General features: G+C 34.8%; 6 protein-coding genes, 1 long non-coding RNA gene and 1 other non-coding gene across 10 annotated transcripts; 4 read left to right on the top strand and 4 right to left on the bottom strand.

Annotated features, from left to right (window-relative positions):
* The first annotated feature begins 27464 nt into the window (after positions 1-27464).
* On the top strand, positions 27465-33044 carry LOC145568839 (putative glycosyltransferase At5g03795). The gene is made up of 3 exons (XM_081628228.1): positions 27465-27874; positions 31555-32152; positions 32561-33044. Exons 1-3 carry the CDS (start codon positions 27493-27495, stop codon positions 33042-33044), a joined length of 1464 nt encoding a protein of 487 aa, XP_081484354.1. The 5' UTR covers positions 27465-27492.
* A 340-nt stretch (positions 33045-33384) lies between these two features.
* LOC145568838 (syntaxin-132-like) lies at positions 33385-42140 on the bottom strand. The gene is made up of 13 exons (XM_081628227.1): positions 41874-42140; positions 40135-40242; positions 39882-39938; positions 39717-39765; positions 38886-38974; positions 38740-38813; positions 37999-38041; positions 37867-37927; positions 37742-37767; positions 37575-37652; positions 35150-35230; positions 34197-34262; positions 33385-34024 (listed from the first exon to the last, which is right to left on the bottom strand). The coding sequence occupies exons 1-13, from the start codon at positions 41889-41891 to the stop codon at positions 33851-33853; spliced, it is 924 nt and encodes a 307-aa protein (XP_081484353.1). The 5' UTR covers positions 41892-42140; the 3' UTR covers positions 33385-33850.
* A 1874-nt stretch (positions 42141-44014) lies between these two features.
* On the bottom strand, positions 44015-51300 carry LOC145567539 (protein CHUP1, chloroplastic-like). 2 transcript variants are annotated; one of them, XM_081626839.1, is made up of 10 exons: positions 50998-51300; positions 48878-49165; positions 48610-48674; positions 47751-48491; positions 45930-47288; positions 45691-45822; positions 45057-45238; positions 44779-44890; positions 44476-44619; positions 44015-44319 (listed from the first exon to the last, which is right to left on the bottom strand). In XM_081626839.1, exons 2-10 carry the CDS (start codon positions 48984-48986, stop codon positions 44221-44223), a joined length of 2943 nt encoding a protein of 980 aa, XP_081482965.1. In that variant the 5' UTR covers positions 48987-49165; positions 50998-51300; the 3' UTR covers positions 44015-44220. The 2 variants fall into 2 exon arrangements, with proteins under 2 accessions (XP_081482965.1, XP_081482966.1); XM_081626840.1 differs by having other exon boundaries at positions 51004-51300.
* A 24470-nt stretch (positions 51301-75770) lies between these two features.
* LOC145569594 (small nucleolar RNA R71) lies at positions 75771-75877 on the top strand. The gene has a single exon (XR_014096183.1). It is a non-coding gene; the product is annotated as a small nucleolar RNA R71 (small nucleolar RNA).
* A 24906-nt stretch (positions 75878-100783) lies between these two features.
* On the top strand, positions 100784-109596 carry LOC145568837 (rhomboid-like protein 15). Of its 2 annotated transcripts, none has more exons than XR_014095981.1 (13): positions 100784-100997; positions 102173-102338; positions 103927-104230; positions 104312-104344; positions 104467-104558; positions 104691-104764; positions 106420-106514; positions 106608-106677; positions 108253-108421; positions 108807-108861; positions 108930-108986; positions 109139-109213; positions 109335-109596. XR_014095981.1 is itself a non-coding variant. In XM_081628226.1 (13 exons), the coding sequence occupies exons 1-13, from the start codon at positions 100974-100976 to the stop codon at positions 109338-109340; spliced, it is 1227 nt and encodes a 408-aa protein (XP_081484352.1). In that variant the 5' UTR covers positions 100786-100973; the 3' UTR covers positions 109341-109596. The 2 variants fall into 2 exon arrangements, 1 of the variants encoding a protein (XP_081484352.1); XM_081628226.1 differs by having other exon boundaries at positions 100786-100997; positions 108253-108428.
* Positions 109597-110331: 735 nt separating this feature from the next.
* On the bottom strand, positions 110332-116006 carry LOC145568835 (uncharacterized). The gene is made up of 7 exons (XM_081628225.1): positions 115020-116006; positions 112140-112271; positions 111922-112059; positions 111390-111539; positions 111143-111259; positions 110889-111023; positions 110332-110654 (listed from the first exon to the last, which is right to left on the bottom strand). Exons 1-7 carry the CDS (start codon positions 115116-115118, stop codon positions 110526-110528), a joined length of 900 nt encoding a protein of 299 aa, XP_081484351.1. The 5' UTR covers positions 115119-116006; the 3' UTR covers positions 110332-110525.
* A 16383-nt stretch (positions 116007-132389) lies between these two features.
* LOC145566566 (FBD-associated F-box protein At5g60610-like) lies at positions 132390-136730 on the top strand. Its single transcript, XM_081625946.1, has 3 exons — positions 132390-132519; positions 135249-136156; positions 136671-136730. The coding sequence occupies exons 1-3, from the start codon at positions 132390-132392 to the stop codon at positions 136728-136730; spliced, it is 1098 nt and encodes a 365-aa protein (XP_081482072.1).
* Positions 136731-140809: 4079 nt separating this feature from the next.
* LOC145568833 (uncharacterized) lies at positions 140810-142000 on the bottom strand. Its single transcript, XR_014095980.1, has 2 exons — positions 141448-142000; positions 140810-141182 (listed from the first exon to the last, which is right to left on the bottom strand). It is a non-coding gene; the product is annotated as an uncharacterized LOC145568833 (long non-coding RNA).
* Between the last annotated feature and the right edge of the window lie 2179 nt (positions 142001-144179).

Genomic DNA, 144179 nt, shown 5'->3' with positions numbered 1-144179 from the left:
AACTGGTCGAAACAAAGAAGGTAGATTTCTGGCTCGGTATTGGAAGAACCTGGCGCGAGACAACAGGGCCCGTCACCAGACGATGACCCTGCCGCCAAACGACATTGTTATCACAAGGCGATAGAGCCATCGCATTGCGCTGACACTATTTTCTCGGCGGCGATTATTACATGCCTCAGCAGCTTTCTATTCTTAGAATTTTCCAGTTTTTCGCAACGTTTTTTCAATTCTAGTTGTGAAAGATATTTCCTAAATTTCCTACGTTTATAAATCCTATGTTTTTGACGCATTACGAATGGTCTATCCAATGCGGACCTTTTTTATGCTTAAGCTAATACTGTCTATCAAAATTACGCACATGAATACTTAGATCGTTTCGACTCTCATCCACTCATTCTAAATTATTGCCAAAATAAATTTTAAGAATTAAAATAGAAATCCTCCCAAGCGAAGTCGCCAAAAAATTGTAGGGAATATTTTAAGCATCCCACACTTGAGCCCCACTGTGATCATACACTTAAGTATGGTGGCGTCCAAAGGGAAGGAAGCTAGAGCAAAAGAGTCGCCAACAAGTTTTAGGAACTTGTAAACCGTTCACAGGGTGAAGGTTACACCCCTTCACGATCATGAGATCGCTAACCCCATAGTGGTTTGGAACCATGACTGGACATTCGGGGATGAAGGTACAAATCTAACCTAAAAGAGATTGAACCTGCCCTAAAAATAGGCCTCTATTTTATTCTTCTCATATTCATGTGCGCTTTCTAACTAACATACAATCAATACATTAACCCTAAACCTGTTTAATCTATGTTGGTTGAATATTAATGCACAAACAAATCTATTATTGGCGATCACTTGAATCATAATCATATTATTCTAAACAAAATTATTAATTATCTTATTAAGAGTGATTACAAGTACAAATTCCCTTTAATCTTGCAAGAGAGGGCATGATCAAGCAACAACAATATTATCAAGCAACATAATAACAACAAATCATCATCATAATATTCTCATCAAAGCATAATAATAGCAAGATCCTAGGCATGATACTAACAAGATTAATAACAAATCCTAGCATGTCACTAAACATTAAAGATCAAAGCTTTATTCCTAACATGATCCTAACACAATAAAAGAAATAGGAAGCAACCTAAACATGATACTAGAAAGCAATAAAAGCATCCTAACATGATACTAGGAATTAAAACAATATGAACATGCTTTCTAAAGGAATAATTAGGTAATTAAATTACTTACTTCGATGCCTTGTATCTCTTTCTAATAACAAATACACGCGTCAATAACTTCAGGAAAATATTAAACCAAACCCTCAGAAATTATCAACCTTTCACGTCTAGGGCGAAGGCAACTTCGAGCTTGGCTAGGTGTGTCTAGGACTTGTGAATGCCGGTATTTTTATGAAAAGGGAAGGCTTAGAAAGAGGGAGAAAGAAAAGTTGTTAGCTTAAGAGAGAATAGAAAAGATGATTGTTGATTGTTGGTCCATAAAAACGGGGAATAAAGATCCTATTTATAGAGAAAATAGTCCGGAAACGATAGAAAAGAGTTAGAATTCGAATCGGAATAAAATATATCCTGTCGCGAACGACAGGATCTAGCGCAAAACGACAGGAATTACGCATGGCGACAGGGTCTGTCGTCGTGCGACAAGGCTGCCGTTTGGCGCTGGTTCAAAAGATAAAACACGCTTTTGTACGGAATCCTTTTCCTAATATGATTAAGCAATTAGACTCTGCGTTTATCAATTATAAAAACAGATTTATCATAATTAAACACTTATTTTATTTCAAATCAAATTCATCATCTTCCCAAAAAGATAATTATTAATCCTAACTCTATTAGAATTTAAAAGAACCTTCTAGATTATTCTAGAAGATTAAAATCAATCCTAATAAATTTAGGAATAATATTTAATGGTCCTCCACTAGATCATTGGGCGATAAAACCATTTCAAGCCCAACTTAGTATTTAGGTCATAACTTCCTCATTGTTCATCGGAATTGGGCTTATAATATATCGTTGGAAAACTCTTTGCGAGCCCGATCCAACTACACTATTATTGACCGTTGTCATGGATCAAAATAAATTAGACTGACTATTTTCATAAACAGAGTATATTTTCAAAAACAGAAAGAAATATATTTATTAAAACAACCGCATCACTTAGACTTTTCACACTTTCACTTTATTCGATAATCAATGACGTGAAAAGTATTCATCACTGGGTTTGGTTTTTGGGGAGACACATTTGGGTGTCTACAGGTATGAATCATGATTTCTTGGGAATTTGAGAATTATTGTGTTTGAAATTAGTTTGATCTTGTGGTAAAATTGGTGATTAAAAGTTGTGATTGTTGTGGTTTTGAAGTGTTGTGAGTAGATTGGAATTGTTGTTGATTGTGAATTTTGTGTTGGAAATAGTTGTTGGTTGTGTTGGAATATATATACTTGAAATTTCTTAAACGGGTACTTGATTTTAATCAGGGGTTCGAAGTTAAGGAGGTTGTGTGTGGTGAATTTTTGGTGTTTGTGTGAGGTGTGTTGAGTGACCCTTCTTGAACCCTTTCTCACATTTGTCAAAATGGTTCTTAGATTATTTGGAGGTGCGGGAGGAAAGAAGAGAAAGACTTCCGGCATCCAAATAAATGAGAACCGTTCCACCAAAAACCAAAACCAAAACCAAAGCCAAACACAAAACCAAAGCAATGGTCCTCATTCCATTAAAATTCCCGAAAAATTCAAAAAGTATCATTCTGAGCTTTCCAAACAAAAAATCCTTCTAACAAGATTTTATGGCTAAGAAGTTTGCCAACTCTTAGGTATAGATGATGGAATTCGGCGAGTGGCCGAAAATTTTGGATGGCTAAACTTCCTTTAGAAGAGGGAGCTAACCTATGAATCGCTTACTCTCGAGTTCCTTTCCACCCTAACTATGCGCCGAATCAATGGTGAGGGAGAGCCTCTTGAGTGCGAGATTAAGGGCCTGTTCTCATCAGATTAATTTCAGTTCAGTTCAGTTCAGCTCTAAAAAGTTCAGTTCAATTCAGTTTAGTTTATGTCTAATGATATTGCTAATGATATAAAACCAAATTTTATACTTTAAAGCTTATATTACAACAACGACAATAAAATAATAATAATGATGATGATGATGATGATGATGATGATGATGATGATGATGATGATAACAATAATAATAATAATAATAATAATAATAATAATAATAATAATAATAATAATAATTTTGAAACAATTCATTGTTCAAATGGTTATATTTTTTGATACACATTTCTACTGTTAAACTCATTGACAAAATGAGAGTACTACACAACTTAAACTAGTTTTCATAATCGGTTAGTTCTTCGTCTTCTTCTTGTCCAACAAGCGGCTCCATTACCTCAGCATTACTCTGAACTGAATCTCATATCTGATCAGTTATTAATTGGAATATAAAGAGATTGGTAGACGGTTGGCTCTATTTAAATTCGTTCCAGTTTTATGTTTTTTTTTTTTTGGTTTAATTATTTTTTTTAATTTTGATAACTTTTTACAAAGTGTTTTGTGTTCTTTTGTCATTTTAATATTTTATTTTTTAATTATATAATATAGGTTTTTAAAATGTTTTGGGGTTCCATATTTTTAATATATTTTTCATAAATATTTTAATTATATAGTATATTTTTCTTAAATATTTTAATATGTATATTTGTATATACACATATATATAATAATAAATAATCAAAGATCATTAATCCGTAGTTAAAAATCACTTATTAATAAGTCAGTTCAGTTCAGCTCTAATAAGTTCAATTCAGTTCATTTCAGTTCAGTTCAACTCATTTCATTCAACGAGAACAGGCCCTAAGTTTAAAACGTTCAATCAAGAAAAAACTTTAACCTTAACTCGCCTCAATGAAATATTTAAATGGCCCGTGTATAATCAAATTGACGACCCCGATAGTTTCTACCTCTCTAGTTACGAGGAGTATAATTGGTGGAACTCTATCGCGGGGTACCCTAATTTCACAACCATGTCTAGCCACGCTAAACACATTATCCACCCCGTACTCCATATATTCATGAGAATTATGGGGTACGCTTGCTTCTCGCAAGACCTCGGGAAGCTAACCAAAGAGCAGATAAAATGCCTCTTCATGGCTTCCCGATTTGAGGGGGATCTTGAGGGTAACGTGAATATGGGGTACATGTTTATCAAAAGGTGCCTTGAAATAAAGAGGAGTATGGAGTTGAGAGGGGAGATAAAATATGGTGGGATGATCACAATAATTGCCAAGGCTTTGGGCTTCACCAATTAGGTTGACCAATTGACCTCGGTGAATGAGTTCAATGTCCTTCACATTCCTGGACTTGCCTCAATGCACATGCTTGTGGAACTCCGGGGTAATGTGACCACATACTCTTGGTTGGTTAAGGGTAAGCACCGTTGCATTCTCCCTAATGTGGCGGTAATGAACACCTTGGGGAACACTTGGTAAGTGCCAAGTGAGCCACTCCCCGGGAATGTTCCCGACCTTGACCAACCATCTCAACCCTGCCGCCATAGCATTTCCACCATTCCTAACTTTATGGGCGGCCTCTCCTCTTCTTCTTCCTCCTTCAACCTTGAATCGGCCTTTCACCATCTAAATCTTACCAACCAAAGAATTCTACAAGAAAATAAATACCAAAGCTATGTCTCCCAAATGTCCTATCAAAACCAAGTTGAGAGGGGAGACTTTCTCCCCTATGTCAACTATCCTCACCGCCCCGTTCAAGAGGGGCCGGTTCCGGGTTAGAACAACACCCAACCCACCTAATCTTATTGGCAAGTACCTTGTAGCTCCATTTCGGAGTTACAATCCTTCCCTCCCTATGATTATACATAACCCGGGGGTTGTGATTTTAGGGGGGACCCTTCTTATTACCACGTCTCCGAGACATGTGGTAATATGGCTCCCAAGGAGATCGATAACCACCCCTTAAGGGGATACTTTTGGTTTTCACCTGGGTATGATGGTGGTTGGGGCATTAGTAGTGCATCGGATTTCGGTCACTACCGAAGTAGCCCCAACTATGATCTTCCTCCATACGTGGATCAACCCTCCTATTCCGGTGATATAGACCCAAAATACAATTACATCCCATCGCCGCCAAGGGAGGATGATTGGGAGTAGCCTTTACTCATTTGTTATTACCGCTCCCTTCTCTTCCTTCCCATCATTTGTAACACCAAGGCCGGTGTCTTGTTTTAGTTTGGGGGGGGGAGATATTTTCATTGTATTCACTTTTTGTGGGAATGGTAATCAAATGTCTAACTTGGGGGAGGTCTTGAGGTCCTTGTGTATGGTAGTTTTCGGTTTTGATAGGATATGTGCTTTCATGTGATGCTTTTGTGCAATGTATGGAGAAGTTTGAGTTTGTATGTGGAATTTTTGGCATGAAAGGCTTAGCTTATCCTTTGGGACTTGTGGTAGGATTCATGTTATTTTATGTTCTAGATTGCGTGCCTATTTTAGGTTGGTTGTTGTTCTATTCATGATAATATGGCACGCCAGGCTAGAACAATTGCATATTGATGTATTTGTCTCACTTCTCCATTATATGTGTGCTTTGGAGCATCTTATTTCTATGATTAGCTTTGGTATATTTATTGGTTGGCTAGTGTGATGGTTGAATGCATGGTATGATTGGCTTGCTTTTGGTCTCTTTGATGATGCTTTGATGATTGATTTGTGATGATTGATGATGTTGGTTTTTCCCTAATATCCAAATTTCTTCTTATCTTCTTACCCCTCTAATATCCAATTCCCTAACATCCAAACCCCTAATATCCACCCTTAATATCCAAATTCTTTAATTAGTTTTCTTATCCCCCATTTTCAGCTTTCTCTTAAAGAATAAAAATAAATAAAAAAAAAATGGAAAATTGAGCTTTGAAAAATAGAAAAAAATTATTTTGCCTTTGATCGGTTTGCAATGATGATATTGGCTTGTATGTGGTGGATACTTTCTTTCTTTTTTAATAAAATTTCGAGCATGGTTTAGATGCCCTTGGTTGAACATAGAATTGGCTAGTTTAGGCTAGTATGAGAATAACCTTACCGAATGTACGAGACTTAAAGTCTAGGTTTGTGATAAGATGGTGTCGCCTATCTTAAAGGAATTTGAACCCCGAAAGGTAGTATTTGATCCCACATTGTCTTTAAAAGTGAGGTTTTAATATTTTTCAAGCCTACTACATTTTGAATGAGTGGCAAGGATCCACTTTTATTTAGTACCTAGATTGAGAACTTGAGTCTCAACTCCCAAGATCGCGGCCTTAATTGCTCTTAGTGTTGATGAAGGTTGTTATGTATTGTTTATTCATAAAAAGTTAAGGCATATCATTCTTGTTTCTTTAGGTCAATCTTTAGTCCATTCTAATTAGTAGTTTGTGATGTAAATGTCCAAGTTTGAAAAAAAAATATGAAAATGCTGAAAAAAAAAAAGAGAGAGAGAAAGAAAAGAAGTGATGAATAGCCACCACCCTAGCAATTAAACAAGCTTGGGGGTGCGTTTTTGTTTTGAGTTTATTCATAGTTTGTAATTTAGGTCAAAGTTAGAAACCTCTTTAGGTTTGTTCTTAGTGTTATACATCTTAGCTTGACTTTAATTGCAAAACACTTCTAGATTTCTCTATGCCTTAACTTTTTTCCGTAATCCTTGAGTTTTGTAATGTTAGTAGAGTAGTAGAAGCCATTGTCGGTGGAGGGAGTTGATTCACAAGCATATAGAGAGGGTACTTTTTCATTGAGATGTCGAGTGTTTTAAAACCTGCTTTATCTATGTTTTTCCGGCTCCTTCGAGGAGTCACGAGACACTACCATTAGGGGGGATTGGAACTTTGTGATAGGGACGCTGTAAGATGTGTTGAATAGACCTACGTTGAGTATTTTCAGGAAGGTTAGCTAGGCCTTGACTAGTCATAACCGTGGTTGATCTTAGGCAAATACCTCATGCATGAGTTTTATTGCTTAAGGATTCTTGTATCTATGCATGTGCTTTTCTTTGAGTAAATTGATCTTTTAGTTTGTTTTTGGACAATGTGAATTGCTTGAGGACAAGCTTTTGGCTAGCTTGGGGGGATTTAATAAGTGATTTATTTGACCACTTATTGTGGTGATTTTAACCCGGTTTTGCTATCCTTTCCCCTCTTTCTAACCCGTTTTGTATATAAAAGTTGTGTCTCGGCCTTGCCCCCTCTTTGTATGTGTTTGTCCATGTTTTGCAGGTGTTATGACTCAATTTGACAAGAAATCAAAGCATGAAATGGTGTTCAAGGCATGAAAACAGAGAAAGGAGAGCCCACTTCTGGTGGAGCGGGCGTGCACCTCTCTAGGAACGGGCGCTCCATCGAAATCAAGACATTCTGCCCAAGACCCCATCCTATGAGGAGCGGGCGTGCTCCCTATTTGGAGCAGGCGCTCCTTACTGCTCCAAAACTTTTTGCCACAACGCTAAAGCAGGGAGGAGCGGGCGTGCACCCTCCTTGGAGCGGGCGCTCCTCCCCTAGCAAGTAAAATCTGCCATATGCTGAAGAACAGGGGAGCGGGCATGTAGAACCTCTTGAGCGGGCGCTCCTCCCCGATTACTTGAATCCTGACTTCTTCTAAGGCAAGCAAGAGTAGGCGCGCAGCTGGTCGGAGCGGGCGCTCCTAGCTAAGGAACGGGTGTTCCTCATTTTGGAGCGGGCGCTCCTTGCTGGAAATCCATCTTATTTTGACGAATTAACCTATGTAATTCGGGGAGTATAAATACTTCCCCTTTAGTTCATTTGTGAGATAGACAACAGTAGCATAGTTTTTAGCAATTCCTCTTAGTTTGAAACAATCCACTATGGTAATTTAGTTTAGTTTTCATCAAATTAATCACAGTAATAGTGAGTTTCAAGGATTATTCTCAAGATTTGGCACATTTTACTCAACATTTGAAGTTTCAATTAGTAATTTCTTCCTTCTTTATCTATTTAATTTCTAATTTCATTTTGTATTTGCATGTCACTTGAATCTCTTTAGTTCTTGATTATTCATTAGTTTATCATTTTTCCCCAATTATTGAAATAGTTAGAACCCTAATCATTGTTTGCATGTCACTTAAGATGAGTTGTGAGTAGTATTCTTTGCTAGAGGTTGGGTAAAGCTCAACCTATTGGTTAGTTATGTAAATGTGGGATAAGTACTGATGTCTGTATTGCAATTAAATTAATTGTATGAGATTGCTTGTTAGTTCTTCATGATAGGATTAGCTAACCTTGATTTAGGAGCTTAATAGCATGGCATGCTTAGTTTGATATGGAAATTTGAATTGAGTATGTTATTACTTATTGCAATTTGATTATGTATCTTCTATTGCTAAACTTAATGAGGAATCTAAGTTTAGTAGTGTGAGTTGTTTCTTAATTGCATGAGGTTGATCTTACATATAGTCCTTGCTATCTCTTATCTATTCTAATTACCTTGGTTAAGTAGATCCCACTCCCTGGTGTCTTTAATCCATTGAATTAGAACTATTGTTTGTTTGTCTACTTGATGAACCCCAAATCACTAAAGACTCCGAATTAACTTAAGTGTTAAGATCCTTAGCAACCATATCCCATTCCTTGTGGACCGAACTCTTACTTATCATTGTGCTTGGTTTGTAGGATGTTTGTTTATAAATGTGTTTGATTGAGTGTAGAATGTGCGACCGTTCTAACGCCCATCATCTACACGGACCAGCAGTTGAAGAAGTCGTTACAACATTAGAGGCCAGTGGCCGAATGCTTTAATGGGACTTAGAGTTGAGAGGATTTGATATCACATTCAAAACTAGAAAATCAATTAAGGGTCAAGCCTTCGCAGATTTCTTGGCTTAAATGACACATCTGACAAGGGATCAGATTTGGAAAGTTTTTGTGGATGGAAGTGCAATAGCAACCAGATGTGGCGTTGGTGTCATTTGTTAATCTCTGTAAGGAGACAAGTTTGAGTATGCTTTGAGATTTCAGTTCCAGGTTTCCAATAACAAAGTCAAGTATAAAGCCCTTCTTGCCGACCTTAAAATGTGTAAGGCGGCCGGGGCACCAAAGATTGATGTTTGTTTAGACTCCCAGCTGATAGTCACCCAGGTGAATGGTGACTACGAGGCTAGGGAACCGGTAATGATAAAATATCTAAAAATGGTGAAGGATGAAGCCGAGAGCCTAGAGCACTTCACGCTGCAACAAGTCCCCCGGTCCGAGAATCATCAGGTGGACGCCCTCCCCAAGCTAGCCTCCTCGGCGTCATGTGATACTCCAAGATTTGTGTTGTGAGAATTCAAGGAAAAAAGGAGTATAGATGCCGAGCATGTGCTAATCATTGGTAGAAGCTACACCTAGATGGACGATATTATCTCCTATCTTAAGGATGGAATTCTTCCTGACGATTCAAAAGAGGGTTGGCTGATGAAAAAAAAGGCAACGTGGTTCGAGATGAAGGGAGAGAACTTGTTCAAGAAAGCTTTTGTGAAACCATACTTTAAATGTATTACGCCTTAAAGGGGGCATAATGTGTTGGACGACCTCCATCAGGGGCAGTGCGGATCACACATAGGCGAACGAGCCTTAGCTGAGAAAGTTACCCATCTGGGCTAAACTTGGCCGAGCATGAATTCGGACGCCATGGAATTGGTGAAAAATGTGACAAGTGCTAGAGATTTGCAACCCTCATTTACCGTCTAGCAAATAGCTTGTCGGCCATAAGCAGTTCACTTCCCTTTGCAAAATGGGGCATGGACATCTTAGGGCCACATACTCCTACATCCTGATAGAGGCGGTATGTGTTAGTAGCTGTAGACTACTTCACAAAGTGGGCTAAAGCTAAGGCCGTCCGAGGGATTAAATGGAGAGATGTTTCTGCCTTTATCTAGTAGAACATCATCACACGTTTTGGTGTCCCACAGTCAATGGTGTTCGATTATGGACCTCAGTTTAAGATCGGCCAACTCAAAGATTGGCTAAGTGACCAAGGCATAACACACTAATTTTCCTCGGTCGAACGCCCAAAGGCAAATGGCCAAGTTGAAGCATACAAAAAGTTAATCTTCAATGGTATCAAGTGCAAGCTGGCGGCCTATGAGCTAATGAGTTGGTCAATGTGCTATGGTCCATTCGTCGACAACAAAAAGATTAATGGGGTTACCCTATTCTTTCTGGTCTATGGTGTTGAAGCAGTGCTCCTGATTGAAATGTATGAGCCTACTCTTCCAGTGATGTTATATGATGAATCGGCCCATTAGGAGGCCATGAAGACCGCCTTAGACTTCCTTCTAGAAGTTAGGGGCAATGCGGCACTTAGACATGAAATTTATTGTCTAAGGATGACGAGGGCTTATAATCGCAAAGTGTCTAAACGGCTGCTAAAGATGGGAGATTTGGTCTTAAGGAAAATGGAAGCAACAGGCCTAGCCAATGAAGATGGAAAGTTAGCCCCAAACTGGCAAGGGCCTCACCGAATCAGAGAAGAAGTGCGAGATGGTACCTAACGTCACGAAGCCTTAGATGGCCATCCTATTCCTCGTACATGGAATAAGGACCACTTGAAAAAAAATATGATGTTAATTTATTTCTTTTCTTAGCCAAAATTTGAATATTCAACTAGGTTTGAATGGCCGAGCGATGTAATTAAAGACGAACGGCCGAAACGATGTAAATTTGACATTATTAATGAAAAAGTCGAGCATTGTTTCTTAAATTCTTACAATTTATTTAGTATGTTTATCTATTGTTAAGAAAAAATGCCGAATAAAAATAACAATAAGATTGCTTGTAGCATTGCTGCTCGGCCTCTGGGTGAGGCTAGGCATAGCAGATGCAGCCGCCTAAAAATAAAAGCAAAGTTGCTTGAGAAAAAGCATCTCACCCCCAAAAGGGGCATGTTAAATCTACCTTGAGCTATTCCTTCAGCTCCTCAACCTCTTTTCTAAGGCGCTCGGCCTCCTAGCCACGCTCTTCTCCGGCCTTCAGTGCCGTCTCCAAGACCTCCTGGTTGGTCTCCCGCTCGGCCTTGAGCCTCCCCGAAGCTTCGGCCAGATCCTTACATTCGACCGCCTGGGAGACTGCCTCGTCCCTCTCCTTGGCGAGAACTTCATGGACCAGCCACTCCTTCTTAAGGGCATCGCCTAATTGGACGATGTCCTCATTCTGTTGGGCCGCCTTCTCAATCACTGCATTAAGGGTAGTCTCGCGCCGGATCTTCTCCAAAGCCAACAGGCCGGTGTTCTCGTCATTGATCCGCCAAATGTCATCCCAGGCTGACTAGATCTCGCGCCTCTGCTGTAGACGCCAATCTTGAAAGGCAAAGATCCTAAGGAGAAGCTGGGGACGAATGGAGGCAAGTCAGTAGATGAAAGAATAAAAATAAATAAACTAAGTGTCGATGTTTGAAATAAACTTAGATACCTCAAAGCAACTATTGATCATGGATCTGAGGTGCCCATCACGGATGCCTCGAAATTTATCTTACGTCTCGGCTAGGACGGCCCTCAGCATGGCCTCCTAGATAGCCTTACGTTCAGCCCCTGTCAACGAAGAGTTAGGGAGTCGAACATCCATCTCCTCGGCTAAAGGTGAAAGTTCGGTATTCGGTTTGGATTTTACCCCAAACCGAATCCAAACCGAATTATTTCGGTTTTGGATTTTTGAAATCGAATCCCAACCGAATTTGGATTCAATCCAATCCAATGCAAACCGAAATAATTCGGTTTTGAGAAATAAATCCAATCCAAACCGAATTTTTTAGGGTTATTGTTTTGGTCCTAAAAAATTGGGCTTCTAATTGGACCTAAAGTTTTGGCCTTTTTGAAGGCCTAAATTTTGTACCTGTGGCTGTTCCTGAACAAATCAACAACTGCATAAATTTTAAGAAAAAGCTTCCACAACCATAATGTCATGAATTACAACACTTAAGTCTTTAGGAAAAAGCATAATAAAAAAAAAAAAAAAAATTGTCCAGCCATTAGAATAAAATTACAGACATAATAATAGTCTTAAAAATAAAATAAGTCCACATGGCAGCTAAAATCAACATGGCAGCTACTAAAAACATGGCAGAAGCTAAAATCAACATGGAATCAGATTCATTCAACTGGTAGCAACTTTTTTCAACATGGCAGCTTAACTCTTGGTAGCTAACTCTTCAAGCATTCAATCAAGCTCAACCAAGTCTGGGTTTGGACAATTAATGATCATATTCTTCAAGTTTAACATTTAAAAAATAAACAAGTTACATAATATATAGGATTTTTTGTAAATTACCACCCCAAAATGTACCATGTATTGAAATAACCACCCTTTTTTTTTGAAATTAAAATAACCACCCATATTTTACAAAACATGTAGGTTTTACCACCCGACCTATACTCCGACCATTTTTCCGAGCATGGGCCCCACATAATGGCTGTTTTTTTTTTATATAAAAGTTGTTTCTCGATTTATTTCCTCCCTTGTTTCACAAACTACTCCCAAACTTAAAATTCTTCATTTTTTCCACAAGTTCTACCAATTTTTACTCCAAGTTTTGCAAATTGACAAGCGAATCCTTTGAAAAACACACTTAAATATTTTTACACCAATTTGTACAGCAATGAAGAACGCACTTAATTTTTATTTTTTTTTTGTAGTTATTTTGCAATGTTTAATGAAATAGAATTCAAGTTATACGATATTTGTTGTTTGGAATGTGTTTTATTAGGAATTTAATGATGCAATCGTTGTTTGATTCATTCAATTTAACTTGAATTGGAAATTAGGGTTCTTCATAATGAAATTGTGGGGCACATGCTCGGAAAACTAGCCGGAGTATAGGTCAGGGTGGTAAAACCTACAGTTTTGTAAAATATGGGAGGTTATTTTTAATTTCAACAAAAATGGGTGGTTATTTCAATACATGTTACATTTCAGGGTGGTAATTTACAAAAAGTCTTAATATATATGAAATAATGAAAAAAAAAATAACATATGTTAATTGTTGTTTTATATTACCTTCTTCAAGGTCTTCAATTTCCTCTAAACCCTCTTCTATATTAGGAAATGGAGAAGAACGTAGCCAATTTTGAGCACAAACAAGTCCTTCAACGGCCCTCGGAGTTAAGGAGCTCCTAAATGGGTTTAGAACCCTACCACCAGTGTTGAATGCACTCTCAAAAGCTACTGTTGAGATAGGGACAACAAGTATATCACGTGCCAATTTCCCCATTGTAGGGCACCTAGCACTATTAAACTTCCACCATCCTAAATTATCAAAATTTTCAGATTCCTCCTCTATATCCTCCTCCAAATACTTGTCTAAATCAAATTTTGCATCTCCATCTTTTTCACACTTGTTTTTTTTTATACTTACTCTTCAAAACCTCAATATTCTTGTGTTTGGGAGAAAATTGGGAACCATCCTTACTTGATGACACTTCCTCCCTAATCAAATCACTAGAAGAAACACGATACTCCTCATACAAAGTATTCAAAGCCTCTTTCAAATTATTCACCAAAACAGATGCAAGCATAGAATCATAAATTTCAGTTATCATCCACTCAACATAATCTAACTTGTAACGAGCAAGAGCAATAACAATAAAAATCAGCATGTTCATTTTCTCCAGATCACCCCAATATTTGTCATATTTTTCCTTCATTTTACTAGCCATAAGGCACATCTCCGAATCCTGATTTGTAACCAAATCTTTCAAAAGTACAGCAACACTCACCAATTCATGGAAAAAAAAAATTGGAAGTCACATGCAAAGAACCAGAAACATGCAAGGTAAGATCATAAAAGGCTTGTAAAAATTCAGAAAACCATCTCACTGTTTTCCAATCCTTAGAATTAGGGCAACCCTTCCCCTCCCTCTCATTTAACTCAATCACATAAAGAGGGTCTTCCTCAGAGTACCTCTCAAAAGCAAACTCTAGATCCAAAGCAACATCCAACATTAAATAGGTGGAGTTCCACCTAGTAGGTACATCAAGGCACAACAACTTTTTGGAGTTGATTTTTTCATCCACAACACATTTTTTAAACTTTGACAGCCTAGCAAGGGATTGTTCGATGAATCTTATAGCATGTCTCACACGAGTAATAGACTCATTAACAATTTTCAAGCCATCGAAAACAACCAAATTCACAATATGTGCAACACAACGCATATGAAGGAACCTATCCTTAAGAACCTCGATTTTCCAACCATTTATTTTCCTTCTCATATATCCTATTGCGGTATCATTTAAGCTAGCATTATCAACAGTTATGCAAAATACTTTCTCAAGCTCCCAATCAAGCAAACATTTCTCAATTTCTTTTCCAATTTCCTCACCCTTATGACTTGATATAGAACAAAAATTCAGAATTCTTTTTTGCAATTTCCCTTCATTATCAATAAAGTGAATAGTCAAGCACATATAATTAATTTCCTGTATAGATGTCCATGTATCAGTTGTCAAAGAAACCCTTGAATTACACTTTTTTAATGCCATTTTCAAGTTTCTTTTTTCAGTTAAAAAGGTTTCAAAACAATCTTTAGCCGCAATAATTCTTGAAGGAACATGAAATCTAGGCTCCATAACATTACAAAAATGTTTAAAACCTACTCCCTCAACAAACTTAAAAGGCAATTCATCAACTATAACCATGTAAGATAAAGCTTTTCTAATTAATGCTGGATCATATTTCACATAAGACAACCCACTAGTACCACCACTTTCAACTTTATTACTTTTGAAAGTTAATAAACTTTGTTTTTAATCTTTAGGAGTATTGTAGGGGTACTTAAGGCATCTATTTATATGATCCCACAATGGACTAGTGCCATTTCTCTTTGTACCACACTTGTATCTCAAACCACTGTACTTGCAACGTGCTTCCATTCCAGTTGGTGTTTCTTCTTTGATAAAGTGCTCCCAAACTTCAGAATGATCCTTCATTCTCTTCCTTTTGGGTTTGGATTTTTCATTGTCATATTGATGCTCCTCATTTACATGAGGCACATCCCCTTCAACGTCACCCATATTTGTAGACATTCTGATTTAAAACAGGAAAAAATAATAAATCAACACATAAACTAAAAATGCAACATATGAACAACAAGTCAGCATTTCAACATCATATTCAACAACCAGAGAATCAACAGCAAATTTGGGACTATTAAAAACCAAAAAATCAAACAAAATAGATGCTCACAAACCAATCAATCTATCAAAAAGAACATAAGTCTTAAGTATTCATCCATTCGAACATCATATATGCATGCTTTTCGAACTACACACGACTATTCACAAAACATCATTATAGGGACAAAGAAACAAAGGAATATCACCAATTCGTACATAATAGAACATCAAATTCGTTAATTTGAATAGAATAAAACATCAAATTCACCAATTTAAAGAGAAACAGGAAAAGAGAAGTGAAATGAGAATTCTTACTGTAGACACCTGATTGTGTCTCCCTAAAAACCAAACCTAGTGATGAGTACCTTTCACGTTATTGATTATAGAACAAAGTGAAATGTGAATGAGCCTCGTGAATCCCTCTGCTTTTAAAAATAATTCTTTCTTTTTTCAAAAATATTTCTTTTTGTACCCTGTTTATGAAAAACATCCAGACCAGTTTAGTTTGGTCCATAATATGGGTCCAATAATTGTGTAGTTGGCTGGGGCTTGAAACGATATTTCCAACGATATATTATAAGCCCAATTGTGAGTTATAACGAGGAAATTATGGCCAAAATACTAAGTTGGGCCCAAACCGGATTTTATAGAGGGCCCAATGATCATGTGGAGGGCCCATTAATTATTATTCCTAAAGTCGTTAGGATTAAGTTTAATTTTCTAGAATAATCTAGAAGGTTATTTTAAGTTCTAATGGGATTAGGATTGATAACTATATTTTTATTTGATTTTGAAAAGATAAAGGATTTTATTTGGAATAAAACAAGTGTTCTAAAAAGATTAAATCTGATTGTAATTAAAGATAATTACGGACTCTAATTAACCCAATTACATTGAAAAATGGACTCCGTACAGCGACAGGCCTGTCACGTCGCGTCGCGACAAAACTAGTTTTACTCCGATTGAAATTCTGACTCTTTTCTGATCGTTTTCGGACGATTTTTCTCTATAAATAAGGTCGATATTCCCCGTTTTAAAATCATCAACAATCATCATCAATTCTATTTTCTTCTCTAAGATAAAGCTTATTCTCTCTCTTGATTTCTAAGCCTAGCCTTTTCAAAATATAACATTCCTCATTCACGAGACTTGGACACACCTAGCCAAGCTCGAAGTTGCCTTCGCCCTAGATGTGAAAGGTTTATAGTTCTGAGGGTTTGGTCCCAAATCTCTATTTCAATTATTTAAATTAATTGTTTGATTTAATATTTTTATTGAAGTTACTAACGTGTGTATTATTTTTATAGAAAGAGGTACGAGGCAACAAAGTGAGTAATTTAATTTCACTAGATCTTTAGAAAGCATACTTAAATTATTTTAATTCCTAGTATTATTTTAGGATGTTATTTATTGCTTTCTATTATCATGTTTTGGTTGCTTCCTATTTTCTTATATCATGTTAGTATCATGTTAGGGTTAAAGCTTTGATCTTTATTGCTTAAGTCACATGTTAGGGTTTGTTATTAATCATGTTAGTATCATGCCTAGGATCTTGCTATTATGCTTTAATGAGAATATTGTGATGATGATGATTTGTTTTATTAATAATATGTTGCTTGATATATTATTGTTATTGCTTGATCACGCCTCTCTTGCAGGTTTAAAGGGAATTTGTACTTGAAATTACGCTTAATAAGATAATTAATAATTTTGTTTAGGCTAATATGATTTTAATTCAAGTGATCGCCAATAATAGATTTGTTTGTATATTAATAATCAACGAACATAGCTTAAACAGGTTTAGGGTTAACCTAATGATTGTATGTTGGTCAGAAGCGCACATGAATATGAGATGAATAAAGTAGAGGCCTATTTTTAGGGCAGGTTCAATCTCTTTTAGGTTAGATTTGTACCTTCATCCCCGAATATCCAGTCATGGTTAAAGACCACTATGGATTTAGCGATCTCCGTGATCGTGAAAGGGGTGTAACCTTCACCTCGTAAATGGTTTACAAGTTCTTAAAACTTGTTGGCGACTCTTTTGCTCTAGCTTCCTTCCCTTTGGACGCCACCATGCTTAAGTGCATGATCATAGTGGGGCTCAAGTGTGGGATGCTTGAAATATTCCCTACACTTACCTTTAATTTACTAAAGAGGTGGTGGTGATCGGCGCTGCGGTGGTGAAGTGGTGGCGAGGGAGTATGGTGAGGGAACACGAGCGACTTGAGGAAGCACAAAAACGAACTATCGAACTGAGGAAATTGGTGGTGAGATACGGACTGAGGAACGTGGTGGCCGTAGTGAGTGAGGTGGTGAGGGAGGAATGGAGGATTAGGGTTTTGGTAAGGAATGCCGTAGAATATGAGAAATGAGAAGAATGAAAGAGGGGAAGTCAAAATTTAAGATTTTACTATATATATGTAGGGGAAATGGGCTAAGAATCTTTGGGCTTTAAAACTTCGGTTTGGATTTCAGTTTTTGAAAACCCCAAACCGAATCCAAACTGAAATATTTCAGTTTTGATTTTTTGGAATCGATCCACACCAAACCGAATTTCTAATTTGGTTCGGTTTGGTTCGGTTTTCGATTTTCTTCTAAATCACTTTCACCCCTATCTTCGGCAATATCTGCGGAAAAATACAAGTTAGAGAATTTGATGTAAAAGTTAACTTTAAAAATCTCAAGAAAGAACTAGACGAGTACCTTACGAGAAAGTGGAGGGTGCTTTCAGACGCCCCTCCTGAGTAGAAGTAGGCGTAGGCTGCTGCTCGTCTGCCCTAGGCATAGACATTTGCCCTAGCCTTCGTCAACTTGGGAACCCGTTGGTGGAGTCCCCAAGTACTTGACATGCGAAGTTGAGTCATTGCCGGCAGTTTGGTTCAGGGACAACTCTCCTTCTTCGTCCTTACGGATGATCTCTTCTCGGGCCACTTCAGTCGGTTGTGGCTCCGAGGGCTTGGAGGCCCCACTAGGTGGCAGCTGGGTTTCTCTTCCTGTAGATTGCTCCTTGGCAACCTGCGACCTTGCCCTGGCCGCCTGCGCCCCTGAGGAGGTCTTGGACGTAGAGATTTTACAAACTTGGACGACCCCTCGTCCTTTGAAGCGGACGCCGACCGCTTCCTTGCAGGCTTCGGGGTAGCTGACTGAAAAGTAAAACCAAGGAAAGATGGATCAGAATCGTTGGCCGAATAGAAAAAGAAAGTATAACTCTTCCAAGCATATTAGCTCAACATGCTTTAGTCTATGCGCCCTGTCTGAGTAAAAGTGGGAGGAATAACCTTCCCAAGCATAACTACTCGGCCAGGATGGAAAAGGCCAGAACGTCCGAGTAAAAGTGAGATGGATGTCCTTTAACACATAGCAGATCGGACGCAAAAAAATAAAAATTAAAAAAAAAATTAAAAAATAAAGTGAGAAGGAATGAACTGAAAATGAGTTCGTACCCCTTAGGCCGCCTGGTACTCTTGCCTCAAGAGCCGCTGACGCTCCAAGTTGAAGTCGTTCATATCAACTTCTCCTCTCTTCTCTGGGTCAAGCTGAGACATGGCTCATTCTGTCAAAAAGAGAGAACAAAGATTTAGATTATATTTAATTAAAAAATTACTCAGACAGTCATGGCTCGAAAGTCCACCTCGGGCATTATTCGAAGCAGGCCGAACGACGACATAAATAGTGAATCCCTAAGCCAGTCGACCAAGGGAATCCAATTAGGATTGATGGGCACTCGACGACCCCCTTGATACACCTTCTTGACTCTGAAATAGTCAAGTTGGTGGTCGTGATCGGATAGATGGGAGCACGAGCTGACGACAGCCATGCACCACCTGTGTCCGCGTTCCCGAAGGCACCCCTCTGTTTCCGAATTCGAGGTTGGGGCGAATTCGGTTTTCTCAGTTGCCTTGTCGCGTGAGAAACTTGGTGATGTCGTTTGGTCTAAAGAATGCCGGGGCGACGTACCAGCGAGCCGGTCAGGGCCAGGAAAATAGCGAAGCCGGGGCCGCTTCTCGAAAAAGAGGGAGGAGCACTGATCCCAGAGAGGACGTCGGGCCTTCTTCGTGCGAGTTAGGCCCGAATCCAATCCCTGAAATTGTTAAGGTAAAAATACCCCTAACACGTGGTTCAATCCCATAGTGACACATGACCCAATTAAAGGGCAACATGAATCCCTATAAGAAGATGACACATTTAAAACCCTAAACGAGCACTTGAAAAGAGAGAAAAAGGAGACTCCTTACATCAGGAGGCTCAAATCCCAAGAAAGCCGCAAAACGACGCCCTGGGTGGACACATGTCCATTCCTGATTGCGCTGCCAATCAGGTTACGTCATCCTAGGTCACTAACCGTAAGGGGTACTGTAGACACCCAAATGTGTCTCCCCAAAACCAAACCCAGTGATGAATACCTTTTGCGTCGAATGATTATCGAATGAGGTGAAAGTGTGAAAGGTCAAGTGTTGCGGTTGGTTTTTATTAAAAATTCTTTCTTTCTGTTTTCGAAAAATAACTCTACTTTATGAAAACAGCCAATCCAGTTTAGTTTGGTCCACGACAAGGGTCTAATAATAGTGTAGTTGGATGGGGCTTGCAAAGAGCTTTCCAACGATATATTATAAGCCCAATTTCGATGAATAATGAGGAAGTTATGGCCAAAATACTAACTGGGCCCGGTTTGATCTTTACATGCGGCCCAATGATCTAGGGGAGGGCCCAATGTAAATTATTATTCCTAAAGTTATTAGAATTAATTATAGTCTTCTATAATTCTCTAGAAGGTTCTCTTTAATCCTGATAAGATTAGAATTAATAATTATATTTTGATAAGTTTTATTTGGAAAAAAATATTATTTTATGAAAGATACGATTTCAGTTTCATACGGACTTTACAAATCGATTTTGATTCATATGTGGACTCCGTGTTGAAAGCGCGTAGAAATCCAGGTTTTCGCCACGCGACAGGCCCTGTCGCCTAGCGACAAGGTCGGTTTTGCAGCGACAGCGTGGAGTTTTATTCCTTATCAAATTCTACCTATTTTCGGACTGTTTTCTTATAAATAGGGTCCTGAACCTCCGTTTTTAATCATCTACAATCAACAATCATCTTTCTCGCTCTAAAGCTAGAAGCTTTCTCTCTCTATTCTTTTTCTAAACCTTCCCTCTTACAAAATTCCGCATTCACGAGATCTAGACACACCTAGCCGAGTTCGAAGTTGCCGTCGCCCTAGACGTGAAAGGTTATAATTTCTGAGGGTTTGGTCCCAAATCTCGATTTCAATTATTTAATTTAATTGTTTGATTTTATATCTTCCTTGAAGTTACTAACGTGTGTATTTTTTTATTAGAAAGAGATACGAGGCATCAAAGTATGTAATCTTGTTGCTCTATTCTTGTAGAAAGCATGTTTAAATTTGTTTAATTCCTAGCATCATGTTAGGATGTTATTATTCTTTCTAGTATCATGTTTAGGGTGCCTTTTACTCTTTTCTAATATCATGTTAGTATCATGTTAGGGCTAAAGCTTTGATCTTTATTGTTTAGTGACATGCTAGGATTTGTTATTAATCTTGTTAGTATCATGCCTAGGATCTTGCTATTATAGCTTTATTATTAACATGATTATAATTGTTATGATGATTATTATGTTGCTTGATGCTTATTATTGTTATTGCTTGATCACGCCTTTTATGCATGTTTAAAGGGAATTTGTTCTTGTAATCACGCTTAATAAGATAATTAATAATCTTGTTTAGGGTTAATTTGATTATAATTCAAGTGATCGCCAATAATAGTTTATTTGTGCATTAAATTCAACCAACATAGATAAACAGGTTTAGGGTTAACCTATTGTTTGCATGTTAGTCAGAAAGCGCACATGAATACGAGAAGAATAAAGTAGAGGCCTATTATTTAGGGCAGGTTCAATCTCTTTTAGGTTGGATTTGTACTTTCATCCCCGAACCCTATTTGGTTAAAGACCTTTTGAAGTTGACGATCTCCTGGATCGTTAAGGGGTGTAATCTTCACCTTGTGAACGGTTTACAAGTTCCTAAAACTTGTTGGCGACTCTTTTGCTCTAGCTTCCTTCCCTTTGGACGCCACCATACTTAAGTGTATGATCACAGTGGGGTTCAAGCTTTGGGTTAATGGCTTGAAATATTCCCTACAGGTACACTTTTCCACCTCTATAAATACCCCAATTATTTATGATAGGAGAGGTGGATTGTGACATAACATTCTAAGAGCATTGAATAGCTCCAACTTCTCTCTCTAAATTACTTCGTTTTCCGATCACTAACTTGATCGTCGTAGGCGAATATTAGAACATTCGTTATTTTGCAGGGGTCCGTGTCCATCCGGCCGTATTCAAGACCAGTATCCCGAGGGAATCCCAAAAAACCCCGAAATAATTATTACTAATTTTGTTATTATTATTATTATTATATAAAAAATATTAACAAAAACCTACAAAGTCAATCAATTTACAAGAAATTAGTGGGGAGCCGAGATATAATCTCCTCCCCCCTCCCCCACTTCTCTAGCTATAGCGAACCCGATCCCGCTGAAGATGTGAGCAGTTGCACAAGCACCTATATCCTAAGTCTTTGCAAACTCCTGAACCCAACGTCAAGTCAACAAACACATCAAGGCCTCTATCCCAAGAATATATAAAGCAACACATCTACAGGTCGAAGAGCCCCATCGTTGCCTCCAGTCAACCCAACGTTAACTTCCTTTCTCGCAGAAATCCTGGACCGAAAACAAATATCAATAAGGGTGTCGCGAACAACTTTATGCGATGTTTAATACCCACCATTCCAGCACATGACACTATATGATCTCCAAATATATCCCCATCGAAAACCCTTGAGCAAGCGAAACACGGTGCTGAAACCGAGAACAACGGAACACCCAATTTGTAGCAAAGAACAGAACGGTATGCCTTACCATTCATAGTCTAATCCAACCCCGATAGTAATATTATTATTATTATAATTATGAATTAGATCGGATTGGATGAATGAGTAGCTTTTAACACCTCTAGTTGTGACTTATGAGGTGGGGAACCTCCATGCATGAGCATGAGCATGTACACTACTAACAGTATGTTATACTCATTATTATTACCCCGTACCATATCAAGCACTCCCTTTATCCCCATTTTTTGCCCCATTTAACTTTACACAGTTTTCACACATATTAAAATGTTATATCTCTATTTTCATACACATAAAATTATAAAGAGTTGACATTAATAAAATATATATAAAATTTCACGTGACTATATTATGTCTTGTAGAATAACAAGAATTCATGGTTAAAGTTTGACCCAACTTTTGACAACTGAGCAAAAAAAAATAGGGATAAAAAGAGTACTCCTTAATATTACGAGTATTGTTTTTGCTTTAATATGTATCGATTTGAGCTGGTCCATTCAGTCCCACACTCCCACCACAAAACACACCTAATAAACGGGGTTAATACAAAGCAAATCTAATTTTAAATTTTACTCCTTTTCAAACTAACTTAATATCCTCGAATTTTATGAACTCAATCACTTTGCACGATAACTGGGCAGGTCTTGTATGTGGCTAGCTAGCCATACGGTGTGGCTACATTGATTTATAAGAGTAATATTCATTTAAATGTATGAGTAATCTCATTTTTTGATAAGAGTAGCACCATGTTGTCCATAAAAGTAATTCAAATTTATTATACGAATAAATAAAGTAATTTAGAAATAAGTAACCCTATTTGTTTGGTCGGATAACCCCTACTCTTTTGTTTTAAAACTTAAAGGAATAATTCTACATAGTTAAGAGAGTAACCCTTTTTTCTCATTAAGTAACCTATATACATTAAGGTAACCTCATTTACTCATCAACGGGCCTCTATTACTTAATTAATCAACTTATAGTATGTGATTATGTGAAGTAGCCACATCATGTGGCTGGCCACATATAAGAATTTGTGTGTAATATAAGGCTTCAAAAATTATCAACTCTTATGGAGTATTATCTTATAGGAATATATCAACCCTTATTTTACCTCATCTAAACTAGATTAATAAAAAAATAATAATAATAATAATAAAAAAAAAAATTGCTTGGAATTGAATCTTCATAATTATTTTTGTAGAATCAGTCACTCGTATTATACATGTTAACCTGGTCTAACAAGCTTTGTAATAAATTAGCCTAGGCCCTAGGTAACAATTTGGTTAGTTTAATTGTTTAATTTAATAGTGAAGAATGTGATTTATTCATCTTTTTAAGCTAATTAGTTTTAGACAGATCTCAAAATTACCATTTCAATTCAACCACATTAGAATACTAATTCAATAATAATTATTTGTACTATGTTGTTATTAATTACTTCATGTCTCCATGATTAAGAGTTGTGAGTTGGATGAATAGTTGGATAGAGACAAATCTGTAATACTAGTACGTTTCTTATAATGTTGGCATAATTTGTTCCAAATTCTGTAACTACAAATAATGATAGAAGTTGATATGTATCTTTCACTTTTAAAAATTTGCCAACTCTCACCATCTCTTACGTTGACCTAGTTATCCAATCAACATAATTTTTTTTTTTTTTCTAATAATTCTTGATATTTTTTTTATGAGGGACGTTATATATAATATATTGAGATTTAGGTAGTCAGTAAGCCATAAAATTCATGTCATCACAAAAAAAAAAAAAAAAAAAAAAAAAAAAAAAAAAAAAAAAAGCGAATAGGCAGACTACTTTATAAATACAAGTCCTTTTTATATACACAATGCATGCATGGATATCAATACAGATACAAATTGGTATCAAATTTTCAAAATTGGTTCATTATAATTCAAGTTGACAAAAGTATGACATGAATTACTTAGCATACATGTAAAAATGTCTTGTTTTTGTTTTAAAAGCAATCAAATTCGACATAAGAATATTTGGTTAATAAATAATACGAGTAACCATTTATTTTAGTATGTACTGCTGGTTTTATCAAAGCTTCTTTTATATCTAACTTTATACATTAAAATAGGCAAACACACTAACACAATTTATATTCTCAAATACAATTTCACCAAAATATATATATATAAAAAGAAAAAGTCAAATGTAGCAATTACATACTCTGCAGTGTAATCCAAAAGTATTCAACACCACAAGATTTAAGATTGTTCAATAGCCGATTTAGTTTGCGCCAATTTTACATTAATTTTGGAGCATAACTCATCCATCTACCATCTTTTTATGAGTAAAGTTTCATCTTTAACAAAGTATCATTTCAACAAAAAAATAAAAAGTACCATAAACAATAGACTTACATATTTTGGTGCGTCACTGTTCCTCTCAAGCCTACAATAATGGTGAAAATAGTATAGTGCGTCCGAAAAGAACATTAGGCATATTTTAACGAATAAGAAAAAAAAAATATACTAGTGTTTGAAAAAGAACATGTTAGTATTTGAAAAAGAATGTGCATGCTAGTGTTTGAAAACGAACATGTTTGTGTTTGACAAAGAACATACCTATATATGTTTGATAATATGTTCTTCTATACTTATGTTCTTTAACATATGTTGATTAAATATGTTTTTTGGCTTTCCATAATACAAAATATGTTCTTTTAGTTTTGCTCGTATGTTCTTTGAATTTGACTCGTTTTTTTTTTTTTTTTTTTTTGGAAAGATGGTTCATATGTTCTTTAAGGTAACGCATTCTTTAATGTATATTCTTTAACTTATTATGTTCTTTTAACATATGTTATTTTGAATTTTAAAATTTGAAAATGAAATCTTGATTTATTTTTAGTTGAAAATAATTTGAGAGAGGAAAATAAAATTATTATGGAAAGTTGAATTTTTGGAGAGAGAGAAAACTATTTTTGGGGAAATGAAATCTTTGGTAAAGAGTTTTTCCGTTAATGTGCAATTTTTCATGAAATTTTAATAAAGTTTATATCATGTTCTTTTTGTAATGTCTTTATATTATTAAGGGCCTGTTCATATTTACTGAACTGAACTGAACTGAACTGATTGGAGCTGAACTGAACTGAACTGAACTGATTGGAACTGAACTGAACTGAACTGAATTGAGCTGAAATGAATATTTTATGTGAGAGGGAAATTAAGAGCTGAACTGAACTGAACTGAACTGAACTGATTGAAACTGAACTGAACTGAACTGAACTGAACTGATTGGAGCTGAACTGAACTGAACTGAACTAAAATTAAGTAAATATGAACAGGCCCTTAGTAATGCATGTTGTTTGTTAAAAACAAACATGTACTTTTTCAAACAACTAAATGTTTTTTTTCAAACACCTAATGTTCTTTCCACCTTTTTTTGTCTAACCGGGTGCACCAACCATACATTACAATGGTAAGTCAATTGTCAAGTGTTAGTAGATTAACGAGGTACGGTTGATTTCGATGTAAATAAAATTAATAGATTTTTTTATTATAAGTTTGTAAATTAAAATTAAGGCAATGCTATAAGTAGCCTTTAGGGTTAAGAATAAATATTTTTTATTGTTTAATATGTTATCTTATTTGGTACAGTAATAAGGGTCTGTTCTGTTCAGCTTAATTTCAATTCAGTTTCTAATTTTCTTCTCTCCTAAACAATTCATTTCAGGTCTATCCAGTTCAGTTCAATTCATCCCCAATCAGTTCAGTCCAATTCAGTTCAATTGTTTATAGCAAATCGGATCAGGCCCTAAATTAGGAATGCATGCATTACAAAATCACTCGCAAAATATTGTAATTAATGTTATATTTTTATTTATTTTTCACTCTTATCTCCTTATATGTAGCCCTAAGAATTATGTATAACCTTTTTCTTAAAAAAGTTAAAAGAAAGCTATGCATTTTTATTCATTTGACCACCCTTAAAATATTTAATACATCGATTTCGTCAAAATAAAATTAATACATAGATCAATGTTGTTAAACATTATTTATGTTTTATAAATTGCGTGATTGGACTCCTTATAACATATCTCATTAAAATAGCTATAAGAGGTTAATTAATTGTAAACTGAGCAAAAAATACAAGTGACTAATTTTTACCCAACTTAACAAGTCTCATTTTAGTCTTTAATAATTTCACCATAGAACGAAAGTCTTTGATTCTTTTTATTCTGATTTGGTGAAATAATTTTCCTTGCTCAATATTCAATAAGGAGTATTTGCTATTGACCGCATATTTATATATTTAATACACACGGCTAATAGTTGGCCCATGAATACAATAAAACATATGCACAAATATATAGTCCTTGAATTTAGAATTTTCTTGCATAAATATTCTTCTTGGTCCCATGTCATAGGTATTGGCCTATTGTTGATATTATAGAAGGTTGATTCATACCAATTCAAGTATTAAACCACGGCTTTAATTGCTCAATTAGTCCATTTTGGCCGACGTTTACTAATGTGCAGTACTTCTTTTTTTTTTTTTTGGTGAAAATGTGTAGTACTTCTTCGTATATGGTTACTAAAAATCCATTATTATAAATGCACCCTATATTTCACAAAAATTATGTTCATTTACTATTTATGCGCTTAAAATGTAAAACAAATTTACTGAGTTTTATTTGATAATGAATACTTGAGAAGGAAAAAGAATTGTATTTACTATTTATGCGCACAAAATGTAAAACAAACTAAACATATATACATAAATGAAATAAAACATTAATTGTATTTATATTTTAAAATTGTATTTAATCGACACATAGTATAGTTTTATCATAAAATTCAACATCAATTTGAGAACATAGTTTCAAATATTGATTGAAATAGTAAGGCAATGCGAATTGCGCGTATATTAAAAATTTCTATGTTTGTGAATAGTAATCAACTGAAATATGTTGCTCTAATAGTCTAGACTCTAGAATAGTGGGTATTTTAAGATCGAGGTAGTGGATTATACTTGTATGAATTAACAACAAAAATCGAATTAACTAGTGGTAAACTCCTCATACACCTCTTAATTCCGTAATTTATATCTAAATAAGGGTAATTAGTCCAAAACCAAGCTAAGCCCACTTAGGCCACCTTACCAATATTAAGGAGAAATTAGGTGGAAAAAAAAACTACAAAAACCAAACTTAAAATATACACTAATTAAGTACTAATACTAGTCAAGAATCACATATACATGTGCTTTTCATGATACCCTCATAAAAAATATAGACCTATTTTATCATCTTATGCTTTAAATTAAATTTGCACGTCTCTTCTAAATATATATTATTACTTGACCTTAAACCTCTTTTCTTTTCCTCTCTATCTCCCTCTCTTTCAATCAAACATGGCACCATTGTCGTTGACACAATGGTGCATCAACCTACGACATCGAAAACCGCCTCCGTTGTCCATGCTACCGATATGTTTAGCTTGTGTAACTAGCTTTCTCATCCTTTTGTACATGTCTTACACCTTTGACAACTTCTTTCATCTTACAAAAATTTTTCCTGCTGACACTCCTACAGTTGTAGAACTACCAAAGCAAAATAATAGTATTAGTGATGATTTAGTAACATTTTTGGATCAAAGTGGTCCTCCGATTACTCGAATTCTCGATGAGACTCGTGATTCGAGTAGTGTTAATGTTAATGAAGATGATCATTTGATTGTTAATGATACTCAAGAAAATTCAGAGATACCGAAGAAGTTAACCTCTCCACCAAAACGTAAGTATATATTTTATTTTCTATTATTTAATTTATTACATTTATTTCTATTATTTGCTACTTTGCTAGTATTCCATTTTCTAGTACTGTATTAATTTTCTTTTTATTTTTTATATGAGCTAATCATCCAAAGTTAATTAAAAGATTACGTATGTAAACTTACTCTATATCTTGTTATATCCCCATTTAATTTCCCTCTGATTTGAGGTAAATATATGCATGTAAATTATAGATATTCCGTAGACTTTTAAGTCTCCTAAACAATGAATATAACATAAAGCTAAAAATGGCTACCTTATACTAATTTTTTATTGGTTGATTTAATTTTAATTTATTTTTAATGTCAAAAACCGAAATTACTTATAATTCGTTTATCTGATTTTTAAAATTCAAATATTTATTTTGAAATAATTTTTGAATTTTTTTTTTTATGATTTTCCTAGTTAATTTTTGAAAATTCAGTTTTTATTATTACTTATATTAAAAAAAATTCATAAATTAAGTATAAAGATATAAAAAAAATTAAAAGTAAAATTTTAAAATAAGAAAAAAAAACATTTATAATTAAAATTGACATAAAAAAAATAAATAAAAAGTCAGCTAATAAAGAATTAGTACAATACTACAATAATAGTCATTTTAACGATGACTACCATACAACTTTCAAAAATACATGCCCACATATTATTATTCCGTCAAAGTTAATGAAATAGTTTAAATTAGAAGTTGATTCTAAATTAGTAAAAATTAAAAATAAAAGTGTAAATAAAATAATTGGATATTGTATTGATGTTATGATTTACTAACTATAAAATACTGTCCATGTACGAATTTTTATAAAATTTGTTTACTTTTTTAGTTTTGTTTAGTTGGTCAAGTCCTAGCAATATATATTGAGCTTTGTCTACATTATCTAACCTTTTTGTACCTTTTTCTACACTTCTTAAGAAAACAGCTACTAGTAATATATATTTTGGAACTCAAATAATATAATGTAATATTCAAAGCAATAACCCAAACCACGGGCCATACATCACTAATTAACAATTAAATACTATATATAGTTGGCAATTTGGCATTAATATGGTTTATAAAATAGATTTGTTTTTATAAATCAAAGGACATTTGGCATTAATATAGAAGGGATCAATAGTTTTATCTCTTGGCGGCCTATATCGAATCATATTAGAGTGAATTTACTATTGGACCAACTGAATTTTGTATATTTGATGCTAAATTGTTTTATGTAAGTGTAATATTATATAATACAACAAGAGTATAATTTGGAAGGTCGTTTTCCACCAACCATTGAAATGTTTGGCCTCTAGATATACACTTCGTACGTATATCATGTTACTTGTTATTTGTTATTTGTTACTTTATTTAGAGGACATTTTAGTTGTTACGTGTATTAGATCGAATAACTTCTAAATTCAAACATACTTCCTCCGTTCTTGAAAATTTGACTCACTTATTGCATTTACGCGGTCTTTAATAAACACATCTTTGACCATGACTATATTCGGCTATGTATAAGTGAAAATTATAAAAATTTGATATATAAAAACTTTATAATAAGGGAAATCTAATAAGATAACTCATGCTAATTTATTTGTATTATTAAATTATAACATATAGTCAAAGTTATTTTATTTTGACCACATGAATAGTAAGTGAGACGTACTTTCAAGAACAAAGGTAATATACTGTTTTTACCATATACTTTAATAAATTAGATAAATAAATCATGTTATATGATTGTATAGCTATTGGAATAACTTAAAAGATACTATATTTTACTCTCATAAGGAGTGACTTCACGGCTTTTACACAAAACTTAGCCCATAATCTTGGTATTTTATCAGGGCCTGTTCTGATTAATTGAACTGAGCTAAACTGAACTGAACTTATTGGAGCTGAAGTAAAATGAACTGAATTGAATATTTTATGAGAGAAGAAAATTAAGAACTGAACTAAACTGAACTGAAATGAACTGAACTGAACTTATTAGAGCTGAACTGAGCTGAATTAAATTGAAAATAAGCTAAAGATAACAGGCCCTTAGTCAATTTTGAACAAGGGCCATCATAAGCATAAAACATTTTTGTTATATTGTCAAAAGTTATGATATTTTAAGAACTTATATTAATTTATTTTATTAATCTAAATTATTATTTTTAAGATGACTGCTTACTTTTATTACTCTCTGTGATACTTTTTGTTCGTTCTATTAACTTCTTGCATAGTTTATTTTCAATGCAAAATTGTTATAATAAAAATGTAACTCAAGCCATGTTTATAAGAAATCTTTGAAAAATAAAATTCAAGATGAATAAAATAAGATTCCACAGACTTGATTTAAAGTAAATATTTATTATTAAAAGATTAGATTTTATAAGCATTTGAATCTCTAAATTAAGATTTCAAATAGGACAATTAAATAAAAGCGGAGGGAGTATAATATTTTATGTCTTGCAATAAGTTAATTGTCGGCATAATAATCCAAGTTTTGTTACATACAAGTGATACATATATTGATAATTTTGGTATTGAATTATGGATCTTACAATTAATTTCCTTCAAAAGTACAATTATGTCAATCTCAAAGTTTTGACAAGTTATTGTTGGTTTTTCTACGAAGTTCCACAAGCAAGAATAATTGAAATTAATTGCTAGCGAAAAAAGGAAAGTAAACCTTTTATAAAACATCATAAAATGTTACTCTCAAAACAGAAAAATAATTATTTTCCAAAATTATTGTACTTGTCCTCTTTGCAGAATTGCATTTTATTGAGTTGATGCATGAAAGTGACTTGAAAGGTTGTTTTTAATTTTGAAATATATTTATAGACAAGAAGACGAAGTTAAACATCGTTATTATATTACGTAAGGAATTGGAGAACATGGTTTACTCAATTGACTTATTGATGTAATTAGCATTTGATTGTGGTGTGTTTGTGTACGTTTCCATTTCAATTCTATTTTTGTGTATCCAATACGATGATATCTTCAATAAATGTAATGAAGAAAATGTAGCAGTTAGAATTTAACGGGTATAAACCAACAATTATACGAGTATAAATTTATCACAAATAATATAAATGAAGCAACATAGTTTGCCGCTCTATTACCCTCTCTATAAATGTGGCGCGAATCAACATTAGTGAAATTTCGAATCAGCTACTTAACGTCTTCCATTAGTAACTGTATTTTCCATCAGTAGCGTGGACAATACTTGTGTTTTATTCTGGGGTAGGGAGAGGGGTGTACGTAAGGAGGGTTGGAGGAGAGGGTTGGGGGTTCTCCGTAGAAAAAGAGGAATTGTATGATTATATGACAAAATTAACAATGCAAGGAACAATAAGTTACCGCATTGAGATATCATATGCAAACGCACTAAGATAAGAAGTCCTTCTGTAAGGACAAAAATAAATTCAACGAAACTACTCGTCTGCCCATGCTATGGACTAAATTCTTTATACAGTAGCAATTAAAAATTTACCGTTGTATTTGTAATTTTAATTAGTTAATGTTCCTTTCTTGCTATCACTTGTTCTACTAGCTATTGTATTGATTTTAAACATTTCGTAAAAAAATTTTCCCTTTTCTTAAGTTACTTTTACCTCTTGCTAGTTTATACCATCTTTTTAAAGTTGATCCTTTTTATGTTTTCATTTTAGGACCCTCTATGAATAAACCACACAAGACAAAGTATGAAGAAGAAGTTTACCATGACAAAGAAATCTTCTTTCAAAACTACAATGAAATGAAAAAAACCCTTAAAATCTACATTTATCCACACAAAAAAGATGAACCTTTTGCTCATGCCCTACTTCCAACAGATGATCACTATAAACCCAGCGGTAACTATGCAAGCGAAGCATACTTCAAGAATGTACTCTTCAAGAGCCATTTCGTCACCAACGATCCCTCAGAAGCAGACCTCTTCTTCTTACCCTTCTCCATTGCTAGCTTGAGGCTTGATCGAAAGATCGGAGTTGGTGGCCTTTCGGATTTTATCCTTAACTATATGACCAACATTATTCAAAACTACCCGTATTGGAATCGAACTGGGGGTGCGGATCATTTTTATGCTGCTTGCCATTCTATTGGTAGGGTTGCTATGGAGAAGGTTGATCAAGTGAAAAGTAATGCTATCCAAGTAGTTTGCTCATCTAGTTATTTTCTTACCAATTATTTTACTCATAAAGATGTTTCCCTCCCACAAATTTGGCCAAGGCAGGAAGAGCCTCTAGATCTTGCTTCACATTCTAAAAGGTAAGAATTAATAATTATTCTGTATTATATATATATATATATATATATATATATATATATATATATATATATATTTCGTACTTAAGAATGAAAGACGTGTTACAATATTTATTGTTCGTTTTAAAATATCATTATTTTTATTTTTTTGGTGCAATTTTAAAATATCATTATGAACATTCATGTCAATGGTGCAACATTGGCTAGTGTTGGAAAAACATTTCAACTTTAACTAAAAGAAAGTGCAAATGTTCATTTATTGTTTCTTACTCCAATAAATATACATTAACTTGTTACGCCATGTAAAATTGAAGACATTTTGCAACATAGCATATGTTTGTCGTATGTTGCTTTTACACCTTACAAAAAATCTGACATATTTTTCTTACATAATTTCTTGATACTCATCAGAAAGAAACTGGCCTTCTTTGCCGGAACAGCAAACTCACCACTACGAAAAGCAGTGGTGCAAACATGGGAAAATGACTCCTCCATCTTTGTTAGCGGGGGAAGGTTGAAAACACCATACTCGGAACAACTCCTAGGAAGCAAATACTGCCTACACGTTAAGGGATTCGAGGTAAACACAGCTCGCGTAGGGGATGCATTTTACTATGGATGTGTACCGGTCATACTAGCGGACTACTATGATCTCCCCTTCATGGACATCATAAATTGGAACAGTTTTTCCGTTGTTATTACATCTTCAGACATCCCTAACTTGAAGAAAATTTTACAAAGTATAAGCCCAAAGAGATACTCAGTTTTGCAAGCTAATGTTTTTAAGGTTAGGAAGCATTTTCAGTGGAATAATTCTCCTCTTGATTTTGATGCTTTTTATATGGTTATGTATGAACTTTGGCTTAGAAGAAGCGTCATAAGAATCATGTCTTAATATTCTATAAGGTCATTTTAATTAGTTGATGTAAATTGTGGTCAATAATCTTTGTAATAGTAACTAAATTAATTAAAAGAGGTCAATTGAATTTGTAGCATCTTGAAATAGCAGCTGTATTTGTAGAATTGAAGGATATAATTAAAGATCGCTTCCTATGAAGATGTGGTCAGTGTTGATGGTTAAATTTTTATACATATTTTGATTTTGAGGTGTCCTATGGAGTGAACAGTGTTGTCTACTCCGTATATATCAAGACAAAATTAACAAAATCTCACATAACGAAATTAACAGTGTGTGTGAGTAATGTAAAATTTTAACAATAAGAAATCATGTAAAATATAAACAAATCTTGACTGGACTACTGTTTTGTTTGCAATAGCAGCATATTCAGCCATTCAGGTTTGTATTTGCCCAAGCAAAGTTGTACTGTCTTTCTGATCAATGATTACACAATCCAGATGATGGAAAAAAAAAATAAGATGAGAAGAAAATTGAAATTACTTTTAGTCCAAGGCATTCAGAAGATAAATGAAAATTGTGATGCCACAGAGAATAAAATTACATACACAGGGCGATCGGAAGAGAAAATAAAAGGGATATAGGGATCATAATAGGTCTGAGCATCATGAAACAAAGGGCAAAATATGGGTTTGTAGATATTGGAACTACTGATTCACACAAAGCTGATGAAGTTACAAGGAGAATAAACTCACAAAATCAATTTTTTACCTATTTTGTTTTTTGGGGAGACAAGGATTTCACATGATCTTGTTATATGTATAGAATGTACGAAAGGAAGCAGGTCAAGCACCGTTCTTGCTTTGCCAAGGCTTGAGTACACCCAGTACGACAATAGCAACGATGATAAGAAGGATTATAATTGCGATGCACATCCATTTACGTGAGTTCTTCTGCAAGCTCTTTGCCTTTTGCAATGCTGTGTTTCCTGTGTTTACATGATCTACAGCATTTGAAACCTAGAAAAGGGGAATGAATGCCATAATGGATTGCAATTAGTATAATAATTATCCTGGTACCCATCAAAAAAAAAAAGTATCCTAGTAATAGATACACTCAGAATTCTCGTGGAAATAATAGCTTTCTTTTTGTTATTTTGGAAAGAAACTGCTTTCTCTCGTTTCACTTTACCTGTGTTTCGATATTGTCAAGCAAATCTCCCTGGGCATTTACCAGAACAGCCATGTCCATAAAAATCTGCATACAGGAAATAAAAACATCAGAACTACTCGCTGCTTATTATAGGGATGCCATATTGTCTAGTTAGTTGTCTACTGATATACAGCGTCAAATTTGTAATATATATTTCCCAAAAAAGTGGAAGAAATTTTGAGGTGTTCAATTAATCAAGGTTGAAACTAAAATTTTAAGAGCATGAAGCCATAGCAAATATATGTAATGTATCGGTAGACTAGGCGACTAGAAATTGAGTGTTAGGAGAGATAAGGGTAAATTGAGACTTTGAGAGTGCCAAATTTTCACGAGATTTCACCATGAAAAGAGGCTGCAATGCTTCAACTGTGGAGGGCTAGACAAAGTTTTGCAAGGTTGGTTGGAAAGTGAGGTTCATGACCACCTTAGCTTTGAAGCTGATGAGATCATTAATACTCAACTAAGTATCACAGTAACAATCAGCTCAAGAATAGATTGGTTTAGCAAAATTCAAAAAATGACTACTTGGGTATAACTTTGTGCAGACAGGTTCTATGGTGCAAGTATAGTCATCCAATAGCACTCACACCACACTTTCAAAAGAAATTGTGGATTAACTGAGTGCTGGGCACAGACAAGGAGTAGAATCTGACGTTCATGCAATTATCAAGTGACCAGCTGCAAGGTGCTTTCAAAAGACGGGTGGTATTGCATATTTGACATGATTTTGGTTGGCATGAAATGGGAGAAGTGGGACTTCCTTGGGAAGTTGAAATTTCATTGTCTAATGTCAAGCAAACAAGAGTGCCATTTCCTATAAAGTTCACAAGGGAGGCAATTTCCCATCAAATTACACTTCTCACGGGAGTTTAAATCCCCAAGGGAACACAAACAAGCACCAACAACATCATGCAAAAATCTAATGGATATACCTGTTGCAGCTCGAGCAGCTTTCTCTCTACATCTCTTACGGCATCATGGCGCTCTTGTATTTCTGCAAGTGTATCCATTATCTGCAGGCATGGATAAGTAGATATACAATTATGCAACTGATATTAATGTTAAAAATGTGATGTGTATCGGGATGTGTCAACAAATGTGAGGACATGCGGAGGGTTGACAAAAGATTTCCCTATTACAATCGGATTGCATCAAGGGTCTGCATTAAGCCCTTTTCTTTTTGCAACGGTTCTAGACGAATTAACTAGACCAATTCAAGATGAGGTTCCATGGTGTATGCTGTTCGCAGATGATATCGTTTTGGTGGATGAGACTAAGGATGGGGTTAATGTCAAGTTGGAGCAATGGAGGCAAAGGTTGGAATCTAGAGGGTTTAAGCTAAGTCGGAGTAAGACTGAATATTTGGTATGTCGTTTTGGCACTCAGAGGGGGACAAGCAATGAAGTGGTGAGTTTGGATGGAAAGGATTTGACCATGAGTGAATGTTTTAAGTACCTAGGGTCGATCATCCAGAAGAATGGTGACATTGATCAAGACGTGACCCACAGGATTAAGTCAGGGTGGCTTAAATGGAGAGCGGCCACGGGAGTGCTATGCGACCGCAGCATTCCCTTAAAGTTGAAGGGAAAATTCTACAGGACTGCCATAAGACCAGTGTTGCTCTATGGTACAGAATGTTGGGCTTCTAAGAAAGAGCATATTAAAAAGATGGAGGTTACGGAAATGCGCATGTTAAGGTGGATGTGTGGAAACACTTTAAGAGATAGAATCAGAAATGAGGTTATTCGCAAGAAAGTAGGTGTGGCGGGCATTGTAGATAAATTAAGGGAAAATCGTCTGCGTTGGTTTGGACATGTAAGACGGAGACCCGAGGGTGCACCGGTGCGAAGAGTGGAAGAGTGGGACCATGGAGGGATTAAACGAGGAAGAGGGAGACCAAAGATGACTTGGTTGGAAGGAGTGAGGAAGGATATGAAGTGCATGGATTTACGTGAGGATGAAGTTTTGGATCGTAAGGGATGGAGGAGAAAGATTTATGTTGATGACTACACGGAATAATCAAATTTGGTTCATGTTAGCCGACCCCACTTTTGGGATTAAGGCTTTGATTGATTGATTGATATTAATGTTAAAAATAGACTGAAAAACTTAAGACCCAAACATTTAACCAATAATCATTACCCACTACATCTGGAAGTAATAGTCATATACGGTGTTTTGAGATTGCATGATATACAGCTGTTGCATTTTTTATTTCTAGTTATTCATACTAAAATTAAAAAATGAGAGTGAGAAAATGATCATACTACTATGAACTTATGAAGAAATTTTAAAAATATCATATCAAATCCTAACTATGAGGAATTGGGATTATCTGATGCTACTTTATGAACTAAAGGAGTACAGGGTTAAAAAAAAAATTTATTTTTTTTTTTTCTCGTTCAAATATAGATGTGCATAGCTTATATTTCTCATTAAGCAAACTAAAGCCCATCTATGAAAACTTATGTCAGTATGAACCATAAAGTTGTTTAGCTAGCCAAGGTGGGTCTTGACATGCAAAATGGGGCCTGTTCCATTAGTTAAGCCCCACAATTTGACCAAATGAGCCTGTACAAGAAAATTAATATACCAAACTAGAGTAATGAGTAGCCTAATTTCAAAACAGCTTAGAGCCAGGTGAGCCTAGTTATTATACATTACACAACTATACACTACAAAAAACTAAAAAGAGACTAAAGTAGAAGTCAAGAATTCAAAATGAGGTTGGGCATGCAAATAAAAAAGAAACAGATTGACAAGAAGGTTTATCAATACATGAACAAAAGTTTAGAAAATATGCAAATAAGATCCTCAAAAATATAGCACAAACAAGTTGCTTTGATTAAAATATGAAATTAATGCCCAATCATCCGAATGAGTTAATCACTTGTTCTTAGTATTCCCAATAATTTTATGGATATATAATTACAAATGTTTCTCATGAATGATTATAATCCCTAGTACTTATTGACTTTTCTGATTTTAATGTAGAGAGTATATAAATCTGGGGAAAAAAACACTATCTTCCAAAGCATCTAGTAGTTTACAACCCCTTTGCTTAAAAGCCATTTACAACACCTATAAAAGAATGTATTACAATAATCTTTTAGAATACCAGTGGTACATCATAACTATACCCAGACAGCAATCTGAATTTTCTCGAAACCTTACAAGTGTTGGGCTAAAGTTTTTTTTGATTAAAATCACCCAACAAATGGCAGCATGACAAGCTATGCACCACTGCCAGGGTATTTTCCGGCAGTAATTTTTCCTACAGAGCTAAGACACTAAGAGGGTGATTCTGCGATCTAACTGCTCAATTTAAAGAAAATAAAACAGGGTTAAAAGACACACCTGACCACGGCCTTGCTCTTGTATTGCCTTCTGAAAGATTTGTTCACTATCACCGGTCTCAATTAATTGATCTATTGTCTGCAAGTAAACATGAGTATCGCACAATTAAGCAAAAAAAACTTGCAGCTTAGTGGGTCATAATTTTATCGCAAGAAATAACAATTCACCTCTTCATCAGCTCTTTGACCCGTTACTGTGAAGCATAGAAAACCAAAGATATATCATCAAATCATCATCAAAGCTTCAAGGATAAAGATTAACAAATTCGTTATCAGCAAGCCAAAAAGTGAACCTGTATAAACACGACGCTCAACAACTTCTCGATACTCTTGATGAATATTTTCACGTAATGTCTGCAGAGAATAGAAGTAAGCAGAAATCCAACAAATAAAAAATTGGCTCTCGTCTGAAAACTTGACATTACCTGAAACTCTGCCATCTTATCTCTCAATTTCTTTTTTAATGCACTGCAAACAAGATAGCAATCACTATTATTGAGCACAACAAACTTCATTGGAATCCCAAATGAAAATTTTGCTAAGGTTTAAGTACTAAAAATTCTAATTCATGGGAAATGATAAATGACCAGAACTTAATGCTACCAAAGAATCAGTTTACACAGGAGTATTAAGAGAAATTTACAAAAGGATAGTACAGTTCTATGCATCTCTAAAATCATTCCAATTCCGAAGCTTTAATTCTCAAATTAATTTCTTTCACCGGAACCCTAGCACCACTTAAGGCACATATAAACTACAGGAAGATCCTTCTTAGAATCAGGCATTCAAACATTTTTTTTTTATAGGGCCAACCAAGGCTCATTCTGATATCTATTACAAACCTGCATGCTGGGAATTCAAACCATAATTGAAATCTGTAATTACTCTAGGTGGTTCAGCCAATGGCATACAACCCATACTTCACAGAAGTTTATAGTCCACAAGAAGACATTTGAATGAGCTTCGAGGTTCGTTTTGGTAAATTTGAAGTTTCCCATGTAGCTACTCTAATTTCTACCGAGTAAATGCACTAAAATGCAATTATGCAAACCAATAAAGTCCAAAGGAAATTTGAGGAGAAAAGAATAAGTATAGGGTGGAAAGAGGCCACACAAAAATGAGCATCATCTGACACATAATTGAGCATCATCTGACACAAGACTTACACTGTCTGTGTTGACCTGGTGCGCTCTATAGCTGTTCCTTTTCCGCATCCAGGCTTCTGCAGGCTAGAAAAATTCTGGAAGAGAAAGAAAGGTCAGCTCAGATATTCAAAGACATAAAGTCAACCAAATAAACTAAAGCATCTTACGTCTTTATCAAGTTCTTCTATTTTTGACTTAATAAGCCGGGCAATCTTTTGGACTTCATCTACATCTTTCTCCATGCGCTTCTTGATAGCTTCAGATAAGGGATTGCAAAAAATAAGGTTGCGCGTACACATAGTTTCAGAAAGCAGACTTAAAAAGCATGATTATGTACTATTCCTAGCATACAACAGAAAGATAAATTACAGATTTACAGCCTTATTGCCCGTATTCATAAGTAAAAGCACATATACCATCAAGAAAGTCCTTACCCTTTCAAAATGCAATCTATATAATGGTAAGTTTCTATTTCTTTTTGAAAGAAAGAAAATTAAAATTCTAGAAGAGGAAAAAAATGACAGGAGGACCAACAGTTGTCACAAATAGAGGCAATACAAATTAAATGAAACCTTCAAGCCTTGCTGTAAATTATACAAACACAAACCATCAAAGCCTTAATGTAGAAAGCTCAAAAAAAGGATTTTCCCCTCCCTATAGGGGTTAAAAGAACCAAACTTAAACTTATATTTTCCCTAAACTGTCTGCATTTAAAACCTAAACATGGAATTCAAAAACCTTCATTTCAGAGAAGGGCTCATGCATTAGTTCTGAACTCTATAGAAGGAGAATACAAGAACTGAAAGAAAATTACAGGATAATGAGTATCTAACCAGAAACCTAATTTCAAGTCACATATGTGGGTAGCAACTAATTAGTTTCCTTCCTTAAATAAACTTGAAAGGAGAGAACAATCACTTCTAGCCAATCACAAGGACTTCAGCAGACTACAAAAGGATAAGAACATGCATATACAATCACAGGGAACTAGAGTTTACCTTTCATAGCAGCAGCCTTTGTTACAGCTTTTGACTCCTCATGAGCATTCTGCATGCAAAATTAATTAACGAGTCAGATGAAAGGCATCAATGATTTCTATTCCTTGCACAAAAACGTATAATACTAAAACTTTGCCAAGCAGTGTTGAAAGTACAGCTAATTACCTGGAGCTTTCTAAGAAGCTCGTTGAGTTTCTCATATTGTTTGTCTATCTCTTGAACCTGAAAAAAAAGTAGTTCAGTTATTAAAGTGATGAAGAAAAAGAGTAACATAATATTTCCCATCTACAACATGAGATCAAGCTGTATTACTTGATTGGAAGAATGTCTCCAATCTCCTCCACAGAAAAATAAATGAGCGCACAAAGGAATATTTTACATAAGGAAATTAAAAAACCTAAGGAACAGAAATATATACCTTCTTAGAGAAAATTTGCAAACCCAATTCTCCTGAATTTTGAAGATTTTCCCCCATCTCAAGATCACCACCTCGCGATGATTCCCCGCGCGGGATCTCAAATGAATCCTACAGGTTAAAACCATGTTAATTAAAATAGGAAAGAAGACAAAAGGCACAACTTCACACACACATCAACATAAAAGGGAAAGATGAACTGTGTCCACTTAAAAATCTTTGTAAGACCTTAGCATCTAGGACAATTTTGGTGTCAAAAGAGCAATAGATTAGCAGGCAAATTGTATGAGTGCGTGCTAGAATAATAAAATTGCTAATTTATGATAGATACAAGCACTTATGAAAAGAAAAATGAATTATACAGCACTATGACTCTATGAGCAAGAAGATATAAAGGCTAAAGACCTCTAACTAAGTTCAAAAGAAACCCTAATAAGTGGGGATAAGATTGCACCTAAATCTAGAGCTATGAGAAGGAAAATCTGAAAAACAAGTGATTTGACCAATGACATAAAACTGATTGAAGAAGTCTATAAACTCTCGCAAAGAAAAAGATGCTATTATCTTCATGTGCGATTACCCCAATTTCAGGATGGGCAATCGGGCAAGGCACTAGATTATTTGCAAATACTAGGACAAAGCAGTGTTGTGCAGCTTAACGTTCTTGTTACCCATAAACAATGGAAAATACATAGCAAATCTTAAAAATCTGATCCATTCAGCCTTCAAAAATCCCATTCTAGTTAAATCAAATTAAACAAGACCTACAGTAATTTCCGGATAAATCAGGCTAAACAAAGCTATTTCCACTATGTCAGGTCTAGAGATCCAGATAGAACAATACAGAAGCTCACATATCCTCTTTGACTAATCTACGACAGAAATGAACAAGATAAACAACCCATAAGTTTAAGAGATTCTTCTGATAAGTTCAAGTTTCCAAGGTTCGTATTCATAATCATCTAAGCAAATCCTGGTTTCAACAAGTGAACTAAGGTTGCTTACTTCATATCTCGACCCATCAACAGCTATATCAAGGTATCTAATATTTGGCGCTTTGACAGCAATAAATTGGTTCTCCAGACATATTTTCAGTTTATCCAAGGTCAGAGAATCTATATATCGCTCTTTTATGCCTTCACAATATTTAATCATCAGCTCTTTAAGAACAGGGCAACCTGAAGTAAGAATCTTCATCACATCTGTACCTACAAACCTCAATTCATAAAGGTGTAGAGTCTCAAGTTTTGGTAGATGCAAGCTCAACCAAACATTGACTTCAAAAGTACCCATTAGCTTCTACACCTTAAGTGTCTGACGAGCAAATAAGTCCATTGGCAGGCGCATAAGTTTATTTGGTAAACCCCAATCATCTTTTAATCAGATAAAGCTCCCAAATTTCACGCCTCAGTACAAAATTGATCAAACCAAAAAAAAAAAAAAAAAAAAAAAAAGAACCAGATCAAAAGCCCCTTAAAATGGCAAGCTTAATCAAATACTACCCCGTTAAAATCAAACCAAAAATCAACTAAAAAAAAAATTAGAAAAATTCATACAATGCAGAATTATATAATCAATTAAACCAATAGCCCCAGATAACAATTAATTATTGTAACAGTATGATCAAATTAAAACATCAAAAATTAACAAACCCCATATCAAAAAATTACATATCATTACATCCCACATTGAATTCAAAAGGGTAATTGCCAAAACTCAAAAAGAGATTAAATTGAAATTACCGAAAGTAGATTGTTCATTGTATCAGTAGATGGGCTGAAAACAGATTCAACCCTCTTCTTCCTCAGCAAAGTAGAACCTCAAATTGAAGTGGGAGATCTATAAAAATTGCCGCTTTTTTGAATTTGGAATAAAACAAAAAATATAGAGGTGTATTTCAGAAATTAATTGACTTGGGTTTTGAATGAACAAGAGCAAGAAAGAGAAAATGAAGAAATTGAGAGACAACCTGGCCAAAAGGGGGGAAAGAGGAGAGAGAAACGCAACGAAAGTTTTTGTTTTTATTTTAGTTTTACGAAATTTAATTTAAATAATAAATTACATTATTCATTCTAATGATAATTAAGGGGTGAATTAAGTACTCGTAATAATATTACCTGCCATTGTCGATTTGTTGTAAAGAAAAAAAAAAGTTTAAAAAGGAAAGAAATGAGTATATTCGGTTGTTCAATTCGGCGGTCATTTATTTGTGTTTAGATTTTTTTTTTTTTTTTAAAAAAAAAATTAAAATCAATCCGAATCGATTTTTGTAAACCTGAAATTGAACATACTCTTGTCAAAAAAAAAAAAAAAAAAAAAAAAAATTGAACATACTCGAATTTTTTAAACTATTAATGACTTGTACCCGTTGTCAAGCCAATTCGTTTGGGTAATAAAATGGTTTCTAATTTTGTAACCATTTAAATGTTTGCACACAATGTAGAAAATGAAAAACTAAAGGGAGAAGTATAACTGTATAATGTAGAAAAATCCTAATTGTTATTATTTTAAGTATAATTATTAGGGTAATGTGGTTTTAAAAAAAAAATAGGGTAATGTTAAATATAGCCCTCAGGGCTTTAAATAAACATTTAATACATTTTCTAATTTGGTACTACCTCCGTTTTTTTTAGTTGACACGTTTTGATTTTTTGTACAATTGACACAACCTACTTTGACTTCATTTTGAGATTTAATGTTAATGTTAAATAAACACATAATCATTTGAGGTCTTGTTAGATTCATCTCAATGTTTAGTTTTAAATATTATAATTTCATAATTTTTGCTAATACATAACTAAAGATATTTTACATTTAAAAGTATGTATTGGCAAACGTACCTAAATGAAATATGTCAACTAATAAAAAGCAGAAGAAGTATTAATTTAAGATTGCATGACAAAATCACATGCAAATCAATGTAATTAATGTTGTATTTTCGCTTGTATTTTCTATTTTTAGTTTCTTTATAGCATTTTCTAGTTATAGTGATTGTAAGTTTGTAACTATAAGGATTTTTTTTTTTTTTTCCTTTTAGAGGATAAGGAATATAATTAATAATAAGTCATACGGCATCTACAACAATTATCAAGATCCATAAACACACAATATTCACATAATTAACACAACTTTCATAGTCAAAACAATATAAGCATATTCGAACACATCTCATCTCCACCGCTTCAAGCTTGATGCGAAAAGTGTCATTCAATATCTTTGCATCTTTCCAAGTGGAGATTAATTGGGGCAGCCTCTCAAAATGGATCCTTAATTTGCTAGAATTATATTTCTTAAACAAAAGTTAATCACGTAAACAAGAACACTAAACGTTTACTTGAGTGGAGCTCTAGCCATGTTCATCATGCAAGTCATGAAATCAAGTAGGTTAGATAATAGAATCGAGATTAAACCTAACAATGTTCAACCTACAAGTTCTTTACATTACTAGCTTTAATTTAAACTTTCATATCTTTCCTTCAAGAGTCCAGGCTCATTTGTGAACTTGCATCTCATAGTTATCATTGTTGGTGACTAGACGTTGAAACTTAGCTGCACTTCCTCCCAGCAAATGACAAGAAGAGAAAGGTAAGTTGGTTCAAGGACTTCAAGCTTCTCGAACCTGAAATAAGTCCAGGATATTCAGGTAGCACAGTGCAATCAGGCTGCCTTCAGGTATTTGAGATGGCAGCTGAGTTTCGTCAAAGCTATGCCAATAGAATCTAAAAGAGACAATTTAAGTTCAGGACTGTTTTCGGTACAACAGTTGACAGTCCACACCATAAAGTTTTCATTAGGCTTTAAAAGCAGCTGATAGCCAGTGACACAGTTCACCTCGTCTCAATTCATTCATGCCAAAGCAATTAGGTAGCATAAGCAGGAGGAGTAGTAGGAGCAAAACAAGGATCAAGATTATTAGGAATGAACTTATGAACCTCTTGCTTGTACAAGTACATTTTTTTCCTTTTGACCTCAAAAAACTTAACGTTGTATAAAATTGCTAATATATTCCTGAAGTTTATAAATAATGGTAAGATGTACAAGATAACTGTAAATAAATATTCTGTTCAAGGAGTAACATTAGAGCACCACTCAGATTTCCAGCTTACTATCTTCGTTCGTTTGTGTGTTAGCGCGATTTCTTAAATCTTCAAATGCTTTCATGCTTTCAGCATCAAAACCTCCAGCAAACTACAGCAAGGAAAATCAAAGTAAGATTGGTTAAAAGACATTTCTTGAGTATTATTGTAATGGGACCTTCAGCTAGAACGATCTCAATGATACTCAGCAGCTACAATATTTAGCAATAAGGTCACACCAGTAAGTTAATGCAGAACAGGAACATACTTGGTGTACACGGAAAGCAAACCGAATGCCTTGTAAGAGTATGAATTCTCTGTTTGGTTCCTTTTCCGGACCACTGAGTGTATCAAGTTCTGTTGCCACACGCTTCATGTACTTCTTTGCTAATTGTACTGATGATAGCTTGATCTGAATGCAGATACCGATATTTAATAATAAAAAACCTCAATCATGTAGATTTTTTCAATATTAAACTTGAAAAATATGAAAATCAACCAAATAATCTTCTTAATATAATATTAACAGTAACAAATGTGAAAGTTCAGTTTCTAGTCATGAAATTGTTACCTTGCCAACAATTCCTGAGTCCATCAACCAATTCACTGGAATTCCGAACTCTTTATATCTTGAAATAGCCATGTCACGTGTGCGCAACAATGCATACACGCTTTGTTCAACCCTGGATGAAGAAATTCCATGAATGAGGTCCAAGTAAGCTACTAAAGCTGAGTGCAAAATTCATTCCAATATATAGGATTTATACAACATTTTAGATGAACTCGGCAACATTATGCTCTGCTTTATTTGCAATTTGACTAGAGAAAGGTTATAGTACTAGTACTTACTTTTCAAGTAATGAGTACATTTTTTTGAGAGCCTTGTCACATGGAATGGTGGGGTCATCTTCATAAGATGAAACACGCTTCTCCAACTTTGCCAGATCTTGATATTCGAAAGCAGCCTCTCTTAAAGCATCAGCTTTACCCTCAGGCCAATCAAAGTGCTTGAGAACTGCCCTCTCATCAACCTAAACCCAACATAAGTAAAACTAAGACTTAAAAACATTTATAGCCATAACAAAAATTAAAACAGGGTAACTGGTTGTGGTTAAACAAATTGCAATATGCTTTCATTTTGTATGGTCAAGTGAAGAACAGCTTATATGACTTTATATGACTTCAGAAGATCGAGATAGGGACTAAGTCAAGTTAGGTTGCAATAGGAATTATGCCAAGAGATTACAAGAAACTCATTATCCATAGATGAGTAGGTTAGTTTTCTTATTCACAATATTACATAAACAAAAGACATATTTCTGAATCACAGCACATTTATATGGAAGCTCATTTAGCCACTGCAAGAGCAGCAATATAATATACTTTGATTATTTAGAACATACGTACTGTCATACAGAACTTGTACTAGTATTGAAACTAGGAGGTCAAGCATATAAAATAAAAGAAATAACCATGGACATACCAAGAAGGAAAGTTCTTCATCTAGCCAATTCACAAATGCAGCCAGATCTTCAATGTCAACAAAAGAAGCAGCTCGGACTTCAGATGCTAATGACTGAACAAAATCACCTTGAGTTTCAACATCAGCTTTTACCTGGTTACATCAAAATGAAACACAATTTTATCAGTCAAGAAACCATGAAGACTATCCAAACACAAAACAAAGAAAATGACAACTATTAGAAAAACAATAAGGCGTACTGCTAAGAGGAAGGTGGATTTGTTCGCAATTTCACCAATCATATTGCTCCTTGCATCAGCTGTAGTAGAAGTAGTTGATATCAGACTTGTTGTATCTCTCTTTGCCTCTCTTTTCATCAAGCTCTGATAAAATTCAACAACTTCAGGAGCACGGTGAACCTTGTCATCATTTCCAGTCCCTCTTGCTAAGCCGCCTGGGGGTGGAGGGGGAGGTGGAGGTGCACCAGGAGCACGGGGTGGCGGTGGGGGTGGTGGTGGGCCTCTTGATGGTACTCCACTGGACACATTAACATTTCCACTTGAAGCGTTGCTTCCAGATGATTTTGGTGGGGGGCGTGGTACCCTCGGAGGCCTTTTCTCAATCTCTGCAAGTTTCATTTTGCTCACCACTGAAGAATCAGCCATTTTACTATCACCAGATTGATCACCTGTATTGCTAGGAACCTGTACCTTTTCCTTTATCTGAGTAAGTTTTGGAGGCAAAGCTGCAGATTTGTTAATCGCCTTAAACTCAGGCTTCAAACCTGACTTATCACCAAACTTTTCAGCTCTTGCTAGCTCTGCTTTTTCCTTGAGCTGTTTTTCTCTCTCCAATGCCAGTTTATGCCTGTCTTTGTATACAGGATACTTTTCATCAATGCCTCCGTCGACAGATTTTGACATCAGCTGAAATGAAGCTGCAACAGAATTCAATGAATCATTTGAAGGAACCCGGGTGTTAATGCGGGGGAGATCTGGAGTTTCAGATCCATCCATGTCCTGTTCTGCCTTCCCAAATGAGGTTATTGCAACGCTGTCACTTGCATTTCTTAGCATCAAGGATTCCAGTGGCCCCCTTTGCTTCTGACTCATGCTAGCCCTGCTCCTAGGTGAGCCTCCTGAGAAAGACCTAGCTGGTGATGAAAGTGCACTTGAATCATCTTTGCTTTTACCCCATCTCTTTAGCTTTTGTATAATGCTTGGTCTCCTACTTAAACTACTGTATTTACTCGTGGAACTGTCAATCGAAGCATTATCAAAATCTTCACTTCCAGGAGAAGATGGTTGAGAGAAGTTGCTTTCAAGATCAGTGTCCCCTTGGCCACGTTCTGAGCCGGCATATTCTAACAAGAGCTGTTTGGCCTTCTCTTGAGATTTAGGGCTTAAGTTCTTGCTAAGCTCACGAGCAGACATCTTTCCAGCTGGCGTCTGGTAGTTTCGAAGTTCATGTCTCAAGCACGCATTCACCCAACGTAAGTAGACCAACTCTTCAACTTCACTGAACCGGTTCATCTGAAGTCCCTCAACCTGCTTTTGCAAATCTTCATTTGCATGCTTTAAGTCATTGACCTCCTCTCTAACCTTTGCAACCATTTCAGTCTGCAGAAGCACAGAACCAGTGTAAGTACAAGAAAGTTTGATAATTGATAGCAATAACACATGGAACTTCATTTTTCATTTACACAAACTTAACTGTAGAACAGTATGTATACTGAAGTTAACTATATCTAGTGACTAAATCAAGTTCATTTTCACAATAACTGAACACAAAACAAAATAAATAACAATAACTCTCTGCACTGTAGTTCCTTCACCACCACAAACCCCATTTAGTCTCATGCACAATATACACTTAGTTTACTGGAAAATACCAAGTGTTCTCTTGCCGATCCAGGAGTGATAAAAAGGCAGAGCCTATTTTTACGTATACAAAAAGTCTCAATGCAACCAAGTAAAAACTATCATCTACAATGAAACAATAGATAAAGATATGTTAAAAAAAAATTAATAGCATTCTTTTTAGGGAGCTGAGCAGATTGAAAAAGATTTTAAACTCCTGACCTCTGTCATGTCGGAAAGTACAGCTGCTTTGGCTTCGGCAGCATCTAATTTAATCAACAAGTCCCTCTTTTCATGCTGAAGCTCAATGTTTTTTCTCTTAAGCTCTGCTAAATCGGCCTCCAATTGTTTAACAGCTTTAGATTTCTTTTCAACTTCAGAATCCCTCTTGTAGGCCTCTTCCTCCTTAGACTGTAATCCACTGACTTGCTGTTTAAGGAGCAAAAGTTGGCCCTTCGTCTGATTAGCTTCTAGCTGAATTTGCCTCTGCAACTCCTTAATTTTCTTCCTTGCCAAGTCCAGATCCTTCCTAGCAGAAGCTCCTAGCTCAACCTCTTCTTGAAGTTTTTTTCTTTCTGCTTGCAGAGAGTTAATGTTAACCTTCAGCATATCAATCTCAACGGTCTTGATCTTGAGTTGCCGTTGGAGCTCCATTATATCAGACTCTTGCTCTTTTAAACCATAATATTCCAGCAGTTCCCCTTCTAGTCGTACTTCTCTTTCCTCTAGTTCCTGTACAAGAGTGCGCAACCGTTCTAGTTCACTTGCATTGTTTGCCATCTCTTCTTCATAAACTCGCTGACGATCAGCCTTTGCACCTTTCTCAGCATCTGGTACAGGAAAGTCCATCTGCCCTGATAAAAGCTCTTCGAATTCATCCTCTCCAATGTCAAATGTATCAACAATGGGAGGGTTTATCTCCCCGCTTATTAGTTTAACCTCTTCTTTTTCTTCTTCTTGCTCCTGCACAATAAAATTGAGGACTCAGTAATTCATCTAGCAATGCTTCATCATTAATACATACACTGATACAGCAGAGCCACCTTGATAGTAAAGAATCTAATCAAGATTGCAATATTACCTTCTCATTGCTGCTGATATTTGCGTAATCAAGATTTTCCTTTTCTTGCACCTCTTGATCATTTACTGTATTACAAATTTGCAAATGAATAATGGCACAAGTCAGATCTGATAGAAACTTCAGTAAAAGTGTCAACTCTAGTTGGATACAGTTTGTATCATTAGCTAATGAAATTTAATTTGAAGATAGCTTCGTCTCATAAGACATAGATTGACAAAGACTGATACAAAATTAACTAAGGCAAATAAATTCTTATATCAACAAATACCTTTACGTTTAACTGAGGACTTTGATGACTTTGGACCTCTGACATTAACCTGCCTAACAGTGTAGGCTGCGATAGAAGCACCAACCAACAGGCCTAACCTGACTATCATGTAGATATAATTTTTTTGCAGGAATCATGTAGATATAATTGGAAGGAAATTAATAATCTTCCAATGAACTGGTAAAGCAAAGAGCCAGTCACAGTCAAACCCATCATCCATCTTCCCTTAATCCCATAACTGAAAGCTAACCCATATGTAGCGCAAACAAGGGGCCTCAAATGCCAAATCTGCAACAAAAAAATGCAACAATATGCTATCATTTTTAACTTTGATGTAAGTGCAGATTCAGACAGTAGCAAATTTAGGAATTCGGAAACATATGAGTAACAATACATGTTCAAATTGATTAATGACATACCAACTGTATACATAAGGAATAGGTGAAGACGTGAAGAAGAATTTATAGCATTAAATAGATGAAGACGACTCTACTTCGTTACACAATCTTTCCAAACAGATTATGTACCAAACTTCATCTTCTAAGCTAATTTCATAGCAATTCTTTAAACCTCCTTAAATCCATTAACAAATAACAATTCAGTTCATCACCATTTAATCGAATGCAGTCGAACATACAATTGAACGTTTTACTCCCCTCAAATACATTAGCTCCTTTGTAAGATGGTAATATCCTCATTCCAATATACAAAAGTAATACAATATGTAAAGGATAATGATCCCTTGATTTATTCCTTAATTTACTCTTTAGGTTGATGGTCAAAGATATCCCTTATTCTTAGTTAATGTACCTAGACAAGTACTCTAATGTGTCTAGTCGTATTATATTGCATACTTATTAAGTATATATACTCATGGAATTACATCAATATAATTAAGCTTTCCAATATTCTCTTTCTCGTAACTCTATCATGGTATCATGAGCTTTTGATCCATCTTTTCTTGCTTCCGCTACTACCATGGTTACACTATCAAAACCCTTTGCCGACGCCGACAAATGATGGTGACCATATCAAACTTCCTTCCCGGAAAGCTTCAAACCAAAATCACACTTCGCTCAACTCTTTTGACACCCCGTATTTTGTATACCAAGAGATGTCAATTATCAATTTTTTTTTTCTCCAAACCCCTTCCGGAGAAACAATCCCTTTTCGGCATCCCGTAGTTTACCTACCAAGTGTTGCCAAACATGAAATTCTTTTTCCAAAATCATTATGGAGAAACATAACATTCTTTCCGTTCTAAACCACCATCAACACCATCATATTTTTTTCTATCTCGCCTTCAATAGTTATGAAGGAAACCCAATATTTTTATTCTTCTCCCATATGTTGCAAGCACATGCTAGCAAAAAAAAAAAAAAAAAAAAAAAAAAAAAAAAAAAAAAAAAAAAACTACTTCTAATACTCTCCTCTCTCCAAACCCTCCCGGAGAATCACAATGCGATGCAACCCTTCTCACATCACCTACACTTCACTTCCTAACAAGATTTGCGAATTATAATCAAGATCGGCCTCTCATTCTGGACGTCCATCTTGCGGGGGCGTGTAAAGGATAATGATCCCTTGATTTATTCCTTAATTTACTCTTTAGGTTGATGGTCAAAGATATCCCTTATTCTTAGTTAATGTACCTAGACAAGTACTCTAATGTGTCTAGTCGTATTATATTGCATACTTATGTAGTATATATACTCATGGAATTACATCAATATAATTAAGCTTTCCAACATTCTCTTTCTCATAACCTTTCTCATAACTCTATCACAATATACATACATACAGTTAAAATTGTATAGTACATGACATTGCTTATTTGCTCTAATAGTCTGATACCACCTTCCAATGCCTACTAAAATTAATTCACATCATTTCAGCAAATATAACATTTAACCAACATTTCACCAAAATCTACACATACCCGCTTGCATATAAACAAATTAAAAACAAACAAAATACAAAAAGAAGATAAAAAACAAAAGGGTATTTCAAAATTCAAAAACCCATCAAAAATATTGACACAAATACAACTAAAGTAATGCTTAACATCATAATATATTTATTGAAATAAGAGGAAATAAAAAATAAAAAAAAAATAGTACCTTAACCTTTAAAGAGAGAAAGAACCCAAGAAGGAATAAGAATTAGTGGAAGAAAGGAGAGGTTGCAAGTGCCTAGAGTGACAGCGGTTGTCACGGCTGCGCCGTCGCACAAAAGGGTTGTGGTTTGAAGTTTGGTGGATGTTTGAAATGTGTTTGAATGCCTTGAAAGTCGTGAATGAAATTTGATCTAAAAAACATAAAAAATGTAAAGTTTGTCTTATTGAAGTGTAACAAGATGAGATAAGACATCTTTGTGAGGTTCATACACACCCTTGATTTGTGGCAATAAGCAAACCATATCTTATATTTTCCTTTTCTTTCTAGTAATTTTGGTCATCTACTCAACAAGAAGAATTATATGAGTAGAGTTTTAATGTGTGGAGCCAATAATTAAAGTTCTGATATTGACTAAAATATTCATGAACCACGAATTGAACTCAACAATTGACTTGTTTTTCCTTTTTTTTTTTTTTCTTTTTTTTTAATGAATTGGATTGTTATCTAAAGGTAAGGAGAACTCTTTCCCTCAATAATGCTCCCAAAAATTGTAATTCCATAAATGCAGCCATTCTTTTAAAAATTCCCATTATATTGTCCACGTCATCATCTAAGCATTAATTCGATTTTTGTTCATCCGGTTCAACCCAAAATCGCCATTTCAATCAGCGGTTTCCAAATGCGCAGAATCGCTAACTGAAGTAGCGGTTTTCCATTTTACGTAAATAAAAATTAAAAAAAAATAATAAAAAAAAATTGAAATAAGCTATCAAATCTATTATATTCAAGGGACAATTTCAGAAGAGCATACTGAAATCAAGCTACATGATTGATAATACTCCAAATTAAATCAAACTAAAATAAAACTAAAAAAAAAAAAAGTAAATTTGAGCTTTGATTGATAATACTCTAAATTAAATCAAACTAAAACAAAAAAAATCAAATCTTATTTTTGTTAGATCTTACAAACTGTAATTATAAAAAAATCACATTATACAGTATTAACCTAGTGGCGGAAAATCTTGTGACGATGAGGCAGCGGTCAGCTACGGTGGTGATGGCCGCGATGGCACAACGATGGTGGTGGTGACGACATTACTTGGCCCATCAGGACCGTTCCTGACATTTTATGGGCCCTAGGCAAAATCATAAATAAGGGCCCTTAGAAAAAAAAAAGCAATCTCTAGTACAATATATACAATATACTGCATACTCCATATTACTCCGTATTACACTTAGCTATTAATCTAGACATAGTTTTGTGTACTACGGAGTAAATAAGAACAATGTTTCATTGTAACTATGATATATTGCTATACTACGTAGTATATTTTAAGAGTATGAACAATTGAAATATTTTTTAATTACATAGATTTAAAATAAAGTTGAATACTTGATCATAAGTTTGTTAATTTAAAAGTTAAAACTACAGTATCTAAATTAAACACTAATTCCCAATAATTATCCATGGATAAAAACAAAGAAAGGAGAGAGAAACTTTATCTGAATTTGAAAGAGAATAAACACAATTAGTGGACACAAATACAGGCAAACAACTCAATGAGATGATTAAATAAATGATTTTGTTATTTTCATTCATAATAGGATAATTAAAATGTACGAGTATAATTGAAGCTAATGACTGGTGTAGTCTTTTACGAGTAATAGTTTTTAACAATATTTTAAGTGCTTATAACATTCCCATAATTTCATTTACATTATCAAAATATTTGGGGAAATGATAAGAGTGAAAGGCAAGACCCATTAATTTACTTGGTGGGAAATGAAGTTTTTTACTTGTATTTAATGCTGAGAGAATTGGATATAGTGGGAATTGCAACAATTTTGAAGTGAAGCGAACGGCGAAGGATTAAAGAGTGTTGTCTTTTTTTTTTTAATTTATTTATTATAATTTTATGAAAGCTGAGGTAATATATTATTTTGGGCCCCCATTGGCCATGGGCCCTAGGCCATGGCACTCCCCGCCTACCCTCAGGGCTGGGGCTGTGGGCCATAGCAGTGATTAAAATTTTAGGGTTGAGAGAGAGAAATGCAAGATAATCAATTTCCCAAACTTAAATTATCTATGCCCAAATTGATTCAAAAACCCACCAACCTACAGGTTGTGAGATAATGAAATTGAAAGATAAAGTTTGAGTCAGATAAAGTGTGAGCAAAGGATTAGCAATGGAGAATGATCGAACTTTGGTTTGAACGCCAGGAGAGAGAAAGGGACGTTGGGCCTTTTTCTTTTTCTTTTTTTTTTTTTAATTTTATTTTAATAAATGTACTGGCATATTTATTATAAGGTGGAAACCGCTACTTGTAGCGGCTTTCCTATCTAACTCGCTATTTGAAGTAGCGGCCTTGTGATAAAATCGAACAAAAAAATATACGCTGAAGTAGACAGTATATTTGGAATTGATAAAAAAAAAGTGGTTGTATTTATGGAATTGCAATTTTTTTGAGCATTATTAAGGGAAAGCACTCAAGTAAGGATCCTATTAATTTGTCTTTCTTTGAGGTGAACTAAAAAAAAGTTTAGGAAAATTTAACAAGAAGGACAGTTTTGCAATGACTACAATAAAATTGTAGTCATTATAAAAACAAAATCTACACCATAGATTATCATTATGTGAATTAGGACCGTTGATTTAAGTTGACCATAATAATATCAAAAAATAAATTTCCTTTCGATGAGTTTTTGAAATTATGTAATTTTATTTTAATGTAAAAGTCAAATATATAAATGGACAAGATTAATCTTTAATATTTAAATGGTTGAGATTAAAAGTAGTTACAATGGCTACAATTTTAGTATAGCTATTGAAAAGTATTCCTTAACAAGAATAATCCAACCTTTCCTCCATTCTTCCAAAACAATCCCACCTTTAGATTATTCCTGATAACAAGCCTATGTGACCGGTTACCTGGATATCAGGTAGGGGTTTTTTTTTCCTTTTTTTTCCCTCTTTATTCTCTCCTCCAATCTCCTTAGTCCTTACTGACATCAATGGATGCTAGCCCCAACCATAACAATGGCTTCCCCTCTCTCTCCTCCTCCTCCCTCAATGCCTTTCCACCAACAAACACAACCACACCCATCTTCTTCTTCCCTCGAACCCACATTCACAATCAACCCCCTTTCCAACTTTTCCTCCGACCACCAAAAGATACTACAACCCACCCCCGTCGCCACCCTATTTGGCCTGAAACCACCTCAAAACCCCAACTAATTGCAATACTAATGATAGTAATGAAACCCAAACCCCTACAATTTGAAAATCTTTATATGAATTGAAAGTGAAAAATCCTAAATTGATTTCTGGTTTTGTTTTAGAATTCGATTTTTTTTCTTCTTTGAACAAAGTGGGTGATTGTTTGCTGGAGTAGTTTCATTATTGTTGTTTGTGTTAATTGGGAAGATGATGTTAGTGATTTGTTGTTGGTTCGTGGTGCAAAGAAACGTGGTTGTGGGTTGGTGGTGCAAGGGAGTGGGGCTAGTACTCTAGTAGTGGCGATACTCCGTGCTCATGGTAATGGTCGGTGAAGGATTTAGCCGATTTGGTGAGGTGGTGTTGGGTGGGGGTGGGTTTTTTTCCTACCTAGGTGGTGGAAGTAGGGCGTGGTGGATGGTGTTAATGGTGACCATGGAAGTGGTGGTGGTAGATGGGGTTTACAGTGGCCATGAAAGGGGAGAAAGATGGGAGCAGGAAGGAGATGAGGGAGAAAGAAGAAAGCAATTTTTTTTTTAGAATTAAAAGATTAAAATCAAAAATCAAAATTTAGCCAATAATAAAGTGACACGTGGATTGGCAACTGGTTGTACGGGTAAGGTGACCTGCAAGGGTTGTTATGAGAAAATGGGTAGCAAAGGTTGGATTATTCCAAGTGGGATTGTTTTGAGAGAACGGAGGAAAAGTTGGATTATTCTTGTTAAATTTTTTAAAAGTTTATAAGAACATAAAAGAGTATAGTCTTAACGATAGTATGTAGGAATGTAGCTCAATAATTCATAAACTCACACTAATCTGAAAATATAAGAGAGAAAAGGTGAGTGTTTTTATGGTATTACATGTTTTATGGAAGGTTGATTAAGATGAGGGCGACATTCGACTGATTGGTGCAAACTAGGGTGTTTTAGGAGGGAAGATTTTTGTGGCATTATAGGTTAAAAGGTTTGGTGCTAGTAATATTGTTGAGAAAAATTGCAAGTGAACTTCACATGAGTATGTAAACTAGTACAATAAATGTAAACTAGTGCAATCATGTTAAATATTTTAATAAGAAAATTTGCCTATAAAAATTAAAAAGGCAAGTTCACCACTGTGAATAACACAAGCAAAATTACCGGAGCAATACTACTACCATTTCTTTCTTTTACTCCAAATCAAAACTTTCTATCGGTAAAACTTTAACACGTCATCAGCACAGTTTTTTAGTCAGGTATATTTATACTCCCTCCGTGTTTTTTTAAGTGACACACTTTTCTTAAATAACCGTTTTTTTTTAAGTGACACACTTCCTCTTTTAGAAATTCCTTACATTTTAATAATATATCTTCACCCCACTATCTCTTATTTTATCATTTCTCACTCCTTTCATGGTCCCCACTTCCTCTCACATTCTTTTACTTTATCATTTCCCACTCCTCCAACCTACCCCACTAACATCTTATTTTATTAAAGTCAATAAAATCTCCTAAAACTACGTATCGGTCAAAGTGTGTCACTTAAAAAAACTCGGAGGGAGTACCTACTTCTAAAAATTTATAACAAATAATATGAATTCATTACTATCCTCCTTTGTTTTATTCATGTTGGTATTTTGCTTGGGCCTTTTTATACTTATTATTTTTCTTTCTTTTACGTATTTTTTGTATTTCTTTCCATTTTTGAACCCATGATCTTTTATAGATATTAGGGCTCTTGGACCAGTATGTCTTGCATTCCCAGTGTGATAACCTTTTACAATTATAAATATTTATATTTGGAGCGTAATTTTTGCCAGTACATTAGATTATTATATGATATTTTTACAGTTGCACAGAAAAATAACAGATAAACCTACCTCTATAAAAGGCAGATTTTCCCCCGATTTCACCACAAATCCCTTATCCCTTCCCACTTTTTATTTAAAAATCACCCAAAATTTTTCACCTCTTCTTCTCCGATATGTTCCCCGACGACGGCAACCAAAACACCCACACCTTCACTTTTGAGGAAGATTTAAGAAAGATAAAACAATATTTCCTTCTAATTACGGCGTTTGTAGTTTTATTAGTAGCAATATTGATTTTTGTTATTATGTACAAGTAAAACTCACTTATTTTGTCGTTTTAGTAGATTAAAAGATTGTTTTTGTTGTATAATGAGGTTTTGTTGCTATAAATCATCATTGTATAAAATCACCGTCATAATTTTATAATTATTGTTACTACTGTTATTGTTGTCGTTTTGCTGTTTTTGCAACTAATAACAAGATTTATTCTTGCCTAATCATATAATTACGTACTCACAATATTAAACCAAGGGGGAGGAAAGAAATATATTATTTATGGCTTATTATTGTTAAATTTAATTGTCATGTGTTTTATTAACCTAACTATAAATATGAAAGAATTAAACATATGTGTTGTACATATGATTTATTATTATAAATTAATTATCACATAATTTATTGTAGCTAAAATGGAAGACCTTATGAAAAGACAGTTCGACATCTTAGATTTATCTAGGAAGAAAATTCTGGAATGGAAAGTAGATGCAATGATGAATTTGAAAGCTCAAGCCTTGAAGCACACTGTTAAAGAAAATAAAATTCCCTCTGATCAAACAACTTATATTACCACTTCTGCAATGACGGATGTAAAACCTGTAACTGAACAAGATAAGGCAAAAGTCTTAGTGTTATTAAGGCATCATTTACATGAAGGCCTTAAAACCGAGTACATGATGGTTGAAGATTTCAAAGATTTGGACACCAAAAAAGGGTGCTCCTTCTTAAGGAATTATTTGACTAGACAAATTTACTGTTCCAGGATTTCAAATCTGTAATTGATTACAATTCATCCATACATGAGATAGTATCTATATTGAGGTATATTATAAGCTCAATTCCGATGATTAATGAGGAAGTTATAGCCAAAATACAAAATTGGGCTTGAAATGGTTTTATATGGCCCAATGATCTAGTGGAGGGCCCATTAATTAATATTCCTAAAGTTACTAGGATTGATTTTAATCTTCTAGAATAATATAGAAGGTTATTTTAAGTTCTAGTGGAATTAGGATTAATAATTATGTTTTTGGAAAATAAAGAATTCTATTTGGATTAAAACAAGTGTTTCAAAGAGATTAAATCTAATTTAAAAAGATAAGTACTGTAGGGAATATTTCAAGCATTACGATAACCCCAAACTTGAACCCCACTGTGATCATACACTAAAGTACGGTGGCGTTCCAAAGGGAAAGAAAAAGAGCAAAAAGAGTCGCCAACAAGTTTTAGGAACTTGTAAACCCAAAAGACAATCCAAAAGGACCATCAACTACTCCATAAGGTCTTGAACCAAATAGGGTCCGGGGATGAGGGTACGAATCCAATCTACAAAAGAAAGGACCCGCCCTATAAAATAGGCCTCTACTTTGTTCTGCTCGTATTCATGTGCGCTTTTCGAATAACATACAAACATTATATTGAACCTACCCTGTTTATCTATGTTGGTTGAATATTAATGCACAAATAATACTATTATTGGCGATCACTTGAATTAAAATCACATTAGCCTAAACCAAATTAATAATTATCTTATTAAGCGTGATTTCAAGTACCAATTCCCTTTAACAATCATAAAAGGTATGATCAAGCAATAACAATATAATAAAACAAGCAACATAATAAATAAATCAATAACAATCATAATGATGATAATAGCATGATAAGGCATAATAAAGCTTAATAATAGCAAGATCCTAGGCATGATACTAACAAGATTAATAACAAACCCTAGCATGTCACTAAACAATAAAGATCAAAGCTTTAAACCTAACATGGTACTAACATGATATTAGAAAGCATAAAGGCATTCTAAACATGATACTAGAAAGCATAAAATAACATCCTAACATGATACTAGGAAGCATAAAATAACATCCTAACATGATACTAGGAATATTAAACAATAATAAGCATGCAATCTACATTGTGAAAGAAATAGGGAGTAAGCTAATCTACTTACTTTGAAGCCTCGTACCTCTTTCTAATAACAAAATACACAAGTTAGTAAACTTCAATGAAAATAATAAACAATAATTAAAGAATTAAATTAAAATCAAATTAAATAAAGTTTAGACTAGTTTTGGACCAAACCCTCAGAAATTATCAACCTTGCACGTCTAGGGCGAAGGCAACTTCGAACTTGGCTAAGTGATTCTAAGTCTTGTGTATGCGGAATATTGTTTGTAAAAAGGTTGGTTTAGAAAGAGAGAAAGAATAAGAATTAAGCAATATTGCTTAGAGAGAGAATAGAGAGAATTAATGAAAGTTGATGAGAATTGATGAGAGTTGATTGAGAGAATTGATTGTTGATGAGAAAACGGAGGTTTGAGACCCTATTTATAAGGAAAAAGTCCGGAAAATCATAGAATTTGATAAGGAATAAAACTCCACTCTGTCGTTAACAAACCGACCTTGTCGCCAGATATTTATCCTGTCGCCAGGCGACAGAGTCTGTCGCGAGGCGACAAGCCTGTTGTTTGGCGACAGAGACAGCTTTTGCGGATTTTGTTTTTATCATATCTTTTGATCTAGAAGTCCAAATAAGTCATATAATATGTCGTTGGAAAGCTCTTGAAGTGTAATTTCAAATTCAATTGGAATCAGATTAAAATCTTTTGTAGATAAAAAGATATGGACGAAATAGTAGGACGGTGTCAGTTTTGGATAGAGTTTCGTATATCTTTCATATCTTTTTCGTTATAGCTCGGAATTAATATTATAATATATCATTGGAAAGATAATTTCAAGATCTATCCAACCATATAAAATTTGGATAAAATATATGAGGCACGAAAATAATATCTGACTATCTTTGAACATCTTTAAATCCGAATAGAATTAGGAAAGTTTTAAAAAAGGAAAGTTTATATTCAAATCAAATTCCATGATCTTATCTTTTCATAAAAGGATAATTAAGATATTTTTGAAACTTATAGAAGATTCTAATCAATCCTAATTAGTTTAGGAACAGGATTAAACCTTTGGACCCTCCTCATGATCATTGGGTCGTAGGTAAAATCCGGTTTGGGCCCAGTTTAGTATTTTGGACATAACTTCCTCATTATTCATCGGAATTGGGCTTATAATATATCGTTGGAAAGGTCTTTTAAAGCCCCATACAACTACACAATTATTGGACCCTTATCATGGACCAAAATAAACTGAATTGGATTTTTTCATAAAATAGAGTGGGTTTTCGAAAACAGAAAGAAGGATTTTAATAAAAACTAAACCGCAACACTTGACTTTTCACACTTTCACCTCATTCGATTATGGTTTGACGTGACAGGTATTCATCACTGGGTTTGGTTTTGGGGAGACACAAATGGGTGTCTACAAGTACAGACGTTAATAAATCGCATTTAATTAGATTAAGGATTCCGTACGAATTTTAGAAAATGCGTGAACCATCGCGAAACGACAGAACTAGTGCGCCACGACAAAGCTATCGCACCACGACAGAGGTAGTTTTATTCCAGATGGGATTTGGTCTTTTGTTGATCATTTTCGGGCTATTTTTCTTATAAATAGGGTCGTATTTCCCCGTTTTTATTCATGGAAAATCATCAACAATCATCTAATTATTTCTCCCTCTCTCTCAAGCTAATAGCTTATTCTTTCTCCCTCTTTCTAAGCCTTCCCCTTTTCAAATAAAATACCGCATTCACGAGACTTAGACACACCTAGCCAAGCTCGAAGTTGCCTTCGCCATAGACGTGAAAGGTTGATAATTTCTGAGGGTTTGGTCCCAAATCCCTATTGCAATTATTAATTGTTTGATTTAATATTTTCCTTGAAGTTACTAACGTGTGTATTTTGTTATAAGAAAGAGATACGAGGCAACAAAGTAAGTTGTTTTATTGCTCTATATCTTTTAAAAGCATGTTTATATTATTTTGATTTCTAGTATCATGTTAGGATGTTATTTATTGCAATCTAGTATCATGATTAGGCTGCTTCCTATTTCTTCTCTTATGTTAGTATCATATTAGGGATAAAACTTTATCTTTATTGTTTAGTGGCATGCTAGAATTTGTTATTAATCATGTTAGTATCATGCCTAGGATCTTGCTAATATTTTTATGCTTTATTGAGATTATTATGATGATTTGTTGTATCAATATTATTATGTTGCTTGATTATTATTGTTATTGCTTGATCATGCCCTCTCTTGCAGGATTAAAGGGAATTTGTACTTGTGATCACGCTTAATAAGATAATTAATAATCTTGTTTAGGCTAATATGGTTTTAATTCAAGTGATCGACAATAATAGATTTGTTTGTGCATTAATATTCAACAAACATAGATTAAACAGGTTTAGCATTAATATATTGATGGTATGTTAGTCAGAAAGCGTACATGAATATGAGAAGAATAAAGTAGAGGCCTATTTAGGGCAGGTTCAATCTCTTTTAGGTTAAATTTGTACTTTTATCCTCGAATATCCAGTCATGGTTCCAGACCACTATGGAGTTAATGATCTCATGGATCGTGAAGGGGTGTAGCCTTCACCTTGTGAACAGTTTACAAGTTCCTAAAACTTGTTGGCGACTCTTTTGCTCTAACTTCCTTCCCTTTGGACGCCACCATACTTAAGTGTATGATCACGGTGAGGCTCAAGTGTGGGATGCTTGAAATATTTCCTACAAGTATACGTGCATAATAGTACACAAAAATGTACCACTTTAGAAAAATATCAGAACTATAATTACAAATTCATAATTTGTATACAACTACCGTCTATGGGTTATTTTTAATCACATTAGCAACAAAATTAGGAAGTTCTTGTATTCTTGCATAAGGTGCAAAAATCATGATTTTACATTTATTGAGTATGAGTTAATTGTTGTACTTTTGTTATACTTAGGGCAGGGTCGTCCCGTTAAATTTCGGAGCCCTGTTCTAAACTATAAAATGGGTCCCAACGGAAAAAATTATAATACTTAAATAATATTTCAAAAATAATATCATAATAATCACACACACACACACACACACACACACACACATATATATATGTGATTATATATATATATATACACACACACACACACACAGTACGTGTGGCTAATCACATGGTGTGTCCACATTTGTTTATTAAAAAAATAACTACAGATTTTTCACCATATACCCTTGAGTTTTTTTATTTATTTACATATACCCATGAACTTATTAAAATTCATCATATACCCCCGAGTTGTTACAATATACCCTTGATGACTATTGATTGTTAACTTTATCAATCATTAGGGTTAATTATGACTCAAAACCACCCTAAATACATTCCATTACTGACAGGCTAAAGTCGTATCACCTAAACAAAGATAGTTCCTAAGTCCTCTAGCTAAAGCAGATAGGGAAGTAGGGTCGAACCATAGGGAAACAAGTCAATTTATTCCTAATTAATTAAAATAATCTAAACTATTAAGTAACCAAATTGTTGTTGTAAAAAGAATTAAACTAAGGAGATTAAGGTAGGGAGAAATCAAATAATAAAAGCTTAAGGGATAGTCTCTCCAATAAATAACAATCTAGGGTAAAACACAATAATCAATCATCAATGCATCAATTAATCAGATCATAAAGGGCTTTCACTACGTATTACAATCACATAATTAATCTACCGATATTAAATCGCATCTCTCGAATCTTGACTTAACCATTTATAAATTAAACTGCCTATTGAAACTAAGCCTAAACATCAATTCTCATCTCTTGAATCTCGAATCAATATTGCATAACTCATACAATTAAACCAGGCCTAATCTAATTACATAGCAATCAATCAATAGGAAATTAATCAAGCATTGACAATTAACAATAATAAATTACCCCTTCATATTATTTATGGATCCCCACAACCCTAGAAATAAAACTACTCACACATAATAAAAATCTAAACTAATCAAAACAATTAAGCAAAACATGATGAATCAAAGCAATTAAATTACTGAAAATAAAAGGAGAAGAAATCGTTACCAAAGTTAACGAAAATAATGAATTGTATAAAACCAAGAGTTGTAGAGAGAGAAACAAGAAAGAAGTCTAAGCTTAAAACTAAGTAAGAGAGAATTTATCTAATGAAAGAGATGATCGTATCAAAACTAAACAAAACATATTTATTTAAAGCTTAAAAATCCTAATTAGAAACTAAGTAGAAAACGACGAAACTTTTCTCCAAAACACGCACCTGGTTGGCGCCATCTCGCCCGGTCGGGCCCGCCTTTTTCTTCCATAATGCTTTTCTCGCGCCTGGTCGGGCGCGACGCTGACTCTCATTCTTCCACCTCGCCCTGTCGGGCGCGCCTCAGGGCGAGGACACATCCAATCGGGCGGTGTCTTGGGCACTACTTGGACTTTCGTTTGGGTTAATAACTCAGTCCAAACTCTAATCTCCTCTTTGGGGCTTTAATCACTCGGTCCAATGCCTCATTTCCTTCTATGTCGAGCCCTTAATCATCGGTTTGATGATTCTAACCGGCCTTGGGCTATGAAAGATGGTCAAGGCCCTCTAATGCTCGTAGTGGCTCCAATAATTCTGGGAAAATGCTCCAAATCTGCAATTTCCTATAAAACAATACCAAAACTACGAAAAACACTAGAAAACACATATTAGTAATAAAAGTAGTTCTAAAGAGCCAAAAATACTACTAATTATGACCAAGGGACGGGGGTAATTCACTATATAAAATAGACATATCAAACTCCCCCAAGCCAAATATTTTCTTGTCCCAAAGCAAAGAGCTCATCGATGAACAAATAAAACATACTTCACCCCAAATAAATCCAAACCAAGCATAACCAATTCAAGGAAAATCTAACAAGCATGCATCAAAGCCAACCAATCAAATCCATCCAATCACTCATTTCCCCTAACAATTGTCAAATAGAGCAAACCCACAAGAGCATATAGAATTCAAGACTAGTGCTCACACACTCAGCTCTCATTTATGTGGCGGATATAAAATGTATCCGATCGCTCTCCATCCTAACCCCTTTATGTGAACAATGCCCTCCCAAATCACAACACTCGTGTGTTTGAAAGACATTCACTCAACCTAAATATTCGACTCGAAATATATCAAATCATTCTTTACATTGATAAGAAACTAATTTCACATTCACACAACTCTATGCACAAAGGTTGAAAGGTGTTTAAAGCTTGTAATGTAAGGCTAGGGTAAAAGGGTAGGAAATATTTGGGAAAATGTGAGAGTAGAGCATACTTAAGGGAGCCATAATCCTAACAATCAAGAACAAGGTCAAAATAGATAATGACCATATGAACCATCTCCAACATTAATCAACCCAACTAAAGGTTCACCAAACATCCAATTCAATCAACAACTCCCAACTCTTAAAAAATCGCTCATGAGAATATAATAGTTAAGAACTTGAGCGAACTAAACAAAATTTTTGAAATAAATAATGCTTACAAATTTTTTTCCATTGAAACTCAATATTTCTTATTCTTTTAAACCCTCTTATTAGAACATTTGAACATTTTTCACTTTTTTTTTTCTTTTGCTCATCATTTTTTTTCTTTCGAAGTTCACTAATTTTTGTTTTCATTCGTTTTCTTGAACTTCTCTTTATTTTCAACATCATGCTTTATTTTTTTCAAGAAAAATTCGAATTTCAAAATCACAAAAAATAAATCACAATCAAGAGCAATTAACTTCTCAATACCACCCAAATTGTGCAAATAAATAGCACACCACAAACTCCCTTACCTCACTCACTAATAGCTCCCCCAAGCCAAGCTTGGGACTAGTAACCAATGGGAAAAAATTCGGCTTGTAATGTGGCTAATAAACAACAAAAAGTCAAGGCAACAACATGGGTAGCAAGAAGGAAACAAATGTATCTAATTTCGTCTGAAGGCCACCTAAAAGAACAACGCCTTCGTCCTCCTCAATGTGCATAATAATGAGTCATATAAACACTACTTAAAGTTGCAAACCAATACTCAAATTCATTGACATACCAGGAACTAACATACTTTCTAACCAAATTAACTAGTCAAGCACTATATTCACAAGTAGTTGGGCAAAATTGACTCATGTTAAGGCATCCAAGTAATCAAACATCAAATCATAGCTAACCTATCCACAATACTCATCATCATATACCAAGAATCAAAAGAATTTTTATGTATGTATGGGGCACAGGGAAGCATGATTTATCATTCATTGGATCGTATTTTTGTATTTTTTTCAATTTTTTCCAAAGCAATAAAATCTATACTAGAAAGCAATAAATCTATACTAAACACACCAAAATAAAAGAAAAAGAAGAGAAAGATACCTAAATCCAAAAATCTCCCCCAAGCCAAAATCAGACAATGTCTTCATTAACTCGGGAATTAGCCCAACATGGCTAATCCTCACCATCATCATCCATAACGTCATATCCTCCACCACTGCCACTTGCACCACCGGAAGAACTACCACCAAAATAATTAGGGTTAGCATGCCCCCCGGCCCCCGAAAAGGAAAATCCTAGCCATAGCCGGCGAAAGAAGAATAGTCAGTGTAAATGCCATGGGAGGTGGGATCCACATATCCCTAGGGTGGTGGCTGGTACCAGTCCAGGTAAATGGCATCGTTGGGAATAGCACCCCGACGAGCATAGTCATCGTACATCGAAAAGAGGGCCCTACCTTGATTCCTCTTAACATACCCTAGTCTCTGGTCTAGGGAGCCCACCATCCTCCTAAGGTCAACCTGGGTCTGCTTTATGCGACCTAAAGCCTGACCTATACTCTGCATGTCCCAAATAGTCTCGGGATCTTGCGTGGGGAGTGGTCTAGTGTCTCGAGGAGGGGATGGTGGCACCATCGGCTGTGGCTGTGGTGCTTGAGGTGGTGGTTGTGCTTGCCCCTGGGCATGGGTAACTAAAATATCATATGTATAGGAGTCTTGCCCAGGGGGAAAGGCAGTCAGCTCGGGGTTAGGAAGGGGGAAGATAGCCAAGGGGTTCGATCCTATCCTAACACACCATTGGGGGGTTGGTTCTACTGTAATCCAATCTAACCATTGCAAATATCACAAATTCATGAGAGTGTCCCCTCCCCCACCCCACAATTAGTGAAACCCTCACTCCTAGCTTCACTAAACCCGACCTTCTTTACCGCTATCCTAGTGGTGATGCCCCCTAGTCGGATAGGGGTCCTAATCGCGCCACCACTAGTGGTGGCATGCCTACCTAGGTGATGAATTATATATTTACCAATGTTCAATTTACCATACCCATAGATATAGTGGCCGATAATTTCTATTTCATTTATTTGTGCATTATGTGGTTCATGTCTAGCTAGAAACAAGTCCCCGAAAATGTTTGGAAGATTTTAGGGACGGGATGGTGAATAGGTCGAGCACTAGCATGTTGGGCATTTAGGGTCAGTAAACCCGTTAGAACATTGTAAATATCTACCATTTTATAATTTTCATGCCAAGCGGTAGGGGGTTAGGAATCAAGATCAAACAACTTACAAAATTCAACATAAGTCAAACTAATATTTCTATTGTTTAACCTAAAATGAAAATTTGGACCGTTTTTAGTTTGATCAACATGCAAAGAGGATAAAAATTCACAAGTTAATTCATGGTAAGTCGGATAATGCATGTCAATGAATTTCCCCATACCAATATCATTCATAAATTTCCTAACTTGCTCATATAAACCTAAAGATTCAAGAGTGGGTCGGTGTAACCACCGAGAAGGGATTACCTCACGCTCATAGAGCTTGATGAGCCGGTCTCTTTGAGTTGAGGTCGTAATCTGGATGGTTGGCCATTGTTTGAGCTGCAACTCCGGGTCATATGCTTAACTCGAACCCGAACCACATCCCCCTTGAATCCTTGCCCTCTTTGAAGCCATGTGAGAATGTGGGTCTGGAAAAAATTTGTTCAAAAGTGAACAAAATTGGTGTAGGATTGTAGAGGATGAAGAGAGGAGAAAGAATATGTAAAAATTTTTGGATTTGGGTGAGATTTGGAGAGGAGATCTTAGGAAGAAATCAGAGAAATTAAAGGTTTTAGAGAGAGAAAGTATGAAGGAAAGAGAAAATATGGAGAAAAGAAAGAAGAAAGAAGAAATAAGAAAGAAGAAGGAAGAAAAAGAAAAGGGACGGCCGTGGATAAGCATTCGTGCCTGGTCTGGCGCCCCTTCGCCCGATCGGGCGATCTAATGATTAATTGATGCTTGGGCTCGCGCCCGGTTGGGCGCCATCTCTCCCGATAGAGCGATAATTCGGCATCGATGTCGTTAAGTCTTGCGCCCGATCGGGCGCTCCTTCACTCGATCGAGCGAGAATTCCTTTAAAATACTTCTAGCCTCTCGCGCCCGATCGGGCGGGGTCTCGCCCGGTCGGGCGATTTCTTGCCCAAGTTTTTCTCTACTCTCGCGCCTGGTCGGGGGGAGTATTGTAGACACCTGATTGTGTCTCCCCAAAAACAAATCCGGTGATGAATATCTTTCACGTCATTGATTATCGAACAAGGTGAAATGTGAAAAGTCTTGTGATGCGGTCGTTTTAATAAAAAAAATACTTTTTCCTGTTTTAGAAAATATTTCTTTTCTTACTCTATTCATGGAAAATATCCAGTCTAGTTTACTTTGGTCCATAATATGGGTCCAATAATTGGTGTAGTTGGATGGGGCTCGAAAAGAGCTTTCCAACGATTTATTATAAGCCCAATTCCGATGAATAATGAGGAAGTTATAGCCAAAATAATAAATTGGGCCCAAAATGATTTTATATGGCCCAATGATAAAGTGGAGGGCCCATTAATTATCATTCCTAAGGTCATTAGGATTGACATTAATCTTCTAGAATAATCTAGGAGGTTATTTTAAATTCTAGTGGAATTAGGATTATTAATTATATCATTTAGAAATATAAGAATTTTATTTGGAATAAAACAAGTGTTTTGAAAGATTAAATCTGATTTTAAAAGATAAGTACAGATGTTAATTAATCTAATTTACTTAGATTAAGGACTCCGTACGGCCTTGAGTTAACGCGTGGACAATCGCGAAAAGACAGCTCCATCGCGCCGCAGTGGACCCTGTCGGCCGCGATGGGAGCAGTTTTACTCCGAATCGAATTCGGTCTTTTTCTGATCGTTTCGGAACTATTTTCTCTATAAATAGGGTCTTTTTCCCTGTTTTTAAATCACCAACAATCATCCTTCTATTCTCTTCTCTCTCTTAAACGATAGTGTAGAGAATATTTCAAGCATCCCACACTTGAGCCCCACTGTGATCATACACTAAAGTATGGTGGCGTCCAAAGGGAAGGAAGATAGAGCAAAAGAGTCTCCAACAAGTTTTAGGAACTTGTAAACCGTTTACAGGGTGAAGGTTACACCCCTTCACGATCCATGAGATCGCTAACTCTATAGTGGTCCGGAACCATGACTTGATATTCGGGGATGAAGGTACAAATCCAACCTAAAAGAGATTGAACTTGCCCTTAAAATAGGCCTCTACTTTATTCTTCTCATATTCATGTGCGCTTTCTGACTAATATACAATCAATATATTAATCCTAAACCTGTTTAATCTATGTTGGTTAAATATTAATGCACGAACAAAACTATTATTGGCGATCACTGGAATTAAAATCATATTAGCCTAAACCAAATTATTAGTTATCTTATTAAGCGTGATTTCAAGTACAAATTCCCTTTAAACCTGCAAGAGAGGGCGTGATCAAGCAATAACAATAATATCAAGCAACATAATAATATTGATACAACAAATCATCATCATCGTCATAATCTCAATCCCAATAAAGCATAAAAATATTAGCAAGATCCTAGGCATGATACTAACAAGGTTAATAACAAATCCTAGCATGTCACTAAGCATTAAAAATCAAAGCTTTAGCCTAACATGATACTAACATGATAGAAGAAATAGGAAACAACTTAATCATGATACTAGGAAGCAATAAAGAACATCCTAACATGATACTAGGAATTAAAATAATATAAGCACGCTTTCTATAAAAATATAGCAATAAAATGAATTACTTTGTTGCCTCGTATCTCTTTCTATCAAAACAATACACACGTTAGTAAATTCAATGAAAATATTAAATCAAACAATTAATTTAAATAATTAAAATAGGGATTTGGGACCAAACCCTCAGAAATTATCAGCCTCTCACGTCTAGGGCGAAGGCAACTTCGAGCTTGGTAGGGGAGTCTAAGTCTCTTGAATGAGGAATATTGTATTTTGAAAAGACAAGGCTTAAAAATCAAGAGAGAGAAGGTAAGAATAAGCTATTGCTTTTAGAGAGAGAAGAGATGATGATTGTTGATTGATTTGAAAGCGGGGAATATCGACCCTATTTATAGAGAAAAACATTAGGAAACGATTAGAAAAGAGTTAGAATTCAAATCGGAATAAAATTGGTTCTGTCGCAGAGCCATCGCGGCGCGATAGGGTCCATCGCGACGCGATGGGATGGGGCCATCGTTTCGTGATGGAATAGGTTTTTTTGCGGATTTTTTTTTATCATATCTTTTGATCCAGAAGTCTAAATAAGGCATATAATATGTCGTTAGAAAGATCTTGAAGTCTAATTTCCAACCCAATTAGAATCAGATTAAAATCATTTGTTGAATAAAAGATATGGCCGAAATAGTGGAAGGGTGTTAGTTTTGGATAGAGTTTTGTATTTCGTTCATATCTTTTTCGTTATAGCTCGGAATTAATATTATAATATCTCATTGAAAAGATAATTTCAAGATCTATACAACCATATAATATTTGGATAAAAATTATGAGGCACGAAAATAATATTTGAACATATTCCATTTCGCACAGAACAAGGATTCTCAAAAAGAGGAGTTTTATTCAATTTCAAATTCTTTAATTTTATCTTTTCAAAAATGGATAATTAAAATCTCTTAGAAACTTATAGAAGCTTATAATTAATCCTAATTAGTTTAGGAATGGGATTAAACCTTTGGACCCTCCACATGATCATTGGGTCATAGGTAAAACTCGGTTTGGGCTCAGTTTAGTATTTTGGCCATAACTTCCTTATTATTCATCGGAATTGGGCTTATAATATATCGTTGGAAAGGTCTTTTCAATCCCCATACAACTAAACCATTATTGGACCCTTATCATGGACCAAACTCAACCGGAATGGAAGTTTTTCATAAATAGGATACGAAATAAATGATTTTCGAAAATGGAAATGAATTATTTTTATTAAAAATAGAGAGATTCACGAGACTCTTTCATATTTCACCTCGTTTGATAATCAATGACGTGAAAGGTATTCATCACTAGGTTTGGTTTTTGGGGAGACACAATCAGGTGTGCACAGATAACTTGTTCTTTCTCCTTCTTTCTAAGACTTCCCTTTTCAAAAACAATACCGCATTCACGAGACTTAGACACACCTAGCCAAGTTCGAAGTTGCCTTCGCCCTAGACGTGAAAGGTTGATAATTTCTGAGGGTTTGTGGTCCCAAATCTTATTTCAATTCTTTGATTAGATTTACTATTTAATATTTTCTTTGAAGTTACTAACGTGTGTGTTGTTTTGATAGAAAGAGATGCGAGACAACAAAGTAATTTTATTGCTCTATTTTGTAGAAATCATGTTTATATTATTTTAATTCCTAGTATCATGTTAGATGTTCTTTATTGCTTTCTAGTACCATGTTTAGGCTGCTTCCTATTTTATTCTATCATGTTAGTATCATGTTAAGAATAAATCTTTGATCTTTAATGTTTAGTGACATGCTAGGATTGGTTATTAATCTTGTTAGCATCATGCCTAGGATCTTGCTAATATTATTATGCTTTAATGAGATTATGATGTTGATGATTTGTTGTATTAATTATTATTATGTTGCTTGATATATTATTGTTATTGCTTGATCACGCCCTCTCTTGCAGGTTTAAAGGGAATTTGTACTTGTAATCACGCTTAATAAGATAATTAATAATCTTGCTTAGGCTAATGTGACTTTAATTCAAGTGATCGCCAATAATAGTTTTGTTTGTGCATTAATATTCAACCAACATAGATTAAACAGGTTTAGGATTAATATATTGATTGTATGTTAGTCAGAAAGCGCATATGAATATGAGAAGAATAAAGTAGAGGCTTATTTTTAGGGCAGGTTCAATCTCTTTTAGGTTGGATTTGTACCTTCATCACCGAATATCCAGTCATGGTTCCAGACCACTATGGAGTTAGCAATCTCATGGATCGTGAAGGGGTGTAACCTTCACCCTGTGAACGTACAAGTTCCTAAAACTTGTTGGCGACTCTTTTGCTCTAGCTTCCTTCCCTTTGGACGCCACCATGCTTAAGTGTATGATCACAATGGGGCTCAAGAGTGGGATGCTTGAAATATTCCCTACAAGTATCGCCCGGTCGGGCGATTTTTACCTCTAATTCTTCTTTAGTCTCGCGCATGGTCGGGCGATTTTCTTCATATATGGACTCCTTCTCGCACCCGGTTGGGCGGAGTTTCGCCCTGTCGGGCGCTCTATAGTACTTAAGTCTGATTTTTCTTCTCTTTTTTTCTTTAAATTTGGCTAACTCTTTTTCTCCTACCTGTTCAAAATACTCTAAAACACATTAAATTCCCTCTTCTCTCCTCTCACAAAATAAAAAGAAAGAAAGAAATTACTCTAAAAAGCAAGAGAATACAGGTTGCCTCCTGCAAAGTGCTGGTTTATCTAGGTCCCGCACGACCTTCTAATCATATGTAGATCAAGATGGAACGGAATCGATTAGGTGAAGTAATTCAACCGCACCAATCGTAGCCCCTTCGTGGTACAACTTTATTCTTTGACCATATACCTTAAACTCACCACCATGTTCATCAATTAATTCCACAGAACCGAATTTGTTTGCCTTTTTCACAGTAAAAGGACCCGACCACCTTGACTTTAACTTTCCTGGGAAAAGTTTAAGTCTAGAGTTGTACAACAAAACCTTGTCACCCTTTTTGAATTCTCTTGGAAGGATCATCTTGTCATGCCATCTCTTGGTCTTCTCCTTGTAGACATGTGCACTATCATAGGCCATCAACCTAAACTCATCTAATTGGTTATGTTGTAGAAGTCTCTTTTCTCCTGCTAGCTTAGCATCCAAATTGTGCTCTTTAATAAACCAATATGCTTTGTGCTCTAATTCCACCGGAAGGTGACATGCTTTACCATACACAAGTCTATAAAGGGGTAGTACCAATTGGGGTCTTAAATGTGGTTCTATACGCCCAAAGGGTGTCATCCAACTTATCGCTCCAATCTTTCCTAGATTTTGCTACCACCTTCTCTAGAATGGCCTTAATCTCACGATTAGAAACTTCAACTTGGCCACTAGTTTGGGGATGATAAGCTAAACCCGTCATATGGTATACACCATACTTCTTGAGAAGGGTGTCTAACTTCCGCTCATGAAAGTGAGATCCTCCATCACTTATAATCTCTCTAGGGACTCCAAATCTAGGAAAAATAGTTTTCTTGAATAACTTATGGACCACCTTTGCATCATTGGTAGGTGAGGCGATGGCTTCAACCCACTCGGATACATAATTAATGGCAACAAGGATATAGCGATTTCCTCTTGAAGAAGGAAAAGGTCCCATGTAATCAACACCCCAAACATCAAAAATTTCAACTTCTAGTATACCTGTTTGAGGCATCTCATGCCGCCGCGAGATGTTGCCAGTCCTCTAGCAAGAATCACAAGCTTGAACAAAAGAGTGAGCGTCCTTGAACATGGTAGGCCAATACAAACCCGACTCATTGATCTTTGCAACTGTCTTGGTGGGACCATGATGTCCTCCATAAGGTGAGTTGTGACATCTAGTGAGAACACCGTGAACTTCCCATTCGGGAACACACCTGCGAAATAATCCATCTGCACACTCACGAAACAAAAAAGGATCATCCCAAAAATAATGTTTTACATCATAAAGGAATTTCTTCTTCTGTTGGTTGGACACATCGGGAGGTAGAGTACCGCCCACCAAATAATTTGCAAAGTCGGCATACCAAGGGTGTTGCTCTACAACTGCATACAAGTGGTCATCAAGGAAAGAATCATCTATAGGAAGAGAATCCTTACCCTCATCATACATGATTCGTGACAAGTGGTCTGCCACAACGTTCTCTGCACCCTTTTGTCTTTAATTTCCACATCAAAATCTTGGAGCAAGAGAACCCAACGGAGTAGCCTAGGCTTTGATTTCGCCTTGGCTATTAAATATTTCAAAGCTGCATGGTCAGTAAAAACAATAACTTTAGAACCAACTAGATATGATCTAAATTTTTCTAAAGCATAAATCACAGCAAGAAACTCATTCTCTGTAGTCGCGTAATTAACTTGGGCTTCATCCAAAGTTTTACTTGCATAATAAATAGCATGCAAAATTTTGTTCTTTCTCTGTCCTAGCACGGCTCTTAATGCAAAATCACTGGCATCACACATGATCTCGAAAGGAAGATTCCAATCAGGAGCACATATGATAAGTGCCGATATCAAAGCTTGCTTAATCATGTTAAAAGCCTCAAGACACTCATCAGTAAAATCAAATGGGGAATCCTTGAGTAAAAGCTAATCTAGTGGTTTAGCAATTTTAGAAAAATCTTTGATAAAGCGACGATAAAACCCCGCATGACCTAAGAAACTTCTAACCCCCTTAACATTAACTGGTAGAGGCAATTGCTCAATCACAGAAACTTTAGCTTTATCTACTTGTATGTCCTTATCAGATACAATATGACCAAGAACTACTCCCTCTGTCACCATAAAGTGACACTTTTCCCAATTTAAGACTAAATTGCATTCTTCACATCTTTTCAAGATTTTAGTGAGATTAACTAGACATGCATCATATCAAATGAAGAACCATACACACTAAAATCATCCATAAAAACTTTCATAATAGACTCTATGAAATAAAAAAAGATACTCATTATGCAACGTTGAAAGGTAGTAGGGGCATTACACAGACCAAAGAGCATTCTACGATAAGCAAAAGTACCATAAGGGCATGTAAATGTAGTCTTTTCTAGATCTTCAGGGTGAATTGGAATTTGGAAAAATCCCGAATACCCATTCAAATAACAAAAGAACTTATGATTAGCCAACCTCTCAAGCATTTGATCAATAAAAGGGAGAGGGAAGTGATCTTTTTTAGTGGCGATATTTAATCTACGATAATCAATGCACATACGCCACCCTGTAACAGTTCTAGTGGGAATTCATTCATTTTTATCATTTTTTATCACAGTCATCCCACCCTTTTTAGGAACCACCTGGACAGGACTTACCCACTTTGTGTCAAAAATAGGATAGATAATACCTGCATAAAGTAATTTCGTAACCTCTTTCTTGACTACTTCTTGCATATTAGGATTCAACCTCCTCTAGGGTTGAATGCATGGCTTATAATTGTCCTCTAAGTGTATCCTGTGCATACAAAACTCAGGCCTAATACCCTTGAGATCATCTATACTATACCCTATTGCCCTTTGTGGATATCGTCAAGAAAACATATTTTAAATGAGAAGGGAGAGGTTTTAGTTCAGGTTTCTTGACCTCTGTAGGTTTTGATTCCTGAACTAATTTTACTACCTTCTTTCTCTTTTTAGGATCAAGTTATTCTATAGCAAAAGCCTTTTCTATTGCATCCACCTCTCTACTCCAAATACCTGCGTCACCTGTAGTTAATTCACACAAAGAACTTCCTCCAATGGATCCCTTGCAAGAATATGTGGTAAGCTATATTCACAAATCAACATCCATTACATCAATCACATCAATCAAGCAACAATTTTCCTCTAGCATAGGACCTTTCAAAACTTTCCCTAAATTAAAAGTGATATTACATCTCCGACAGAAAAGGTTAGTTTTCCATTTTTAACATCAATTATGGCTCCTATAGTGTGGAGGAAAGGTCTACCTAAAATAATGGGAATTTGTGTATCCTCAGCCATGTCTAAAACAACAAAATCAACAGGGATAAAAAAATTACCAACTCTGACAGGGACATCCTCTAGAATACCTAAGGGGTATTTAACAGAATGGTTTGCCATTTGCAAAGTAATGTTAGTAACTTTTAAATCACCCATGTTAAGCTTAGAGCACACAGACGATGGCATAACACTAACACTAGCACCCAAATCACACAGTTCTTTGTCAATGAAGACATTACCAATATGACAAGGGATAGAAAAACTACCAGGATCCTTTAATTTAGGAGGGGATTTATTTTGCAATAAAGCACTACATTTCTCTGTAAAAGCTACAATTTCTATCTCATTAAAGGCCCTTTTCCTAGTTAAAATATCTTTCATAAATTTAGCATATGCCTGAGTGATAAAATCAGTGAAAGGAACTTTTACCTACGGATTTTTCACAACCTCCAAAAACTTACCAAATTGCTTATCAAACTTACTCTTCAAATGTCTATTTGAGAATGGAAGTTTGATAATTGGGCCTTGCAGATTTCCAACCTTGTCCTAAGATTTACCCTGCGAAGAAACATTAGAAGAGTTAGTTTTCTCCTGGAGCCCTACAAGGTTAGTAACATTAGCACTTGGTACAAGGGAATCGGGATTAGCAATCGTTGTTGTAATAGGTTCATCATCTTTGGGCATAAAAGGCCCATCATAGTGTGAACCACTCCTCAAAGTAATTGCATTAGCATGATCCATAGGGTGTATTGGTTGCGATGGTAGGGCTCCTTACTAGTGGGTTTGCAGAGTAGAGGAAATTTGTGCAATTTGATTATCCATTATTTTATTATGGGCTAAGATCGATTCAATTTGAGCATCCTTACTCTCCATGTGCTTTTTCATATTTGCTAGCATAGCTCTAATTTATGACAAGGTAGGGTCAGTAGATGGAGGAGGAGTTTGTGATTGGGTTTTCTGGCCAGAGTTGAGGTGGTAATATTTCTGTTGTTGGTGGTGGTGGTGCTTATTGTTGTGGTTGTTGTGGAGGTGGAGGACTTTGCACATTAGTGCTCCGGTAAGAAAGATATGGATGGTTCTGGAGGCCAGGATTATAGGTGTTGGAGTATGGGTTATTTTTTCCTATAGGTTTGGAAGGAATTAACTTGCTCTATATAATTCCTACAATCTTGCTCCCAATGACCTACAAATCCATAGTTTTCACAAAAAGCTTCATTAGTATTATTGACAGCAGAAATATTAGCTACAGAAGCAGGATAAACAGTACTAAGGTTATCTAATTTCTGACTAATAGAATTTAATTGAGCTTGCAAAAAGGATACTGAATCGACACTATGTTTTCCCTTGTTTGCAAAGTCGGCCTCTAGTATTCCCGTATTGGGAATTGTGAATTGCCATCTCTTCGATAACTTGACCTGCATCATCTACATCAAGATTCATAAATCTCCCATTAGTTGTAGAATCTAGAATTATTCTGGATGAATTTTCAATCCCATTATAAAAGGCTTGGATTAACTGCCACTGTGCTAGATTATGGTGAGGACATTCTCTTTGTAAATCCTTGAATCTTTCCCAAGCCTCATATAAAGTTTCATCTGGCTCTTGGGAAAAGTTTTGAATTGCACTCCTTAATAAAGCTGTCCTCTTTGCAGGGTAATATTTATTATAGAAAATCAAAGCAAGAGTCTCCCAGTCAGTAATACCAAGTGTAGTTCTATTCAATCCATTATACCACAATTTAGCTTACCACACAAAGAAAAGGGAAAAAGAATCTACCTGATTTGGTCTTGCGTGACCCCAACTTGCCTAATGGTATTGCAATATTGACAGAAATATACAATTATGAAGATTTGGGTCTTCACCCTTAGCTCCACTAAATTGCTTTCTTTCGATCATCGTGATAAATTGGGGTTTGATCTCGAATTGTACTCCCTCGAGATCTGGAGTAGGGGCAAGATGTGGAAAATCCATCAGGGATGGCTGCGAATAATCGCTGAGCTTGCGAGATGGATTTGCTGTCATCTCTAATTCTGGTTCTAAAGAAGCTTCCGAATCATTAGAATCAGATGGAGGGTCCCTAGGAATATCACCCCCTAAACCCGCCAGTATTTGCCTGTATAGATTTTTTGTCTATGAAAAGAGCGCTCGATTTCAGGATCGAATGGGAATAACCTGATCTGGAACACCTGGGCATAAACAAAGAACTAAACAATAAATATGAGAATTGTGTCAAGGGAATAAACACGTCGTGAAATTTCTATCTCTAATCAAATAAAATTTACATAACCTAAACAAACCCAATACGAATATAAATGAAGTAAGGGGTCGAACCACAGGGAGGAGCTAAACACCGCGATCACTACTAATCAGTTAAGCTATCTCGGGACAGAGAAACAAAATTATCTAAGAGATTAAAGCTAAGAGTGAAATGAACTAGAGACAATATAAAGAGAACACCAAGGGAAATGGGTAGGTGTAGGTTTTAATTGAACATGCAATAACATGGAAACAAACCAATCATGAACTAAACATGCTTGAATATCGATATAAGGGATCCAATCTAGCCACCTGTCGGGGTCAATTGGCTTCTCCTAACATAGCCTCTATTTTGTCACATTAGAACCATATATTAGGAGGTGTAATCAAGTAATAATCGATACAAATGAACTTAGCTAAGTCAACTATCATTTCATTTAGCATAAATTCACCCTCAATCAACTAACAACGTGCACTTTGCAAGAAGATCGAAGAACATCAAGCAAGTAATTAAAGACTTTAATCACAATCAACTTGAATCATGTAATCAAAGTGGGGGCTTCTCTAAACACCTGATTGTGTCTCCCCAAAAACCAAACCCACTGATGAATATCTTTCACGTCGTTGATTATCAAACAAGGTGAAATGTGAAAAGTCTTGTGATGCGGTTATTTTACTAAAAATACTTCTTTCTGTTTTCGAAAATATTTCTTTTCTTACTTTATTTTTATGGAAATTGTCCAGTCCAGTTTAGATTGGTCCATGATGAGGGTCCAATAATAGTGTAGTTGGATTGGGCTCGAAAAGAGCTTTCCAATGAAATATTATAAACTCAATTCCGATGAATAATGAGAAAGTAATGGCAAAAATACTAAATTGGGCCCAAAATAATTTTTATACGGCCCAATGATCAAGTGGAGGGCCCATTAATTAATATTCCTAAAGTCATTAGGATCGACTTTAATTTTCTAGAGTAATCTAGAAGGTTATCTTAAATTCTAGTGGAATTAGGATTAGTAATCATATCTTTTAGAAAAGTAAAGAATTTTATTTGGAATAAAACAAGTGTTTTTAAAGAATTAAATATGATTTTAAAAGATAAGTACGGACGTTAATTGGTCTAATTTAATTAGATTAAGGACTCTGTATGGCTTTGATTTAATGCGTGAACCATCACGAAATGACAGAGCCATCGCGTCACGATAGAGCTGTCACGCCACGATTGCACCATTGCGTCGTGATGGACACTGTCGCACCTGATGGGAGCAGTTTTACTCTGAATGGAATTCGATCTTTTTCTAATCGTTTCGGGATCTGTTTCCTTATAAATAGGATCTTATTTCTCCGTTTTTATTTATTCACAAGCATTAACAATCATCTTTCTCTTATCTCTATTAAGCAATAGTTTATTCTTTCTCCCTCTTTCTAGTTTAGCCTTTTTACAAACACCATATCGCATTCACGAGTTCTAGACACACCTATTCAAGCTCGAAGTTGCCTTCGCCCTATACATGAAAGGTTGATAATTTCTGAGGGTTTGGTCCCAAATCCCTATTTTAATTATTTAAATTAATCATTTGATTTACTATTTTCCTTGAAGTTATTAACATGTGTATTGTTTTGATAGAAAGAGATACGAGGCAACAAAGTAAATAGTTTCATTATTTTTTTCTATAGGAATTATGTTCCTTATATTTTATTAATTCCTAGTATCATGTTAGGATGTTATTTATTGCTTCCTAGTATCATTCTTAGGTTGCTTCCTATTTCTTCTATCATGTTAGTATCATGTTAGGGATAAAGCTTTGATCTTTAGTGTTTAGTGACATGCTAGAATTTGTTATTAATGTTGTTAGTATCATGCCTAAGATCTTGCTGATATTATTATGCTTTGACGAGATTATGAGGATGATGATTGTTGTGTCAAATTATATATAATTTAACGTAATTCTTTAATTAATGAATTGTTTTACATAATTTGTTAACTAGCGAATTGTTTTCACATAATTTGTTAATTCGCGAATTGTTTTATGTTATTTGTTAAATTACGAATATTTTCATGTTATTTGTTAATTTACGAATAATTCATATATAATTTGTTAATATTATTATGTTACTTGATATATATTATTGTTATTGTTTGATCACGCCCTCTCTTGCAGGTTTAAAGGGAATTTGTACTTGAAATCACGCTTAATAAAATAATTAATAATTTTATTTAGACTAATATGATTTTAATTCAAGTAATCTCCAATAATAGATTTGTTTGTGCATTAATATTCAACTAACATAGATTAAACAGGTTTAGGAGTAATATATTGATTGTAGAAAGCGCACATGAATATGAGAAGAACACCTAGAGGTCTATTTAGGGCAGGTTCAATCTTTTTTAGGTTGGATTTGTACCTTCATCCCCGAATATCCAGTCATGGTTCAGGACCACTATGAAGTTAGCGAACTCATAGATCGTGAAGGGGTATAACCTTCACTATGTGAACGGTTTACAAGTTCCTAAAACTTGTTGGCAACTCTTTTGCTCTAGCTTCTTTTCCTTTGAACGCCACCATGCTTAAGTGTATGATCATAGTGGGACTCAAGTGTGGGATGCTTGAAATATTCCCTACAAATCCTAAACCAAAAGCATGAACAAATTCCAACTACATCATCCCAACACCCTTGGCTAAAGAACTACTCATTATCCATAGCAATTAACAAGTCAATCATGAAATTAACAAGCAAAGGCATGATTAATGAGTAATTAACAAGGCAAAAGCAATCTAAAATAACATCAAAGAGCAAAATAAAGAGAAAAGAGTAAGGAAATGCTCATTTATTGAAGTTGAAATTCTACAAAGATGTTGATTAAGCTTCTTCTTCAAAATCCAAGCTCAACAATGGAGGAATCCACACTTTCTCTCTCTAAAATGCCAAAACTAAGGATGTTTCTCTCTCTAGATTAAGGTAAAAATCAGAAAATTAAGCTAAGCTAATCTAATTACATTAAAAGGAGAGTACGGACTATATATAGGTGTTTAGAAAAGAAGAATTCGATGACTTAGAACCCATTGATGGGCGCCTGCGCACGCATATGCGCGCTCTTACAGAGCTTATGCGCGCTCTCTCCAACTTAGGCGTGCCCTCAACTTTGTGGGTACGGAGAAAGGAAACCCAGATAGACTTGCACGCCCGCACAAGGGTCGCGCAGCAGTCGCGCAAAAGTTCCTGACTTGTTATGTTCTTCTTCCTCCATCTGCACGGGTTCTCAAAGTGTTGTGCACCCGCGCAACATGTGTGCCGGCCTTCTCAGTGGTTGCGCAAAACAGTCTGCCTTGGCCTCTTTGAGTTCTCGATTTGCGTGCCTTCTCACAATGTTGCGCGTCCGCGCAAGGCTCATGTGCGCTCTCTCAAGGGGGCGCCCAGCGCTCTCTCTTTAGCCCAAGGTCTTCTTCTCTTCAACACAACGGTTCCTATAGAACGAAAGCAAAGAAACCATGGTAGAAAATGGATAAATGAGGTAAAACTAGAAAATAAGACAAACAAAAGAAAGGGGAAATAAGGGAAAGAAAGAGGGTACAAACAAGCTACAAGCATGGGAAAAACCGTTAAAATGAGCCCTTAATCGTGGCATGAATGCCACTCATCAAATTGTCTTAGAGAAATTACGTTCTCTGAGACAAAAGGGAATAATCTAAACTACAAAAACAATCAGAAATAAAAATAAAATCGTTTCCTCGGCAACGACACCAAATTTTGATAGGCTAAAGTCGTATCACCTAATCAAAAATAGTTCCTAAGTCCTCTAGCTAACGTAGAAAGGGAAGTAGGGTCAAACCACATGAAACAAGTCAATTTATTCCTAATTAATTAAAACAATCTAAATTATTAAGTAACCAAATTGTTGTTGTAAAAAGAATTAAACTAAAGAGATTAAGGTAGGGAAAAATCAAATAATGAAATCCTAGGGGATAGTCTCACCAATAAATAATAACCCAGGGTAAAACACAATAATCAATCATTAATGCATCAATTAATCAGATCATAAAGGGATTTGCTACGTATTACAATCACAGAATTAATCTACGGGTATTAAATCGCATCTCTCGAATCTTGACTTAACCATTGATAACTTAATCTGCCTATTGAAACTAAGCCTAAACATCAATTCTCATCTCTCGAATCTCGAATCAATATTGCATAACTCATACAATTAAACCAAGCTTAATCTAATTGCATAGCATTAAATCTATCAATAGGAGATTAATCAAGCATTGACAATTAACAATGATAAATTACCCCTTCATATTATTTATGGATCCCCACAACCCTAGAAATAAAACTACTCACACATAATAAAATCTAAACTAATCAAAACAATTAAGCAAAACATGATGAATCAAAGCAATTAAATTACTGAAAAGGAGAAGAAGTCATTACCAAAGTTAACAGAAATAATGAATTGTATAAAACAAAGAGTTGTAGAGAAAGAAACAAGAGAGAAGTCTAAGCTTAAAACTAAGTAAGAGAGAATTTAGCTAATGAAAAAGATGATTGTATCAAAACTAAACAAAACGTATTTATACAAAGCTTTAAAATCCTAATTAGAAACTAAGTAGAAAACGACGAAACTCCTCTCCAAAACACGCGCTCGATCGGGCGCCATCTCTCCAGGCCGGGCCCGCCTTTTTCTTCCATAATTCTTTTCTCGTGCCCGGTCGGGCACGAGGCAGGGCGCGACGCTGACTCTCATTTTTCCACCTCGCCCGGTCGGGCGCGCCTCAAGGCGAGGCCGCCCCCGATCGGGCGGTGTCTTGGGCACTACTTGGACTTTCGTTTGCGCTTATAACTCGGTCCAAACTCTAATCTCCTCTTTGGGGCTTTAATCACTCGGTCCAATGCCTCGTTTCCTTCTATGTCGAGCCCTTAATCACCGGTTTGATGATTCTAAACGGCATTGGGCTATGAAAGATGGTCAAGGTCCTCTAATGCTCGTAGTGGCTCCAATATTTCCAGGAAAATGCTCCAAATCTGCAATTTCTTATAAAACAATACCAAAACTACGAAAACACTAGAAAACACATATTAGTAATCAAAGTGGCTCTAAAGAGCCAAAAATACTCCTAATTATGACCAAGGGATGGGGGTAATTCACTATATAAAATAGACATATCAATTACCTTCAAAATTACCCACAATTCTTTTCCCCACCCCCAAAATCACCCCAAATTTCCTTTTCTTATCCTCAAAATTAATCATACAGATATGGTTATGAAGATTTAGAGTGGTTTCAGGAATTGGACAAAGGAGAGGAGTTGGTTCAGGGATGGAGGGAGAGATCTAAGGTTAATCAAATTCCACTCATCTTGTTGTCATTAGGGGTATATGGTGATTTTTTGTAACAACTCAAGGGTATATGGTGAATTTGAAAATTTTCATGGGTATATAGTGAATATACAAAAAACTCAAGGGTAGATGGTGAAAACACCGAAATAATTATTTGTTGATATGAGTTACTTCCATTATAGTTATGGGTAATTTTAAATTTCCTATAGAGTAACACCAAATTATTATACGACTAACATCAAATAATTAAAAATGATAAATAATTTCATTTGTTCATTCGAGTAATCGCTATTCTTTTTTATTTGTTGTTGAAACATTAATTTCACTTATAAGAGTAATCCCAATTTCCCACTACAAAAACTCCTTATCTATCATAGTAACCCCTTATCCATCAATGTAACCCCATTTGATTATTGTCGTAACCCCGTTTACTTAATTAAGTACTTATATGTAAGGTGGTCACACCGTGTGACTAACTATATATGGAGTATAAGAATTTGAGATAAAATAATTATTTTAATAGAGACTTAATCAATTTTATTGTTTTTTGTGAAAAAAAAACAATTTTATTGTTAGGCATCAATCAATCATCAATCAATATATGTGGAGCTTACAAGAGTCACTCATTGATTTTCTTGTCTTATCTATTAACTATTACTAAACAAAACATTGTTGATATCATCTTTTCTCAAAACTGTATTTGTGTGACTTTCTTATTAAAATTTTGGATAATTTGACTTTTGCTACCTCACAAACACATCAATTTCACTTTTGCTACCTCGGAAAAATTTTATTTTATTTTGCTACCTGACAGTTACACTTTTTTTAAGTTTTGCTACCACTTAACGGAATCCGTTAAGGAATCCGTTAAGTGAATCCATAATGACACGTGTCGCGTTATTATTGGCCCAAAAAAATAAAAAAAAATTAAAAAATAAAATTTTAAAAAAAAAGTTAAAAAAAATAAAAATAAAATAAAAAAATAAAAAAAACCTAAACTACCCAGCCACCACCCCCGCACCACCCCCGCACCACCACCCCCTTCCCCCCACCTCACCGCACCCTTCCCCGAAACCACCAGCCGCGTCGCACCACCACCCCCTACCCACCGGAACCCTTCCCCTCCCTTTCCCGCAGCCGCCTCGCCCCAAAAACCACCAAACCCAAAAACCCTAAATCCCGAAATGGCTCGAATTTGGCCACGAATTTGGCCACAAATGGCCGAAATTGGCCGATTTTGAGGCTCAGTGGCCTTGATCGGCCGATTTCGGCCTTTTAAGGCCAAATTCGTGGTCGTTTTTGGGTAGGGGGTGGTGGTGCGTTTTTGGGTTTGGTGGTTTTTGGGGGCGAGGCGGTTGCGGGAAAGGGAGGGGAAGGGTTCCGGTGGATAGGGGGTGGTGGTGCGACGCGGCTGGTGGCTTCGGGGAGGGGTGCGGTGAGGTGGGGGAAGGGGGTGGTGGCGCGGGGGTGGTGCGGGGGTGGTGGCTGGGTAGTTTAGGTTTTTTTTTTTATTTTTTTTATTTTATTTTTATTTTTTTTAACTTTTTTTTTAAAATTTTATTTTTTATTTTTTTTTTTATTTTTTTGGGCCAATAATAACGCGACACGTGTCATTATGACCCACTTAACGGATTCCTTAACGGATTCCGTTCAGTGGTAGCAAAACTTAAAAAAAGTGTAACTGTCAGGTAGCAAAATAAAATAAAATTTTTCCGAGGTAGCAAAAGTGAAATTGATGTATTTGTGAGGTAGCAAAAGTCAAATTATATGAATAGTTTTTTTATTCTTGTCTATAACCATTGATGATGTCATTTTTTTGTGATAGTTTTTTTTTTTTCTTTTGTGTGATACTTCGTTAACTAGCTAAGTAAGTTATTTCAACAACTTTTAATCTAGAAAATCGAAGTATAGTAAATTGAATAGCAACTCTATTCCTTTCTTTTGATTTAAAGATATATCATTCCCTCTCCTTAATTCCTTAACACTGATATTCAATGTATTTCTTTTAAGAAGTCTTCTTCCAATGAATTTATGACAATTGAAAAGATTCATTGTATATATGAGTTCTATACTATAATTTTTTTTTTATTAAAATCGAGCACCGCACGGAGATAGTCTAGTATATGTATGTATAAGAAAAGCGAGTCAATGTGGAGCCAACAAGTGTCACTCTATGATTGCATAATATTTTTAAGTAGCTTCTTTTATATAAATTATATCGATTCCGGAGGAAGCCCAATCTATCTCCTTCATAAACACAATTTATTTATCAAGTGCTAGAATCGTGAATAAATCAACAATCAAAATATATTATACTATAAGACAAGCGGATCAATGTGAAGCTACAAGTGTCACTCTATGATTCACTTGTTTTATATATGTATGTATAAGAAAAGCGAGTCAATGTGGAGCCGACAAGTGTCACTCTATGATTTGCTTGTCTCATATATGAATATTTTATGTACTATATAAAAAAAGGGAAATTCTCTTTGGTACTCTTCAATTTTATAAAATTTTCAGTGGTGAACGAAGTTTTATGAAATTATCTTTGGTACTAATAAAATTTTTATACTTATTACTTATGGCATTAATTATTATATTTTATTAAAAATTTAACTATAGTTAGATTTTTTAATTTTTTTTAAACAATTTAATTATTATATTAAAATTTTAAAAAACAGCCATCCCTCCCCCACCCACTACCCAGGCGGCCAAGCCCCATCCCCGTTAGCCACCCATCCCCCCTACCGGCGATCGGCGACGTCGTCCCTACCTTCTCCCCATACCCACGGTTTGCCACCCTACCCCTTCCCCATTCCCACTGCCCACCCACCTCTTCCCCAATTCTCCAAAACCCGACTTCCCCCCTACACCCCAAATCGATCGAAAAACCGCCTCTCCCCTCCCCTGTTTTCCACCCCCTCCCCCCAAACTCGAACAACCCACCTAAAACAACTCAAAAGAAACCTCCCTAAAATCCGTTTTACCCGTTTTCTAGGGTTTCTGGCTTTAGGGTGGTCTTGGGTTTTTGAGTGGTTTCGGGTTGATTGTTAGGGTTTGGGCGGGGGGGGGGGGGGGGTGAGGACGGACGGAAAATAGGGGAAAAGAGAGAGGGGTGTGTCTTCGGCGTTGTAGGATGGGTAGGGGCGCCGGCTGCCGGCAGGGGGGCTAGGCAATGAGTGGGGGAAAGGGGTGGTTGGTTTTTTTTTATTCTAATATAATTATTAAATTGTTAAAAAAAATAATAAAAAACTAACTATAGTTAAATATTATTACTTAATTGTTAAAAAAAAAATCTAACTATAGTTAAATTTTTAATTAAATCTAACAATTAATGTCATGAGTAATAAGTGTAAAAAAGTTTATGAGTACCAAAGATAATTTTATAAAACTTTGTTCATCATTGAGAATTTTATAAAATTGAAGAATACCAAAGAGAATTTCCCCTTTTTTTTCAAAAAAAAAAAAAAAAAAAAAAAAACAACTTGACATATTGTATTGCATAATATTTTCAATTAGTTTCTTTTATATAAATTATATCGGTTATGAAGGAAGCCCCAATTTATCTCCTTCATAAACAAAATTTATTTATCAAGTGGTAGAATCATAATTAAATCAACAATTTTGAGTAGCTAGCAAGACATTTTGGTAGATAAAATAAAAAAACCGTGGGAGCCATATATGACAAAAAGTTGTTGGTTTTTTTTTCACATTTTTGCCATTTTGTCTAGTCAATATGGCATTTTGGTAAATAAATCAAAAGCTATGCGACCCGTATATGACAAAAAGTTGTTAATTTATTTACATTTTTGTCATTTGATAAATATATTTTGTTTAGAAAAACTTGTATTAAGAATATAATTTATTGATTTTATTAAGAAATAATTTATTGATTTTAATTGATTCTTATTAGGAAAAGATATTATAGTATCTTATTGTTAGGCAAAGATATATTTATTAGCTATAATTATTATATTCTTATTTTAGGCTAGTATGATAAGTTTCCTAATTTGATAAGATCTCTTCCTTCTAGCTCAAGGAGAGAAGTTGTATAAATATATGCTATGGTGGAATAATAGAAGGAAGCTTTTGGAGCATTCATCTTGTCATGGTATCACAACCCTTACTGCTAATATAATTTTTTTTTTCTTCCACACCTTAAGTCATGGCTGGCGGTGAAAATCCACCACCACCACCACCAAAAATCGAGCCTAATTCCCCATTCTATCTTGGACCCCGAGATCACCTAGGAGACTTTATTACCTCTTAGAGACTTTTTTATATAGCGGTGTCCTCCAGGAGGAAATTCGGATTTCTTGACGGCACCATCACAAGCATCACCCCCCTTGCACGAAAGATGATTAGGTGACGATACATTGCATGCTTGTGTCTTGGTTTATGAACATAATTGATCCGGAGGTGAACTTTATGCTATCCAATTATGACAATGCAAAGAAGCTATGGGATGATTTGCACGAACGATTTGGCCTTGTTAATGGCCCTCGTATTCCAACAAATTAAATACGAAATCAACCAATGTGAATAATCAAAATCTATGCCAGTTGTGGTGTACTTTAGCAAGCTCTCGGTCTTATGGGATGAGCTTGATAAACATGAGCCATTGATCAGTTGCAAGTGCGGTAAGTGCACTTGTGATGTTGGAAAACAGCAGACTAATAGTTGTGAGGGTGACCGTCTTCAACAGTTCTTAATTGGGCTATACTCTGATTTTTATGCCGCTCTTCACTCTAATCTATTATCCCAAGGTCTCTTACCTTCCTTGAATAGAGCATTCCAAACAATTGGTCAAGAGGAACGTGTTAAGGGAATTGCTAACCTCAAAGAAGAACCACCTGAGGTTGTTGGGTTTGTGGTTCGAATGGAAAACAGGTCGAAGCTATGTCTTTCGCGTGCAGAGAAGGTTGCATTGTTGTGCACCTATTGTCAAAAGACAGGTCATGATGCTACAACCTGTTTCGAAAAATATGGTGTCCCTCCATGGTACATTGAGAAATGTGGCTTGAAGGAGGACAATAAAGGGTCTATGGGGCGTGGAAATGGTGCTTCAACTAACTCCCCCTTCATCTGGTCAAGGGTGGGGCACTCCTGTCAAGGCTAATGCTATACTCCAAACAATGCTATAACCCCTGACTATAACACTCTTGGCTATGCTCCCACGTCTACTTCCCATATTCCGCCTCTCTCTACCGAGTAGTGGAAAGCGATTATGGACGTTATGGGTAATGCTCAGCCCCCATCCCATCATGTGAATGGTGAGTGGATTATTGATACCATTTTCTCTCATCATGTAACTTGTAATCATTCCTGCTTGTTGGATGTGCGTGATGTTCCTTCTTGCAATGTTGGTCTTCCAAATGGTCAAAATGTTGTTGCCATACAGGAGGGGGGGGTGTTAAATTAATAGATAACATTACTCTTCATAATGTTCTTTATGTTCCAAAATTAAACTGTAACTTAATTTCGGTTTCACAATTGTGCTCTACTAGTAATTATGAAGTCATAACTAACTCTACAATATGTACTACATAGGACCAACACACAAGGGAGGTGATTGGCACGGGTGATCTCAAGGATGGACTATACTACTTTATTCCGGGAGGAGGCGTCAATTGCTGCCGTATCTGTCGAAGAATCATCCACCTTGAAGCTTTGACATAGAAGATTGAGGCACCCATCCGAGAAAGTTGTAAAGCTTCTCCCTTTTCTTAGCAATTATAGGGGTCATTTAAATAAAGATTGTGAACTGTGTCATCATTCTAAGCACACTAGAGACAAATTTCCTTTAAGTGAAAATAAAGCATCTCGTATTTTTAAGATAGTACATTGTGATTTATGGGGGTCGTATGCCGAACCCTTATCTTGTGTGTTCATTATTTTTTGACATTGGTAGATGATTATTCTCGTGCGGTTTTGATATATTTATTGATTGATAAAACATAGATGTTCATGTCCTTTATAGCCATGATTGATTGACAATTTTCACAAAAAAATAAAAATTATATGGAGTGATAATGGCACCGAATTTTTTACTTGAAAAATTATTTCATGGCTCAAGGTATTTTATTTCAAACCTTTTATGTGGGTACCCCTCAACAAAATGGCAGGGTAGAAAGAAAACACCAACACATTCTCAATATTGTTCGTGCCCTTCATTTCCAGGGGATTACCAATTTATTTTTGGGGGGAGTGTGCTCTTACGGCATCTCATGTCATAAATCGAACACCATCTGTCCTTCTAAACAATAAAACCCCTTATGAAATGTTATTTGGCAGCCCACCTTTATTTAGTGAATTGCGTGTGTTTGGTTCCTTGTGTTTTGCACATAATCAAAAGGCAAAAGGTGATAAGTTTGCGAGCCGTAGTCGAAAATGTGTCTTTCTTGGGTATTCCGTTGGGAAGAAGGGATGGTATTTGTTTGACTTAGATAAAAAGGAATTTTTTGTGTCAAGGGATGTGCGTTTTATGAGGATGTATACCCCTACTTGGATGCCGAAAGTACCAATATTGACATTGCTACAGATGGATCTCTTATTATACAGGATGATCAAATAAGGAAGTTGAAGGCGACATATATATTGTGCTCAGGTTAATTTTTCATGGAAAACACACAAATATATGATTAGAGGCAGTGGCTGATCTTAGGCCAAAAAGTTAAGGGGGCCAAGGTTTGATTCCTCAACCTTTTGTACAAAAATAACAATACTTAACCACTATGCCACAACATTTTATTTGTAATTATTAGACATCATATTACTTATAATCAACTTAAATATGCTTAAGGGGGTGCCGGGCCCTTACCTGCCCTAACCAAGATCCGCCCCTGATTAGAGGTGCAACTAGGAGGATACATATAAACACACTTTATTATACCAAATGTAACAAAGAATGTTCATTTAACAATACACATATGTACATTTGGTACACTTTCACGTTTTTGAAATAATTACATGTAATAGTATAGCTGTATAGAAATTTGTTATTATTGTTATTAAATAAGCAGTAATCTAAGACGTATGTATTTGCCTACATCTTACTATATGAAACTTACACATAGCTCTTGAAATGAACTTTTGTTTATATAAAAATGAACATCTATTGAAACACAAATAAATAAAAATGAACATTGGATGACGCAATACTTCTTATAATAAAAATGATTTGAATGCAAGTAATCCTTATTAATAAATTTTCTCTCATATTTATTTATTGAAAAATCTTAAAATTCAATTCAGAAAATATATTGATTTGAACAAAAACTCCTTGTTATAAAAATGAACATTTAATTATACATAAATGAACATTTACCAATGCGGAAATGAACATGTTATAAAAAATTTATAGGCGAGGGCGGGGGCACGCTCGGAGGGTAGGGGGTGCAGGCAGTGTTCTCTATCAAGGGGTAAAAATTTGTAGTTGGATGGGCTTGAAAAGAGCTTTCCAAAGATATATCATAGCCCAAATCCGACTTATAACGAAGAAGTTATGGCCAAAATAATAAACTAAGCCCTAACCGGACCTAAGTCGGGGTGAGCATGGGACGGGTACCTGTACCGTTAGTACTAATAGTTCGAGTACTCGATAACCAAAATCCCTAAAAGTGATATCCATAACCCGACCGATAAGTTCGGGTACCGGGTCAACCCGGCGGCTTCTATGAGGAACGCCCCGGATTTTCAGATCGGTTATCGAGTACCTAATAAGATATCCAATAATAATAATTAAACTTAATTATGTAGTTATTTTGATATAATTTATCACTAATTAACAACAATATCATATGATTTTGACCAAATTATTAATAATATTACTAATCATTGATATTATAAAGTAATTATAAATTAAAGTAAGAGTTTAGATTTTAAAAAAATAGATTTAAGTAGGGAAAAAAAGCAAAAAAATGCTTATCGGAATGGATCGGGTAACCGTTAATTTTAAAATGATACCTAATAACCATACCCGATAACAAATTATTGGAACAGGTACCCGAACCGTTATGGTTATCGGATCGGGTACCCTAATTTTCGGAACGGTTACAGATCGGTTATTCGGGTTTTCGAGTAGTTTTGCTCAGCCCCACCTACGACCCAATGATCATGTGGAGGGTCCATTAACCTTAATCCCATTCCTAAACCAATTAGGATTTATTATGAGATTCTAGTAGTCTTTAGAAGGTTCTAGTCTATCCTTTCTAAATGATAAAGATCAAGAGTTTGAAATTGAATAAAACTCCTCTTTTTGAAAATCCTAATCTCGTTTAAATTGAAAGATATTCAGATATGATTTTCGTGCCTCGCCCTTGACATCATCTTTCTAATGATATATTATAATACCATTTTCGAGTTATAACGAAAAAGATATGGCTGAGATACCAACCTCTATCCAAAACTGACACCCTTCCACTATTTCGATCACGTATTTTATTCTATAGAAGGTTTTAATATAATTCTAATTGGGTTGAAAATAATACTTCAAGAGCTTTCCAACGATATATTATTTATCTTGTTTCAATTTCTGGATCAAAAGTTATGATAAAAACAAAAGCCGCAAAAAAATTATTTTCTATCACGCCGTGATGGACTCTTCGTGTCACGATAAAAGGAGTTTTATTCCGATTCAAATTCTGACTCTTTTTTTTTTATCGTTCGACCCTCTTTTAAATTATAAATAGTGGATTTTTCCTCCATTTTCAATCATCAACAAGCTTGATCACCAATAACCATCATCTCTTCTCCCTCTCTAAGCTAAAGCTTATTTCTTTCTTTCTCTTTCTTGATTTTCTAAGCCTAGCCTAAACTCATCACATATATCTCTTTGATTCTTCTTGATTTGATCACCATTCCTCATTCACGAGATTTGAATACACCTAGCTAAGCTCGAAGGTTCCTTAGATCTCGACGTGAAAGGTTGATAGTTCCAAGGGTTTGGTCCAAATCTATACTTCAATCTTATTATTTGATTTATTTAATCTTTATTGAAGTTTACTACCGTGTGTATTCTTTTGATAGAAAGAGGTATGAGGCATCAAAGTGAGTAATTCAATTGCTCTATTCATTTAGAGATCATGCTTAGATTATTATTTTAATTCCTAGTATTATATTTAGGATAAAGCTTTGATTTTTATTGTTTAGTGACATGCTAGGATTTGTTATTAATCATGTTAGTATCATGCCTAGGATCTTGCTAATATTGTTATGATAATTGTTGTGTCAATTATAATTATACATTGCTTGATTATTCTAAATTTATTGTTATTGCTTGATCACGCCCTCTCTTGCAGGATTAAAGGGAATTTGTACTTGAAATCACGCTTTATAAGATAATTAATAATTTGATTTTAGGCTTAATATGATTTTAATTCAAGTCATCACCAATTATAGATTTATTTGTGCATTAATAATCAACTAACGTAGATTAAATATGCTTAGGATTAATTTATTGATTGTATGTTGATCAAAAAGCGCACATGAATATCATAAGAATAAAGTAGAGGTCTATTTAGGCGGGTTCAATCTCTTTTAGGTTGGATACGTACCATCATCCCTGAATATTCAGTCATGGTTCCGGACCACTATGGAGTTAGCGATCTCTGCGATCGTGAATGGGGTGTAACCTTCACACCTGTGGACGGTTTACAAGTTCCTAAAACTTGTTGGCGACTCTTTTGCTCTAGCTACCTTTCCTTTAGATGCCACCATGATTTAATGCATGATTACAGTGGGACTTAAAGTTAATGTTTGAAATATTCCCTACAGTTACCCCTTTCTGGGACTATGCAACTTAGGGGTATTCCGGTGGATCCAACTTGTTTGTTTTGCTACAGTGATCTCGAAACTCCAGCCCACTTGTTCTGAGAGTGTGCCTTCATCTCTTCCCTTTAGCCTTCTATTCAGAATTCTTCGTCATTCCCCCTTTTGCATGACAAACCTTTCATTGCTTGGTTTGTTGACAGCCTTTCAGAATTTCGTACTATAAAGAAGTGGAATGACATGGTCACATTTTTTTGTTTCTATTGGGCGGTCTGGATTGCATGTAATCATAAAATATTTCACCATGTTATGTTATCTCCAGCTATGATCTTTTATATAATGTAGGACCGGGTATCTCGGAGTTCTTTGGCACGAAATTTAATCGGCCTGATTAATTCCTCAAAGAGGTCTACTTGTGGAGCTTTGGTGAATTCTACTTCTTGTTGCTTACACAGTTCCCTCACATCTTCCTTTGATGCCCGTCTTCTTTTTGATGGGGTGTGGAACGCTCAAGATGGTAGTGTAGGGGTTGGATGGATATTTGGGGAAGTTGGTACAACCTTTATGCTGGGGGGCAGTTCAAGAGCTTGTCACTCTTCTGTAGATTTGCACTCGATCTGAGTTACAAGCTTGTTTCTGGGCTCTTCGTGCTACTTATTGTCGTAGTTATAAACGTTTGCTGATTTATACTGATTGTTCGGTCTTATTTTCTCCTCTTTGGGATGATCGGGATCCTAACATTTCTTGTCTGTGGCTACTTCAAGATATTCAGACTTTGTTTTTGCGATTTTCAGTCTATGAGCTTCGTAAGGTCCCTCGTCAGTGGGTTGGTCCGGCTCATTGGTTGGCTGTCATGTGCGTCGTCGGCGTTTGTTTTTTTTGGTCTTTTTAAGTGTTTAGTAGGGGTGCTAATTGAGTTAAGTAGCTCGCGATCAACTTGAACATGACTCGATGAACGCCAGGTCAAAACTCGACTCGAGTTAGCTCGACTCGAGACGTTAACAAGCACGAGTTGAGCAAGATTTAACTCGACTCGATAAGCTCGTGAACAAATCGATAAAATATTTTATTAATATAGAATTTACAAACAAAGTTACCATGTTTAAGCAAATTTGACACTTAATAAGTGTTAATTTATGTTAAAAAAGAAAGAGTAAATATTTAATAATAAATATATATAAAAAGAAAAAATATAATTTAAACAAAAATAAAATAAAATAAAAAGAAGGCATATAATCATAGAAGGCCAAAACTTTAACAAGCAGATCGTGAACTACTCGACTCGACTCAAAACTTTAACGAGCACGAGTCGAGTAGCTTTTATTGGCTCAAAACTTTAGCGAGCACGAGTTGAGTACATGTAAAAAGTTATCGAGTCGAGTCAAGCACCCATTAGCTCGTGATCGACTCGATCAATAAGCACCCTTATGCTTCAGTTTGTTTTTTTTTCTTTATCTAGTTCTTTTTGTCATAAAAAAAAAGGTTTGATCGGTGTAGACACCTGATTGTGTCTCCCCAAAACCAAACCTAGTGATGAATATCTTTCACGTCATTGATTATCTAACGAGATGAAATGTGAAAGAGTCTCGTGATGCACTTGTTTTTAATAAAAATACTTCTTTCTGTTTTCGAAAATATTTCTTTTCGTACCCTGTTTATGAAAAATGTCCAGTCCAATTTAGTTTGGTTCATGATATGGGTCTAATAATAGTGTAGTTGGATGGGGCTCGAAAAGAGCTTTCCAACGATATATTATAAGCCCAATTCCGATGAATAATGAGGAAGTTATGGCCAAAATACTAAAATGGGCCCAAAATGATTTTATATACGGCCCAATGATCAAGTGGAGGGCCCATTAATTATTATTCCTAAAGTTATTAAAATTGACTTTAATCTTCTAGAATAATCTAGAAGGTTATTTTAAGTTCTAATGGAATTAGGATTAATAATTTTACTTTTATTTTATTTAGAAAAGATAATGAATTTAATTTGGAATAAAACAAATATTTTAATGATAAATTGATCTTAAATTAATGATAAATACGGAGTTTAATCGTCTAATTATATTAGGGAAAGGACTCCGTACAGCTTTTTTATCATAGCCGCACCATCGCGCTGCGAGGAGACTATCGCGTCGTGATAGCTCTGTTGCATCACGATAGGAGCAGTTTTACTTCGACTCGAATTCTAACTCTATTCTATCATTCCGGATGTTTTTCTCTATAAATAGAGGCGTTATTTCCTCGTTTTCAATCATCAACAATTCTTTCTCTTTAAGCTAGAAGCTTATTCTTTCTTTCTCTCTCTTGATTTCTAAGCCTAGCCTTTTTAAACACAATACCGCATCCACGAGTCTTAGACGCACCTAACCAAGCTCGAAGTTGCCTTTGCCCTAGATGTGAAAGGTTGATAATTTCCGAGGGTTTGGTCTCAAATCCCTATTTCAATTATTTAAATTAATTGTTTGATTTAATATTTTCCTTGAAGTTACTAACGTGTGTATTGTTTTGATAGAAAGAGATACGAGGCAAAAAAGTGAGTAATTTTATTGCTATATATCTATAGAAAGCATGCTTAGATTATATTAATTCCTAGTATCATGTTAGGATGCTTTTATTGATTCCTAGTATCATGTTTAGGGTATTAACTAATATTTCTAATATCATGTATGTTTCTGGTATCATGTTTAGGTTGCTTTCTATTTCTTCTATCATGTTAGTATCATGTTAGGAATAAAGTTTTAATCTTTATTGTTTGGACATGCTAGGATTTGTTATTAATCATGTTAGTATCATGCCTAGGATCTTGCTATTATTATTATGCTTTAATGAGATTGAGATTATTATTATGATGATGATTGTTGTGTCAATATTATTATGTTGTTTGATATTATTGTTATTGCTTGATCACGCCATCTCTTGCAAGTTTAAAGGGAATTTGTACTTGAAATCACGCTTAATAAGATAATTAATAATTTTATTTAGGCTAATATGATTTTAATTCAAGTGATCGCCAATAATAGATTTGTTTGTGCATTAATATCAACTAACATAGATTAAACAGGTTTAGGATTAATATATTGATTGTATGTTAGTCAAAAAGCGCACATGAATATGAGAAGAATAAAGTAGAGGCCTATATTAGGGCAGGTTCAATCTCTTTTAAGTTGGACTTGTACCTTTATCTCCGAATATCTAGTCATGGTTCAGGACTACTATGGAGTTAGTGATCTCATGGATCGTGAAGGAGTGTAACTTTCACCCTGTGAACGGTTTACAAGTTCCTAAAACTTGTTGGTGACTCTTTGGCTCTAGCTTCCTTCCCTTTGGAAGCCACCATGCTTAAGTGTATGATCACAGTGGGGCTCAAGTGTGAGATGCTTGAAATATTCCCTACAATCGGATATTGGGAATGTAGTGTGACGGGTGCGATAACCTAGGGGTGAGCATGGATCGGATATTCGTATCCGAAAATTCAAATATTTGATATCCGTATCCGATCCGAAATTTTTCGGATATCCAAAAAATTCAGGATCGGATAGTTCGAATATCCAATATCCGACAATTTTAATAATATGGGTTTTTTTTACTAGAATAAATTGAATAAATAGTGAATAATATTGTTAAAGTATACATTTCATCTTGACTGCAAAATCAAAACTATAATTACAAGCTATAATTCTTCATATTATTTGAACCAAATAATCCCAAAAAAATTCAAAAATATAGTAATCCCACAAATATCAGAATCTAAAATTAAAGATTTAAAACATACTAGTTGAATAAAGTATATAAATAAATAAATAAATAAATAATAAAAAAAACCAAATGACAAAAACCCATAAATTAATTTGGTATAAAATCAGAATCTAAAATAAATAAAAAAAAAACCCAAAAAATTGTAAAATTTATATAAAGAAGTGTAGATCTCATATGAGCATCTAGTGAGGCGAAGTGAGAATGAATGACCAGTGAGCTAGCAACTGTGAGAGCGAAAGCGAGAGAGTGAAGCCGTGAGCAACAGTGAAAGCGAGAAAGTGAAGTCGTGCTGCTGGTGAAGCAACAATGAGAGCAAGAGAGTAAAGAGCAGGAAGACGCTGCTGGCCTACCGTAGAAGAGGAGATTTGCGATCTGAGAGGAGAGAGAAAAGATATAGAGAAAGGAGAGAGTAGGGCTGAGCAAAACTATCTGAAAATCCAAAAATCCGATTCGCCACCGATCCGAAAATTATGGATAATCGATATATCCGATCCGAAAAAATCGAATATCGAAATATTGGATTTCGGATATCCGATATCCGAAAAAATATCCAAAAAAAACAACTTACTTTTTTTCTGTATACTGATTCATCAACTCCTAGGCCCAAGCCCAAACCTTAACCTAAACCCTTATTTCATTTATTCCCTAAAAATGCAGAATCACCCCCCCCCCACCACCACTTTCTTCTTCTCTCTCCTCTCTTCCTTTCTCTCTCTCTCCTCTATTTTTGTCCTCTCAGATCTCAGACTTTCAAAGACTAAAATCCCACTCCCACTCTAGAAATCATCGAAACCCACACTGGATTTTTGTACTCTGTATAAGAGTAATCATCTCCTCCAGCGGGGGTGACTTTCCTCTTTCTCGTTCGTATGTTTGTTATATTTAGAAATTTGTGGGGTTGTTACATTCTGATATTTGTAGGTTCATTAGATTCAAAATATATGAACAATTGTACTTTATAATTATGAGTTTGATTATTCAGTCATGAATGTCAAGATACATTGGTATGGATTTTTTTATAGGGGTGGAAAGGGAATTAAGTCACCGTTTCCGTTAGAATGTGTTTGGTTAACAAGTAAAATAACAAAAACCGTTTCTAGGTGGTAACCCATTCCACCACTTTGTTTCCGGTGAAAAATCCAGGAAACAAATCACTTTACTTTCCTCTAACCCAAAAGACACAACGTACCCTTTTTCTCTCTCCTCTAATTCCATGATTCTCCAGAAAATTCTCAACTTTGATCGATCCAATCTTCAGATTTCGTTCAAGATGATCGGTTTTCCTACCTCGAATTTCCAGTAATCAACAATCTTAACCATCATAGGTTTGTTATCTATCAAATTTTGTTAAAAAAACCCTAGATTTTGAATTTGTGTTGAATTTTGGGTTGAATTTGTTTTTTTTTTTTTTTTCAGTTTAATTATTTGTATTTTGACGAATTCTATTTGATCTAATTTTTCTATCTATTTGTTGATTGCTATTTTCGATCTATTTGTTGATTGCTATTTTTGATCCACGGTATTGGGGAATTTTGGTTTGAGTTTACTATTATTTTCGATCTACACTGCGTCTTTTTAGAAATTACGGGTTTTTAGGGCCAAATTTAGTTAATTAGTTAGGGTGTTTTGTAGCGTAGGCTACGGTTGAGCAGCTAACCTAAACCACCATACTCGACACGAGTGAAGTATAATACTAGGTACTAAACTATCATGGTTATTGCAAATAGGGGACTCAACTTTCAGAAGTAGCAAAATGGGTACTAAACTTAGGGATAATACTTGCTAGAGAGAATATTCCGACCATGTAACTTAGAATAACAGGTTATAACCGGTTAAACCCAGAAAAAAAAAGAGCAAAATGCATTTAAACATTGGTAAATGGGATATGATGCTTTCTCCAGACACACAAGTTCATTCCTTTTGGGACTTCAAGGATAGCAAGTGAATTTCTATTAAGTTGATGAGATGTAATATAGAAATAAAACATCCAAGCAAACCCAAAAGATTATAAGCATAGCAGCACACATAATTTACGTTTTCACAATCTGAAAAATAAACATTGTATGTTTGTGTGTGAGAGTGCTTTCTCCAGCTTGATTGCTTGACCCTAGTATAGGATAACAGAGTTTAATCAGATGCTACAAACCTGAATTGTTTCATCTTGTATACTCAACTGCACATCATAGTTTTATTTCTCGAACCTGTGTACAATGGCACGAGGTTCGGCAGCGGGGACAAGGCTCAAGAGTGCTATAAAATGCACATGATCTACAAGCTACAATTCAATTATAGTCTGATCCATAGTTTATACATCAAGAACAGCAATGCAACAAAACAAAAACCAACAGATTTTATAATAATGCCACAATCACCTAAAAAAGTCTCATAGCAACAACCATCTAACATCTACACCTTCCTACCACATTCCATTGAACTCGAAAGAAAACCTAAAGTTCAAATAACAATCACCTACAAACACAACCATGCTTCAACAATCAACAATATGAATTAATAGAAATATTAAATCCAATCCTTCAACAACCAACACATTTGGAATTTTTACAGTTATGTGGAAACCAAAACAACAAAATTCACATTTACATTAAACAAACTGAATAAAAAAGTGAGGAAAAAAATCAAAAAGGGTGGGAGACATACTACATAGAGAACTTTAACTCGTCAATTATGTTTGTGCATAATGGGTTGACCCTGTTTAGCAATGCGCTCAAGAATTTGCTCAAAGTTATGATTTCCCATAATTTTTGTTAAGGTCACCTAATTGCATTTTTCTGGAATTTGAACCCTAATTTTGACGAATCCCTCCCTTTTTCTGGGAACCCCAAATTAAATATCTTGGGATTTTGGATTTGAAGATTAATTCAATAATTTGGTTTTGAATCGTTTAATGGAATTAGGGTTCATATTGATTTTCCAATATGCAATTATGCCTAGTACTTGATCTAAATGAATGATCTCAGACTTTAAGGTATCTAGAAAAAAAAAATTAGTTATTAAATGCTTGCAACCTGCTACAACAAGTAAAACAAGTTGAGTACAAAGTTTAGTACTCTAACTGCAACATGTGAAAGTTGAGTACTCAATTTGCAACTTTAGCAATAGTTTAGTACCTAGTCTTTTACTTCACTCTACTCGACACCATACCAACTACCATCATCATCATTAGAATGTTAATTTTGAGGATTCTGATGATTACGAGCTTGAATTTGGACTTGGATTAAGTCTTGGCTCGAAGAATTTCTTCTGTTAAGAATTTTGCTCCTGTTAACAGTCACAATGTTTATTTGCTGGTTATTTTGTGTTTTTCCTCCAATTTTATCCCTATGATTTTGGTGGGGGTGATTGTATAGTTGGGGATTATTTTTGGATTTAAAGTGCCTTAGGAAGTTGCTAATTTAGAATTTTGATTTGGTGGTAGTTGTTAATTTAGAATTTTGTAACGCGTATTTGATGCTAAATGGGATCATATAACCTCATAAAAATTTGCAGTTTTAGTTGTTTTTTATTTTGTTTTATGTCATCTTTGGTGAAAGTTTTAACTGTCCTCATCTGTTCCATGGGTGAGGTTTTCGGATTGCGCCAAAAAAATATTTTTCTAATGGATGAATGGTTATATGTGTCATAGAGCATCATTTAGTTTTGTTATGTTGATTTCAATAACGTTTATGATTTTGCTTGATGATTCACACATTTTTATTTGGTCTCTTTAGTTAAATTGTTGTCTTTAAGTATAATTAAGCTTGTGGTTGATGTAGATTCGGAGGTTATATCGTCATCGATTAAAGTTAAAGATTGGAGTACGTCATGAAAGTGTAGATATCTTGTCATGTTGTAAGTATGCAGTCATCGGAAAAGGTTCCTTTATAATGCCTTAAACAGCATAGTCCTTGTACCGATGTTAATCACATCGAAGAACCACCGATAATACCAGAGATACAAGTGAGTCGTCCGTTGATGATATAGAAGCTATGGATCAAGAGCTTGATAAGCAACCATTGAATATCAAGAGTGATGAAGAAGATGATGTGAATTCAACCGTTGGATAAAGTTTTTGAATGTTTTTTTTTTTTTTAAAGAATACTAGAATTTCAATGCTTTTGTAATCAATAAGTTATGTGACTTTTCCTATATCACATATGATATATTATGATAATTGGTTTCAAAACACACACACACACACACACACACACACACATATATAATGGTAATTAGTATTGCTCTACATTGCATAATGTGTAGCAAAAGTTAGCCAAGACAAAAAAATAAATAAAAGGAAAGCTATTTGTTTCCAAGTTATCTATGCTAAACAAGAGGAAACGGATTGGTTATAATGGTTTACGTTTCCTTAGTAATACCAAACAACTAGTAAGGGTAACACTATATATTACCCTTTCCCCTCCTAATTTGTTTCCATTCCCTTACATTTACTAATTTGCTACCAAATGCCCCAATGAGGTGTTTGGTATAAACCTCGTAAATGAAACGGAAAGGATTCAAATAAGTAGGGGAAAAGGGTAATGATAAACGTTACCCTTACTATGTGTTTGGTATCCTAGTGGAATTGAAACAATTTGAGTAGATTGTGATTAAGGAAATATATTTTGTTTCCACTAGTTTGTCAAGAGTAACAAATTGGGGGATTTTGTTACTCTCCGAAAACGGTAGGTGTTTTTTTTTAACCCATACCAAACAACTGGAAATGAAAACACTTAATTGAATCCGTTTCCAACATCTAAAATTACTATACCAAACGCCCCCTAAATGTATACAAGTTTCGTTTCTCTTGACTTTTTATTTTTTCAGTTTTGCCATAAAAATTATCAAGAATAGGCCTGAAATTGACTCTATAGAATTTAATACAGCATTAAGTATCAATTTGCCTTTAAAAACAAATAAAACTTGCCATTAAATTTTAACAATATCATTAAAAAAAAAGTATATTATCAAAAGGGTCGGGTATTGGATATCCGAATTATCCGATCCGAATTTTTCGGATATTTGATTTATCGGATATCCGAAAATATCAGATCGGATACGAATATCAAATATCAGAGTTTTCGGATATGGATATTCGATCCGTGCTCAGCCCTAGGAGAGAGAGAGGCGATGGTGGTATGGGTTTTGAGGGAATGAAATTAGGGTTTGGGTTTTGCCTCTTTTACACCTTATGTAATGTGAGAAATAAAATGAAAAAGTTTTTTTTTTTTTTTTTTTTTTTTTTTTTTTTTTGATATTGGATATCCAAAATCCAAAATTGAGTATCTGATATCCGATTCGATATCTAATTTTTTCATCCAAACTTAATTTCGGATCGAATATGATCGAATATGCATATTTTTCGGATCGGATGTACATCGAATTTTCGGATAGTTTTGCTCATCGAATATTGAGAAAGTATTGTGACGGGTGCCATAACCCCATAACATAGACCGACCCGGTTGAGAAGACCCCAGAAAGATCCTTTCACCTGAAACATAAACTGTGACTTCAACAACAAATCAAACAACTTTATAAAGAGGAATTTTGATCTAAGAATACTGTTGAGCTTTCATCACTTCTTCAACTATTCTGAATTCTGTTTAACCAACGAAATGAGGCCCAACATTGTTTCCGAGGTAATACTTTTACTTCAATTCTTTCTTTCAATTTTTTTTACTGAGGTTTTGCAATTGATGATCAAGATTATATTTCATGAATTTTTACTTCATTTTTTGTGCTTGTTTTGAATTTGGATTTTTCTGTTTGGGGGTTAGTTTATATTTGTATTTTATTTTGTGTAAATGTCAAATTGGGGTCCTTGATTTATGCTAAATGAATTGATAGTTGGTGTATTTGAATCTTATGTGGGTAATTAATTAGTGGAATTCATACCCTCAAATTGGGAGAAAATCATGCAAACATGTACTATGTAAAATGTGGTAAATGTAATGGATTCTAATACCAAATAAGAGGTGTTTATAAGGCAAAATCGAAGGGGACGAGGAAAAGTAACACATGGTTTGTTTTGAAGAATGCATTTCCTTTTGACACTTAATAGAGAATACAAAATGTGAGTCCTTTGTTTAAGTGTACAAATGCCATTGCCAATACCGTCGAAAATTTCAACTCAAAGTAAATTTGATGAAAAGGTGCTGAGCTCTTTCTGTTAGTTATGGCATCGTATAGAACATGGATTTTTTTTTTGACATTCTCTTAATGGTTCTTCGAGAGGAATGTTTATGGTTCTATCTAATGAAATTTAAACTATGATGATAGAGAAGAACTAATAGAATTAATCAAAGAACTTAGTTATGGCTAGAGCCAATGAATAGGAAGAACTAACTGATTTTTTAACTATACATTGCTTGATCTGAACTTATAGAATATAATATCAGTAAATTGAATTGCTTAGCTCTTACCTCTTATTTCAATTGATTGGGTTAAAATCCAATAAGGATATGGTTATATATCTTGACATTATACATTCAACAAAATGATAGGATTTGAGTTTGGATATGTTGCTTAAATTATACAAATACTTGTTTGGTATGATAGAACTTGTAGAATAAAACTCTCCAAATAAGATTTTGGTAGCAAATGGACACCTATATTTTCTCCATTTTCTGCATCCTCTGTGGAGTCTGTACTTCTTCCACTCTCCCTACTGCATTATCCTTTTGATGGATTGACATATATATGTATGGACTGTATGAGGATTCATGTTTTGTTTCTACTCTGGAAATTCTGGATATAGTCAATAATATTATAATATACACTTATTAAACTTGGGCTCATGTTCTTATGTGTACAGGCTAGTGTAACTACTCGGGTTAATCAATGGTGGGAAGGGATTCCATTCATCACATCTGCTGTGGTTGCTGTTTGTGCAGCCATCTACTTGGTTTGCCTTTTGATTGGTTATGACTCATTTGTGGGGATATGCTTTTTGCCTTCAGCAATCATATCACAGTTTCAAGGTACGTTCTGATTTGTCATCATAGGGCGAGCTCAGCAGAAAATGTGAATGTTTAGAAACTCTGGTTGACATCAATTGATATTCAATTTATAGTATATGGTTGGACATGTCAACATCCCATTGTATTCTATTTTATTGTTGGTCTACATCACTTCTCTTTTTCCATTTCTTTTTTTTTTCATTGGGAGAGTTAGGGTGCAGGGAAACTTAAGACCCTAATTACAACTTTAGATTATTGAGGGTCCTGGAAAAACTCCAGTTGTTAATTAACAAGTCTACTTTTTTTTTTCCATCATTGAGGTAAGGTATCAAGTTGGCTTTGTACTAAGATTTTGAGTGAAAGGTGATGATTATTTGACCTCTTTGTGTTTATAATATGCAATGATATAGACCTTTAATCACTAATTTTTATTTCTGTAGCCTTTATAGATGTTGACATCCAGCTCATTTCTGGTTTCCCTTTCTTTATTTTTGCTGTCTCTGATGTGGTTTGTAATTCTTGTTAGCTTTGGCTATCTTTTTTTTGTTTTTTTAAATCCTCTGTCATGGGTGAGGCCTGGCCGCCTGGAGGTTGAGGGAGGAAATCTTTATGGAAGTTGAATAGTATTAACTATTAAGTCAAACTAATGGAATTTTTAACAACCAATAAGTTAAGGTTGCAATTTGTCTCAGTGGAAAGTTTAAGATGCAGTTTGTTACTGAGCTTAAAGTTTGTGGTGCAAAAATGGAACGAGTTACACAAACTAAATTTGAAAGCTGAGAATGCTGGAAAGTAGATGCATGACAGACCCCTCTTTAACCCAACAACAAGAAATGCTGATTTTACAAATGTGTAGCTATCTTCCAACCCTCAAGATGGGAGTTATTTTCTCTTGTCTCCAACAGGAAACCATACTTCCTGCGTCCCAAATAAGGTTTTGCAAAGCTCTTAGGACATTTCCCTAAAAGGAAAAAAGTTGCATTTTTTTCAAGTAGCTGTCAAAACTAAAAATAAATGTGTTGTCAAATACACCACTTCAGTGATTGGTTTATTGGTGAAATGCATGCTTTTGATAGAGACAAATTTGTATAGGGAAAAGTGTACTATTGACATGAGAGCTCTTGTTACACGTGCAAAAATATAAACAGTCAAAAAGGTTTTCTTTGGTCTTTGAAGTTGGTCCTTTTCATAACTCTGTAGTATTTAGTGTATCCAAAAGGATGTCCAAGCATAAGCATTTCCCTGTATTGGGACCTTAGGTTTCCATATAAGAGTGATTTGCAATTAAACTCACCAGGTGAGTCTCCTTGATTCTCTGAAGGTGATTGATTCTATGTTTATGCCTATTTGAATCTTTGGAATATCTTCTGAAAAGGTAGTTTAGAGAAGAGATCCCAACACTGTAGCCCAAAATTGTGGTGTCATGTGCAGGAAGAGAGAGAGAGAGAGAGAACCTGTATAGGATGAAATAACCATGACTTTTTTTTTTTTAATTTCCTTTTAAAAGTACATATCTGACTATACTGATTGACAGTAATAATTGGCAAATTATTGCAAAGGTTCCATCATTCTCATTGACTTGCATTTTCTTTTTTCTTTGCATCTACAGTTTACAGGATATATACCTCCATTTTGTTTCACGGTTCATTCCTACATCTCTTCTTCAATATGTTAGCATTAGTTCCTCTGGGTCCTGAGCTGGAAAGGATCATGGGATCTGTACGCCTATTGTACACGGTGCTGTTATTGGCTCTAAGCAATGCTGTACTTCATCTTCTTATCACACTGTTGGTAGCATACAACCCATTGTACCCTTACTCATTTCTTATGAATGAGTGTGCCATAGGCTTCTCAGGAATTCTCTTTTCTATGATTGTCATAGAGACTAGTTTGAGTGGAGTTCACTCCCGAAGGTTGGTTTGTGGGTCAATCTTTGTTCGTTTATGCCTTTTGCAGTAATTGCAATTTTTCTGACATTCCCATGTTTCATGCAGTGTGTTTGGGCTCTTCAATGTGCCTGCTAAATGGTAATTGAACGTCATGCTTCTGTGTTTTTATTGTTTCAAACTTCATTACTGTCTTTTTCTTATCTAATACAAGTGCATAGTATTGAAAATTGCTATCATTTTATTTTTTAAATATTTGGCAGGTATCCCTGGATCTTGTTGTTGGTCTTTCAGCTACTCTTGACTAATATTTCGTTACTTGGGCATCTTTCTGGCATTTTATCTGGGTTTGCTTGTGAGTTTCAGTACACATCGATGAGTTTGGTTATTGTCTTGTGATCTTTATTGTTCTTTGCACTCCTATTTTGCAATGTTATGGAGGTCCAACTTACTGATCATTGTGTTATGACAAATTTGTATGTGACAGATACTTATGGGTTATTCAACCTTGTAATACCTGGAACTTCTTTCTTTTCTGGCATTGAGAGTTCAACATGGCTTGTGAGTATTTCTCCATGATAACTTTAACTACTTATGTTTGTTTTTTAGGAATATTTCAGAAAGGTGAGTGGTTTTAAGAAAAAAAAAGGGGGATGAAGTAAGAGAAATGGAATAATGGAGTAAAAATGTGTGGCTGTTAGAAAAAAGTGAATAAAATAAGAAGCGAGTGGAAAGGTTTATATACTGTGGGGTTAGGGGGTAATATATTAAAAGGTGTTTTCTTAAAAATAGAATAAAGTAGAGTGGGTAGAACAAAAAACACCTCAAAACAGAAAGTGGATATAATGGAGGGAGTGCATGTTATTTCAGCTTTTAAATGGGATAAAAAGTACAGTAGAATAGTAGATTCAGGTATTTTGAGTTTGCCTTTCTGTTGTTCGGACTTTTAAAAATTCTGATCAACTGTCTGTTGGTAGTTTTAGCATGCGATGTATTTTTTTGGCTCCTGAAGGTCTTGGTCAATGTAATGTAATTAGGAGTTTCGTTATCTTCTATTCTCAAGATTGTGTTTTTTGCAAGTTGGTGCCTTGGTGGCTAGTCACAAGAATGTTCCAATTCTAACTTGCAAGCATTTTTTGTCGACAATGTCTTCAACTACTAAAATTACTTTGATTTCTTTGGATGTAATGTTTGTTTTGAGTCTGTGTTAACTGTTAAGTACATATCGCTCTATGTGTTATCGTGCTACACTTTTACATTTTTGACCTAGCATCCCTATAAAAGGTATAATTGAAGATAAAGTGTGGGATGAAGTGAGCCTGATAACCTTGTGTTAGTTTTCTTTTCCTTTTCCTTTTGAGGGTTGTCGGGCCTTGTCTCTTACATTTAAATGTATAATTATAGCATTACACCTGGATTTCATGATTTGATTTCTGAAAACACAATCTGTGATGTGAAGTTCTTATGTTTTTTGTTGTTGACATACAAAATTTTTGTTTTTAGTCGGAAACTTATTTTCAGAAAAATGGAAATTTGAGCAAAAAGAAACATGTGTTGCAATTTTTTTTCGATATTCAGCATCAACATTTGACAGAGGTGAAGAGAGTTATATTCATTTATCTGCGATTAAAGAATTGGAGGGGATTTATTATTTCAAGTAATTGTCACATTGTCACATACTATGGAACTTAAGTGAAAGGTTATTCCATGAAGTATTTCTGGTATCTAGACCTCAATTTTTATGGTTTGAAAGTTTTTCAGTATAGCTAATGTTGAGTGTCACTAACTTCAGACTTTCTTTCCAGTAAAAGAGAAATACTGGATCTAGAGGATAATGATCATCGGATCATTCTATATGCTTTTTATCCTAATTGATGTCATTCTGTAATTGTGATGAAAAATGTATACCTTACGTTTGTTTTGCATTGGTTATAGGGAAGGGCTTATATTGGAAGTACAAAATAGCTGGTTTGGAGAGAAAGCAAGTTAGTTAGCTCTATAAATAAGAGATATGGAAAATATGATTGAGTGTTTCATTGTATTTTAGTTGTATCTGGGAGAAAATCAAGCTTCTCAAAGCTTGAAGCCTTGAACATCATCACACTTACTGCGTTTCTCATTTCATCTATCACATTCACTCTCTTCTTCCAAAATAGTAAAGACCCCAGTTTATCTTTATTATTATGGAAACTGAGCTGTATCTTTGTGCCATTCAGTCAGCTTGTGTGAGGCGACCCAAGTTCATCTTATGCACAGGCGGGAACCCTTCAGGATACATACCTACATATACTAATCCGAACTCCACTTCAAGGTAAAGTAGTATGTTGTGTAATTGGCTATATTGACTCTTCTCAACCCTGGTCCTGATATGTACTTTTTAATTTTTCTATTTTATTTGGAGCAGTGGCTCAGCTACGACAAATCTATGGAGTCATCTGTCTTCATTGATGCCACAGAGGGATACCTCTTCTCAGGTTTGAGCTTGGCCTCTGAGAATTATCGCTTTTTGGCTTGTCTTGTACATTTTCTTTCTCAGTTGTGGACTTGTGTGATTAAGATTGGCCCATTGGATAGTTGATAAATTTTTTAGTGATCAGATACTTACTGCTCACAAATTAAGGGGAAAAATAAAATTCTAGTACTGTAACAGTGTAACTACCAGTCAACCATAACTAGTCATCAAACAGTATCTAGAATGCAAAGATTTTCCAATAGTAACATAACAAACTTGTCTGTAGACTTTTGCATAGGTATCAAATGAATTATTTTGTTTTTATTTTCTTTAAGGACATTAAAACTTGATTCTATTAGATTCTATTCTAAGTTTCTAACTACTGATGTTTGCTGAACTATACTGTTTTTTCTTTGAAATATTGCTAATCCTTGTGCTGAAAAGAACAAGATTACATGGGATAGAGAGAGTAATTATTAAAATTGCAATCACAAGTTCACAAACACTTTTTAAAAATTGCAATCACAATTCTAAGGGGATTTTCTTTTTTAGAATTGGATTTTGTTGAACAAATCTTAAATTCTGAAAAGGTGATATTAAGTTGTATTTAAATAATTTTGCAGATTGAATATATTTTGGTGAAACTTGTTTGTTTAAGTTGAAAAGTTTTCCTATATTGTTTTGAGGGGTGGGTTGCTCGTACTTTACATCATATTGTCATCCTGTGCTTCTTGATGACCCAAGTTGTGACTGCATTCAAGATTCTTGGAAACTTATACTTTGTAAAAAGAATTTTAGTAAGTCAAAACTGTTGGGATGGATTTAGTAAGTCAAACCAATCAAGTATTATTTTAATTGACTATGATTTCATGCCAACTCAATCCACTGTTAGCTTTAATAAGAGTGTGCTGCTTATAGTTTGACCTTTTTGTCTCACCAATCAACACCACTGCTCATCTTATTATCGAGCACAGTGATTTGTTAACGATTTGAAAACCTGTGCCAGCCGAAATAGTTTTGTAGGAAATGAGAATGCAGCTTTGAGTTCTAAAAATGTAGGATTTTTAAATCTGCCGAGTTATCACCTTCTCTCAGACTTTTTATGATGGACTTAGGTTCTGTAACTGGTTCTGGATCATTTTCTGATAATGCCTGCCCTTTGCTATGACTCACAATCTTGGCAAGCTTCTTATGCTGCTTATCTTCCTCAACATATTTCACTATTCATACCATTTGAAATGTACAGCTTCCTCTGCACAAGTTTAGAGTTCGTGCCTTGTACATTCGACTCTCCTGTTTCATAGACCACCCTTTGCAGGACAGATAATTTTGTGTGTTAAAGTATATTAGTGCTTGTTCAAGTTTCAATCAGATATATTATTTAAAAAGCCTTGTCGTCTTTTGGTTGAGTTACAAGTCATAATCCCCTCAATAATTTTGTGCTTTGCTTATTGCCTCACGCTTGTTAACAAATGTGAAACATGTACTATCTTTATTTTTCTGGATTGTAACATTATTCAGTTTGATTTTGATATTCATCTGTTTTTTTGTTTTTTGAAAACATTGTTATTCATCTAATATAGTTTAAAATGTCCAGTCAACAGACTCGACACAAGATTCCCGCTTTCCTGGTAGGGGGAGGACTCTTGGCGCTCCGAGAAGTGAGATGGTTCCTGGCATAGCCTCTGATTCAAACTTGCAGACCAGGCTTCTGGACAATGCTAACTCAAACAGTCGACCAGACATGGCAGCAATAAATTCAGGAGGTGAAAGGTGTAACTGCACCTATCTCTTTGAAATTTGATGATTAATGTTTAGTACTGCAGTATAATTTCTTCTTTTTGCATATGTACTTGTTGTAATTTTGTAATGATTTTTAGGAGTGACTAAATTGAGGATTGATCTTTTTCCCCTGGAATATCAAAGTATGGCTGAGGTTCATTTAAATGGACCTGGTCATTGTTACCGACTACTGAAAGACATTAATTGTTGATTATGCTCTAGTTTGTTTCTAAGTTTTGTGATAAACTAGGGAAAATGTTCTTGTTTTTCCTCTCTTCTTTTACCAAATTAAAATGTCCAAATATATTTTAAGGGATTTGCATAGAGAACCAGTAATAACTCCTTGCATAATTTATCATGGGATTTCAGGCCGCCTGCTGCAAATAGTGTCACAGAGCCAATCAATTCTCCGCAGCAGCAACAGGTTTGTCTGTGATATTAGACTTGGATCTGATATGTTATTTTTTTCCACTAAATAATCTTTTTTTGCAGGCTTTCGGTGTATCTGAAGAAGACATCCAAAAGCTTGTCTCAATGGGATTCGATAAGGTAAAATCATTTCTGTTCTAGTTGAGTGGCTTAGAGGAATTGCCGAATTGGTTTACCTGTTGTTCAAAATCACTGATCTTACTCACTGAAGCATACAAGCACATACATAGATGAAATATGTTAATGCTAACAAGAAACCATGGTTGTTTCAGACGCAAGTTGAAGTCGCCCTAGCTGCAGCTGACGGAGATTTGGATGTAGCTGTCGAAATTTTGATGACACAACAGGTATAAATTCAAAGTGAAAGTTCCTTTGCTTGCTATTCACAGAATCATAAGATAGGACTGCTAGCCTAGTTTGCTAGGTGATTGCTCTGTCTTGATGTTTCTTGCAATTTTGTGATGACAGGGATAAAGCATTCACGGATTCACCCATAGGCTAACTTCCTCAAAGACATGACCGATGCCTTTAATCAGAATTTTGTATACTGGAACTTCAGTGTATGGCGGGCATATGTATAGTTTGTGTTTTTTTTTTTTTTTTTTTTAAAATTATAATTTAGGCATCGGAGAAAGTTGAAAACAATCAAAGGCACAAGCTTCCTGTTAACTATGAATTAACTGATTCTATTTGTTCAATCAAGCCACTTAGGCACGTAAGTTTATAGTGATGCAAATTTTCTAGTATGTATGAAGAATCTTCTGCAACTTCTTGGATTTCTTGCTCAAATGTCACAGCCTGCAGTTCGCTTTTATACCGAGCATGATATAATCAATCACCATGGGATTGATCTAGTATGTTGAATAATCTGCTGTTACACTTTTTCCTGTTGCTGCGATTATCTTCATCTTTGAGGAATCACCTTGTTCATTCTTTGGGACTCGAGAAACAAAATCAAATATGGCATGAAAGCTTGGTTATACCGAGCTTGTCGTTTCAAAAATATTTATAAAGATCGTTATTGGTGAGGGCGTGGGGCTATGTTTAATTGAAGCTAATTCTTGCATTTGGAATGCTACAAAAACAGGATGTTATGAAGCCTTTACGAGTAATCTTGACAACACCAATTATCAACCTAAAATAGTTTTCAATAAAATGTTGCATCTAATAGTTATTTCTGATAGAAAGAATATACATAAATTTAAATTAGTGTCTTCAGTCACAATGATCGTGACCTCCACATCTCCCATCCTTCCTCGTGTATTGCTATTGCTTCTCTCCATACACTTGTGGTAAATTTGAGTTCTCAAGAAATTTAATATTTTTCGAACTAGTTCACGTAGGAGAAAGGGAAAGGTGGGCACTTTTGCAAAACATTGTGTAGAAGAAAGGCCACAATTTTTGTACATAATGACAACTCTGAGTCTGAGATACCAATAAAGAGAGGAGAGTATAAAGAGAATAATTTAAATATGGATGTTATTTAACCCTTAACTCCATTAGTAATCAATCGAATTTTCCTTTTACATGGAAGAAATCAATATATGTTACATCAAGAGCAGTATGATAGAAAGTTTGCAGGAATAAAACACTACTTGAGAGAGAGAGATTTCACAACCTGCAAAATACTGAAACTCCCCAGGCTCAAATTAATGTATACTATACAGTCATGTACTCTAATAACCTTTTCATCTTTTGTTTCTTAACTCTACTGTGCCTATATGTCTTACTTCTCCTAGCTGTTCTTTGGTTGCCATCTACGTCCAATTCCAAATCTAACTCAGAAGCCTGCAAACATCAAAGCCAGAAAACAATTGTTGCATTGGTCAAGTTACAAATAAGCTTCTACCTAATTTTTCTGATATCCCCTTTTGCTTTTGTTTTCAGAAAATAAAGGCTAATATATAAAATTATATAATTAACGTAAATCCCCTTTGCCATTTCTCCCAATTGGGGGTGGGGTGGGTTGACACAGAACTTGAGACTACATTCAGCAGCAAGGCCAGTAACTGAGTAACCCACCTGTCGACGTTTATTGCGTGCTGACAGTCCGACATCTTTTGGGCATCTTCTTGCAACATGGTCACCGTCTCCACATTTGTAGCATATAGGAGGAGGACACGAACTAGACTTATCCAAATTCGGTTTTGGGCATTGCTTCACAAAAGATTGTCAAGTGAACAAATTAAAATTTTGGTCAGCCATATGCCTCACTGTCTTGCACTAATGCAGAAGATATACACTGATTATATACTGAAAGGTTAAAGGAGCCTTACCAAACCCGAATGTCCAGATATGCCACAATTATAACAAGAGGTAGTTGCTACACTTATGTCGGAATAATTACCACAGCAAATGTGTCCAAGTTCATTGCAAATATAACACTGTAAATTCTGTCATGGAAAAGCTAATCTCAGCAGTGAAGCATGACAAAATAACTAGTATCGAGTACTCATCATAAGGGAGGAAAGGAAAAAAAAAAAAAAAAAGAAAGAAAGAAAACTAATGTTTAGTCAAACTCACCTTAAGATCATCAGGAGAGTATTCGACATTGCATGAAAAGAGTTCATGCCCAGATTCCCCACATCTTAAACAGATATTACATTCACTGTTGTTCACTGGACAATCTACAGCAATGTGGCCTCTTTTTTTGCAAGTAGAGCAAATACGGCGCTGGAAGTGATATTCAGCTTAGTAGAGAAAAGTTTCAAGAAAATGTTGATGAATTAACTTAAGCACTAAACTCATTTAATAGGACAATATAATTGATCGCGTTCTATTAATACCCTAAATAATCAAAAGGCCCAATTTATAAAGAAGTAAACATAAAGTTATGAGTAATGACCGTTCAAAGAAAGCTTTTTTGGTTGGGGGGAGGGAGGTCTATTTTCCATAAGGGATTAGCATACAGTCATTTACAAAAGAATGATAATTACAATTATAAACATAGTGGGCTAAACACCCATGGTTTAAGAATAAAGTAGTAGTGTAGCCAAAAGTATCATCCAAAATTTATGGCCAACTCAATAGTTCTATAATAAGATTTATACACCACCTTGGGACATCTCTTCCCAGTATGCTGAAATTGTCCACAAACATAACATGGTGACTCTAACTTCTGTGCAGGGGAGTTGACTGCATGTGCTTTTATATATGAGCTTCCATCTCTGCAGTCAAAATATCTCCTTTTGCGCTAATTCAATTAAACAAGTCAAATGTTGTCATAAATAATATAAACACAATAATAGTATAATAATTGTCGTTTAAACTTACAAGAAGCTTTCGAAGGACAACATTCTCTTCTATGATGCCTGATTTGGAATCGGGTTGTATGGGATTTGGTAAAGTGGGTTCCACAGATACTTCTGGTTGCGCCAGATCTTGTTGTGGTTCGAATCCAACAACCTTAATAACACGAAGCATTAGCAGTACACATTGTGTTTCAGAATTGGAGGGAGTTTTAGGATATTGTCGCCAATATTACATATCTTTCCAAGGTTACAACAGCTATGGGAGCAAGTGTTTCAAACAAAGTTCAAATCCGCTGTTTCAGTACAAATTACCCAATAACAGAATTTCAACATAATGCAGATTTAATTTTAGACTCAAATATCAATCTACATTGTCCAACCACCAAACTAAAATTCCAAATTTTAGAATATATATCATCTGCTTTAAAACATAATGATAATGTATTTAGGCTTTTTACAGATTTTTTTTTAACCAATATAGGTTTTCTATTCACTTGGGAAAAAGCCTGATCAAGCTGAAATAAGTGGACTTTGATTTTGGATGGGCTGATTGGATTTAAAGTTGGGTAAACTTAATTGGACTACAGTAACCATATCCAAAAACATTAGGTAAACAAGGTAATGTTGCAATTAATTTGAAACATCCAAAAAAGGTAAAAACTGCAATAATTATTGAAAAAAAAAAAAAAAAAAAAAAAAAACAGATGAAGTATTTAGAATGGATCTGGAAAAGAAAAAGTTCAAGCCAGGGCATTAAATCAGCATCTGTTCAACTACAAAAGGGAATTTCATAGTTTTGTAACATTTCATATATGTTCTAATGAACTGGTACAATAAATTAAAAAATAGTATCTAATTTTAGTAAAGCAACCAAACAATATCCCCAAGAAAAGCTGCAAATATTGACTTTGATGACCTAAATGTATTCTTCTTAGAGCCAAAGGACGCAAGGAAAGTTCGATATATATTACAGTTATAAGACAATGGCAAATCCAGGAAACAATGATATATTTGACAACACCACCTTCTGTTTCTGTTTCCGTAATCACCAACTTTTTCCAAAAACTTAAATGACACACCTGAAATGCTAACAGATTTTTTTTTTTTTTTTTTTTTTTTTTTTTTTGGAAGACTAGCAAATTTTTATATTAGAAAGACACCAAGAAGATGTCACCAATGTACAAAAGAGGACTAAGAAAATAGGCTCATGCCTTCAAGCTATCATAAAGCAATATGTTTGCAAAATCAAGAAAAGGGTCAAGTGATGATCAGAAACTAAAACTCGAATTTAGCCAAACAAAACCCTCAAATATCATGAAACCTATATATGGAAAGTAGGAAACAAGAGCATCTCTCACAGAACAAAAGCAAAACCCTCATAAATCTGCAGGCTCCTTTCTTTCTATTGCATAACCAGATCGGCAGATCTCCAACAGAAATACATAATAATCTCTCACACTTTGACAAACCAACCTTTTTTTGTCCTTAATGAGGAAAGTAAGAAACGAGAGCATCTCTCACAGAACAAGGATGGACCCACCTCAGAAATAATGACCTCTTTAAATAGGGAGAATCCGAACAAATCAGGAATTTGAGTGTTTAGTGGTAAAATAGAACTCTTGAACCACCTTCAACTTTAATACCAACCAAGGACTTGAAATTGTGCTACCCATCTGAAATGGATTTTCAAATGCCTACATCCTCAGTTCTCAACAACAGACTATTTGCCGTAAGATTGTAATATACTAATATGGCCCAGAAAAATTCCTAACTTTTCTACTAAGCTGACATTATATGACTAGACTGCTAAGGTGTTTGAGTCACCCACCTTGAAGCAACAATCATGTAATACAGCTTGTCAATGCCTTCTTTACCATGGCAAAACTAATAATTAAGTAGAACCTCAATGCCTTCTTTAATCTTTACCATGGCAAAAATACAGCTTTCAGTTATATTTACTAAAAAAACACCATCTCTTGAAGTAACAACCTAGCAAAACGCATGATTTAGTTTAATCCAGCTAGTGTAGGGGGAGGAAATACTTTGTCTAATTGTTCATCCCATATTATTTTGTGTACTTGCATTTATTGCTTCCCCAAATCATTAGAACACTTTTCTTTTCAATGAAACTTCCACATTTTACCGTTCAGAATCTCATTATTTCTCCTTATTCGCTACTCCTCCCCCCCCCCCCCCCCACCTCTCTCTCTCTCTCTCCTCCTACTCTCCCTTCCATAGTCTCGCTTTAGCCTTTCATGATATAATTACCAAGATCAACAATACAAGAAGAATCCCCGAAACCATTAGCATGATGCTAAACACACTCCAAAATTTTTGTTATAGTAAAGACTCCTATTCCACAAAGCTTTCCTGATTCCTGAATGATTAAGTAATGACAGAAATCATCTGAGCTTCTCATAAACCAATCCTACTTCAGATTTCAAACACCTTATACATAAAATGTTGACCAAAATCGGGTGTCATCGTGTTTCCACAAATTGATCAAATATCCCAAATTTGAGCAACTTCAACTACAAGTCTACACCCACAATACCAATTGTTACCCATCATTGAATTCACTTCATTAATAAGCTCTTGATTCGACTTCAATCGTTACAAAACGGTAATACGATCAAACTCTAAACAACCAAATCTAAATTAAAAAGCCAAAACGGTAACATTGAAATTAGCAAAACATTTATTAGACACATCAATGGAAAACTAACATTTAACAAAGGCTATTGAATTTATAATGTAATTCCGATTAAAAAGCTAAAAAAAAAAACCTGAATTTAAAGGTTTTGAACGAACATTGAATCTCAATATATAACACAAGACTAAATAACAATCAATTGAATAAAAAGTACTTAAAAAGCAAGAAAATAAATTAATGGGAGCTTACGATTGATTGAGGTAGGGTTCCAGAATCTGCAGTATCAATGTTATCCTCGAAGATCAACGAGTTTGTTCTCTCTATGAAAATGGCATTAGCTTCTAACATCGCAGCAAAGTTTGGAAATCCTTCAATCTCAGGTAATTTACCACCAATTTGTGCTTCTACTCTATTCGGCAGACATTTTGATTTTACTGTTAGAGGTCTTGAAAACCGACCCGAATTGCCTTTGCAAAACCTATATCCCTCGTTTAAGCTTTAGGGGCCGTTTGGTTGGGGTTAATAATCAAAGGAAAAGGGAATGAACATGTCGCATTCCCTTTGTTGCCGTTTATTTGTCAATTTTTTCATTCCTATTACCTTTTTTAACTTTGAGTTTACTCAAAATCAGTCCACATCAATTCCCCACCCTCTAGACTTTTCCATTCCCTTTTCTAAGCCACCACTACACCACCATACATACACCAACAACTAGTTATCCCCACCGCCCAGCCACCTCGCCGGAACTCGCCGCTGCTCCCCACCCCTCGCCGGAATTTGTCGCAGCTTCCCCACTCCTCGCCGGAATTCACTGCAGCTTCCCCAATCCTCACTGGAATTCGCCGTAGCTTCCTTACTCCTCGCCGGAACTCGCAGCAGCTCCCCACCCCTTGCCGGAATTCGCCACAGCTTCCCCACTCCTCGCTGGAACTCGTCGCATCTTCATCTCTCTTCACCAGAACACACTCGCATCTCCATTTCTCCTCATCGGAAGTCACTCGCATCTTCGACTAGACCCAGAAATCGAACCTCAAGACAAAGCAAGATTGAGTTTTCTCGAAACTTGGTGGCTAAGGGAAGGGACGACCGGCGATTTTAGAGGGAGGAGATCGTTTTCTAGGGTTTTGCGCAGGCAGGGGAAAGTTTTGCGTGGCGGCGAGGGGTGGGGGAGGTTCGATGATGGAGGGAAAGGGATGGGGGAGGTTCGACGACGGGCGGAGAGGGATGGGGGAGGTCGTGGCTGGGCGGTGGAGTGGCTAAAGAAGTGGGAAGATGGGTTTTTGGGTGGTGGTGGTGATTTTTGTAAACCAAACAACATACCATATGAAAAGGGTTTCATTCCATTCCCTTGCATTCCCTTTGTTCATTCCATTACAATTACCCGTGCAAACCAAACGACCCCTTATTATGACTTATATCTTCACCTGAGCTCAACTCGACACCAGTTTGATTCGACTTGAACCCAACCTAACTTAGTTTGACTAAATAAATAATTTGTATTTTTACATTTAAAAAAAAATGAAAATCGCTCAAAAGAAGAAAGTGTGTCATTATTTCGAAATGGAGTGAGTATAAAAAACAAAGGTTATTTTGTAATACTTTATCCATTTTTTTAATTGCAACGTTGGGGTTTTCAAGCTTGTCACAACATAAATTTTGATTAGTACAAATCAAGACAAATCTAACCAAAATCTATGTTTTTTTTAACATATAAATCATAATAGGTGGTAATTAAAGGAGTGTGAATAATGTAAAATCTCTTGTAATTTAAAATAAATAGATAAAGTACTCATTTTGATGGATTAGTTATGACTCATGAGGTATATTTAGTGGAATAATCAACATGCTACCAAAAAGTTGTCATCAACCCCAAACTGTATTATCAATTAACAACCCGTCTTGTGTGCTGTTGGCTAAATCGTGTGACCACTTATAAAATAATAACAAAGTAACCCCTATAATATTGATCGTAACCTCTTTAATACTGATCTAGTAAATCCTATAACATTGACCAAGTAACCCCTGTTATATTGACCTTGTAACTCTTATAACACTGATGAAGCAACCCCTATAATAATTGATCACACGATGTGACCAGCTACATATAAAAATTTATGTTGAACCTAAAAAAACTCTCACATGACCAACTCATGCATTGTACATTTGTACAACCTTATGTATGATAATTTAATTTGTTGTTATATGCTCACTTTATTTTATTTTTTTCTCAATTGTTCCATAAATTAAATTAAAATAATTATAGGTAAAAAGAATGCACCCAAATCATTTATTTTTTTTTTGTTTTTTGTTTTTTTTTTTTTTTTGAAAACAATCATTTAATTTTTGTGACCCTTTAATTTATTTAACTTACTAAACTCACATTTCTATCTATACAAATAGAAAAATCTCAACTCACACCCTTTTTAATTACCAAATCACAATTCTCTTATTTTATTTATTTATTTATTTATTTATTTATTGAAAAAAAGACCCTTACCAAACTACCATTCTTCAATTAAAAAAAAAACACAAAAAATCAAACCCCAAAAAGGAGCCGGGTTTATTTGGCATAGTTTTTTATTTTCAATTTTTTGTTTTTTTTTAAAAAACAAAAAACAAGAAAAATGTGTTTTCACTTTTTTGTTGTCAGTTTTCAAAATTATGATGATTTTAATAAGTTTGACTAATTTTTAATTCATTATATGATACAAGTATATATCATCATATGATTTTGAAAAACAAAAAACTAAACAACATAGTAATGCCAAACGAATATGTTTGTCCATTTGTCCAACAATGGAAACATTCATAATAATAAAGGATAGTTAAGAATCTTTTCCTTTTGATAATAGTTGACTTAGTTAGCTAGCTTATCATTTTAGTAGTACTTATCTTTTGAGAGTATTTATCTTTTGTAAGTTAGTTACTTTTATTTAGCTAAACTAGTTGGATCGCCGCGTGCTACGCACGCGTCAACCAACTTTAAAAATAAACAAATAATATTTACTCTCTTCATTCTATTATTAAGTGTATGTATTCGTATTTCAGTATAAAAAAATCACTTTTATAAATGCGCTATTCAAATATTACGTGTATAAATTATTTTGAATAATTTGTCCGTTTACATTACTTAATTTATTTCTTAAAATATGTGCAAAGAAGATATGTTGCATTTAAAAGAAAACAGAGGAATTATAAAGTAAATAATATAGATTAAATTGATTATATATACATACGAAATACAGTATAGTTGTCAATACATATATTTAACTATTAATATATCTAATGATGTTATATATATATATATATATATATATATATATATATATATATATATATATATATATATATATATATATATATATATATATATATATATATATATATATATAAAATGTAAACAAAATTATAAGTACGGAAAGAACTAACTTGTTTTATAATTCAAGAGTGGTTTTATGTTTTCATCATAGAAACTTCCTTAGGGCCTGTTCTCTTCAACATAATTTTAGTTCAGTTCATTTCAGTTCTTAATTTCCTTCTCTCATAAAATATTCATTTCAGCTCAGTTTAGTTCAGCTCCAATCAGTTCATTTAAGCTCATTTCAGTAAATGTGAACAGGCCCTTAGTGGGCCCTTTTTCCATATAATTCTTACAATTATCATCTTATAGTAGTATTTTTTTTGTTATTATTACTATGGAGTATTATTTATTTATCAGTTTACGATTTGATGAGGCTTTTCAACTATTATGAATATTCTTTTCATTAATGGTTACATATTTGTACGATTCATGTGGTGTATAATAAATGTTTGGATAGTATACATATTTAAACAATTATGAATTTAAATTATTTGTATATGTAAAATTAAATTAGTACATTAAATTGAAAATACATGAGACAATTACAAATGCATCAATTATGAGAGACAGAAAAATAAAAAATTTATATAGTAATGCAATAAGTTCATGTTATATATACATACAACATTAAATTATATGTCTATTTAACCAATCAAATTTGTCATGTTTTTAATTAATTCCTTTATTGTTATGGTTTATCATCTACTACCTACAAAGTTAAACCCAAGTAATTGATTTCTTTTACTTTCTGCGTTTTTTTTTCTATAAAGTAAATCTACTATAATATGAGTGATCTCATTTTCACCAGTATTGTTAAATAGGTTTTTTTATCAATTGATGTTTGATAGTTTGAAGTGTTGTACAAATATTTACGAAATATGAAAAAGCTGGAAGAGAAAGAGTATAGATGTACAAACTGAATATATTATTTTATTTTTACAATACAATTATTGTATTACATAAGTAAAACTTGTTGCAAAACAAATATTTAAATTTTGTAAAACCTATAATATATATATATATATATATATATATATATATATATATATATATATATATATATATATATATATATATATATATATATATATATATATATGCACACACACACACACACTAATCTAAATAATTATATGTTATAAAAGTCCTTACATAAATATATTATACATAATATAAACTTTAGAGATTATACATATGTATATATCGTATAAATATAATTTAAAGTTTGAGTTTAGTAAAATTTGTTGACATTTGTTGTAAAAGTTGTTTATGATTGTGTTCTTCTAATTTCAATTGATAGTAGTTGTAGTCGCCAACATCTATATTGTAAGTTTGCTGGAGAAATTTGAGTGCTTGTCTAGCAGCATTTTGTTGTGATGGACCAATTTGCGTGGCTGGTGTCCTAATAAATCGTATAGGACATGGGACATTAGGGATACCATTTATATCTATAAAAGCTTTTATTTCATGTCGGTGACAGCATATATACCGAATTCTGCTCGAGGTAATCTCAACTGAAGTAGTATATCGTGCAGAATTATTTTGATATTTGTTTCCAGAACTCTCCGTGGTTCATCCATTATGTGCTGGTGAAGAACGTAGTATTTTAACGTAAGCTAATGAACTTTTTATGTATGAAGTTAATTTGTAGTAGCTATTGTTTTGAGAGAAAATCTCAGTTTGTATTTCTATTTATAGGCATACTTTAAAAACCTTGTAGTGATCTTTTTATTACGTATTGAGTTTCAAATATACGTGTCAAAACCCAAAATGTTTTACAATAAATATGTCAGACATGTATTATGTTTTATGTATGTTGCACAAGCGTGCTATAGTGTAAACTGTACAATTTACACGTATGTGTGTGTGTGTGTGTGTGTGTCCGTCTTCGTGCGTCCGTCTGTATTCATTTATAATTTATTATTTCAATCCTATGTGCTTAGAATATATTGTATTAATTCTACGTATTTGGTATCCCAATAAATTGTACAGGATTTATTATGCTGTAGAGTGAAGCATTAAAATATGGTAAATACGTAAAGCAAAAGTCTATTTAATGTAAATCTACATGTAAAAGTACATATGTATACAAACAAACATTATTTATTATACATTGTCAAGTTATAATTGTCTAAGGAAACAATTTAAAGTTCATAATAAAAGCGTGAAATTATACACATACATACGTTCATAAACATTTCTTAAAGTTATCATACATCTAAACTTCAATTATGCGTTTAGCTTTCCAGCGGAGCTGTTGAAATCCTTCTCCCAACATGTATGTGATCATCTCTATGGTAAACTCCTTGTCTTTCAAAGCTGCAATGCAACTGTCTACAAGAGATCTTTTTTCCTGTAATTGTGTATAAAATGATTAATGATTCTTGTAAGTGTGTTTGTAGTTTTGAATTTACTATAAGTTGCAATTGTTAGGTAATAGTAATAAGTCAAAGCATACATACTTGTAGTGTGAGCGCAACCATATGATTAGCATCATCATGTATCAGTTGTTCAGCAAGATGACCAAAAAGTGTGATTGGTATGTCGCCACTATCGTCGGCAAAAGTAATATGCAGAACAGTTCTACAATGTGTACAATTACGCATGATTAGATATTTAATAGGATAAACAAAAGCAATGATTGTATGCTATATTATTAGTAGTGGTATATCAATTACCGTGGTTCGGACGTTCCTACGTGTGGGGAGCTAAAAGCGCGACAGTTAAACACTAATCCTATTTCAGTTTCACATCGTTTGTTGCAGACATTGCATGCATTGTATACAATGCTGTTTTTATTTGTAATGTCAATGACTCGTCCGAAGATCCGTACAGTTTTTCCAGACTTGTACCAAAACAAATGCACGATATAGTTATACAAAATATTATATTGTTCACTTTTAATTTGTGTAATGAAACATACTATGTAATTTACCTCTTGCTCAGATAATTGTGAGATTGGAATTACTAATTCAGGTTGCTGAGAACTTTCTGCTACTCTAGTTGCAAGTGAATTTTGGAGGATTCGAATTTGATCTTTATTATTCACCGCCCTGTAAATCAACAGTGTAAGTTAAGTAATAATTAATACACAAATAGAATTAGTTGAGAAGTTTGGTTTACCAATCTCGGAGAAGTTGCGCTTGTGGAGTACTTGGGTTACTTTTCAGGAAGGAAGAAAAAGTTGTATTGAACGAACCCTCTGTAAACATATATGACGTAGGTAGTTAATGAAAGCGTATTTATTATTTTATAACTATTTGTTCATATCATATACCGTCGAAAGTTGATGCTTTGACGCGGGAAACTTCTATAACAAGCATCGTATCTATAATTGAAGCAACATCAGCAACTTCGTTGTGGACCAAAGTGGTCCACGCTGATAACATAACAGGATCCATGCTGCAAAAAGTACAAGAAATTAAATGTTGAACAAGAATAATTGTAATTAAGTTAGAGTACTCTTGTATTGGAAAATCAATTTACATTATTGTAATATATACACGTACTTGGAGTCTATGATCTTAATCCTACGCATTTCATTAGGCAGTCCGGAACTCTTGGAGCGAATGGTTTCTATATCGTGTATGTGAATAGCAATTCCAATGATATCTAGGAAAAAAATACAACGAACATAATTGTATATGTCAATTAATTCATGTGTATTTACGATGCACCTACAGTAATTACAACATCTTAATAGATAATAAGTAATATTTACCTATTCGATCAGTACTGCCAACTAAATCCAGAACCCGATTAAGTGGAACAAAGTATGAACTTGGTTCAGGTCTTTGTCGAGTGTCAGAAATTCTTGTTGCAGAATTGATCGTCATCTGATACAACTGGTTGTCTCTAACAAACATGTCAGGTGTGCGAGTTATGATAGGGTTGGTAATTTTGTATTCTCTCTCTTCAACAAGAAGATTATGAAAAAACATAATATCTCGTTCAAAGATCACAGCCTTCATTTGTGTTCCCTGGCAATTTCAATGTTAAGTAATTGTTAAATATGTTGACATAATTAATATTCTACAAATTGTATATGATATACCTCTGCGTCTTCAAAAATAAGCTGCTGTAAGTTTGTCGTTCCTGCGCGAGATTTTTTGCCAGGTGCTTCTTTATTAATGTAGCGGTCACAGTAAAGTTTCGGCTCTAGTCTGTCAGTCCGACGAGGGGAAGTTGTTGAGTAGCCATTATGTTGTTCTGCACTATGCTTTGAACCTGTCATTAATGTATTGTCAGTACATGTTATGAGCAATAAAATAACAACAATATTGTATAATGTAGAGTAAAAGAAAAAATAAGTGTGTTAACCTTCTGCTAATACCGTATCTTTAAAAAGAGTGGTTTACAATATTCCAGCGCACCTTAAAATCTTATAACATACAACATTTTTAGTTCTTTTCCATCCATCTAATTCATCCGTAGTGGGCTTTACCGATATTTGAACATGTTTACTTTTCTTAGCACGAGGCAATGCAACATATAACTGACCATGAGAAAAAAACTGGTTGTGGTAAATATATGCCAACTCTATCAAGTGTTTGACCTTGAGACTTGTTGATGGTCATTGCAAAACTCAGATTGATTGGAAATTGCTTGCGGGTAAATCTGAATGGGTACTTATCCGTAGTTGACGGCTGTAACGGGATTTGAGGTATAAAAACCCGTTGGCCACAATGATGTCCAACAATAATTTCAGCATCAATAACATTAGGGAAAAATGCTTTGCATACTAATCTTGTTCCGTTGCATAAGCCTGATGTCGAGTCCATATTTCGAAGTAAAATTATTGGACTGCCTACCTTCAAAGTTAAATGATGAGGCGGAAGACCAGACGGACAAAGGCTGTTTAGAAATTCAGTTGGATATTGTTCGCTGGAGTGGTCTGTGCACCCGTCAAAACTTCTGTACTCATAAGCTCTTCCTGGCTGTTGTTGAACTAATAGAGAGTTTATTTTTGCAGCATGTTCATTTTTGGGGGTTAAAATAGCTCTCTTTGTTGCAAAGAATGATTCAGAAGTCGTATTCGCTATATCGGGGTAGATACTGTTTACCAAGAGATGCAAAGATGACCGTTCATTGTCGTACGGAATAACTAATGGCTTCGGTAACTCTATATTTTTCCCATCTTCATAAGGAGGCATGACATTTCCGATTTGCAACACAAAGTTACAAAAAGGTAAATCGTTAATTGCTCTCATGTTTTGTGTTAAGTGGATTTTCTGGAGCTCATGCCATAAGGGGGACATCACAAAACTCGTTGCAACAACTTCACGCAGACTCCCTTTCGGTACGACAGGTAATACTTGTCGGAAATCACCACCAAATACAACAACCTTTCCTCCAAATTTTTGTTGATTCGAACATACATCCTGTAGTAATCTGTCAAAGTATTCAATTGTTTGACGCTTTGCCATTGGTGCTTCATCCCATAAAATAAGTCTTGCAAGACGAATAAGTTGTCCTAGAGCACTTTGTTTAGAAATACCGGGGCTTGGAATCTCATCAACATCAAGAGGGATTTTGAACCGAGAATTTGCAGTTCTACCTCCAGACAGACCCGAAGTAATTCCAGAACTCGCAATTGCTAAAGCAACCATTCCCTTTGCTCTTACATTAGCAAGTAATGTAGAATATAAGAAACTCTTTCCAGTGCCACCAGGCCCGTCCACAAAGAAAGCAGTTGGTTTATTATTTAACACTTTATTGTAGATAGTGTTGTACGCAAGTTTCTGTTCATCAATTAAGCAGTTCAATTGCATTTATTTCTTCTGGACGTACATGAATATGAAGTTCTTCCTCAATTTCTTTCATTCCTATTTCAAATTCGTCTTCTTTGAGTTCTAGTAAGCCAAAATTGTAAGCGTCGAAAGATTTTCCCATCGATTCAACAAGGTAACAAATGCTTTTTATAGTTAGTTTGCGAGCCTTTTTTTTGTCTGTAGGGAAACTATGGTTGTAATATTCAGAAAGGTATTGGTAATATTTTTCCCACAATTTGTTAGGGTCTTCAGGATTGCAGTGTACTAAAAATGTAGCAAATAGTCGTCGCAAGGCAAATGGCATCTGAATTTGACAAGCTTCTTGTAGGCATTTGTCTATAGAGTCATCTGCCTCAAGTAAACCTCGTTGGAATGCTGCTTCTCGGAATGAAGAATATTTTATATTGTTAAAGGTCAGCAAATAATCAAAAGAGGCTGGACCACGAATGCTTGCAAGCAATAGCCGCAAATAAAAGCGTTCACCTTCTGAAGGATGCGCATGTACAATACGCCCAATCGTAGCAGCTTTCGACCAACGTCGTTGCCAGAATTTTTCACTCTTTTTTGGATGCCATGTGTAGTGTTGAGGAAATTCCTGGTACAGTAACGTACACGCAAAAGCATCAACTTGATTGGTCTCAAAGAATGCAGTTAGCATAGTTCGTTGGCTGGCCGAAGCGGATGCAATATTTTGTAAGTTTTCTTGTGCACGAAATGTCACTGTTTGCATATTCGGCAGATGCACTTGTAGTGAAACAACGGGTGGATGTATGCTATTCAAAGGGAATCTGAAAATCCTCCAAGCAGCCTCTGGTGGTGATATCCATCTTACTTTTTGAAATGATGAGATCTCGTCACCTACCATGCTAATGTCGTCGGGGTTAGATAGTGCGAAAACAACTCGATCATGACCTTTGTATATGTATTCATACAAATATTTAACAGCTTTCACTGTAGAACACACTTCTACGTTTATATGGCAATCATATTTTGCAAGTAAATATGGATTATACGGTATTACCCACCTATTATCAAGCTGTACTTTTCGTACCAAATGTTTTTTTCCATCATCACGGCGTCGATACATAGGATATGAGTTGTGACTCGTTAATGTTGTCTCCGAAAATCTTCGGGGCTAATGAATTTTACACTTTCCATTCCGCATGCATACATTTCCTGGATTATCATTTCCACAGGGGTCGTGCATCATATGCTTTAACACAGCTTCGTAAAGATGAGGATTATGTTCTTGTTCGGGTATTTCTGCACAAACATGTTCATCGAATTGATACGAAGTTCTAATCTTAGCGGATGACTCTAAAATAATAAGAAAGTGTGCTTGTGGTAATCCTCTCTTTTGAAATTCAATCACGTAAACATATGCTGCAACCTCGCCAAACAGTTTCTTTTGAACAATGTCTTTTTTTAGTTCTGCTAGTTTTGCATGAAAAACTCGAGCAATTAGATCGGGTCTATTTTGTGCCTCTTCGGTTGACATCAGTTCGTCTGTGATTTCAGGCCATGATGGGTTACAGGTCATGGTTAAGAAAATATCAGGTTTGCCGTAATGCTGAACTAAAGCCATTGCGTTAAGATATCTTCGCCGCATATCTCGTGGACCCCCAATAAACAATGGAGGGAGAATAAAGCCACGTCCAATATTTGAGCTGTGTAAGATACCGGTATACAAACTGTCGAGAATACCTTGTAAAGTTCAGCTCTGATTGTATCCTAGTTACGGCGAATAAACTCTAAACGTGAAGTTTCAATTTTGATGTACATATCAACAATGAACTGTTGTAGTAAACAGCCACATCTCAAAAGAAAGGAAGAATCTTTTATGCGAATCTGTAATCGATAGCAGTAGTACTCTCTACAAGAAACCTTTTTCTCAGATACAGAAGAGTGAATTCCTACATTAAAAAAACAACAGATTGAATTAAAGGGAATATTTTTTTTTTTGTTACTTAAAAGAAACCTTGTTTACATGTAAACTGGTAAGTAGTTGCACCTTGTTCTTCAGCTTCAAGCAGATCGTCAACAGTCTGAACCAGAACCTCATTAATTGGAAACGTAGGACATTCTTGTCGTTTTTTATACTTTGTTTTATATCTGTATATGCGTCGATGCCAACCAGTTTGTCCGTAAGGAAATAAAAGCGGATACTGTAATGGATCATAGCATCCATAATAATGCAGTATATGATGGTTTACACCTGAGTGTGCACGAACCACAATATCGCGCTCAAGTGGAGCAGATGAACCTGCGTCTTCCAACCAAATTGCTGCAACTTGGGAAGTAGTAGGTGCGTTGTGAGTGCGTTGATCTTGATTTGGATCAGATCGGATTATAATGTGACTTGTGTCAGTCATGTTAACATCCTTGAGTGACCGAAAAAATTGGGCATATGGATTTAGCTCCATTAGTCGCACTAATTGGCCAATAACATGTGGATCGAGATTTTTAAACATCGATACCCGATGTTGAAACTCGGCGTCTTTGTCGTAGAAATATAGTTGTAGATACCGTGGTTGCTCATCATTTCGATGCATATCATTTATGTAATGATAAACTCATCCTTGAACTCTAAAAGTGTAAATACCATGATGTTTTTGTGCTAATTTCTTGTCTTTTTTCACACCCAAAGATGTGAACGCAAACATGTTATTGTATAAAATAATGTATTTGCGGAAACTGTCAGAGCTGCTGTCTAATGACAGAAAAAGGCTGCGCAGATTATCTGGTATATGGATAGGAGCAAGTCGAATCTCCCCTTGGTTGCAACATAGGTTAATTGTTTCATCTCTGAACAATTTTGCTCCACAATGCTCACAAAGCGTTGGGACAGGAAGAACGTACGCACGTTTCGGAGGTCTTTTCATGTCGTTAATTCTGATTTTATTTGACATATCTAGTATTACTAAATAATAGAAAAAATTGATAAAACAAAAGTAGGACATATTAATTTAAAATAAAGAATCATTGTATGCAATAATTGACAATCACTTTTATTTGCGTAACATATTCAGTATAAGTAGTTTGCTATTTTTAAGACTCTAAACATGACAAAAGAATATTTAAATTGTAAAGGATGGTATTGCAATAATCTAAAGATGTATTAGCATTTGTATTAATTTCTTTAAAGTATTTAAGTTTGTTTTAATTTCTTTGTTTTATAAATCAAAGTACCAATTAAAGACGACAAAAATAATTAACCTTTTTTTTGGGATAATTTTAAACTTGGATGAACTTTGAAAAGGGATCAAATTTTAAAATTAGGTGAACTTTGGAAATGACATTGATAAAGGTTGTGCGTTGGTTTGTCATTAAATATACTCTACGATACTGTATTTCTTACGCATGTGGTGTTTAACAAAGAGACCACTTTTTACGGAAAATTAACATCAATAATCCTAACTTTGTTTGTCCTTCTAATTTTAATTCATACTTTTATTTAACTCATTTTAATCCTAATTATTTATGTCACATTCTGAAATTAGTCTAAGGACTTTGGTTACTTACTATCATAGGTAAAACTTCATTTCTTTAAAAAAAAAAAAAGAAAGAAAAAAAAAAGCAAAAATTCATTTGCTACAGTATCTCACCTAACCATTGTCATCATCTAATGGATATAAACCCATCACGTGGCACACTTCTTCTTCCATCTAGATTAAGAGGAAGTATTATAGTGAAGTAAAAACTAAGAAGCTAAGCTCATCTTTTATCCAACGATTTTTCATGGTTTTCTACGGCTAATCATATGTGAATTCATTTGATTTAGTAGGTTCAATGATAAATTTGAAGGTTAAATGTTATCACAAATGTTGATGCTAGATCGAGGGCTGACAACAATGGTGGAGCGTCTACGGGAAGAGGTTTTACGCAATTTTAAAGTGTGGAGTACCCAGTAAGTGTTATCATTAAATTAATCATCTAACTTTTATAAAAACTTAGATTTAGTTTATTTTTGTTGTTTGTAGAGTGAAAACTATAAAATTTTCAAATTGGAAGTTGACGTTATTGAATCATCAATAATTATTTGTATTTAGCTTTGACCTTTGACTTATTTATATAATACCAAGATTCAAAGCTAAGTTTTGTGTAAAAGAAACTATGAAGTCAATCCATTATGAGAGGGAAAAAATTATCTTTTATGTTAGTCCAATGGCAATACATGCATGTAAAGATGGGCACGGGCCGTGCCGGCACGCGGGCGGCACGGGCCCGGCACGACTCCGGCACGGCCCGGCACGGGCACGGTGGCCGGCACGGCACGGCACGGCGGCACGCCGGCGTGCCGTGGGCCGTGCCGTGAACAACTTTTTTGGGACCGGCACGGGCACGGCCCGTGGCACGGCGGGCGGCACGGTGGCCGGCACGTGGGCCGGCACGCCGGCACGACCCGCCGGCACGGCACGTGGCACGGCCCGGCACGGCCAGGCACGGCCCGGCACGGCCAGGCACGGCACGGCACGGCACGGCCCGTGCCACTAGCCGTTGGAATATGGCCGTTTATGGCCGTTTTCCAACAGCTATAAACGGCCATATTTTCCACCCCATTTCCCACCCAAATCCCCTATAAATACCTCATATTTTCCTCCAAAATTTTCACAATTCATCAACTCATCTCTTCTCTCTTATTCTCTAATTTTCTTACTCCCAAATTCTCAATTCTCAAATTCCTAAAAAACATACAATCTTCCTCTCTTTTGTGAAAAGAAAAAAAAATTCCTACTCTCTTATAAATTTTACATTTTTACTATTATTACTTGTACTAGTCTACTACAAAAAAAAAAAAAAAAAAAAAAAAAAAATTGTTATATTTACATTCGGGAAATTAAAAATTCGGGAAATTATAAATTTGGGAAAGCATTGAAGCGTCATTGTAAGATCTAACTCAACTTTATTTTAATTTGTTATTGTTATTGTTACTATTATTGTTATTATTATTAATTTATTATCATTATTATTATTATTATTATTATTATTATTATTATTATTATTATTATTATTATTATTATTATTATTATTATTATTATTATTGGAACTACTTAATTATATAAAAACTACTTTCTATTTTAATTGTGGGTTATTTGGATTGTTGAAATCTGTCTAAGGCGGGATTTGGGCTCTGGACAACGTCGCTCCTAACCTCTCCTACCTGGGATCTCATTGATCCAAGTAATCTACTATTATTATAATTATTTTTGAAAATTTAATTTATATAAAAACTACTTACTAATTTATTCTCATTGATCTCATTGTTGTTAATTGTTACTTTGTTATTGTTAGTTGTGTTATTATTATTAATTAATCATGGCATCAAACCCGAACGTTTCCTCCTCCTCTAGAAAAGCCAAGTCAACACGTAGGGAATCACCAAACCCAAACACTTCAATGTCCCCCCCTAACATGCCCTTTCCCTCTCCTAACATGCCCTTTCCAAACACTTCCACCCCTTTCTTTCATCCCCAAAACACGGGAGGGCAAGAACAAATGGATGATATGGCTCCTTGGACCCAATTTCAACAAACCCAATTTCAACAATATGAATTTCCTCCTCCTCCTCCTTCCCAAGGTAGCCAAACACAAGCTTGCGGGTCGAGTGAACCATCCACCCATAATCCTAACATATTAGAGTGGTGTACCGAAGAGGATTTTGCTCAAACCAAAAGAAAGAGTGGATGTTGGGTACATTATCAATTAAGTAAAGATGGAAAAAAATGCAAGTGTCGGACTTGTGGTAAAATTTTCTCGGCCGATACCAAGGGAGGGACGGGACACCTTACTAGGCATACAAAAAAATGTGGTGGACCATCTAGTGATCCAACCCAACCTAAAATTTCTCAATTCCACCCACAAGGTTTCATTTACAATTACGAGAGAGATAGGGATGAACTTGGGAGAATGATTGTACATGCAGAACAACCTTTTCTTTTCGCCGAAAATGATGCCTTCAACAACTATATTAACCGAGCACTACAACCAAAACACAAAAAAATCTCCCGAAAAACCGTTCGATCTGCTGCCATGAAGACTTATCTAGAGTACAAATTAAGATTAGTAAATGAATTAGCTAATCTTCCTAGTAGAGTTTCTTTAACCGCCGATGCATGGGATAGTGGGTACCAACTTCATTATTTATGTGTTACTTGTCATTGGTTAGATAATGAGTGGATGTTACAAAAACGCATCATTCATTTCAAAATGCTTGAATACCCTCATACCGGTCTTAACATTTCACATCATTTAATGGAAGCTATTGATGCATATAGTCTTAGGGATAAAATCATGTCTATGACTTTCGATAACGCAACTTCTATGACATATAGTGCGAATTTGGTTAAACCCCAATTAACCGATTTAGTATTAGATGGAGAAGCACTTCATGTTAGATGCATTTGTCATGTTCTTAACTTGTGTGTGAAGGATGGAACACAAGCAATTGGTCCATTTTATCACAAAATACGGAGTGCTATTTGCACTATTAATAGCTCTAACATGAGATGGCAAGAATGGAAAGGTTTTTGCAGGCAACAACGGATTAAAACCATAAAAATAGCACCGGATTGTCCAACTAGGTGGAACTCCACCTATGAAATGTTGAGTCGGGCAATCGAGTACAAGGTTCATTTAACACTTTTTTATAATATGAAATATCCACAAAATGCTTTACTTGAAGATGATTGGGTTAATTGTGAAAAATATATGCAGTTTTTACAATTACTATATGGTATGACACATTGTTTTTCTTCTGTATATAATCCTTGTGCTCATTCTTTTCTTAGCAATGCATGTTTACTTGCACAACTTTTTGCGGAACACCGATCAGAACATGCTTATCGTGGATATCTTCCATCCATGGAGGATAAATGGCGTAAATATTACACCGATATTCCTATGATTTATATTTTTGCTTCCATTTTAGATCCTAGACAAAAATATGATGGCACCTTTTTATTAATTGATATTTATTATAGTAACATGAATTTTGAAGGTGATGTTGAAACTTTTAAGACTAAGGTGACGGATGAGTTTTTTAATTTATATAATGTTTATGAAAGTAAATATGGAACCGTGTCTCGATTTGCCCCTTCTCAAACATCCAAAAATGTAAGTAAACGGGCCAAAGGTTTATTTGCACAAGCTGCTAACTTGATGTCTAAGTATTCAGGTACAGAATCATCATCATCTAGGAGAACTCAAAGCGATGTTTCGGAGTTGCAAATGTACTTAAGTTACGACTTCATGAAAGGCATGGACGATGAAGAGAAGTTTGGCCTCGACATCCTCGATTGGTGGAAATCACAAGTCGTGAAACATCCAATTTTATCGGCAATGGCTCGTGATATTTTTGCTATCCAAGTCTCCTCCGTTGCTTCCGAAAGAGCTTTTAGTGCGTCGGGAAGAGTTCTAGACGATAGAAGAACAAGACTAAAACCCGAAACACTTGAAATGTGTGTTTGCTTCAAGGATTGGTTGGATGCCGAAACTCGTTCTCAAGATCGTACTTATGCACAAAACGACGACGATGAAGGAACGTCGACTTCTTTTAGTTCTCAATCCACTCAATTGGCGGATGAACTTGAACCTCTAGGAGACGAAGACGAAGACGAAGATGAAGACGAAGGCGAAGACGAAGACGACCAATAATAATTACATGATTACATATTTACATTATACACTATTGTATTCTTTTTGTATTATCGAACTTCGTATTCCGTATAATAAATGAAGTTATTCAATATTCATACACTATTGTACGATTTTTAATTATCATTACTTATTTTGTAATTTTGTATTATTGAATTATCGTATATTCGTACCGGCTAGTCGGCTACCGTCATATAATAAAATAAGTTATTCTTCAATTTTTTGTGTTTTCGGATTATCGCACTAGTATTTTTTTTTTATTATATGCATTTTTGTTTTTAATTCGTTTTTTTTTAACATTTATTTTTTTTTTTAAGAAAAAAAAAAAAAAAAAAAAAATAAAAACGGCACGGTTTGGCCCGCGGCCCGGCACGGCACGGCCCGCTAGGCACGTGGGCCGTGCCGTGCCGTGGGCTGGGGTGTGCCAATCCCAGGCACGGCACGGCACGGCACGCCGCGGAGCCGGCACGGCACGGCACGGCACGGGCACCACCCCGGCACGGCCAGGCACGGCCCGCGGCGGCACGGGCACGGCCCGTGCCCATCTTTACATGCATGTAACATGATTTATTTATTAATTTCTAAAACTATATGGTGGAAACAATGTTTGGGTTTATTTATACAAGTTATTCTAGTACAAGTAACAGCTAACATAATTTTAACCTTCCTTTCCTCTTCTCTCTTGTCCTCATTTCTTATTTGTTTGTTATCGAGAAAAAAAAAAGATGTACGTATATATATATATATATATATATATATATATATATATATATATATATATATATATATATATATATATATATATTCATTCATTCTAGCAAAAGGTGAGCGGTAATGGCAGGAGCATCGATGGGGGCGGTGGGAGTGGCGAAGGAGAGAGCAAAAGATTACAAAGAAAAGGTGACATCTTATGTTATCATTGCTTGTATTGTTGCTGCTATTGGTGGTTCCTTATTTGGTTATGGTACTATATATAATCAAAATTAATTTTCTGGGTTTTTTGGGTGTAGTGTAAAATGCGTTTCAATTTCTTTTCTGCGTTTCTTTAATTTTTGTGGAAAAAAATCATTCTTTTTGTGGGAAATTTTTTTTGAGAGGAGAGAAAGACGGGTATGGCATTGGGGTCTATAATTTGTTGCGGCAAGAGTTCCGATCGGTATGTTTTTTTTTTAAAAATTTATTTTCAATGCTTTCTTCAGCTTTTATTTTTAGAATTTTGCTAAAAATGGTTTGAGATTATTGATGTTATTTGCAAAATGATATGACTTAAGCTCTTTTTGTGTTACTCCATATAATTTAGTGTATCAACAGCTAAGACTTTGAATTGCATGAAATGAATATGTTGTATGTTTTTCTTTAAAAAAAAAAAAAAAATTGTTGTACGTTTGTGCTCTGGCAAATAGATCGAGTACTATTAAATGTAGCTAAATTGATTTATCAATTACTTAACTGTTCCAAATTATTTTCAATATGTTTGTGTCAATTTTAACCTTAAACTCAAATCTTAAAAGCCAAAATGACCCTTATAAACGTTAGTTGAATAGATTATTGGCATAGAATTTGAGGATTTTTTTTTTATAAAAAAAACGATTGAAAAGTAACAATTAATAGTTTTTTTGACGGAAACCGTTAAAGGGAGATGATTTTTTTTGTCCTTTTTATGTTTGATAGTATTAAAAGAGATAATTAAATACGGAGTAATTTTTTTTTAAATGAGTAGGCATTTTACAGATGGATTAATATCATATTATGAAAATTATTTTTAAAATATCATATCATATAACTAATATATAAAGCTAAACTTTTAGCCAGGTTACGAGATATCGACACTTGGCGTTATAACTTTTCGCCAAGTGTCGCACCATGTAGGCAACACTTAAATAGTAGTATGACACGTAGGATTTATTTGGATATATTTTTCATGAATAAAAAATTTATTTTTTTATTAGGATAAAATTGGGATAAATTTTGTAAGATAAAAAAAAATTAATTTAGAATTTTATTTTCAATAGAATTTGGATAGAATTGTAGGATAAAATTGTTGGTTTAGAGTTTTATTTATGATAAAATACACGAGACAATGGCATTAATTTTGCGTTTTAACTTTTCACTAAAGTCGCGCCACGTAGACAATAATTAAATACTTATTATATAAATTTAATTTTATATCTTAAAATTTTTTTTGGAGTGAAGGAAGTAGTTCAAAACGTGCAACATTCATTTATAGTATACTCTAATCGATTGAAATAAAATACTTCACAATCTAATATGATTTTATTATTGTATGTAAACTTGTCAATTGGGTTGAGTTATGGGTTATTTCGGGTTGAGTCACTTAAGGGTACGGGTCAAGAATTGTTATAAAACACATCAATTCCTTACTAATTTTATATCAATGATACATTTTAAAAACTTGGCACATCTTTTAAAAAAAATTATCTTAAAATTAAATAAACAACTCGGGCATCGCACGGGGTAACAAGCTAAACTTTTAGCCAGGTCAAGAGACAACGACACTTGGCGGCCATTCTCCTTTCCAAAAAAAAAAAGAAATCAAATATACATGTAATTACATACTATAACCAACATAACCAGTCTCTTAAGTCTTAATATGCAATTAACCTTTCTCTAAATTGTTGTTCAAAGAAAATGAAAAGAGACACACCTTTAGACAACTGTTCTTTTGACATTATTACTCTTACAACCCTAAATTATACTTCTGCCAAAGCCAACATTCTAGGTAAACACTTTAATCTGAAACACTTCTCCCATCTTAGCTAAAATTAAAGACATTAAAATCTCAACTTATCCTACAAATTTCAACCAACAATATGAAAACAGATACAACTCCAAACCGATTTCTTCTTATTGCTTTGACAGTGCTACTTAATTGTGTCACTTTCAAGAACTACTAGATAGTCCAAACTCTATCACTCATATCTTTATTTTACAAGTATGGTTGTTAAGTGATTATAAATTCACGAGTAAAAAATTCATCAAATAACAAATACGGAGTATATCTTAGATCGAAAGTTTTATCTTAAAATTCAATAAATAAACAGGGCACCGCACGGGTACAAAACTAGTTAATGTTATAAAACATAAATTGACAGGCGTAAAAAAAATTTAAAGTTTTCTTAAAACTTACTTCTTATATTATCATTCACAACCAATATGCAGCTAACACCGACTTGTCAGTCATGCACATAAATAAACTTGATAAATTGGACAATACCCAAACATAATGTCGAATAGGTCGTAGCCTAGTAATAGTCAAAATCTCCAGGTGCAATCAATCTATCATCTATTCATCCATCCATGTATGTTAAATTAACTTCATTCATTATTATTTTTTTTATTTTTTTTTTCTTTTTTATTTTTTTATAAATTAACTTCATTCATTCATGTCATATCATATAATGACGCGGAATCACCTAAGCGTAACCGTAGCAGTAAGCGCAAGACTAATAATAAGACAGCTCCAAGAACATGGCAACCAGTGCCATTACCATTGCGAAAGGTGAACTTGTCATTGTTTTATTACAATAACTTATTTGGTTGTCATATACAAGTACTCTATATTGATTGCGTCACTGATTTCATGTGCAGTGCCCGAGTGTAGTCGACAATTTCGGCCGGTTGAGCGATGATATTATTGTGTGTCATATATTGTCTCGATTGTCCTTGAGGAAGCTGTGGCAACAAGTGCCCTTTCCCGTAGATGGCGCAACTTATGGACTGAAAGCATTGGCTCCAAATCGATCTTTTCATATCCCGCTACACATGATTATGATTTTAGACTAAGGTTAAGACAACCCATCCTAGCAAAGGGAATAAGTCGTATTTTGGAAGTTGTTAAGCCAACATTCGATGAGCTAACTATTCGTTTCAATTTCAATTCCTTTACTGGTAGTAGTTATCAAGCCATCGATAGGTGGGTTCAAATTGCGCTTACAAACAAGGTTACTCGCCTTCATCTGGACTTTTCATCATTGGGCATTAGTCTCAAAAATTACACTTTTCCAGCTATACATAAGTATTCTGAAATACATAACCTTAGAGATGTTTGCTCTAAGTCTATAAATGTTTCGGGGGAGGTTATCGACTGTATTCTGTCGAACTGTCCATCTCTTGAGCGCTTAACTGTGTGGGAATCAAGTTTTGTGCATAATATTAGAGTCTGCACACAATCCTCTAAGTTGAAGAGCCTAGAGATTGTCGATTGTTTTTATAGAAGGATTCAGATTTCATCACCAAATCTCATATATTTGCGATACAATAGTGATTTTGAGGAGTGCCTTGAACTAGATTATGTTCCCCTTTTATCTCAACTTTCTATAGGCTCTTCATACTGCCCAAGTTTCCTAAGCAATAGAGCTCGGCTTTTTATCAATTGCATCTCTCAACTCAAGAGGCTTAAGCTGGATATCGATTCTGGCGTAGAAGAATGCTCCGTAGATTACCTGCTGGAACTTCCTAAACTCATAAAGCTTGAGCAGTTGGAAGTTGAAGTGGAACCAGACTGTTGGAGTTCTCACCCTTACCTTTGGTTAATCATGCTGATAAAGGCTGCTCCATCCCTGCAGAAATTTTCAATTAAGGTAAAATTAAAGCATTCCTTGTGATTCTTAGTTAAGATTATCTATCTCATGTTCAGAAAAGTGAGGGTTAAGGAATTTACTGGACCTATCACCCACCTATGCATTGGCATCTCTCTTCAGTGTCCACACCTACACTTCCTTGATCACTCTTTCGAATTTCATGTACTACTTCCATTTCATATTAGTTGCAACTTTGGAATATTTTATATCTCACAAATAGTACTCGAAAGATGTAACTAATATGAAACGGAGGTAGTATAAGTCACCTTGTCATTGTCGTGTTCAATAATTGAAGGTTGGGGCTTGAAATGTCGATGCAGTTTGCTGAACTTGAACTGTGGTTGTAATGTTGGGTTCCGTACTTAATTTCTACGCAAGATTTGGTGTATTGATGTATCTGTATAGTGTATAATTCCTTTTATCTTAATACATAGTTGTATACTAATTCTAACTCCTTTGATCTGATTTTATAGTTGTATATATTCATACTAATTCTGTTACGTATTTTTGGTAGCTGAACAAGGTGGAGGTGGATCCTGATCCTGATGAGGTGATCTATCTATATTCTTGGTGATAAATATATATGGAAAATTTGTTGAAAACCATATTATAAAAACCATATTTTGTTGAAAACCATCTTATAAAATTTTTTGTCAAAACACACCTGTTTTAAAAATTTTTTGTTAAGTCCCACCACTCCCCGGATTCCGACGATTGACTTATATTTCCGGCGTTGACTATAGCATGTGCACCTCACATGACCACAAAACCTACTTTTTTTTCCCCCTTTTTTCCCCTCCAATCACTTCCCTGTTCTGCTATTTCGCTGCTGCTCGCAATCAATTGGGCTTCTCCGTTCTGCAACTGAAGCAAATTCCAACTTGCAGAAGGAAGAAGACAACGTGGGGGGACCAAATAAACCATTATACAAATACCCAGGTACCAAATTGACTTTTTTCATGGTTGGGTGTCATAGTTAGGTTTTCAATTTAATATATTTAGTTGTTGAAATTGGTGATTATCGATAAAAACAATGTTTTGGGAGTATTATATACATGATAATGGTGATATTGTTTAATTTTTAATGTTGATTAAACACTTGTTAATTTTTAAATTTTAATGCCCATTAAACAAGTAATTGTTGAAATAAAATATGAAATTAGTGCATATGTCTTTGTATCAGGTTTTAAAATGACGAAAATTAACATTAGGTTAATGTATGGAGGTGAATTTGTGACAACAAAATCGAAAACAACATATGAGAGAGGTGACAGCAACTATTTTGGGGTATCTTTGCATCCAAATGTGGATGAAGTATGCTATTTTGAATTTGCATACTGGATTACAAAGGAATTAGGGTATGAGAAAGTAGGCCAATTATGGCATAGGAAGAGAGATAGTAGTTTGTTTGCTGGTAGAAAAGAGATAAAGAGTGATGCAGATATTCTTGAATTTTTAAATGCACCAGAGAAGGATGGATGGTACATAATCTACCATATTGTTGACTCAGCAAATATTAGTGAGTCATCAAAGAATATAGCTGTGGACCCATCTCAAAAAGATGATGTTTTTGAGGGGGGGGGGGGGGGGGAATATAACCCTAGATTTGAGATTAATTTGCACCCTTAAAACACCCTTTCAAACCCAGAACAGTACCCAGAAGGCAAAAACTTCAAACCTTTTCCAAAACAAAAAAGCATCATATTCAGATCCAAGGTGAGAGCTCAGAATTAGTAGCTAGTCATACCTGAGGGTAATGAGGCCATAGATGGTGAGAATGACAATGATGATAGTTACGATGTTTATTTGAGTGATGAAGACTATGAAGACCATAGTGATGATGATTTATTTGCTGCCCATGTTGATAAAGATATCAGTGAGAGGGTGATTGATAGCTTTGGGGGGTCCAAAGAGATTTATGTTGAACATGAAGGGGATGACGAAGAAGATGATGTGCCTGAGGATGATGTGGTCAGATTACACCCTGATGATGACCTTAATGACAGTGATGGGGAGAATGTAAGTGAGATTGAGTCTGATGATGAAGGGGGTGTCTATCCAATTTTTAATCCTAAAGTTGACTTCAAGAAGACCATAAATTTCACACTTGGACTGAAGTTTCCATCAAACTCAGTTTTTAGGAAAGCCTTGAGGCAGCATGCCATTGAGAATGGCTATGACTACTACTATTTGTGCAATGATAACTTGAGGGTTTCAGCGTACTATGCCAGAAGGTGTAACTGTCCATGGAAGAAAGGAAGGATTTTATGCAAATGTAATAGCAAGAGGAAATGCAGATTTAGAATTCATTGCAGAAAAGTAAAGAATGAGGATACCTTCCAAATCAAGAGCTTCAGACTGAACCATGTGTGTGGCCATCAACATGTGAATTCTAAGGTTACCTCACAGGATCTAGCCGAGAGATACTTGGAAGATTGGAGAGATTATCCTTCCATGAAGTTGAAGGCATTCATAAGTAGATCATCTAGGGAGTTACAAGTTGAAATTGGCTACTACATGGCTTACTATGCAAAGCAAAGAGCTTTGAGGATGTTGTTTGGTGATGCATCTGAAGAATACAAAAGAGTATGGGATTATGCAAATGCAGTAGTGAAGTACAACCCAGGGAGTACTGCAATTGTGAAGGTGGTTGGGATAGAGAATCCACCTCCATTTTTTCAAAGAATGTACATTTGTTTGCAGCCCTGCAAAGAAGGGTTTATGGCTGGATGTAGGCCTATTTTAGGAGTAGATGGGGTACACTTGAGAGGGCAATACCCAGGGATCTTGCTCACGGCAGTAGGCAAGGATGGAAACAACAACATTTTCCCTGTTGCTTGGGCTGTTGTGGAGATAGAGAATGCAGAAACTTGGAAGTGGTTTCTTGAGTTGTTAGTCAAAGACCTAGCTTCAGTTGCTGCCTCAATTACTTGGGTACATGAAAAGGAAGAAGAGGTGACTTATATGCCTGTTAGACAAAAGGTATTTATTCAACTACATATCCTTTCTTTCCTTAATCTGTTTTTGCATTTGCAAATTATATATTTGATACCTTACATATCTTGTTTCTACTTAATTAGGGACTGTTGGATGCCTTTAGTAGTGTGGTGCCTAGTGCAGAAATAAGGTTTTGCTGTAGACACATTTGGACCAACTTTAAGTCAAAATTTCCTGGAGAAATTTATAGAGAAAGTTTCTGGAAAGTTGCCAGGTCGTCCACAAAGGTACCACTATTACATTTTTTATTTATTTATTTATTTATTTGTGTTACTATGTCATCAATCTTACCTTGTATGTTTGTGCATTTTGTAATTGATTTGTTATCTTTTTCATCATGTAGCATCATTTTCAGCAACATATGCAGTACATTAAAAGTCTCAATGTCGAAGCATTTAAATATTTAGATGCAATACCAACTTGTAATTGGTCTAGACATGCGTTCAGCTCTAGGTCTAAATCTGGAATGCTTCTAAACAATTGTTGTGAGAGTTTTAATAATGTACTTAGAGAGGCAAGGACAAAACCCATACTTTCCCTTATGGAGTGGATAAGGAGATACGTAATGAAACGATGTTCAGCAAAAAGAGATGGGTTAAGGAACTTTCATGGCCTCATCATGCCAAGTGTTGTGAAAATGACTGAAAATGGTCTTTTAAAGGTTTCTTCTATGAGAGTGAACCAAGCAGATGTACATGAATTTGAAGTAGATGATGAGAAGGATACATTTGTGGTTAATTTGCAGAGTAAGGTTTGTGGGTGCTATAGGTGGACTCTTATGGGGATTCCATGTTGGCATGCATTGTGAAGAGAAGGCTAAACTATGAGGAATTTGTGCATCCGGCTTACCATGTAAGCACATACACTGCCACCTATTCCCCTATCTTTAAAGGAATGCCAGGAATCAACCAATGGGAAATTTCACCCTTGCCTCAACCCTTACCCCCTCCATTTAGAAAGTTACCAGGGAGGCCGAGCAAAAAAAAGAGAGTAAAAGAACCCGGAGAGGACAAGGAGAGAGAGCTAGTGAAAAGAGCAAAGAAGCAGAATAGGTGCTCTAAATGTGGAGGGCTTGGCCATTATTACAGTACTTGTCAAAACCCAAGTGTACAAATGGTTCCAAAGAGTAAGGGAGGTAGACCAAGATCGAGTTCTGCACCTACAACAACTGAACCTGTTGTTGAACCTAGTGCCACCACTCAACCTGCTGCAACACAAGTCTCTATTTCCTCAACTCAACCTGCTACTACTGCTGTAACAAAGAAAAATTCAAAAACTACTCAAGAGAAGAAGAAACCTGCAACATTAAGTTCAAAAGGAAAGACCAAAGCAACAACCTCAACTTCAAAAGGCAAGGCAAACACCATACTTCCACCACCAGCACCTAAGAAAACATCAACAAAGAAAGGAAAAAAGACAACATCACTTGCTACTCTCATATCAAAATCTCAGGAACTGCACCCCTCACAAGGATCAACATCTGGTGCCATATCATCTCAAGTGACAACAAATTCAAGAGCTTAAATTTATGTACTTTGATGTGCAAAACTTTGTGTTTGACTTGATTTTTTGTTTTATGATCAAGAACAAATGCTATGGAGATGTAATATTTTGATGAATGCAATGACAAACATCCTTTTGTGCTAGTTTTGCCAATCAATTAAACCACTTGCAACATATAACATAAACTTGTTCAAATTCATTTTCATTTATAGACCAACAGGTCAACATAGTACATAAACTGAACCATTACATTCACCATTAGTTCTCCTAAAAGCCACCAAATTCAATAAATGAAACTAAGAAACAATTTTAGTAGCATTCATGTTTCCCTGTACATCATCTTTATCCTAGTTGATCCTTCTGCAAACCAAGTACTCCTAGTTGTTCCTTCTGCAAACCCAGTTGAACCATTCTTATTTCCATGTACCTACTCTTCATCTTCTCTGTTTCATTAGTCATGTTTCATCTTCTCCGTTTGCATGCTATGAACTTCCTTCTTTTCGTGAATTAACAACAGTCATCCTACCTGACAACACACCCCATAAACAATTACACATCACAACACAAATTACAAAACGAATCCTCAAATTCGCATAAAACACATAGCAACACACAAATTGCTATAAACAAATCGCAAAACACAAATTGCTATAAAATAAATCGCAAAACAAAAATTGCTATAAAATAAATCGCAAAATGCATCCCAAATTTTCGAAATTGAGGACCTAATTTTCGAATTCAAAGTAATTGTTCAAACTTTAAAAAATAAAGAAATTCGTATAGATGCTTGCCTGAATTGCGTTTTCCCTTTGTGTTTGATGTGATTTTGATGGAGCTTCACACGAAATTAGCTCTGAGTTGCAGCGAAATTGAAGCAGCGAAATAACCCCAATTGCTGGCGAAATTGAAGCAGCGAAATTAGCTCTGAATTGCAGCGTAATAACGAAGAAAGGGGGAAAAGGTCACCCAATTGATTGCGAATTGAAGGGGGAATGATGAGCTTCAGTTGCAGAAAGGAGAAGTCAATTGATTGCGAGCAGAAGCAGCGAAATAAAAGAACATGGTTTTTATAAGATGGTTTTCAACAAATTTTCCAATATACATTTGTGTTTCAATTTATTATTATGTGCTAAACTGAATTTGTATTTGTGTAGGATGATTATCACCAAAACTTACTTAACATTATTGGAGAAGTACGTCATCCAAGCCTCAAGTTCATTGAGATGCTGAAATTTAGTGGAGGTTCCTCCGAAATGGAACTTGGTCAGCACTTGGTCAGTATTTCTCCATTGCTTGAGTAGCTTGTCGTTGGCTTTATAGAATGCAAGCTAAAAAGTAAGAAGAATCCTCGTGATTATAGAAAGAAAGCTCAAAAGTTCAATAAGTGGCTACCTCCAACTGCTAAATTAGTTATACTCTAACTTATATTTTCCTTAATATAATTGTTTTGATTTTTAGTTGAGTTTGGATCTTTCATGATATGTACTTGTATTAATGTATGTAATTCATGTTATTTTTTTTATTATGGGGCCTTTCGTAGGTTGTTCTAGTAAACAAACTATTGGACTTTGTAACTTTATTTATACAGTTCTCTTTGTATATATGTTAGATGTATGAGAAATGATTGTTTGTATGAAAACTGAAAATAAAAAACGATGCCAAATAAGCCCTAAGTTAATAATGACATGTGTTAAATTTAAGATTAATTTACAAAAAAATATTGCCTGCATGATAATAATTAGCCGTTGATTGCTTATTTTTAGGAAAAAAATAGTATATACTAGATGTAAGCCCGTGCGATGCACGTGCAATGCACGTGCAATGCACGGTTCTAGTAAATTATTTTATTTAATTTAAAATTCTGTATATTTATGAAGATAATTCATTAGATATATGGATAAAATTCCTAATATCATAAGATAATTATTTAATTTTAACACTAAAGTTATCTGTTGTTCTTTTATTTATTTTACGTGACGCTTGAATTTAAAATCTCAAACCTTATTAATTAATTTTTCTAATGCGACAATTTAATTTTTTTAATTAAAAAAATGACAAATCTTGTTTTTTTTTTATTGATTAAAATAAGTCTTTTGCCTATGAGTTTTTTTTTTTAATATACTCATTATGTTTAAAATGTTAGTCTCATTTATAATCTCTTAACTATTTAAAATTATGGAAAATTATATAGATTTAATTTTATTCGTCTCGATGAGTACATTATTAAAATCAAACTTTTATAATATTTGCTAGGGAGAGATTAAAGATATTTGCGATAAAAAATTTGCATCTATATATGTAAAAAAAAGATAATTATTACTTAGTTTATTTTTTTTTTTTTTTTTTTTTGAGAGAAGATAATCATTAGTTTTTATTTTTTATTTTTTATCTTTAAATAATTTAAATTTAATTATTCACTATTCGTTGTTTTTACCTATATATGTGTCAAAATTCTTAAATCTTATTTGTCACTTTTGCTTAGGTAACGAGTAAAATTTTCAATTCTAAAATAAAGTATTATGTAATTTTTCATTGGACAAAATAATACCTTTTCTTATGTGGCGCACTGAATGCTCCCGAAAAATGCCTACTTTAATTATATACTAGATGTAAGCCCGTGCGATGCACGGTTCTAGTAATCATTTTATTTAATTTAAAATTGTGTATATTTATAAAGATCATTCATTAAATATATAAAATTTCTAATATTATAAGATAATTTTTTAATTTTAACACTAAAGTTATTTTTTTGTTGTTTTATTTATTTTATGTGACGCTTGAATTTAAAATCCCAAACCTTATTCACTAATTTTGCTTATGTGACAATTTAAATTTTTAATTCAAAAAAGAAATGACAAATCTCGTTTTTTATTGATCAAAATAAGTCTTTTGCCTATGCGTTTATTTAATATACTCGTTCTTTTTAAAATATTAGTCTCATTTATAATCGTTTAACTAAAAAATATTATGGGAAATTAATCATATGAGATTTAATTTTATTCGTCTCGGTGAGTACATTATTAAAATCAAACTTTTACAATATTTTCTAGGGAGAGATTGAAGATATTTGCGATTAAAAATTTGCATCAATATATGTAAAAAGATAATTATTACTTAGTTTTTTTTTGTTTTTTTTCTTTTTTTAGAGAAGATAATTATTGGTTTTTAAAAATGATTTAAATTTTAATTATTCTCTATTCGTTGTTTTTACCTATGTGTCAAAATTCTTAAATCTTATTCCTCACTTTTGCTTAGGTGGTGAGTAAATTTTTTAATTCTAAAAAAAATTATTAATCTAATTTTTCATCGTACAAAATAATACCTTTTCTTATTTGACGCGCCAAATACTCCCGAAAAATGTCTACTTTATTTTTATATATTAGATTAGATTATGTATAGTCACACTTTTTTTTGTAAACAAAATACTTCATATATATATATATATATATATATATATATATATATATATATATATATATATATATATATATATATATATATATATATATATATATATAGTTGC

The sequence above is a fragment of the Chenopodium album genome, chromosome 11 (assembly GCF_948465745.1).
Source record: "Chenopodium album chromosome 11, dcCheAlbu1.1, whole genome shotgun sequence".
Taxonomy (NCBI): Eukaryota; Viridiplantae; Streptophyta; class Magnoliopsida; order Caryophyllales; family Amaranthaceae; genus Chenopodium; species Chenopodium album.
Note: the sequence above shows the minus strand (reverse complement) of the source record. Positions and strands in the feature narration are given on the sequence as shown.

Bases quoted from the DNA above. Each gene is read 5' to 3' on its own strand.
- LOC145568839 (XM_081628228.1), top strand. From the start codon at position 27,493: ATGGCACCATTGTCGTTGACACAATGGTGCATCAACCTACGACATCGA. The intron at 27,875-31,554 runs GTAAGTATATAT...TTTTCATTTTAG, and splicing joins GTTAACCTCTCCACCAAAAC to GACCCTCTATGAATAAACCA. The intron at 32,153-32,560 runs GTAAGAATTAAT...GATACTCATCAG, and splicing joins CTTGCTTCACATTCTAAAAG to AAAGAAACTGGCCTTCTTTG.
- LOC145568838 (XM_081628227.1), bottom strand. The intron at 38,042-38,739 runs GTAAGTCTTGTG...TCTTGTTTGCAG, and splicing joins ACCAGGTCAACACAGACAGT to TGCATTAAAAAAGAAATTGA. The intron at 34,263-35,149 runs GTATATCCATTA...TCCTGTATGCAG, and splicing joins AGCTGCTCGAGCTGCAACAG to ATTTTTATGGACATGGCTGT.
- LOC145567539 (XM_081626839.1), bottom strand. From the start codon at position 48,986: ATGATAGTCAGGTTAGGCCTGTTGGTTGGTGCTTCTATCGCAGCCTAC. The intron at 48,675-48,877 runs GTATTTGTTGAT...TTTGTAATACAG, and splicing joins GTCCTCAGTTAAACGTAAAG to TAAATGATCAAGAGGTGCAA. The intron at 44,891-45,056 runs GTAAGTACTAGT...TTCTTCATCCAG, and splicing joins ATGTACTCATTACTTGAAAA to GGTTGAACAAAGCGTGTATG.
- LOC145568837 (XM_081628226.1), top strand. From the start codon at position 100,974: ATGAGGCCCAACATTGTTTCCGAG. The intron at 102,339-103,926 runs GTACGTTCTGAT...TTGCATCTACAG, and splicing joins AATCATATCACAGTTTCAAG to TTTACAGGATATATACCTCC. The intron at 108,429-108,806 runs GTGTAACTGCAC...ATGGGATTTCAG, and splicing joins ATAAATTCAGGAGGTGAAAG to GCCGCCTGCTGCAAATAGTG.
- LOC145568835 (XM_081628225.1), bottom strand. From the start codon at position 115,118: ATGTTAGAAGCTAATGCCATTTTCATAGAGAGAACAAACTCGTTGATC. The intron at 111,540-111,921 runs GTGGTGTATAAA...TATCACTTCCAG, and splicing joins CTGGGAAGAGATGTCCCAAG to CGCCGTATTTGCTCTACTTG. The intron at 111,260-111,389 runs GTGAGTTTGACT...TTTCCATGACAG, and splicing joins ACTCTCCTGATGATCTTAAG to AATTTACAGTGTTATATTTG.
- LOC145566566 (XM_081625946.1), top strand. From the start codon at position 132,390: ATGGCAGGAGCATCGATGGGGGCGGTGGGAGTGGCGAAGGAGAGAGCA. The intron at 132,520-135,248 runs GTACTATATATA...TCCTTGAGGAAG, and splicing joins TGGTTCCTTATTTGGTTATG to CTGTGGCAACAAGTGCCCTT. The intron at 136,157-136,670 runs GTAAAATTAAAG...TATTTTTGGTAG, and splicing joins TGCAGAAATTTTCAATTAAG to CTGAACAAGGTGGAGGTGGA.